Source organism: Phocoena phocoena, chromosome 3 (genome assembly GCF_963924675.1).
Source record: "Phocoena phocoena chromosome 3, mPhoPho1.1, whole genome shotgun sequence".
Taxonomy (NCBI): domain Eukaryota; kingdom Metazoa; phylum Chordata; class Mammalia; order Artiodactyla; family Phocoenidae; genus Phocoena; species Phocoena phocoena.
The window spans coordinates 171,127,334-171,259,778 of record NC_089221.1 but is presented as its reverse complement, the minus strand read 5'-3'; the positions used below and the strand labels follow the sequence as shown (position 1 = coordinate 171,259,778).

At 56.6% G+C, this 132,445-nt stretch overlaps 4 protein-coding genes across 9 annotated transcripts; 3 read left to right on the top strand and 1 right to left on the bottom strand.

The window, feature by feature from the left end:
* The first annotated feature begins 23,284 nt into the window (after window positions 1-23,284).
* Window positions 23,285-27,499, top strand: DOHH (deoxyhypusine hydroxylase). Its single transcript, XM_065874857.1, has 4 exons — window positions 23,285-23,558; window positions 25,157-25,233; window positions 25,719-25,959; window positions 27,180-27,499. The coding sequence occupies exons 1-4, from the start codon at window positions 23,285-23,287 to the stop codon at window positions 27,497-27,499; spliced, it is 912 nt and encodes a 303-aa protein (XP_065730929.1).
* A 3,220-nt stretch (window positions 27,500-30,719) lies between these two features.
* On the top strand, window positions 30,720-31,239 carry SMIM44 (small integral membrane protein 44). Its single transcript, XM_065875615.1, has 2 exons — window positions 30,720-30,921; window positions 31,064-31,239. The coding sequence occupies exons 1-2, from the start codon at window positions 30,720-30,722 to the stop codon at window positions 31,237-31,239; spliced, it is 378 nt and encodes a 125-aa protein (XP_065731687.1).
* Window positions 31,240-33,317: 2,078 nt separating this feature from the next.
* On the top strand, window positions 33,318-35,737 carry SMIM24 (small integral membrane protein 24). The gene is made up of 4 exons (XM_065875522.1): window positions 33,318-33,381; window positions 34,045-34,150; window positions 34,405-34,470; window positions 35,605-35,737. The coding sequence occupies exons 1-4, from the start codon at window positions 33,318-33,320 to the stop codon at window positions 35,735-35,737; spliced, it is 369 nt and encodes a 122-aa protein (XP_065731594.1).
* A 12,600-nt stretch (window positions 35,738-48,337) lies between these two features.
* Window positions 48,338-113,778, bottom strand: NFIC (nuclear factor I C). Of its 6 annotated transcripts, XM_065873464.1 has the most exons (11): window positions 107,301-107,330; window positions 97,416-97,947; window positions 71,079-71,150; window positions 67,293-67,367; window positions 66,369-66,492; window positions 65,606-65,730; window positions 57,937-58,062; window positions 55,566-55,750; window positions 54,835-54,982; window positions 52,758-52,843; window positions 48,353-48,541 (listed from the first exon to the last, which is right to left on the bottom strand). In XM_065873464.1, exons 1-11 carry the CDS (start codon window positions 107,328-107,330, stop codon window positions 48,524-48,526), a joined length of 1,521 nt encoding a protein of 506 aa, XP_065729536.1. In that variant the 3' UTR covers window positions 48,353-48,523. The 6 variants fall into 6 exon arrangements, with proteins under 6 accessions (XP_065729537.1, XP_065729540.1, XP_065729542.1 ...); XM_065873465.1 differs by lacking the exon at window positions 54,835-54,982 and having other exon boundaries at window positions 48,338-48,541; window positions 107,301-107,412; XM_065873467.1 differs by lacking the exons at window positions 54,835-54,982; window positions 107,301-107,330 and adding an exon at window positions 113,702-113,749.
* Window positions 113,779-132,445: the final 18,667 nt, after the last annotated feature.

Sequence of the window (132,445 nt, the reverse complement as noted above, 5' to 3'; positions counted from 1 at the left end):
CATCACGGCCACCGGCCTGCCCCAGCAGGAGCCATCCAATTAGGGATCATGGTGACAAACGGCTGGGGCTCCCTGAGAACCGTCATCTCGGGGCATAGACTTTCAACGGGCCCAACACCTCGGGGAAGCGCCCTCCTTTCCGGAAGCATGCAGGCGGAAGAACCTGGAGACCGGGGCTGGCTCTGGTGCCCATCCCCGTCTTCCTGACTACCAGCCCCCGAGAAAGGCGGGGGGCTGGTCGTCGTCTTCCAGCCGGTCTCTGAGGGGTTGGGGGAAAAGTCCCACATGAGAGACCCAACCAGGAAATGTGGGTTGTCCACTCTTCCGCTACAGTCAGAGTCTGGCTCTGCCTCTTCCTCCTGGGCCCAGGCAGGCCGGCCCGGCGGCCCCCTCCCAGCACAATCGTCAACCAGTCCCAGCAGGGTGGACAAGAAAGGGCGGGCTGCAGACAGGGACAGACCTGCTCTGAGTCCTGGCTTCAACCCTTACTGGCTGCATGGCTTTGGGTGAGCAACTTCTCCTCTCTGAACCTCAGTCTCTTCATCTCGAAGTTGGGGATAATGGGATAACACCGCACGTGTTGCGGTGACCTGGGTGCAGCTTCTGTGAAGCAGCAGGTAGAGGGCCTGACCCAAAGGAGACGCTAGGAAATGGGGGCTGGTCTCACGGGCTCAGTGACAGGCGCACAACAGGTCCCAGACGCCCCTGCTTCCCGCTCCACCGCGCGGTGATGTGGGCTGTGCGGCACGGGAGGTACCCTGGTGGCCACAGGCCACCAGGCAGGGCCCCATCTTCTCCCATGCTGCCCCCGAAGGTGAAAAGGACTGGTCTCCCCTTGGACGAGGGAGGACCGTCCTGAGGATGTGGGAGGAGCAGGGTTGTGGGCTGGAGGGCTGGCTGTGGTTGTACAAGGCTAGGACCTGGGCTCCTGTGAAGGGAGTGGCCTCCCCCCACAGAGGAAACACAACGATCTAGCGGCCCCTTATGTCTAAGGACAGCAAAGGACAAGGCTGGGAACGGCCAGAGTCAGAAAGGACTGTGCCCGGCACTGGACGGGGGACAGCGCGTCTTCCCGAGTGGCCAAAGGGAATCAGTAGGAGAGGGGGTCCTGGTGGCGGGGCCCTGAGGAGCATCTTCCTTTCATTCGTTTGCTCATTCATTCGTTCACCTGAGGCTACTGCCCTTCTGTGTGCAGGCAGGTGCAGGAGCTGCAAAGCAGGGAGCCAGAGTTATGGCCCACCCCCGGGCTCACAGCCTCAAGGAGAGGAGAATCCCGTCAACACCTCTTTTCTCCGTGACAACACCCCCAAGAGCACAAGGCTGGCAGCAGGGCACCTCCACCCCATGTGAGATTGCTGCTCGAAACCTCAGAAATGACGCCTGAAGCGCAGTTTCTCATCCCCCCACCTCTCAGCACACAAAGCACCCACTCCCGTCTGATTTGGTGAAACATTCAGACCGTAAAGGCGTCTGGGTCTGCAGCAACCCAGATGATGCAAACCCCACACAAAGGAAGAACAACTTGGGGGCCACAAAACTGTGATTTATGTCGGAGGCCTGACTCTTGGGACTCCATCCAAGGCTGGATGTCCCATCAGGACCCCAGAGCCCTTACACATCTCTGCATCCGCTTGCACACCTGCAGGGACAGGGATCTCACCCCCTCACAGGCAGTCTTGAGCAACAGAAAGTGCTTCCTCAATCTGTCTCACCGTGGTTCCTCGCCATGGGTCCCAGGGGGCGGTGGCAGAAGGAAATGCCTAGTGTGTTTAGGGCAGCCCTGGCACTGCTGACACTCAGGTGGGTCCTCCTCTGCCGGGGGGCCGTCCTGGGCACTGTGGGGGGTTAAGCAGCTTCCCTGGCCCCGCCCACTGGATGTTCCACCCCCAGGTTTGATAACCGCCTAAACCAGTGGAGACCCTCTGGTTTAGGGAACTCCTTAGGGAGAATAGTTGCTTCCCCCCTCTCCCCCGGCTTGAAAGACTAGCACTGACCTCTCAGCTGCTCAGCCCTTCTGTAAGTGCAGAGAGACAGACAGACAGACAGACATGCCCCAACCCTCATCTTTCCCTCCCCCTGCCCCCACCATCATTCCACCCCTCCGCCCAGCAGCCCCTCCTCACTGTGGGACCCAGTGCAAATACAGCCTGACCCCCTTCCTGCGGTGGCTGTCATGCCTGGTAGGGATGAGACCCACCCTGATGGTCAATGGTTCCTGGGCCCATTCTGATCTGGGGAAGGGCATGGGGGGGTCTGGAAAGAATGGTTTGGGGAGGCTGGGGTGTAAGGAGCATACTGGGGGCAGGAAGAGGAAAAGGTGACAAGGCCAGAATGGCAGGCTCCTGGGCTGTGCCCTGGGCGCTGGTGGCAGGGAGGTGGGGAAGGGACGGGCAGAGGGGCTTGATGAGATGTGTGTCTGCAGGCTGGCGGTGGCGCACTGGGCAGAGCGGGGTGGGGTGGGGGGGAGCAGGGAGACGGGGCCTGCTTGCCCAGGTGAGAATGCAGATGGTCCTGGAAAGATGGGGGGGACGGAAAGGAGGGACCCAGGTGAGGCTGGGGGAAGTAAGGGAGGGGGGAAGGGCAGGTCTGTGGAAAGAGCAACCTTTTCTGGACGCACCGCAGGACACCCAGGAGAGGATCTACTGGCTGCTGGCCGCGTGGGCCTGCAGTCAGGAGCCAGCCTTGGGCATCAGCAGCAAATGAGGACAGGAAGCTAAGGGTGAGGAGCAGGCCACCAAGGAGCGCGTGCGGAGGCATCTGAGTCCCGATTAAACAGCAGGGCCGCCCCACAAGAAACTGTGCCCGGCTGTTTCTAGCAGCTCCATTCGCAATATGCAGAAGGTGCCAACGGCCCAAGGGCCCCCCAACTGGTGGACAAACAATATGGCTCATCCATACGACGGAATACTATCCAGCCACAAAAAAGGGAGGACATGCTGCAACGTGAACGAACCTTAAAGATGCGATGCTCAGTGAGAAAAGCCAAACATGAAAGGCCACATACTGTATGATTCCATTTATATGAAATGCCCAGAACAGGCAAAGCCAGAGAAACAACAGAGTGGTTAGTGGTTGCCAGGGGCCGAGGAGGGGATGGGGAGTGACTGCAGATGGAGATGCTCTAAACTAGATGGTGGTGATGGATGCACAACCTTGTAAATACACTGAAAACCACCCAACTGTACAACTTAAATGAGTGAATTGTGGAATACAATAATTATATCTGAGGAAAGCTGTTACCAACAAAAATAAATAAGATGACAAAAGGAGGGCGAGTGAAGGACGAAGGGGGAAGCACAGGAAGTCAGGCGAGTGGGTTCCACGTTCTACTTTTTTTTTTTTTTTACGACTCGCAGTAGTCAGATGACTAAAGGAAACAAGGCCGGGAGGGTGCACAGCACGTTCTCTCCTTCCATTCACACCTGAGGACACTGAGGCAGGAGACAGTAGTCACTTGCCAAGAACACAGGACACGCCAGTCAGGGGACCACCGTCCCATCGAGACTGTCAGTGCCACATTCGGTGGGCTCCGGTTGCGCGCCTGTCCCCTGACTTAAACACTCCCTGCCTGCACCAGGCAGGCTCCGAAGCGGCCAAAGCCTGGGGTAGGCCAGTGGGGGGTGGGCAGGGCCGTGATCAGTGGAGTCGACGAGCAAGAAGCCACTGGGGCCTGTGAGGGAGCAGAAGTCAGACCACAGGGAGCTCTTGGGGCAGAAGAGGGGGAGCCAAATACTCCCTTCCCAGCTCTGCCAACCCCCAGGACCGGCCAGGACCCCCGCACCCACTCAAGCCAGCATTCTACGGCCCCAGCCTCGCCGGGCCCTGTGCAGCATCTGGGGATGGAGTCCCTGTACTCACAGGCCTCCCGGTCAGGGCTCTAGTCCAAGATCTCTCCCCCTTGGCACTGTGGACATTCAGGGCCAGATCATCCTATGTGGGGGACCGTCCTGGGCGCTGCGGCGTGTGGAGCAGCACCCCTGGCCCCCACCCCCTCGATGTCAGGAGCGGCCCAGTCATGACAACCACAGATGTCCCCAGACATCACCAGTATCCCCAGTTGAGAACCTCTGCTCTAGAAGAGAAGGATTACAAGGGTGCTGCAAGTTGGCTGCTTTCTTAAAGACCAAGCTCCTTGATGCCAGCCGAAGTCCCCAGGATTGACCCTCCAGACTGAATGACTTTGGATCCTCATCTGTCTCAGTAACACTGAGCGAAAGGACCCCACTCGGGGCCTCCCCAAACCCAGAAGTCCTGGATATACAAAACCTGCCCCAGTCAGAGGCCCCAAAATCTACGAATGGCAGGAGACAGAGGACCTGGTGTGAAAATCGATGCAGACCCGCTTCTGAAGACTCATCAGGCTCCGAGGTCCTCCTTGCCCAGCCCCAGGCAGATAGCACCACCCAGGGCACAGATTCTGAGATAGTCCTGGGAAATGGCCACGGTGGCACGCTGGCCAGCACAGTCACGTGAGACGCAGCCCCCGGCCACAGCAAAGCAACTGTCCTTTGAACCAAGAGCTGTCCAAGGACCAGAGCCCCGGCGTTTGGAGGGGGAGGAGCCTGCATCCTTAACACAACCCTCTTGGAGCAATCCAACCTCATTCACTATGCAAAGCACAGCTGGGCGGCCACCACACCTGCTTCCACTCTCAGGTTCAGAAGAAAAGCCGGCTCAGCGTGGCCGAAACAGAAGGGGCCCTCGACATCAACAGTCACGACGGCCCACGAGACATTCTGCCCATAAATGGGCCAGGGGGACAACATGTACCCGCCGGCTGCATGAGGTCCGCGTGGACGGTTTTTCTTTAGGTAAACTGTCCTTGTTCCAAGTATGCTAAGAAGCGGCGGGGACCAGGGTGAGGGGGGTCGAGGAGAGTGGGGTGCAGCCTCACCAGCTAAAGGCATGAAATCATCGCTTAGTGGACTGGGGGTGGGGGGATCTAGTTCTCAGTTTGAGAGGCACCTTGAACCAAGGGATGACTTGAAGGGAAAGAGAACAGGGAAAAACCAAACGGGTTTAGGCTGGACGGCTGCACAACAGTGGGACTCGGGCTTTGAATTGGGGGCAGGTCTGGACAGTGCAGGACCAATGGGAGGTGAGGGTCAGTTTTTAGCAGGGGAAAACGGCTGTGATGGCGTGACTGTGCCACACTTGCGGGATCCGGGGTGGCCGGGCTGGTGCTTGTTGGAAGACCCAGAATGGTCCCGGATTGGAGGGCAGTTGGGCACCACCAGGCGGTGTCACATTTTGGGGAGGTCAGTGGTGAGATGGGAGCGCTGGATTCTGGGTGGGTCATGGCCAGAATGGGTCAAGCCGTAAGGGTGCGGGGAGCAGAAACCAGACGGGCTGGGAGCCAGTGGGGCACTTATGTATTCAAAACTCGTTGCCTAACTGCTTCCGTGTGCCAGGAGCAGAGAGGGGCGCGGTGAGCACAATGGGGCGCCCATACGGGCAGGGCCTCCGCACCTCAGCCTAGCTGTTCCAGGGTCCACGAACCTCAGATTGTATTTTATCCGGGCGGGGGGCGGGGGCTGGTCCGAGACGGAGAGAGTTGTGACAGCTGGGGCGGGGAGTTTCAATTTGGGCAGGCCCCAGCTGTAATGGTGTGAACTTGGGAGACCCGGGGTTGACAGGCCAATGATGAAGAGCACAGATTAGGGCGTGGGCCTGCCGTTCTGGGGGACGGAGCGGGGAGTCCCCCGGTTTGGGGAGGGGAGCGGTCAGAGCTCAACCTGCTAATTACAAAAGGATAGGGACGCTGACCGCGCGGGGAGGTGACGGCCTGCAGGTGGCTCGGCTTGCGGAGGTCACGCAGGGCCTGCTCTAGGGGGAGGCTCGGACGTGGGGGTTAGGACGGGAGATGGGATGCTGAGGTCACCCGGGCCTAGCTCGGCTTGCGGGGCGGCGCGCCGGCGTCCGGCCGGCTCCCGAGGGGTGGGGGGAGCCTGAGCTCGGGGGTGGCGGGCCGGGCCGCCGGCTCGGTTTCGGGGGCCGGGCAGGCCCGCGCCGCTGCCAGGCCCGCCCGACTCGGGGGTCGCGCTCGGGTCCAGGGGGCGGGTCCCCAGACCTCGGCCGCCTCACCTGGCTCGCTCCCGTCGCCCGTCGCCCGCTGCTTCCGCCGGCCCCGCCTCTCCCGGCGCCGCGCCGCACCCGCCTCCGCTGAGCGCAGCTACGCCGCGTCCGGCCGCGGCCGCCGCTGACGGGATCCCGGGCTCCCCGCTCCTTAATATGGCGTCGGTCGCGGCTCCGCGCCCTCCGGCACCCTCCTCCGGGCGCGCTCCCGCGGCCGGCCCCGCCCCCGCGCTGCGTGCCGCCGTCCCGCCCCCGCGCGCCGGGGCCTCGTGTCCGCGTCCCGCCCCGCCCACCCCGCGCAGCTGTGCCTGCTCGCCGCGGGCATCTCGGGACGACGTGACGTAGCCCGCGATTCGAATCAATACAGTAAGCGTGGCGCCACGGGTTGCCCAGGGCAACCGCGCGGGAACAGGATCCGCGGCCCGCGAAGGCGACTACGTGGAAATCCGGAGGAGTGGCTCCTCTCAGTTTAGAGCGTTGTTCTTAGCAGGGGACGGTCGCAGAAAACAGGTACCCCTGGGCGGACCCACACCGCAGTGACGGTGTCACACCGCGTGATAAGCGCAGGTGAGACCCACAACAGGTGCATGTGAGGGTCGTGCAAACCCCACTGCCTACTGAAACACATTCACTCATTCAACGGATTGGAAAAGAATTTCCAGACACAAGGTAGAATGTAAAAAAGACAATTTATTAAAGGGAAGGGTCGCTGCCAGAACAGCGGGCTGACTTTCTGATAGGGAGAGCTGACCCCTACCACGGGTTACTTGTTTTTTTTGCGGCATGCTGGCCTCTCACTGTTGTGGCCTCTCCCGTTGCGGAGCACAGGCTCCGGACGCGCAGGCTCAGCGGCCATGGCTCACGGGCCCAGCGGTTCCGCGGCATGTCGGATCTTCCCGGACCGGGGCACGAACCCGTGTCCCCTAGCATCGGCAGGCGGACTCTCAACCACTGCGCCACCAGGGAAGCCCACTTGTCTGTTTTTATAGCCAGGGAACAAAGGAACTTGCGAGTCGTCTGATTGGGTAGGGTATGCATACTTCCAGTGTACAGAGTCGGGGAAGAACAGGACAAATACCCTTCCTTATATGGGACGGGAAAGGAGCAGGGCAGAATGCCTGGGAGGGCTAAAAGATGTAATGGTTGCTACGTGACAGAGTGATGAGTCCCGTAACTCTCTCTGTTCCGGCGATGTTGGCTCTCTGAGTTTATCTTGTTCTTTGTCCTTGGAGGACCACATTTCTCCCTCTCTTTAAATAAGCAAATAAAACAGCAATCCTCCTTTAACATTGCACCGGTCCCACCTCGGTTAGCTGTAAGTCTAAAACTATTCTGTACAACCACTCCTGCTGGAGTATTTATTTGTTCTTGTAGAGTGTTAATTTGAGCTGCTAGGTTGACAATCTGTTGTGTGAGTTCGAGAGAGCTGTCGGGCAGTGAAAATAGAATTTAAAAGTCCATTTGAGCCCGTTCCTATCCCAATGATAATCCCTAAGGGCTGGTATTACAGTGAGGGTTGCCTGCTTTTGTTTATGTGATTGAGAGTATAACGGAAGCAGGTTACGGTCACCGATAAGGGTAAGGTTAGGAATAATGTATGCAAGGGTACAGGTCCCCATTCAGTTGGCTGGAAGGCATAAATAAGCATTGGATCAGCAAAGGAAAAGGTGATGATTTGTAGGGTCTAAGCAGATGTCTAAAGTGATGTTGAAGTAGGGTTTTCCTAAATGAGTACGGGAATGTTCTATGCCCCCATAGGTGGTAGCTAAAGTCATTCCAGCTAAAGGGGAGAGGCAAACAATCTTTGAGGAACGGGAAAAAAGTTATAAGCCCAGTTAAAAGAAGGAATAGTAGGGTTCCACCCTATGTCATAGTACTCGGGTGTCTTGAGTTTTCTGTAGTCTTCTTGTTTAATATTAGAGGGTTGGAACCAAAAATTGTGGTTCTGATACGGGCAACTTGGGGATGGGGTGGGGTAGATGGAGGTCCCAAAATAGCTAGGCTGTGTCCAATCGGTGGTAACATTGGGAGGTTTTGGGAAGTAAAAGGGGAATCAAAATTGTTAAGTATGGGGATAGTTTGTTTTGTCGTCAGTTATGAGGGAAACCCATGTTTGGGTAGGGGAAAGGGTGAACGTATGATTACAGGCCTGGGAAATATTGAGGAATTTACCTACAGGGGGCCGTCCAGAGAGAGAGAGAGAGAGAGAGAGAGAGAGAGAGAGAGAGAGAGAGAGAGAGATAATACACATAGAGGAGCCGGTTGTGCCATAGAGACTGAGAATATGGGCCTTTGAAGGTCTCTGATGTACGTGGTTGAGAAGTATATGGTCCACTGTAGGTTTTCTAGAATTGACGGCCCATCCTGGTCTATCGAAATATGAGAGGGCTAAATAGGCTTCAAGTTGGTTCCATTCATCTGGTGGAATGGGAATTGCCTTTAGGCCATACTGACGGGAGACAGTGGTACACATCCAACAATTTCTGTATGAACCTGGTGAAGACTGGTTGAGGAGTCTGAGGGCTTCCTGAACTGGCAGTAAGTATGGGTGACGACTGTATGTATGCACAGGAAGGGAAAAAGGGAGAAGAATCAGAACGGTTTTTAGGAGACTATGTTTAAGTATTGATAAAGTTGGTCCAGGGTATAATCTTGAAAGTCTCCTTGGAGGGTTTTGTCCCATGCTAACTGATATATGTATTGTCGTTGTTGGGTTGGGCTTAGATTCAACAGATGGAGGAGCAATCAAATCAGAGTGCTGAGGCAGAAATCCAAGGCCAATCGGAGGGAGACGAGGGCAAGGTTACACTGAGGAGTTGACCCATAGTGCACATTTAGATTAGGAGCGGATGGTGTGGGTAGAATTAGTTATACCACCTTGGGGATATTTGAGTTAAGACAAAATACCAAGAGGCGGTTCCACAGGAGTAGAACAGAATAACCCATGGGAGGGGAAAATCCTAGAAAAAAAAAAGGAGGGTGACAAGATTAAAAAATCAGGCTATCGAGGCTTGAGGGTTCAGGGGGCATCACCTGTCTTTTGAAGAGAAAGTGGAGGCTGTCCAAAAGCTCACGACTATAGGAGGCATCTGGTGAATCACTGGTGGATTGAGGATTCTTGTCCTCTGGAGGAGGGGCTGCCTTTAGTCATGACATATGGATCCAAGGAGTAAAGCCTTGTATTTTGGCAGCTGTTGGGGTGGCCAGCAGGGCTTGGTATGGTCCTGTCCACACTGCTTCGAGTGGTCTCCGTTCCTGTGAAAGGGTCTTAACATATGCCCAGTGGCCTGCATATAAGTGGGGAGTGGTTTCTGAGAAATTGGGATCTGGCTTAGGACTATTTTGGTCCTGGTATTCCCAGATATTCTTGAGAGTCAATCCTAACGTTGGGAGATACTGTACTAAATAGTGGGTCTCTGGATCGCCCAGCAGCGATCTTCCACAGATTTCCTAAGGACTTATATGAGGCCTGGCCTTTGGAGTGATCTGGACTCTTAAGAGAGCAACAGCAAGAAGGGTGACCCATGTCTGGTGTGTCTCTATTGCTAACTTAGATATTTCTTGAGGGCTTGATTGGCTCTTTCTACCTAGCCTGATGCCTGAGGGCGCCAAATGAAGATAACAACTGATTTGGAGGGCTTCACTGATGCCTTGGGTCAGACCTGAAATAAATGCAGGGCCATTATCCGATTGTAATGAGCGTGGCATTCCAAACCGAGGTACAATACGTTCCATGAGAGTAGTGGTAACCTCGGATACTCTGTCTTAGTAGGGAAGGCCTCTATCTACCATGACAAGGAGATACCTGAAGCCTTTACAAGGGGGCATGTGGGTGAAATACATCTGCCAATCTTCTCCTGGTTGGTTCCCCTGCCTTTGAATTGGATGGAACAGTGGCGGGGGGTGTTTATAGCCCCTCCTTGGTTGGCCCGGTGACAGACCGGACAGGCCCGGGATATAGATTGGAGGGTTGAGAGGATTCCTTTTCCTGTGAATATTGTCCCCACCAGTCTGAAGAGGGATTTGGCTCATAAATGGGTAGCCTGCTAAAGGTGGTTTAGAGTCTTCCATTGAGAGGCTTCTAGTAAAAGAAGTTTGGTGTCTGGGCTCTGTAGCCACCCTTCAGGGGTTAGAGTGAACCCACGGTTTTGTCCCTCTTTAAGTTCTGAGGGTGAGTACTGTGGTGGTGAAGGGTCTAAACTTTGTATCAGGGGAGCCTGTAGGACATGTTGGGGGGCCCTTTGGCTTCCCTATCTGCTATATTATTTCCTTTGGTTATGTCCAACAGGTCCTTCTGGTGTGCCCTGCAGTGGATGATAGCTAATTCCTTAGGGGATTTTATGGCCTCTAACAGGTCCAGGATTTCTGGTCCATGTTTGATTGGGGCGTTATGTATGGTCAGTAGGCCCTTTCCTTCCAAATGGTCACATGAGTATGGACTACATGGAAGGCATATGCTGAGTCTGTGTAAATGTTAATTTGTAGTCCTTTTCCCAGTTGGAGAGCTCTAGTTAGTGCTATAAGCTCTGCTTTCCGGGCAGAGGTAGTTGCCCCATGGAGTGGGCCCGACTCTATCACCTCTGTTAAACTGACTATTGCATATCCCAAAACCTTTCGACCTTCTCAAATGAAACTACTGCTGTCTGTAAACCGTTCTGCATCTGGGTTGGGTAAAGGGGTGTCCTGTAGATCTGGCCTGGCACTGTAGGCATGATCAACAACTTCTAAACAGGAATGTAGTAGAGGGGTGTTGGGATTTGGGCTGGGCAAGAGAGTGGCATGGTTTAGAGTGGTACAAGGCTTGACTGATATTTCTGACCCCTCTAAGAATAAAGCTTGATTTTTTCTTTTTTTTTTTTTAATTTTTGGCTGTGTTGGGTCTTCGTTGCTGCACGCGGGCTTTCTCTAGTTGTGGTGAGCAGGGGCTACTCTTCGTTGTGGTGCGCGGGCTTCTCATTGAGGTGGCTTCTCTTGTTGCGGAGCATGGGCATGCAGGCTTCAGTAACTGTGGCGTGCGGTCTACACAGTTGTGGCTCGTGGGCTCTACAGTGCAGGCTCAGTAGTTGTGGCGCACAGGCTTAGTTGCCCCATGGCATGTGGGATCTTCCCGGACCAGGGCTCGAACCCGTGTCCCCTGCAATGGCAGGCGGATTCTTAACTACTGCGCCACCAGGGAAGCCCCAGCTTGACATTTTTGGATTCTACTATCTGAAATTCAACGGAATGCCTTGGAATTAAGGACATCCATGACCTGGTGCGGAGTGTCAACAGTAAGCGGTTGTTCTGTTGTCAGTTTGGAGGCTTCTTCTGTTAGTAGTACCGCAGCAGCTAATGCCCTTAGACAGGGAGACGATCCCTGAAATGTCAAGTCTAGGGTTTTAGATGGGTAGGCCACTGGGCACTAAGATGGTCCCAAGGATTGTGTCAACACTCCCAGAGCTACCCCCATTTTCTCATGAACAAAGAGAGAGAAGAGTTTTGTTAAGTCTGGTAAGCCTAGGGCCGGGGCGTGACTAGGGCATTCTTTATTTGTTTAAAGGCTGCCTCCATTTCAGGAATCCATTTAAGAGTGAGATCTTCTGGTCCTCTAAGAGCCTCATAAAGAGGCTTAACTAACAGGCCGTAAGTAGGGATACAAATTCGGCAGAAGCCTGCCAACCTAAAAAGGTTCTAAGCTGTTCTTTAGTAGCTGCCATAGCCAATTAGGGCGTGGGCCTGCCGTTCTGGGGGGACGGAGCGGGGAGTCCCCCGGTTTGGGGAGGGGAGCGGTCAGAGCTTAACCTGCTAATTACAAAAGGATAGGGACGCTGACCGCGCGGGGAGGTGACGGCCTGCAGGTGGTTCGGCTTGCGGAGGTCACGCAGGGCCTGCTCTAGGGGGAGGCTCGGACGTGGGGGTTAGGACGGGAGATGGGATGCTGAGGTCACCCGGGCCTAGCTCGGCTTGCGGGGCGGCGCGCCGGCGTCCGGCCGGCTCCCGAGGGGTCGGGGTGGCCTGAGCTTGGGGGCGGCGGGCCGGGCCGCCGGCTCGGTTTCGGGGGCCGGGCAGGCCCGCCCGGCTCGGGGATCGCGCTTGGGTCCAAGGGGCGGGTCCCCAGACCTCGGCCGCCTCACCTGGCTCGCTCCCGTCGCCCGCTGGATCCGCCGGCCCCGCCTCTCCTGGCGCCCCGCCGCGCCGCGCCCGCCTCTGGTAAGAGCAGCTACACCGCGTTCGGCCGCGCTCGCGGCTGACCGTAACCCGGGGTCCGCGCTCCTTAACATGGCGTCGGTCGCGACTCCGCGCCGTCCGGCGCCCTCCGGCGGGCGCGCTCCCGCAGCCGGCCGCGCCCCCGCGCCGGCGCGCTGCGTGCCCCGGCCCAGTCCCCGCTCCGTGCGGCTGCGCCTGCGCGCCTCAGGCGTCGCTGGAGGACGTGACGTAGCCCGAGATTCGAATCAATACAGGAAGCGTGGCGCCATGGGTTGCCCAGGGTAACCGCGCGGGAACAGGATCCGCGGCCCGCAGAGGCGGCTACGTCGGAATCTGGGGGGAGTGGCTCTTCTCAGTTTAGGGTGTCGTTCTTAGTAGGGGACGGTAGCAGAAACAGGTACCCCTGGGCAGACCCACACTGCAAGGATGTAGTCACACCGCGTGATAAGCGCAGGTGAGACCCACAACAGGTGCAGGTGAAGGTCGTGCAAACCCCACTGCCTACTGAAACACATTCACTCATTCATTCAACAAACACTTATTGCGTTCCTATGAGTGCCCCTCCAGGCCGTCCAAGCAGGGAACAAAACAGATAAAAATCTCTGCTCAGGGCCTTCCCTGGTGGCGCAGTGGTTGACAGTCCGCCTGCCGATGCAGGGGACGCGGGTTCGTACACCGGTCTGGGGAGATCCCACATGCCGCGGAGCGGCTGGGCCCGTGAGCCATGGCCGCTGAGCCTGCGCGTCCGGAGCCTGTGCTCCGCAACGGGAGAGGCCACAACAGTGAGAGGCCCGCGTACCGCAAAAAAAAAAAAAAAATCTCTGCTCACAATATGGGCAAAGGATCCAAACGGACATTTCTCCAAAGAAAATAATGGCCAATTCATGAGAAAATGGTCACCACCTGTAGTCCATGGAGAAATGCAAATCAAAACCACAGAGCTACCACTTCAGCCTACTGGATGGCTGTGATTTAAAAAATAATAATAAAAATAAACACCCCATCACCCCAACCCAGGAAAATAAGTGTTGACAAAGACGTGGAACCCTCATACATTGCTGTGGGATTGTAAAATAGGGAAGCGACTATGGGAACACTGGCTGTTACCCATAAAGTTATATGTAGAATTACCAGATGGCCCAGCTATTCCACTCCTACAATTGGAGATATGTGTGAAAATTAGTAAACAGAAACCTCAGTTAAAATGGAGTAGGGAGTTCCCTGGAGGTCCAGTAGTTAGGACTCGGAGCTTTCACTGCTGTGGCCTAGGTTTGATCCTTGGTCGGGGGACTAAGATCCTGCAAGATACACCTCACAGCCAAAAAAAAAAAAAAAAAAGTGGAGTCAGGAAGCCAGAATGGAACATTCTTAATTCCTACTGTAACTGAGCAGGACGCTATGGAGCCTTCCTGGAACAGACACACACCCCCCCCACCTCCATGTCCTCCGCCTGCCTCCTTTTTTGTTGTTGTTTTAAAATATTTATTTATTTGGCTGCGTCGGATCTTAGTTGCGGCATGCAGTGCGCGGGCTTCTCCAGTTGCAGTGTGCAGGCTTCTCTCTAGTTGTGGTGCGTGGGCTCTCTAGTTGTGGCATGCAGGCTTAGTTGCCCCGTGGCATAGTGGGATCTTAGTTCCCCGACCAGGGATCGAACCCACGTCCCCTGCATTGGAAGGCAGATTCTTAACCACTGGACCACCAAGGAAGTCTCTGCCTGCCTCTTGTCTGTAGAAGAACTTTAGCCTTCTAGGCCTTCCCCAAGTTCAAAAGAGTAAATTTTATCAGAAGTGAGAAAATGCAGAAAGGAAGGAAAACAGTCAAACAAGACAAAATAATAATATTTTAGCCATTAAACAAAGTCAAGGACTTTTAGTTCCTCCTCAAGCGCTATAGATGATATTCTGAGCCATGTCCTTTGAGCTGTTTTGCGGATACTGAAACCCCCACCAGGTGGAAGAAGTTAACTGCATGATGCCCACAAGCACGTAGACCTCACACCAGTTGGAATCAGAAGGCTGATGATGTTGACTCCCAGTTACCTCACCATCAACCAATCAGAAGAATGTCCATGAGCTGATCACACACCCCACAAACCCTCTCCCTTACCCTGTCTTTAAAAACCTTTCCCTCCTACATAGTTGGTGGGAATGTAAGTTGTTGGTACAGCTCCTATGGAAAACAGTATGGAGGTTCCTCAGAAAACTAAAAATAGAATTACCATGTGACCCAGCAATCCCACTGCTGGGAATATACCTGGACAAAACTATAATTCAAAAAGATACATGCACTCCTATGTTCATAGCAACACTGTTCACGATAGCCAAAACGTGGAAATAACTTAAACTACAGTCTGAACCCCCAGTTTTCTCCAATGGACTTTTGTTTATAACAACCCATCAACAGCTGAATGGATAAAGATGTGGTACAGACATACAATGGAATACTACTCAGCCGTAAAAAAAAGAATGAATGAAATAATGCCATTTGCAGCAACATGGTTGCAACTAGAGATTCTCATACCAAGTGAAGTAAGTCAGAAAGAGAAAGACAAATACCATATCATATCACTTATATGTGGAATCTAAAATATGGCACAAATGAACCTATAAATAAAATAGATAAAAAACAAGGACCTACTGTATAGCACAGGGAACTATATTCACTATCTTGTAATAACCTATAATGGAAAAGAATCTGAAAAAGAATATATATGCATAACTGAAAAAAATAATATAGATACATACACATAGATGTATATGTATAACCAAATCACTTTGCTGTTCACCTGAAACTAACACAACATTATAAATCAGGTATACTTGAATTAAAAAAAAAAAAAAAAAGCAGCAGAGCCTCAGAACCGAAGGTGGGTGGTTTTGGGTTCGACACAGCCTGCTCTCTTGCTATCAGTTCCCCGCAAGCCTGAAGGTTCAAGATTCCAAGTTCTCGGACATACACAGGCCCGGCTTTTGGGTGTGGCTTCCCATATCTGCTTCCTGCACCCCTGCGTCTATCTCCACTCACTCCCAGAGCATCCTTGGGCCCGATCACACCTGGCACGCTGCCCTGAAGCCTTCCAGAGTCAACACAGCGCCCAGGGTAGTCCTGTGTGGACATTAGTCTGAGCCACCAAACGTGGTCCAGATGGCGGCCCTGCGAGCCAGGCAGGTCCACTGTAAAGCCAGTTCTCTGGCGTCAGCTTTCCAACACACAGGAAGACAATAGAAAAGTAACACACTACTATGTATAAGATAGATAACCATAAAGGACCTACTGTAGAGCACAGGGAACTCTACTCAATATACTTCAAAAAAATATTTATTTATTTTATTATTTATTTATTTAGGCTGTTCCGGGTCTTAGTTACGACCCGTGGGATCTTTAGTTGCAGCATGTGGGATCTATTCCCCGACCAGGTGTCGAACCCGGGCCCCCTGCCTCGGGAGCGTGGAGTCTTAACCACTGGACCACCAGGGAAGTCCCTCTACTCAATATTCTGTGATAACCTATATGAGAAAAGAACCTAAAAAAGAATGGAAATAGGTGTATGTATAACTAAACCTCTATGCCGAACACCTGAAACTGACATTGTAAACCAACTATACCCCAATAAAATTTAACAAAAGAAAAGAAAAGTAACAATAATCGGGATGTCGGCTCCATGAGGCCAGAGACGGTCTGTTGGTTTTCTGCCCTCTGTCCCAGGACAGCGCCTGCCACACAGCAGATAATAGATATTTGCAAGATGAATGACTGAATGTTTAAACCAGCGGTTGGCCTATCCAAGTGACGTCTTTGCTGTGCGCGGCATGCTGATGTTTTGCATTACTCGCCCTCCTGCTTTAAAGGGGAGATTGCATGTAAAATCAACTGCTGCCTGGCTTCCCTTAAAAATAGAACATCTAGGGAACTTCCCTGGTGGTCCAGTGGTTGGGACTCCATGCTCCCACTGCAGGGAGCTCGGGTTCAATCCCTGGTCAGGTAACTAGGATCCCACATGCCACGTAGTGTGACCAAAACATAAATAATTTAAAAAAAAAAAAAAAGGAACATCTGGCCACAAAGGGGTGGCAGCCAACCATAGAAGGAGCCTGGGTGCCCCAGGCCCCCATTATGTTTGATTCACCCCCTTATGCTTCTTGCCTGACCCAGAAAGCAGGAGATGGCTGAGAACAGGACCCTGAGTAGTCAGGCGAATTCTGTCTCCTGATCAAAGTGACCACCTTGTGAAGGCTGCCAGCTCACCCTGAAGGGGCTGCTGTCACATCCCTAACAAATGTCAAAATAAAATAGTACAGTAAAAAGAATTCAAGCAGCACAGGGAGGTATAAGATTTAAAGTAAGTACTCTGGGTAAATTGTTGGCCATTTTTCAAAAATTTTACCCATATGTAATTTACATATCTAAATCCATTTATGTAAATGAGATCACATTATTGATGCTGTGCCTTGCTCTCTTCACTTTTTGGAAGTACATCTTGGACCACTTTTCATACAACGTGCGTAGATCTTCCCATCCTTTTGTAGGTCTCAAACCCATGTCCCCTGCATTGGCAGGCAGGTTCTTAACCACTGCGCCACCAGGGAAGCCCTTTTTTGCCATTTTAAATAATGTTGCAATGAATACTTCTTTTTTCACTTTTCTTTACACTAGTGTCAGCGAAATTCCTCAAAATGGATTTGCAGACTCAAAGGTTCCGCATTTTAAAAAGTTAAGACACTTTTCAAATGTTTAACTTTGAAATGTTTAAACACTGAGAATAGAAGTAGCCCTCCTTTTCCCTGCCACCTATTTTCCAACAGTTTATTGAGGAAACTTTCAGATGTACAGAAAAGTTGAAAGAATTTTACAGTAGACTGTCATATGCCCACCGTCCACCTTCTCCAATGAACATTTTACTATATTTGCCTTATTATGTATTTATCCATCCATCAATATACCTCACTTTTTATGCATCTCCAAATAAGTCACACACTTCACATCCATTAGGATGGCTACTATCAAAACAGAAAATAACAAGTGCTGGTGAGAATGTGGAGGAATTGGAATCCTTGAATGTTGCTGCTGGAAATGTAAAATGGTGCAGCTGCTGTGGACAAAGTTCAGCAGTTCCTCAAAAAGTTAAACATAGAACTACCATATGATCCGGAAATTCCACTCCTGGGTATATGCCCAAAATATTTGAAAATAGGGAATCAAAGAGGTACTTGTACACCAATGTTCAGAGCAGCATTATTTACGATAGCCATAAGGTGGAGACAATCCAAATGTCCATTGAGGGATGAACAGATAAACAAAACGTGGTCCATTCATGCAATAGGAAGGAAATTAAAAAGGAAGGAAATTGTGATTCACACTACAACATGGATGAACCCTGAGGATAACCTCAGGGTTAAGCCAGACACAAAAGGACAAATATTGTTTGATCCCACTTTCTAAGCTTCCTAGAGTAGTCAAAATCAGAGACAGAAAATATAATAGAGGTTACCAGGGGCTGAGGCCACTGTGAATAATGCTTTGATGAACATGGATGTACAATTATCTGAGTCCCTGCTTTCATTTCTCTTGGGTGTAACTAGGAGTGGAATTGCTGGATCATATGGTTGTTCTATGTTTAACTTTTTGAGGAACCGCTATATTCTTTTTTTTTTTTTTTCCTCTCCCGCTGCGGAGCACAGGCTCCGGACGCTCAGGCCCAGCGGCCATGGCTCACGTGCCCAGCCGCTCCGCGGCATGTGGGATCTTCCCGGACCGGGGCACGAACCCGTGTCCCCTGCACCGGCAGGCAGACTCTCAACCACTGCGCCACCAGGGAAGCCCCTGCTATATTCTTTTGACACAATCACTTACAAGCTCTCTTTTCTCTGGCTGGTGGCAGCCAGTGGTGGCTTGGACCTTCATGGGGGCGGTAGATGAGCAAAGTACCTGAATTCCTACTCTATTTCAGAGGCAGAGTTAACAGGACCCTGGATGTCTAGGATGGGGAGGCTAATGGTTCATGGTTGCTCCATCCTTCCTACGTGTCAAAAACCTTGTACTTAGCCTTAACATAACTCTTTCTTCCAAATGCCATGTCCAATCCAGCCACAAATCCTGTTTGCTCCACCTTCAGAATTAATCCAGAATGTGAATACTTCTCTCTCCCTTCACCGTCCCTCCTGTCTGTTTTCTACTCACCAGCCTGAATGATCCTGTTAACAGAGTATGCCATTTCCCTGATTACGACACTCCAGTGGTTTCTCATTTTGTCAGAGTAAAGCCAAGTCCTTCCTAAAACTGCCCACCCCATACACGCACCAACGTGATTATTGTTTCCTCCTTAGCCTGTCACCACCTAATATGTATTTTTACTTATCCTATTACTGTTTGTCTCCTTCAGACAACCAGACTGTGAGGTTGATAAGGGTAAGGGCTGCGGGCCGTCTTGTCCTCAGCGCCCATAAACTATGTGTTAAATGAATGAATAAATGAACGACTGGATCAAGTCCTTGTTTTCATCCCTCCCAATCTCGCGTCTAGCCACGCGAGTCCATTGGCCGCGCCCCTGAAACTTACCGCGCCCCAGAGACACTACGCATGCTGTATCGCTAGGCAGCCCCACCTCCGGGCTGAATCGGCACAAACCATTTCCACTCGTCGTAGCGGCTGGGGAGGCCGGAGAAAATCTCTTACAGGGAAAGGATGGAAGTTGCCCTTCCCTTTCCCTGAGAAATGCCATAGACTCCGCCTGGTGTGTGATTGTGAGCTATGGCACCGATGCTAACTCGCGCTTCCGGGCCTCCTCAAGCTGCGGAGCCTTTGACTACATTTCCCCCTCGGTGCTGCGTTGGTACCGTCCGGCTCTGTCACGTGGGCGGCAAGATGGCGGCCCCCAGAGCGCTTTAGGAGCGTCGCGGGTGGTGGCAGCGGCGGGAGCAGGCCGGTCCGGTAGGTCCTCTGATCCGGGAGCTCGCTGGGGCGTTCCGGCGGCGGGGGAAACGTGGAGGACGCCTCGTTGGGGGTCCCGGCTCTGGGATTCTCTGGCTGGGGGGATCGAAGGGCTTCCTTCTGACAGGTCCCGGCAGCTCTTCCCCATAAATTCTGGACACTCTGCCTCCGGGGATCTCTTCACTAAAGAGTCAGCACGTGGGGCGTGGGTCCCATGTTGGGCAACCCCTTTCTTGGGGTTCTGGGAGAACCAACCTGTGAGGGATCCAGTACTGGGGGATCCACATAAACAGAGCTAGAGACACCCAGTTCCTGGGAGTCTCTTCCAAGGAGCGTTGGGGAGCTGGTCGTCGCTGGGGGATCCTGCCGGCAGCCCCGAGGTATGCCGTGTCGGGGCGACCCCTCTCTGAGGGGCGCGTCTAGTTATCGGAGATCTTTTTTTTTTTTTTTTTTTGCGGTACGCGAGCCTCTCACTGTTGTGGCCTCTCCCGTGGCGGAGCACAGGCTCCGGACGCGCAGGCTCAGCGGCCACGGCTCACGGGCCCAGCCGCTCCGCGGCATGTGGGATCTTCCCGGACCGGGGCACGAACCCGTGTCCCCTGCATCGGCAGGCGGACTCTCAACCACTGCGCCACCAGGGAAGCCCTATCGGGGATCCTTTTCTTGGGAATTCTTGGTTTAGAAAATTCTCAAGGGGGCGGATTCCCAGATTCTGCCTTGGTTGGGGGCTGCACCTCCACCCCATGTCCATACCCCTGTTCCCCTTCCCACTGAAAAATGGGCCTAATATATGGGTAGCGGGCTTCCAGATGTACCCCCTTACTTGTCCTCCTGCGTATAGAGGTGGGTGTTGGGCTCCCTGTGGAGATTTTTTAAAAAATAAATTTATTTATTTATTTATTTTTGGCTGCGTTGGGTCTTCGTTGCTGCGCGCAGGCTTCCTTTAGTTGCGGCGAGCGGGGGCTGCTCTTCGTCGCGGTGTGCAGGCTTCTCACTGCGGTGGCTTCTCTTGTTGAGGAGAACAGGTTCTAGGCGCGTGGGCTTCAGTAGTTGTGGCACGCGGGCTCAGTAGTTGTGTTCCGCGAGCTCTAGAGAGCAGGCTCAGTAGTTATGGCGCACGGACTTAGTTGCTCTGCGTCATGTGGGATCTTCCCAGACCAGGGATCGAACCCGTGCCCCCTGCATTGGCAGGTGAATTCTTCTTAACCACTGCGCCACCAGGGAAGGCCCTCTCTGTAGAAATATTTAATACCAGCTCTGGCTTATCAAGTGCTTACTAAGTACCAGCAGTGGGTACTAAGTGCTCTGTGAACATCATTCCATTCACAGCAACTCTGTGATGTCCATGTGCCCTTTACGCCTATTTTACAGATGATACAGATTTATACTGTGTATAAACCACTCAGTACCATGCCTGGCAGGCAGTGGGTGCCCAATTCATTCAACAATACTTATTGAGTGCCTGCTGCCATAGCGACAGGCACTGTGCTGGGCCTTGGGGATACAACCACGAACAAAATAGTGCGTGTCTCTCCTTTGTGTCTTGAGGGAGGCGCTGCACAGACCGGGATTCGTGAGTCCTGGGCGCTGTCAGCACTTGACTTGCTGTGTGACCCCAGACAGGTCACAGCTCATCTGTGTAGAAGAAAGAGTTGGGTCTCGATGGCCCATAATGCCTTGCCAGCTTGCTCACCCCTGGCTTCTGTGGTTTGTGATGATCAGTGTTTTGCATGTCACCTCCTTTGATGGTCACCTGTGCACAGGCAGCTGCACTTCCCCCATTATACCTGCTCAACCCTACTTACGCCTCTGGGAGCTACAGCCTGCTGTCAGGTTCACGAAGCATGTCACTGGTCTGGAGGATGGAGCCCAGCCTCAGCTGCGTCCTTTAATCTTAATCCATCTATTCAACATGGCGTTTGTGGTTTAGAGCTTGACTCGGGAGCCCGGCTGCCTGGATTTATAACTCTTCAGCGGTTCCTAAGCAAGTGATTCACCTCTTTGTGCTTGTGTTGTGTCCTCTCCAGTGAAATGGTGACAGTCATGGTGCTTGTCTCAAAGAGTTATGGCGAGGATGGAATGCGTTCAGGAATGTGGCACATAGCACATCCTATGTAAATGTCAGATGCTGTTATTATTATGGTCATTGTTCTTACTGAGGCGTTGTGGGCTGGGAGTACAGCCGTGACTAAGAGAGGCTCAGTCCCTGCCTTCAGAGTTCTCATACGAGGGTTAAGACCAACCATAAGCAGCTAAACCAAAATATCAAATGTGATATCTCGTGGTGGCAGCTGCTTCAACGAAAGATAAAGCAGAACAAGACCGGGATCAGGGAAGGCTTCCCCGAGGAGGTGGCATTTGCGACCCAAGGAAGTGAGAGAGTGAGCATGGCGGCATTTGGTGAAAAGTGTTCCTGAGGGCGAGAATAGCCTGTGCAGAGACCCTGGGGCAGGACTGTGCCTGGTGTGTTGGAGGAACAGTGGGGAAGCCTGGTTGGTGGAGCAGAGTGAGTGAGGGGGAGAGAGGGAGGAGGGGATGGTGGGGAGGTGATGGGGGCAGGTCGTGCAGGGCCATTGGGACAGTTAAGGAGTTTGGAGTCTTGAGGCCCATAGGAGGATTTTGTGAGGGAGTCACAGGGTCCAGTTTATATACTGAAAGGATTCTTTTATCAGTTATCTGTGCTTTGTAACAAATTACCCCATACTTAGTAGCTTTAAAGAATAGTAAACACTACTTCCCACCGTTTCTGGGAAATCTGGGCCTGGTTTAGCCAGGTGGTTTTGGCTCTCATCTCTTGTGATGTTGCAGTGCAGACACTGGCTGGGGCTGCGTCATCTGAAGGCTGGAGAAGCTGCTCTCACCTGGCTGTTGGTGGGAGGCCTCGTTCCCCACCGCGTGGGCCCCTACCTACGGCTGGTTGAACCTCCTCACAGTATGGCTGCTGGCTTCCGCTAGAGCCAGCAAGGAGGAAGCCACAGTGTCCCTTATGACCCTCAGAAGTCACACTGCCATTTCTCCCATATCCTGTTATTCACCGAGGTCAGCCCTATTTGGTGTGGGAGGGGGCCACACAGGGCACGGATACCAGGAGGTGGGGGTCATTGAGGGTCATCTTGGGGACCAGCTACCACATTCCCTCTGGCTGCTGTGTAGAGAGCAGACCAGCAGAGGTCATTGCCAGTGGACAGTAAGTCCTCTACATACAAACCTTCAAGTTGCGAACTTTCAAAGATGTGGACGTGTGTTCACATGTCCAGTAAGTTAGTTCATGTGTCTGGCGTACCTTGTCACGTGCGTGCATCCTCTACAAGTGGTTGTGCTTTTGTGGACTTTACAGTACTGTATAGGGTACAGTAGTACAGTATCTTTATTTCAAGCCCAGGATGTCCGGAAGCGAGCATAAAAGCAGCGGTGATGTAGCTGGTACTGCTAAGAACCGCCAACCAGTAACGATGGAAACAAAAGTGACAATAATTGAGAGACTGGGGCCAGGCGAAAAGATGGTAGACGTCACTCGTTCTTGTAACATGAATCGTTCAGCCATCAGAACAATTCTAAAGAAGGACAAGATCATGGAACATGTGAAATCTGCGATAATACCAAAGAAGTGTGGAAAAATGATGGAGGAGATAGGGAAACTTCTCAACGTCCTTTATTTTTTTGTTTTTTTGTGTGTGTGTGTATTATCTGTGTGGAAAGTATTATAAACCTATTACAGTACTCTATAGCCGATTATGTTTGTTGGGTACCTAGGCTAACTTTGTTGGACTTATGAACAAATTGGACTTACAGAAACGCTCTCAGAACGGGAACTCGTTTGTATGTAGGGGACTTCTTGTATAGGCCAGAGGCTCAGAGAGGGAAAGTACCTTAGGGAAGGCCACACAGCAAGTAGGCAGGGTCGGAGCCAGGCTTTGAACCCAGATGGCCAGGCTGGTCAGCAGTTAGGAAACCACCCCCACCCCCGAGGTCCTAACACTGAAACGCACAAGTCAGCGAGCGGTGAAGGGTGCCTCTCACCTGGCCTCTTGTTTTTCTGCTGCAGGTTCTCGAGCCCACGAGTCCCCTTGTTTAGCCCAAGCCCAGCGGCAGCACCATGGTAACGGAGCAGGAGGTGGAGGGGTTGGGGCAGATGCTGCTGGACCCCCAGAAGCCCCTGCAGGCCCGCTTCCGGGCGTTGTTCACACTGCGCGGGCTCGGGGGTCCAGCAGCCATCTCCTGGATCAGCCGGGCCTTCAGCGACGACTCGGCCCTGCTCAAGCACGAGCTGGCCTACTGCCTGGGTCAGATGCAGGACTCACGGGCCATCCCTGTGCTGGTGGACGTGCTTCGTGACACCCGCCAGGAGCCCATGGTGCGCCACGAGGCAGGTGAGCGGCGGTGAGGGTGCGGGCTCTACCAGGCTGGCTCTGGAAGGGGTGGGCGATAAGCATCTTCCCACGATCTCTGTCCCGGGTCTCAACTCTGCCACTGCAGCATAAGAGCCACCCTGAACCCCAGGCAACAGATGGGCGTGTGGCCGCCAGCCAGTCCAACTTTATGGGCCCTGAGATTTGAATCTCACATCACCTTTACGCGTCATAAAATGTGATCCTTTTGAATTTTTTCTTTCTTTTTTTTTTTTTTTTTTAAACGGCTCACGGGCTTAGTTGCTCTGTGGCATGTGGGATCTTCCCAGACCAGGGATCGAACCCGTGTCCCCTGCATTGGTAGGCAGATTCTTAACCACTGCACCACCAGGGAAGTCCCCTTTTGATTTTTCAAAAACCATTTAAAAATGGAAAAACCATTCTTCGTTCATACAAAGACATATGGTGTCTTTGGATGCTGACCATGGATGGTCAACCCCTGAGGTCACTCATTCAGTTCGTCCACCGGACGTGTTTATGGACTGCTTGCTGTGGGCCAGGCCCTGTTCTCACAAGGGACTCCGACGGCAAACAAGATGGAATAGAAACATCCTTGGCGGGTCTATGCAGCCGAGGCTGTGTTTGTATTGATGTATCCAGTGAGCTCATAGCCAGCAGGGGGAATTGTTTCCATTTGATTGTTTTGGGGCCTTTTTAATATTCTCCATGATGATCTCCAGCTATGCCAGGCTGCCCTGGGGACCTCTCAAGATCCCAATCACTGATGCTATTGGAGCTCTCCTTACAAAGAATGTTCGACCCCAAACCTCTCTTGTCCCATAAGCGCTGTTAGTTTGAGTGTGTGATTTTGTAGAACACCCAATCATGTTATGGTGGAAACACCTATGTAAGTGCTAAGGAGGAAAATAAAGCCATGGGCGGGATGGGGGTGCTGGAGGTGTTGCCTTTTTTTTTTTTGGCCTCGCCACGGGGCATGTGGGATCCCAGTTCCCCGACCATTTGACGCACAGAGTCTTAACCACTGGACCACAAGGGAAGTCCGGTGTTGCCATTTTTAATTGGTGGTTACCAATTAAAAGACCTAAGTGGAGTAAGGGAGTTATCTAGGTAGATGTCTGGGGAAAGGTGCTCCAGGTAGCGGGCACAGCCTTTGCAAAGGCCCTGAGGCAGGATGGTGCTGGTCTGCTGACCCTCCTTGCCCACAGTACAACTTAAAAACCTCCACCAGGTTTTCAGGGCTCCCCTTGATGGGCTCGACTCAGCCAACTGTTCTTGGCTCCTTGCCACCCGTGTCCCCAAGTTGTAATGACACGCTTGTCTGTGTCTCTCCTCTAGGCCGTGAGCTCTGGGGGTGCGGGCCGGGGCGGGGTCTGAGTCTGGTTCCAGCAAAGCCTGATTTCTGGGGGAGGGACTCTAACTGGCACAGCTTCAGGACTGGACCGGCTCCAGCTCCAAACCTCAGTGGCTGGAGCAGCCCTCAGGATACAGGCAGAGCAATGGGGAGGGGCATCACGGAGGGGGCGTTGGTGCTGGTTAGCGCGCGAGGCATTCGGGGCGTTTCCCAGCCAATCAACATGAGCCCTCTGCCCCATTCTCAGGGGAGGCCCTGGGAGCCATTGGGGACCCAGAGGTGCTGGAGATCCTGAAGCAGTACTCCACCGACCCTGTCATCGAGGTAACGCAGCCCCTCCCCCACCCCCTCCGTGCTTCGCGCCCAGGAACCGGCCTCAGACCCTGTGCCTGGTTGCCAGGGTAACCACCCGGCCCAGGGATGCCGAGAGAGGACCACTGCCCCACTCACGGTTTGTCATCACCTTTAGGACAAAATCCCAAGCCCACAGGCCCCAAGTAGTCTGGCCCAGCCACCTCAGGTCATCTCTGTTGTTGGCTCTTCCCTGATGGGTCTGGCACGTCCTGCCTTGGGGCCTTTGCACTGGCTGATTCCACCTGACGCCTCTCTCACTGGTTCTGATGTCACCTTCAAGCTAGCCCCTCCTGGCCCTCTGCCCCTGGTCACTCTCTAGTCACAGCAGCCCCTGCTGGTTTGTCTCCAGTCTGGAAAGATCAGTTGGTCCTGTGTCTGTTGGCTCCACCCCTGCTAAACCGGGAGCCCTGGGGGCTGGGGGAGGGCCCGGCACATCCACCCCCCTGTCCCCGCAGGTGGCAGAGACGTGCCAGCTGGCCGTCCGGCGGCTGGAGTGGCTGCAGCAGCACAGCGGGGAGCCGGTGGCTCAGGGGCCCTACCTCTCTGTGGATCCGGCCCCATCCGCCGAGGAGCGCGATGTGGGGCGGCTGCGGGTGGCGCTGCTGGATGAGGCCCGGCCGCTCTTCGACCGATACCGAGCCATGTTCGCCCTGCGTGATGCTGGCGGGGAGGAGGCTGCCCTGGCGCTGGCCGAGGGTGAGGAGGGGCCCCAGGGGGCAGGGTCGGGGCCCCTTGGGGAGGCCCAGTGGCCACATCTGTCATACGGGGCAGCCCAGCGTCTCAGGGCACTTGCATCCCGGGGCAGGTACTCCTCTTATTACCCCCTCTTCTCTGTGGAGGAAGCCTAGGCCCAGAGAGGCACAGATACTTGCCCAAGATCACACAGTGGTCCGAGCAGCAGTTGGGATTTGATCACCAGAGGCCCTGGTTTTTTTTGTTTTTGTTTTTTAAATTTTTTTGGCCACGCGAGGCATGCAGGATCTTAGTTCCCCAACTAGGGATCGGACCTGCGCCCCCTGCATTGGAAGCGCAGAGTCTTAACCGCTGGCCCACCAGGGAATTCCCCAGAGGCCCTGTCATCATTTACTTGTGCCATTTTCATCCCAGCTCTGCAGGGAGCCCCGTGCAAGCCTGCGGGGCTGTGGTTCCCCCACCTGAAAAGGAGGGGGGGGACTTGGGGAATCCTGGGGTCCCTTGGCACCCCCCACCCATTGCCTGAGGTGGTCTGCCTCTGCCCTCCTGGAGCTTCCTGTCTGGCAGAGGAGGTGTCCGGCCATCACCATGACCCAGGACCCAGGGGATGCCGGGTGGGAGCCCAGAGTGGGTGGGTGGTGGGTTTGTCCTGGATAATGCTTGGAGCAGGGGCCGCACAGTCTGGCGGGCCTGCTTCAAACCAGCTCTGCCTGAAAAGTGGCATCTGATCGCAGGCAGGTCGCTCCCAGTTCCGGCCGCGGGTCCCCATCAGGAGAAACGTGGCCTGTCTGGCTGTGGTGGGGTGAAAGGCCCGGGACTCCCAGTGTCACTGATAAGACTCTATCGTGTGTGGAGTCGTGTGGGAAGCAACCCAGAAGCACAAATGCACAACATGCCTGCAAATAGCACTGGCTGGTGTGAGGACAACTCAGAGTACAGAAGTCCAGGGAGAGGCGGAGAGGGACGCTGGGCCTGGGAAGGAGGAGGCCACGCCCGGTCCGGCCAGAGGGAGGGCGGAGTTCCCAGTGCCTGGCTGGCCCCTCGTTGCTTCTCCTGCCCCGTGTCTCCTGGCCCTCCCTCTGGGCAGCGCCGAGCACCAGGGCGGGGTGTCCTCGACGGGAACCCTTTCCACCCCTCTTGGACACTTCTGCCCCCAGGCTGCCCCGCCCCAGGTCCCTTCCTGTCCCGATGGCTCCCCCAGCCCGCAACTCTCTCTCCCGCAGGCCTGCACTGCGGCAGTGCCCTCTTCCGCCACGAGATCGGCTACGTCCTGGGCCAGCTGCAGCACGAGGCGGCTGTGCCCCAGCTGGCGGCGGCCCTGGCGCGACCCGCCGAGAACCCCATGGTGCGGCACGAGTGCGCGGAGGCCCTAGGGGCCATCGCCCGGCCCGCCTGCCTGGCCGCCCTGCGGGCCCACGCGGCAGACCCCGAGCGCGTGGTGCGGGAGAGCTGCGAGGTGGCCCTGGACATGTATGAGTATGAGACGGGGTCGGCCTTCCAGTACGCAGACGGGCTGGAGCGCCTGCGCCCACCCCCCTCGTAGGGCCGCGCCCAGCTGTCTCCCTCGAGAACTCTGCCCATAAACCATGTCGGAATGAGTTGCATCTCGCTTCCCTGCCTCCCAGCCGCTTTCGCATCTTGAACCCCTGGGTGGACTGCAGGCTCCTCGGGGCCAGGCTGAAGTCTCTTCTCTGCCACTCTGAGTGCAGGGCTGCAGTGTTGGCGTGGGAGGGGTATCTAGGGGGTCCGGGGACAGGGCTGTGCTCTGGGGGGTTGGGGTGCTGTGACCCAGCTTCTCTAGGAATGAGGGGGTGCAGGGAAAGGTGCTGTGGGCGAACCCGTCCCCGTCGGGCCTGGGCAGGGTCTGGGGGCGTCAGAGAGCTGTCCTTGGGGTGGGCAGGTGGTCCCTGGGTGGGGTGGCCTGGGCTGGAGCTCAGGGAGGGACAAGCAGGTCCCGGGACATTCCCCAAATGGACTATTAAATTATTTTTGCCAAGTGATGACTGTCAGAGTGTGTTGGGGGGCCTCTGGGGTGAGGGTTGGCTGCTCTAAAGGAACATATCCTAAGTGTGGGGGGCCAGGATGTTTGGAGAGCTCAGCTCTGGGATCTGCCCTGCCCCAGACACTGTGACCGACACAAGCCTGTGGCCCTGTTTCACATCAGTTCCCAGGGGTAAAATCTGCCCAGCCAGACCCCCCAAAGGGGTTGAGGGGGAACAGCCCTGCATCCTGGCCCTCTCCAAACCTCATCCTCACCTACTCCTGTTGGGGGCATAGGGGAAGGGGTTTAGTGGTATGACAAAGAGTCTGGGCCCATCCTACCTACCTCCCTTACTGCCTCCTCATGCGGTCTCAAGCAGCCCATTTACCGCTCTATAAAATGGGTGTTAACAAGAGAACCTAATTTTACATGTGACGCATTTTCCACACCAAGCAATTCTCTGTTTCTGCATGGATGTCAGCTGGGCGTCCCACAGTTCAATTCAGTTCTCTGACACTATCTACCCTGAATCAGTGCAGACCCTCCAGGTTCAGGGTTCAGTCCTGCAGGACTGCCCCCACTTCAGATGCAGGTCCCAAGTCCGGACCTCCCATACTTCTGACAGACTGGTTATGAATTGGGGTTCCCACCACCCCCTCTTCACATTTGATGATTTGCAAGAATGGCTCACAGAATCAGGAAAGCACTTTACTTAACCTGTTTATCATAAACGAGGCAAATGAACGGCCAGATGAAGAGGCACAAGGTCTGAAGGGTCGGAAACACAGGAGCTTCCGTCCCCGTGGAGTTTGGGGTGGATGCTTTTAACCTGCTCGGAAGCTCTCCAAGCCCCTTCCTGTAGGGTTTTTATGGAGGTTCCATCACGTGGGCCTGATTTAGCAAATCACTGGCCATTGGCAATAAACTCAGTCCCCAGCCCCTCTCCTCTCCCTGAGGGGTGGGGCTGAAAATTCCATCCCTCTAATCCCAGGGTCAGTTCCCCTGGCCGCCAGCCCCAATCCCGAAGCTGCCACGCCCCTTCCCTCATTAGCATACACGCAGGCGTGGTGGAAAGGGGCTGATTATGAACCACGAAGGAGGCTCCCCTCTCCCCCATCACTCAGGAAATTACACGGTCCTGGGAGCTCCAAGCCAGGAACCAGGACGAAGACCAAACAGATCTCTGTTATCTCACAGCGTCACCCTCGGGCGCTAGCTGCGGGCCCCCTCCCCCATTTATCCCCTGGCCCCCAGCCCCTCTCGCCAACTCGGCCATCACTTCAGCATTTCTCCCTTCTCCAGTTTTCCCTCTTTGCCCGTCAGCATAGACAGGCTGTAATTTCTTTTCTTTTTTGAATTTTATTTATTTTTTATACAACAGGTTCTTATTAGTTATCTATTTTATACATATTAGTGTATATATGTCAATCCCAATCTCCCAATGCATCCCACCACCACCCCCTCCGCCATTTTCCCCCCTTCAAGCTGTAATTTCTTAAAAACATGAACCACCACCACCCACAGCCCTTCCTGACTCCATGACTTGCAGCTCTCTCAAACCTGCACCAACTAGGACCGCCCCTCCTGTCCCCAGAACCGTCCTTGACCACAGGTGACCTCCCAGTGTCCAAATACGGTGGTCACATCTCAGTCTGCGCCCTCCCCCTCTCAGCAACCTCTGACCCGGCCAGCCACCTTGCTCCTGGGAAATTCTCAGGGACTCCGCCTCTGGGCCCAGGGCTGAGTCCTCCGGCCCCACCCACACCGCCGCCCGGGCGGTCTCATCCACTCTTGGGGCTCGAACCCCATCTATGTCCCAATGACGCCCACTGTCCTGACTCCAGCCCGGGGCCTCCTCTGAGCTCTTGGCTCGGGGTCCAGTTTGGACATCTCCACTTAGATATCGCCGAGGCATCCCAAACTTAGCCTGTCCTGAGAATTCCTCTTGTTACCTCCCAAAGTGGCTCCTCCCACAGGAAACGGAAACGCCATCATTTCAGATGCTCAGCCTGCAAACATTGGGGTTTGATTAGTTTAAGATCTACCCCAGCTCTGCCCATTGACACCCCGCCCCCCGCCCCGCCAAGCCTCTGCTTCCACCTGGTCCAGCATCATTATTGCCCACCTGGAGCAGCTCAATCCCTCCTCCCCATCCCTGGCTCCCATCCTCAGCCCAGTCTGTCTTCCCCAGAAAAGCCACCGGAGGGCGCCCGTGAGCACCTGAGTCAGGTCCGTCCAACAAGCCCAGCAAGGTCCTGCCCCAGGGCCTTTGCGCCGAATGTTTCCCCTGCCTGGAAAGCTCTTGCCTTTGGTACTCCCATGGCCGGTTCCCTTCCTCCTCTGGGTCTCTGCTGAAATGTCATCTGAACATGGCCTTGGCTGCTCTATTGTGAGAGGCTGCTCTACTAGACCATGGTCTTCCCCCACAGTACCCTCAAACCACTCTTTGCTTTTTAACACGATATATCATTTACTCTGAGGTTATGCATTTCTCAGAATCTATCTCTCCATCTTGAACGTCAGCTCCACGAGAGCAGGGGATTTTCCCAGAGGGGACATCCTGTGCAAAGGCCCTGAGGTGGGGATGGACGTGCAGGGTAGCACCTGGCGTGGTTGGAGCTGAGCGAGGGAGGGGGGGGCCAGTGGGCGGAAGTGATTTGCAACGTGATCCATGCAGGCAGATGGAGGCCGTGGGGGAGCCCCAAATCCTCTTACCCAAAAGCTCCTTAATACTTCCGCCTGGCGGGTCACCACCGGGCTGCCCCTGCTCCAGGTGGCTGCCATGCCAGCGCTGGCACTCGAGGAGGGGATGGAGGGCTGGAGCCCGGCCTCGCCACTCTACGAGGAGTACCGCCCACCGCCACTGGACACCATCCGCCTCCCCAGGTACGCGCTGTACCTGCTTCTGGCTGCGTTCGTGGTGGTGGCCGTAGCCTACGCCATTGTCGGGCATCTCATCAAGGACCTCGCCCACGACCTGGCCGGTGAGCCACTACCCGCTACGAGCCTGGCTTGGGCTAGTGCTGGGCCACTTGGTGGGGGTGGTGTCCGAGGGCCTCTCCTTGCCAGGGAGGGGGCAGAGGGTGGCCGGGCCTGGGGATGCTACTCACCAGCCTCCTGCCTCAGACTGGGCGTTCGGCCCGAAGCCGGACCAGGAGGATGGCCCCCGGGAGCTGCCCGAGAGCCCCGAGGTCGAAAGTCTGGAGGAGCTGGACCTGCAGCTGGCGCTGGCCTGGCGGGTTGACGAGGACACCGCTCAGGGTGGCGAGGGGGCCCCCGCAGAAGCCCCAGCCCGGCCCTGACGCCGCCCCTCCATCGCCTTCAAAGACCCACCAGCCCCGAAGCTCCTTCTGGAAGCTGGGCTGAGCCGGGCCCTGCCCTCTAGCCCAGGAGCCGGTTCCAGCCCCTTTGGCGGTTGTATAAACCAGACTTGTGCCCATCAGAGCCCTTTCACCTTTGATCTGTGCTGTCTTGACAGAGAACGTTCTCTTTCTTGGCTGGTGGACTCCAGTGGCTGGACACTGATCTTTTTTAAATTAATTAATTTTATTTTTAATTTATTTTTGGCTGTGTTGGGTCTTCATTGCTGTGCGCAGGCTTTCTCTAGTTGCGGAGAGCGGGGGCTACTCTTCGTTGCGGTGCGCGGGCTTCTTCTCATTGCGGTGGCTTCTCCTGTTGTGGTGCACGGGCTCTAGGCATGTGGGCTCAGTAGTTGTGGCTCGCGGGCTCTAGAGTGCAGGCTCAGTAGTTGTGGTGCATGGGCTCAGTTGCTCCGTGGCATGTGGGATCTTCCCGGACCAGGGCTCGAACCCATGTCCTCTGCATGGGCAGGCGGATTCTTGACCACTGTGCCACCGGGGAAGCCCTGGACACTGATTTATTTCCGCACTCTGGTTTCCCCCATAGTCCCAGAGCCTAACTCCACCTGGCCTCCACCAAGCCCTTGGCAACCTGTAAACCAAAAAACACTAAGAAGATTAAAGATAATAATAACAATAATAGTGGCCAACCCTTAGCTAGAGCTTCGAATGTGCCTGCTATTGTATGCTAAGCAACCCCTTTCCTTGTATTAACATTATCTCGTTAAATCCTCCGAGCTACGATTTATTGCAGCCATTTATCAGATGGGAAAACAGAGGCGCACAGCCCAGAAATGACTCGGTCAGAGTAGAGAGAACGTTTTGCGGAAAGAGGCTGGCCCAGCGACCTGCCTCGGAAAGCAGAAGCCTGCTCCTCTGGGTTCCTCCACCTCTGAATCTCCTCAGCTCCTGCCTCTCACCTCATTCCTGGTTCGGCAGCTGGATGGGTCCGTCTCTGGGGGTCCTGACTTCCTAACTAGCCTGAGGGCTTCCTTCACTCCTGAGTTTTGCACGGGCTGGGGCACACAGTAGGAGCTTCACCTGTGCCTGCCTGGCTGGTCGAACTGGGCTTGTCCTGGGCTCCACTGAGTGGCCCTCCTGCACAGTGACCGTGGTCAGACCTCAGGAAGGGAGGGGGCTCCAGGAATTCACAGGCACTCCGTACGTGCCTGGGCAATAATGCTGGTGTTCCCCCAGCCCCCAGGCGTCCGACGGAGGTCTCAGGCCTGGAGAAGGACCAGGCCTCCCCATCCCAGCCTTCCTGCCATGTGCTTGGGCTGTGGCTGTCCCGTGGCAGCTGGGGTGGGGTCCCCATTCACCCAGGCAGGGCCCTTTATCTAATCAACCTGGGGACCAAGGTTGACACGCAGAAGAGCCAGGAATCTGAGTCATCAGCTATCCCAGGGGCCCCGTTCTCTGGCCACACGGCAGCAACTGGCTTTGGAGGTAGATGGTGGCCCATCCCTTCTTGCCCCGTTTGCTCCCCCTGGAGCTGGCTGTGGGTCCCCAGGGGTCGGGGACCCAAGAGGAGCCAGTATAAGCTGGTGGTGGGAGAGACCCGCGTTTACATCTAGTTCTGGCTGCTTCTGCCCGGCCTGACGCTCCTGGGCCCCCTGGCTTCTCTGTAAAACGCAGGTGGCAAAATTTCATGGTGCATGCAGAGAAATAATCGTAATGATGTGTAAAAGCACTGAGCCGGGAAGGAAGCTCAGGGCCAGTTCAGCTTGGCGCCTGTGGCGGGGAGCCTGGGGGACCCTGAGGCTGACGGTCCTGGGTGGGGTGCAGGGCTGAGGGGCCGGACTCCCGTGTTAATCGTTACACCAGGTCCAGAGTCTGCCCTCCTGGAAGGCGGGGGAGAGGGGGTGGATGCCAACCAGGTGGGGCAAAGGGAGGGGCCCTCTGGTCTGGGCCTGCCCCGCCCCCAGACCTGCCTGCCCCCTTATCAGGGGCTGGGCAGGGTCTCCCCTGACTCTGACCGGACTGTGCACTCCCGTGCCTGGACTGGCTGGATCCTCCGTGCCATGGGGACCCTGGAGACCCTTCTGCTCAGCGCCCTGCTCCTGTCGCCAGCCGACGCCCAGCAGGGTAGGGCTCCGAACCTCTGGGGCAGGGGCGGGAGGATGGGTCGTGGGGATGGGCTTGGACACAGGCTCGCCATCTCCCCCTTTGATGAGAAACCGAAGCCTCCGAGAGGAGTGGGCAGGCAGAAGAGGAATGGGGTCAGGCCCCTCTTTGAGGCAGCCTCCCTAACTCCCCCACTTCCTCTGGGCCTCCCACCTCATCCCTGAGCGCCCCCTCCTCTCAGAGCCCCATCCCCTTCTCTAAAACCCACCTCTGAGGGAACTCCCTGGCGGTCCAGTGGTTAGGACTTGGTGCTTTCACTGCCTGGGACGCGGGTTCAATCCCTGGTCAGGGAACTAAGATCCCAAAGGCTGCAGCGCAGCCGAAAAAAAAAAAAAGAAGAAAGAAAAATTTAAAAGGACTTCCCCGGCGGTCCAGTGGTTAAGACTCAGTGCCTCCACTGCAGGGGGCACGGGGCACGGGTTCGATCCCTGGTCGGGGAACTAAGATCCCGCATGCTGCCGGGCACAGTCAAAAAACAAAAACAAAACCACCTGTGAAACCCAGCCCCTTTCCAAGACCCCTCTGTCTGAGCATCCCCTTCACCCTTAGCCCCCTGTCCTTTCGGGGGCCCCCCACCTTTCCCATTTCTGAGTCTTCTCTGCCCCCACCTCCTAACAGCCTCAGAGCGTCATCTGAAGCCATGGCTGGTGGGCCTGGCTGCTGTCGTGGGGTTCCTGTTCATCGTCTTCATCCTCATGCTGGCCAACCGTATCTGGTGCTCCAAAGAGAGGTGGGAGCCCCTTTCCCCACCCTCCATCTCCTCCCCAAAGCGCTGGGCACCCCCTCCTACCTCATGACCCTCTCTGGTCCCTTTCTTGTCTCCCCATTTCCCTGCTCCCCCTGCTCCCACAGCTCAGGACAGCCATGCAGCCCCCCTCTCTTGCTTCCTGGAGTCTCCCCAGCCTGGGGGAGACTGAGGCTGAGGCTGCCCCCGCTTCCCACCCTTCACCTGCCCTCATCCCTCCATCTCCATCTCTTCTGCAGAGCTGAGGATGAAGAGGGGTCTGCATTCAGAAGGGATTCCCACTCGAACGAGGAAGTGGACCTGAGGTACTGCCGTGTGAGCATGTGTAGATGTGTGTGGGTGTCAGGGGGTCTGCATGAGGCCCCTCCTCGAGGAGGGGAGGGGTGGGTGTGCGCGGATGACCTCTTTCTTTCCTTGAACACCTCAAGCACGTTCCTGCCCCAGGGCCTTTACACTTACTGTTGGTTCTACTTTGTACACCTTTCGTCATATCTTCTGGCTGGCTCCGTCTCTCCTTCAGTCCCTGCTCAGACGTTTCTTCCTCACAGAAGCCAACCTTGACCACCAGCCTTCCTGACACTCTCTCCGCCACAACCCTGCATCTGTCTTTGCATGTGTCATCAGCTGAAATTATCTTAGTCATTTACCGGTTTCTCGACACTAGATAGTGGCTTCCAGTAAGTGAACAGAACTTAGCTTTGGTCCTGGCTCTGGCCCCAGGGCCCGGCACAGGGCCTGGCACACAGTACGCCCTTAATAAATACCTGTCGAACAAGACCGTGGTGTGGGATTGTGTAGGGACTGTGCAGAAGTGTGTGATTTGGTGTGGGTAACTCTCCTGGGCTCAGCGTCTCCCATGATCCTGGCTCAGGGATGTGGGCAGGACTGGGGGCTCTTTCAGGGCAAGATCCCAATTTGGGCAAAGGCTTGGGGACAGAAGTAGGAGCTCAGGAGCTGGGAGGACACTATCCTGGCTGGGAGATTCTCAGCTGAGCCCAAGATGCCTGAGGGACAGGCGTGGGCCAGACTGTGCTTTGTCTACGACCCAGCTCAGGCCCAGTAAGATGTGATTCCTACTCCCAGGATGTGCTGGAGGTTCCAGATCCCACAGGTGCTCCTAATTTGTAGTTTCCTCCCTGCCTTATTCATTCCTCCTCCACCCATCCATCCATGCATCCACCCATCCATCCATCCTCCCATCCATCCATCCTTCCTTTCTTCCTTCCTCCCATCCACCCATCCTTCCATGGGACAATTGACCCTTAGTTTCTGCCTTTGTGAAATGGAAATAACAAGGCTGCCTTGTTAGGGCTGTTCTGAAGATTCAGCAAAGATTCTTTCTGTAAAGCGCTCATCATAAGGCCTGGCACAGGTAAGTGTTCGTTAAATGGGAGTGACTCTGTTTCTTATTGTGGTCTGGGGTCTTTGTGTCCCTACAGTAAAGAAGACAAGAAGGGGAAGAAAGAGAAGGAGAAAAAGGCCAAGAAGGAAGGAGAGAGCAACTTGGGGCTGGAGCTGGAGGAGAAAGAGGAGCGCAGAGACCAGGAGCAAGTCAAGAACATGGCCATGTGAAGACTCCTCAGCCGCTGCCTCCAGGCAGCCCCCCAGAGATGCCCCTTCCACACCCTAGAAGCAATGACCTGAAGATGAAGCCACTGCAGTGACTCCATCTGGGGTTGAGAGTACAGCGTCCTGAATGAAGAGGCTTGGGACCACCCCTCCCCCCTCAAGGAGGGATCTTTGTGCGTAATGTGGTCTATATGTGTTATGATTTGTACCACCTGGTGATTCTCCTTGCATTTAGAGAGCACTCCTGGTTACTGAGAAAACCCCAACCCCTGCAATTTCATGGCCTCACCTGCTTCTACCCATTGCCTGATTTCTTGGCCCTCTGCCTGATATCTATCTGCCAGAGCCCTCCTCCCTCCCACTCACCTTCAGGACCGGTATCAGCCAGGGACTGCCTCTTGGGGAAGAGCCCTTCAGAAGGGCTACTGTCATCCCGTGGGACTTAGTTTCCCCTTGAGGAGACGGCTTTTGGGGTTGGGGGTAACGCCCAGGCAAGGGTGGGAAACCAAACTCCACGGTGCCCAGATACCCTGGGCAGATTAAGCGCTCCCCCTGCAATCTCGATTCTGCTGTCCTGAGCCCCGAGGGCCGTCTCCTAGGAAAGCCTTGCTCCCCCGCACCAACCCAGGGTTTTGGGTCACGTGACTCCATTTCTGGGAACTGGGTCTTGGAGGGTGCGGTGCCCCCCGCGTGTGAGATCTTGGAAAGGGATCCTCCCTGTTTCCAACCTCCCCACTCTCCTCACTTTCTCCGGGCCCTGGACCTTGCCCTGGATGTTAACCATTTCCTAATGAGAACTTTGATAAAGGCTGGCATTTAGGGCTCCCTTGTGGAGCAGGTAGCTGCGGTTGGTAGGATCCAGTCCAGAAGGCGGGGAGCTTCTGTCTGAGAACATCCCAGGATCGTCCACCAGGGGGCAGAAAAACCATAAATAAAAAAGTGTAATAATCTCCCTAATAGGTGCTCCCACTGAATGCCCAGCATCCTTATGGTCTCCGTCTCGGTCAGTTTGCAATTAGTCTCATTTTCCGGCTGAAAATACTGAGACTTAGAAAGAAGGAAGCCACTGGCCCAGCTCTCCCTGGCTGTTGCTGGCAGAGCTGGGATGGAAGCCCAGGCTGCCCAAAGGATGGGGCATGTGCAGGCTCTGGCTAAGGTCAAATTTGGAGATTCATGTCCCAGGATGGGAGAGGGTTGGGGTAGGAGGTGTTCCTAGCTGGGAGAACTATGTTCTTTTGGGATGCTGTGTGGCCAATGGGAAGTGGCCTGACCTCTCTGAGCCTCGACTTGGCTCCTCTTCTGCAACGTGAGGACAAGAGTTCTGACCGCCAGAGTATGAGGCTTGAAGGAGGTGCCGGAGCTCAAGAGTCATTGCAAGACCTGGCACATAGCAGGCACTCAGGAAATGAGTTCCCCATCTTTCCTGAGCCTCCCCTCCCATGTCCCTGGCCGTGGGGAGTGACAGGGTCAGGATGGGCCTCAGGGAGACGGGGGCTGGGACGCTTGGGACCCTGAGCCCCTCCCCATGGTGCCCGGAACCCAGTGAGGGGGCCCCACCTCCGACTTCCTGCGGCACCGGCCACATCCTGCCCTGGGGTGCCCTGAGCAGGCCAGTTCCCCCTCTGGCTGGGGCGGCAACCCCAGAACCTGCTGGACAGGGGAGAGGACAGACGGAGAAGGATGGATAGATTCTGGACGACCCCCGGCCAATTCTCCCTTCTCGCAGCTCTGGTCCCGCGGCTGGTTCAGGCCCAACCCTGTAAGGCCTTGGAAGGGAGTGGGAGTGCGGTGGGGAAAAGAGTCCCAAGCTGGCGGCCAGGCTGCTGACCCCGCCTTGCTCCCGCCCGCAGTGGCCCAGCGGAAGCCGTGGCTGGTGGGGCTGGGGGCTGCGCTGGCCTCCCTCTTCCTCATCTTTGTCCTCACCTTGGTCTACGCCATCTGGTGCAGCGAGCCCTGGGACAGGTAGGTCCTCATCTTTCTGAGCCCCTCCTTCCCGAAATCTCTAAATCTCTCCTCTCTAAGCCCCTCCCCTCTCTGAGTCCCGCCCCCTAAGCCCCTCCCCGTGTCGGGCCCCCTCTTAGCCCCTCCCCTCTCCGAACATCCTCCAAGGAGGCCGGGCAGGACCAGGGGGTAATTCTTTTTTTTTTTTTACGTAAGTTTATTTATTGATTTTTGGCTGTGTTGGCTCTTCGTTTCTGTGCGAGGGCTTTCTCTAGTTGCGGCGAGCGGGGGCCACTCTTCATCGCGGTGCGCGGGCCTCTCACTGTCGCGGCCTCTCTTGTTGCGGAGCACAGGCTCCGGACGCGCAGGCTCAGTAGCTGTAGCGCAGGGGCTTAGTTGCTCCGCGGCATGTGGGATCTTCCCTGACCAGGGCTCGAACCCGTGTCCACTGCATTGGCTGGCAGATTCTCAACCACTGCGCCACCAGGGAAGCCCCAGGGGGTAATTCTTTGATTCAGAATCCATGGGGGCCTCACATAACCTCACTCTCTTCTCTCCTGACTACCGACCTGCAAAATGAGGGTGGCTTCCTCGCAGAGAAGCCCATGCCTAATATGTGTTTCAATTGGGGTCTGTAAAGTCTTTTTTGGGGGGAGGGGGTCTGTAAAGTCTTTTGGGGAGGGGGTCTGTAAAGCCTTTACCACCCCCACGCGAACCCCATCTATTTATCTATCCACCTATCCTTCCCTTCCTCCCTCCAGCCGTCCATCATCCATCAGCCCTTCCTCCCTGTCTCCCTCCGTTTCTCTCTCCTTCCCTCCCTCCAGCATCCAATCCTCCGTCTGTCCATCCATCCAACCACCCACCTTCCCACCACCCATCCACACATCTGTCGGTCCATCCCAGCCACTCATTAAGCCATCCACCCATCCGTCGGTCCATCCCCCACCTCTCTGCCTGTCCACTCACCCTCGGTTTTGAAACCCCTTATCGGTTTTGGCTCACGCAGCTCAACTATGGGCTCAAGCACTTCCTTCGTGTTCAAACGGGGCGGGTGTCCTAAGCTGCCTGAGCCCCGTCGTCCCCTTCCGTACCATGGGAACAACAAGGGTGCCTGCAGGACTCAGAGGTTCTGTGAACATTGTAAGAAGCCCGGAACCCAAGTCCTTATTAACTTGGGTTACCTGGGCCCTTCTTTTCTCCACAGCAATAAAGAGAAGGAAGAGGAGACTGTGAGAAATGAGGAGAAGGAGGGAGAGGGCGACTGGGGGTTGGAACTGGAGGAGAGAGGGGCCTCCGAACCATGAAGCAATGGCAAGCTTCTCCTCGTGAAGGTTTCCCGCTCATCTCCTCCAGGCGGCCATCCAAAGATGCCCCAGTGCCTTCTCCATGCCGTATCAGCAAGGACCCGGCCCTGGGGCAGTGAGATGACTCCACCTGGGATTCAGGGTAAAGTGGCCCTCGAGTGCAGAGGACTCAGGACCCGCCCCAAGTCCCTCGTGGAGGGCTCTCTGCGTGTTACCTGGTCGCCCTGTACCCCTTCCCAAGCTTGGTCTCCACTTGGTGATTCTTGAGCTTGGAGGACACCCCTGGCACAAGGAGCAACCACCTCCCCGAGACCCCCTGCTATCTCATATCTCTACCCAGTCTGCATCGCTGGCAACTTTTGGCCCTTTTGATTTCTTCTCCCACCTCCGATTTCTATTGCCCTTTGGATTTCATCGGAGAAGCCAGGTCCTCCTCTTGCCCACGTGCAAGCTCTTCCAAGAGTTTTCCAGGCCTGCTTCGAGGAATCCATAGGAGTCACTTGTCTCCCAGCCCCCCTCCTGGCCTCGGCTTGCTACTCCTGAACGTGAACTTTGAGCTGGCTCAGAGCAAGGCCGTTTCCTGGGAGATGGCTTCTCCTACCTTGTGCTCATTTCGGGGCACTGTCCTGGAGGCAGGGACTCCCAGGCCCTGGGGTGAGGGTGCAGGAGTGCGAGTGGGGAGGAACCCCTTCTTCCTGTCCTGCACTCCTTGTGGGGAGGCGCCATGCAGAAGAAGGAGTTGGAGTCCCCACTTCTTTGCTGTGTAGCCCCGAGGCAAGTAACTTAACCTCTCTGTGCCTAAGTGTCCTGTCCTGTACAAGGGGAGGATAATAGATTCTTCACAAGTCGTCATGAGGTTTGAATGAAATACGGTCTACAGAGATCCTGAGCGCAGAATCCAGCACCCCAAAAGCGTCTTAATAAATGTCGGCTTTTTGTTATGCTGAAATGGTGAAGATTGGGCGGGCCAAATGGGCCTCCCACCACAGACTCGGGGGATCCTGAAGGTCAGAGGGTGTTTTCCAACGGCAGCTCTGGGAGGGCAGGAGTTTTCTGCCGTCCAGTCTCCTCTTTGCGAGGTCTGGGGCTTCCGGGTGGGTGGCTGTGTTGAGGGGGTCGGGAAGGGAGAAGGGAGGGGCTATCGGGGCTCCTCCCCTTCCGCAGGGGGCGGGACTTCCCCACTAGGGGGCGACGGGGGCGTTTGGGGGTGCGTTCTTTAGGTCGTCGCACACCTGGCCCTTTTACGGCGTTTAGTGGGGAGCCAGGGCTGGGACAGCCCCTCAAAGCCAAAAACTGCTTCACCCCAGGGGCCAATGGATGAAAAACACTGAGGCTTTCCTTGAGATAAAAGGACAGGTTGAGCCCCCAGCCCGGCAGAGACGCGGCCCCAGGATGAATCTCCAGCCCCGGCTGAACCCTCCATCCCAGCTGAACGCCCACCCCCGGACTGAGCCCCTCACCCAAGATGAGATCCCCACCCCGCAAAAGAAGCTCCTGCTAGAGCTCCCCTCCGCCCCTCCGCCAGGAGAGCCGGACTGTGGGGATGCGGGTCAGCTGACCCCTCCATCCGGGACCCGCTTTCTGGGTCCACGTCCTAGGTCCTCCCACAGGGGGGCGCCAGAACCTCGCCGCTGAGCGCAGAAGAGCCCACCCCGGTTGGGGGTAGGGCATGGGAAGGGTACGTGTCCGTCTTGGAGGGGGTCTCGGACTCCACCCCTGCCCCCCAACGATTGTGTCTTCTGTGCCTGTTACTGGGCAGCAGCGTGGGGCTGCGCACCTGCGCGTCAGCGTCGGCGCACCGCACCTGGGTCCCTCTCCGTGCGTCTTGCCTTCGCTTCGTGCCTCAGTTTCCCCGCCAGTGAAAGGGGATATAAACGTCCTTCCCGGGGAGGCTTGTGGGTAGGATGCAAGGAGCCTGTGAAGCGGAGAGCTTTGACTGCACGTCTTGGGGGTCCCTGGGGGACTTGGAATGGGGGCCAGGATGGGGGACAAGGTTTCAGACCCCAGCCTCCAAGGAGGAGAAGTGACTGCCCCTCACATCCATGATGCTTCCCTGACCCCAGCCTTTGAGGAGCCCCTGTGGCTTCGGGGTAGGAGCTGGACATGGATACTGCCAGCTCTGAGTGGTCGGGGTGGTGTGGAAGAGACTGGGGTGCTGGGGTGCTAGGAGGGATAGCAGGGGCTCTGCCCAGGCAAGTAGAGAGGGCTTTCTGGAGGAGAGGGTATTGGCACCAAGTTGTCCTGTCCTACCTCTGCTCACTGCCCTCGGGGGCTCCCACATCCCTCCTGGGGTAAAAGCCCACAAGGCCCTGGATGACCTGCCCCGTCCCCTCCCTGCCCTGCCCTCCTCCCTCTCTCCCCCTCGCTCACTCTGCTCCAGACACACGGGCCTCCTCGCTGTTCCTCCAGCACACCAGGCATGGTGCTGCCCCAGGGCCTTTGCATGGGCTGTGCCCTCTGCCTGGAAAACTCTTCTGCCAGATTTTCAGGGGGCTGTTTCTCCCTCTCTATTCAAATCTCTGTTTAAACGTTACTTCCTCGTGTGAGGCCGACTCTCCTATCCCTTATTCTGCTTCATTTGTCTCCTTGGCACTTACGTCCTCCGACATTTACTTATTTTTATTGTTTACTGTCCATTTTCCCAACTTGGAACTGTAAGTGCCATGAAGGCAGAACATCTGGGGTGTTTTTTTTGTTCTCCACTGTGTCCCCAGTACTTGGTACCCAGCAGGTACTCAGGAAATCTTTGCTGAATGAATGGGAGTTTGCTAGGTGGAAAAGAAAAAAAAAAAAAAGAGGGAAGGCATTCTGTGCATTTTTGGAGCACCAACTGTGTGCCAGGCTGTGTCCTTGGAGCCACGTAGGAGGTGGAGTTCCCTGTGCCTAGCACAGAGCAGGTGCTCCATAGATGCCCATGGAATTTGTTGATCAAAGACTCCGGGAGAATCCCGGAACTGGTTTCCTGAGGCCGCCTGCCCTCCAGCCTCTTCCCTTCACTTTGGTACAGAACGCAAAACAGCCCGAATGGAACACAGAAAGGAGGACCCAAGACAGCTAGAAAGAGTCGAAGCATAGCTTGTTTAATTTTTATACATTTTTTCTTTTTTTTGCCTTTTATTGAATCTTTTATGGAACCCCCCTTTTTCATTTTTTCTTTTCTTTTCTTTTCTTTTTTTTTTTTGCATAGGGAAACAAACAAAATAATAACAGCCAGAGTCACTTTCTGTAACTGGTACTTAGGTAGGCGCGTCGGCGGAAACCAAAATGACTGCGTAATATACAAGGTTATGATCGGAGTATGATGTGAGGGTGCAGGGCAGGGGAGCCGGGCGAGGAGAAGGCCGGGCCTGGGTCTGCTCAGATGTCCCCTTGTCCCCTGTCCTGTCCCCACCTTGGGGAGGAAGAGGAGGAGGGGAGTGAGCCCGGCCCGAACCTTCTCCCAACATGGGTTCATGAGCATGGGGTGTGTGCGTGTGTGTGTGCATGCGTGCGCGCGTGTGTTGTATCCGGTGTGCGCGGCAGCAAGCGAGAAGCAGAGTAAACTATCCTGGTAATATCGGTAAAATACAAAATGGGGGGAAAAAACCCTCAAAAAACATCTCAGAGGGAAAAGGAAATTAACAGCAACACCACCAAAAATTTTAGAAAGAAAAAAAAAAAAGAAAGAAGGAAAGAAAATTCAGAGAGGAAAATGGGTCCCTCTCCCCTCTCTCTGTCGTCCCTCCCCCCACGACACATGTTCTGCCCGTCAGACACGGCTTGTCCCGCCCCCATGTGCAGCCCTGGGGGGTGGGAGGGTGACAAGTTGGGGGTAGGGGCCAGGACCCCTGGATGTGAAGGGGCTTTGGTTTCAGGGGGCCTGGCTGGGGCCCAAGATTGGGAGGATGGGATGTCGATGCATTTTTGGGAATGGGCTTTGGGGTCTCACCACTAGAGGGGGGGCTGAGGTAGCTCCTGTCCCTTTTCCAGTGGGTCCCCTTCTAGCCAGGTGGCGTGAAGGCAGGGCTGTAGGGAGGGTGGGAGCTTGGGGGGTGTGGGACTTCCCTCCTCTTCTGGAGCCCTGTTGGATCCCACCTCCTCTTTTCTGAGGCCTAGGGGACCCCCAGGGACTGGGGGAGGAGAACCCCAAAGCCACACCAGCAGACATGTGAGGCACTGCTTGGGAAAAGTCTGTTTTGGTATCGCTGGCAACAAGTCCTGCTGGGATCGCTCTGGGTCTGTCTCCCTGCCTTGCCCGGGGAAGGGGCCGGGGTGGGGGGGGGGGGAGTGTGGGCCTCTGGGGCCAGCTCGGACCCCACGCACTCTGAAACGCTTAGGGATACATGGATGGCGGAGAGGTGGTGTCAGTGTGGAGATGAGACCCTCAGGAAGTGTCCAAAGCGGCAGAAACGGGGAAAGATGGGAGGATGTGGGGGATGCTGGATTTGAGGATGGGTCTCCGGAACCTCTCGCCCATCACCCTCCCTCCCCCCCGCCCCACAAAAAAGTAAAAATCAGGGTCTCAGAGAGAGAATCCAGGCCAAAATAAAAAGTAGCCACTGTATAATCTGTATTATGAGAAAAAAATTCCAAAATACACACACACACACACACACACACATATATATATATGTATAATGTATAGTATAGCCCTACGCTGGAGGTCAAAGTACCGTCAGAGAAGCCAGAGGAGGGGTGTGTGTGTGGGTGTGTGTGTGGGTGTCCTGTGTGCTGTCTCTTCCAGGGGGCTGGATGGTTGCTCCGGGCCCCGGGGATCCTGCCTCACTGGCCGCTGTCCAGCCAAATCTGCTTGCTCTTGAACACTGCTGTCTCTGGGGACAGAGAGAAAGTTCCGGAGCAGGGAGGGGGATGCTGAGGCTGAAACTGCTGCCTAGGGAGCTAGAGCAGCCCCCCACCCCGCCCCATGTCTCCTCTGAGGTTCCTTTCCGGTCTGATTGTCTAGCTCAGGGTGGGAATCTGGGCTCAGAACTCGGCCAGAACCGGGGTTCCAGACCTGGGCACGGGGCACCCCGGACCCCCGCCCCAGTCAAATAGGGCCAGGTCAGCTTGACCTCTCCACACCACCCTCTCCACCCAGATTGGGGTCCGGTGCCCTCCCTCATCCAAAGAGAGGGATGGGGGCAATTTGCATATATTGGGGAGGTCTCCTTAGTCTTTTCCACAGCAAGGGCTGAACCCCAAGGTCAGGCTGGGGGACTCTGTATGGGATGGACAATGGGCCAGTGGGCCGCAGGTTTGAGATGTCAGTTTCACCTATGTTCAAAAACACCACCACCACCCAACCCCCTGCCCGCCGCCCTCCCAGGGCATCGACCCAAACTGCAAAGGCAGGTGAGCCAGCCGGTTCCTAGTGTTTCTGCCTTATCCTGACGCACAGCTGGGGGCGAGGAAGGGTGGAGCTCTGGGGCCCGGGGTGCTGTGGAGTGCGGGCCGTGAGGGACAAGGTGGTCCCGGTGAAGCCCTTGGGGGAGGGGTCCTGCAGGGATGGGCCACCCACTCCCCGCGCCACTGGCTGCTCCCACTTCCCTGGGGCGGGCAGGGAATGAAAACCAGAAATCAGTCCTCATGGAAACTGACAAGCATGGCCTTGGGCTCTCAGGCCAAAGGGCAGTTCTCAAGGGCAATGTCAAGGCCCAGCTGAGGCCGTGGTCTGGGCTCTCGCTCTGGCCCCTGGGGCTTGCTGAGGTGACTTTTCGAAAGAAAACATGACATGAGCGTATGGTGGTGGATGAAAGCCCGGGCCTGTCTGCAAGGCCCCAACCGGCTCTGGAGACAATTCTAAAGTCTGAGGTGGTGGCCAGGGAACGAATGGGGACCGTCTGCCTGGTGGATCCCCAGAGGAGATGTCTGAGGGGCGCAGGGATGGCCAGTCAGAGGTGGCAAGGTTGGAGGACCCGGCCCTTTGGTCCTCCTGCCTGGACACCCCACTAACTGCTACTGTCTCAGCTTTGGTTGAGTGAAAGGCAAAGGAAATTGGGGGAAAAAAAGAGAGAAAGAGAGAGAGAGAAAGGAAGGAAGGAAAATACAAGAAAAAAACCGAGAAGACAACAGCACGGCCAGCCCCCTGCCCACCCCTGCCAGGGCCTGGGACGCTGTGCCCCTGGCTGCCCCTGCCCCCTGGCCCCCCGGCCGGGCCTCCGATGGCTGAACTAGACCTACAAGTACAGACAGACAAGTATTGCATATATTGGGTTCGGGTTTTGTCTTTTTGTTTCACACCAGACCCCCCTCCACAGTTACAGCTGGAAGACATAGTAGAACTGGGTGGGAGAGCAGGCGGGTCCTTCCTGCCACCCAAGGCCAGTCTCCAGGGGTGGGGTGAGGTGGGTCCTTTGGCAAGAAGGCGGGGGGCTGCACAGGGGGAGAAGGGGCTGGGGGCGGAACAGCGATTTGACCCTGAGCCAGGGGGACGCCAGCCTGCGGGAGAGGTGGGACGGGGGCAGTCTGGCTGTCGGCAGGGCGGCCGCCCCACGGGCGGACCGCATGGGTCACGCGGGTGCATGCGTGGCGTCTGGGGGGCTGGCCTGTGGCCCAGTGAGGGGAGAAGCCCTTGCCCGGTGTCAGGGGACACCCCTGAGGTCTGTCCGCCAGCCTCTGTGGGCAGGGGATTCGGAAACAACCCCTCTGGAGACCAAGGGTGGGGCTGGGGGGCGTGCAGAGCACCAGGGGGTACCGCCAATGCAGCAGGAGACATGGAGACGCGGCCAAGGGTGGGCTGGGGGGAGGGCAAACCGTGGGGCGATTGTTCCGTGGATTGCTGATTTTAAAGCACGTGATTTTTTTTTTTTAGCAATGTGATTTTTTTTTTAATTCTTAATTTTTTTTTTTTACAAATAGAAATACATCCCTTTTCAATTTTTACTTTTTATTTCATGTCATTGCTTTGTCTTTTTTTTTTTTTTTTTAACTACACGAGCAGTGCATGCAGCTATCTGTGTGCGCTGATATTGTTTAAAGGTAATACTTATTTTTGGAAGGCAAGGCACATCATGTGGTAGAAAATTTCGTGCAAATTAGGAAACATGGAATTTTTTTTAAGGTTTTTTTTTTTTTGTATCTTTTTTTTTTTTTTCTTTTAAAGAGGAGGAGGTTGGGGGGGGAGGGCTGGGGGAGGGCTGGGGGAGGGAGATAGAGCCAGTATCATTCGCCATGCAGTTTCAGCCGCCGCGAGCTGACGTCAGGAGCCAGGTCACAGGAATCCTCGACTAAGCACCATGCAAAGTTAGGTAGCTGGGGGCTGCCAGGTGCCCCCTCCCCTCCCCCACCTACCCGCACCCTAAGGTTCCCGGCTGAGAAGCTTCCGGATACCCCAACTATACAACCCCCTGCTCTCCTGGAGAGCGGCCCACGCTTTGGTCCCCAACAGCCACCCGGTGGAGGGGCCCTGGGGACAGAGGGACGGACCAAGGGTTCTTGAACCCCTCCGGACAGCGGGAGTGGGGCTGGTGGGGAAGGGTCTGCGGGGGAGGGGTCGTTTCTCTTTATGATCGAGTGGGTTCGCCAAGCCCCTTGGGCTGGTTTGGGAGGAGGAAAGTCTGGTGTCTGGGGAGGTGGGGGGAGGCTGGCCGGGCCGGGGCACCGGGGTTTCACCGAGAGAGGGAGGGGAGGGCCAGGCTGGGAGCAGGTGAAGCGGAGGCCTGCCCAGGGCCACGGCTTAGGCCTGGGCCCGGGGATGGAGGTCAGGATTCCCCAGCGCCAGGCATGGAGGAGGCCAGTTGGGGCTCAGACGGATGGGCCGGGAGGGGTCCTTGTGTTTGGGCCTGGTGACCCTAGAACACCTAACACCCCCTCCCAGGCTCCCCACCCAAGATGGCCATCCCGGGGTGGAGGCATGGATGGGGCCGGGCAGCTGGGGTGAGGGGACACCCGGTGGCCCCAGATTTAGTGTTTTTGGAGCGGCTCAACGGAAAATGTTTAGCAGATGGGAGGCCCCCTACAAGGCTGCAGGAAGCCCCGAGGCGCTGACCCTCCCTGCCCCCAGCCAGAGCCCCCTGCCCTGTCCAGGCACATGTGGACTGCACCCAGCCTGGCCTTCTCTCCTTCTGGCGGCCCAGCTGCGATGCACCTCCCAGCTGTGCCCCACTTCGGCGGGGGGTGGGGGGATGAAAGTGCAAACCGTGGTCCCCCTTTGGGCCGGGAGGCACCAGGGAGGGGGTGTCGCTCCAGGATGTAAGGCACTGGCAGAGGAGGCGTTGGCGGGGGGCACACCGCCTTCCGCAGATCCCACCCCCGTGCCCCAGCACGGCAGGACGCTGGGGGGATGCCCAGCTCTGCCCCTTGGGCCCACTGGGCGGGTTCCCATCGCTCTAGCTCTGAGGGGGGCATAGCAATGAGGGGTCAGCAACTGGAGGGGCCGGGTTACGGGGGAGGAGGCTGGAGGATGCCCACGGCCACTCGCTTCCCAGCTGGACAAAGGGGGGGGGGCGGGCGGTGGGAATCAGGCACTTAAACCACTCGCTCTCACCTCCCACACCTCCAATGGGCTAAGCGGGGTGGTGGGGTCCTCCCCATTCAGGGCTTGGGTGGATGGAGAGTCCAGAGCAGCCCCGGGCCCCTCCGCTCCACCGCCCCCAGCCCCCTCCTCGGAAAGTGCATTTCTTACAGTGTGTGCAACGCGGGGCCCTCCCCCGGGGACTGGGGTGCGCTAGGGTGGCCTCCTATGCCTGGGGGGGGGGGGCGGGCTGGGGGTCATTTGCATAGAGATGTCTCCCAAACCGGGCCGGCGCACACAGGGCTTCACTAAAGATCGAGTCCCCGGCGCGCTCTGTGGGGGGGGCGGGGGGGGGGCGGAGACGTCCACAACCGCGGGGCACTCCTGAGAGAGTATTGGCCATGCGTCCTTGTCCCCCGGCGATGCCCGGGGTCTCCCCGCAACCCTCTTCTGCCCCTGTCGCACCCCTGCCCACCCCAGCCTCCGCGGTGGCCTCTGCTGCCTGCCGCCGGGGTCCTCGCCGGCCCCCCGGGGGCTGCCTCCCCACTTGGCAAACACTGTCCTGGTGGCAGTGGCGATGGGGGCGCGCGGGAGAGGCGGCCTCACTGGGTGTCCTGCCCCGTCGGCTGGGCACAGGCACCAGGCTGCGCTCACCTGGTCCAGGGCGGAAGTGGGGGCAGCCGGCCCTCCCAGAGCAGCAGCGAGAGGAGATGAATAACTTAGGACGCCCCGAGCGCCCGCTCCCAGGGGCAGTGGGGCCTGGCCCTCCAGTCCGGTCCGTCCGGCCGCGGCATCCCGAGAGTCCGAAGTGTTGCCATCTTTACCTTTTATCTTCTTGGTTGGGTGGGTTTATTTTTATGTGTGGTTTTCTTTTGTTTTTGTTTTTTTTCCCGTTTGTCTTTTTTTTTTTTTCTCCTTTTTTTTTTTTTTTCTTTTTTCTTTTCCTCCTGTGTGTTATGTGTCTGTGTGTTTTGTCTTTCGGCCGGGCTGGGAGTCAGCGGGGTGTTCTTGCTTGCTCTAGCTTGCCACCGAAAACGTGGGCTGGGGGCCGGCTGTGTGGCTCCCCGCGATTCCCGGGACGAAGGAGCAGGGCGTGGGAAGAAATCTTTCTTATCCCAGATACCAGGACTGGGTGGCCCAAGGGGGACACAGAGAAAGAGAAAGAGAGAGGAGAGAGAAGGGGGGTCAGGCTCCGCCAGCCACTGCCCATACCCACTGAGGCCCCCCTACCCCCTGGGACCTGGGACCTCTGTCTCCCCTATCCCAGACCTGGCATAACCGGCTGGGTGACCCTGGGCAAGTGACTTTGCCCCTAAGCAGAGCTGCTAGATAAACCTCAGGATATACAGTGACATCTGGATTCTAGATAAACTACGGATAAACCTGTTAATATAAGTCCATCTCATGCAACTTTTGGGATATACTTAGGCTAAAAAACATTTATTATTTCTTTTCAATCCTTTATCTGGAATTGAAATCTACCCGAGCATTCTGTGGTTTTGTTTGCTAAATCCGGCAACCTCACCCCCGTACCTCATTGCCCCGAGTATAAAATAGGGGAGGGGATCTGCCCACCTTGTCCGCGGAGGGTGACATTTTCCCATTTAACGGTTCCCCCAGAGCCCCCATGAAAGAGGGACTACTGCCCCCCGACCCAGTTTTGCAGTGAAGAAAACGGGCTCAGAGGGGTAAGGTAACTTGCCCAAGCCCACCAGCGTGGGAGGGGAGAAGCCAGAATTCGAACTCAGGCCTGAGAGGCCTCAGTCCTCACCTGTCCCCCTGCCTGGGGTTGACCCCTTAGCCTGGCCTTTGAGGGGGTCATGACTCCTACTTTCCAGAGGGGGAGACTGAGGCTCTGGGTCAGGTGGCCGGGTCTGCATGGACAGTTCTGGCCTGGGTCTCCACAGGGAAGCCGCTGTACAGACCCTTCCCCTGGAAATACATCCTTATTCGCCTGTGTGGGGCGGGCCTGGGGGTAGGTAACCCCCATCCCCACCCCGCTGGGGTCACAGGAGCGCTGCTCCTCCACCCCCTGCTGTAAATCAATCGCACCCCCTCCAACCAGGCCACCCTGCAGCCGCTGGGCCATCCCATCGAACTGGCGCCATGCATGGCTCCCAGCCCCCCACCTCCAGCCAAGTTCAAGTTCATCTTGGCCATTACCTCATGTCTGGTTTCCGTTGGCAACCAGACAGATTCTGGGCGTGACCCTCCCTGGTGGTGGCTGGCCTCCCCTAGGCCCTTCCTCTCTGCCTCCTCCCCTCCTAGGCTCTCTGCCCATAGCAGTGGGGGGTGGGGGGGCACCCTCAACTCAACATCGTCCCCCATCAGCTGAGGGGGAGACAGAGGCCACGCGGTGTCAGTAGTGAGTTCTGGGCTCTTCTGGCATCCCCCTGGCCTGGCTGGAGCCACCAGTGTGGCTTTGGGCATGCGGCTTAAATTCCTCTGGCCCTCGGTTTGCTCATCTGCTGAAGGGGCGTGATGGGCAAAGAGCTTCTGGTGTAACATGCTCGGCCGGGTGGACCCCTTCACACAGCGGAGGGGGCGGGGGTGTCAGAGTCCACAAGAGCCCCACTCTGGGGGCCAAAGTGATGGATGGCTCAGGACTGGGGGGACTGATGGTGAGAGACGGGGGTGGAGGGGATGAAGAAGGTGGGCAATCGATCAGGGAGGGATCAACCGACATCGATTGGGAGAGGGGCGCTGACTGAGGGGAGAGGCTATTGATCAGGAGGCAAGGCACTGACTGTGGGGAGGGCAGGAGATGGAAGGGAAGGTGGTGCGGGGAGAGAAGCCGCTGCAGGCTGGGGGGCAGGGGCCGGGGGTGGGGGCAGAGGAAAGCCAACCTGCCAGGAATAACGAAGGCGGAGGAAGTGCTGACTGGGCCAGAAAGGAGAGGCCTCTGGGCTCTGAGCCCTTTGCAAAGGGGCTCCAAGAGCGGGGAGCGGGTCTCATGGCCCCTTCCTCCCACCCTTCCCTCCTTCCAGGGTCTGCCAGGGGTGGGGGGCTGAACCCACCGGGGGACTTGGGTGCCCTTAGTCCAGGGACCCGTGGTCCTGCCTGCGTGGTGCTGGCGGGGTCCTCCACCAGACCCAGATGGGGGGCCTCGCCTTTTCCATAAGCCTTGGGGTCTCTCATCCGTCTGTCACCTTCCGTGCCACCCTCCCCCACCAGCCCCACGAAGTTCTTTCCAACTCCCAGCCCTGGCTGTGCTCCTGCCTCCCTCTCCATCCCTTCAGTGGTTCCCTTCGGCCCCCAGGCTAAAGCCCACATTTGAGGTCTTCCACATTCAGGCTCTTTCCTCATCATTTCCAGCCCTTGGCAGTGCTGATGCCCCTGCCTGGACACCCTACTCTACCTGACACCAGGCTCTCACCCCTCCCCACCCAAGCAGGGCCCTGGATGCGCCCCCCCCCCATCCCCAGGTTCCTCCACAGCCCCAGACCCACTCTCTCTGGGTCCCCAGCGGGGCCTGCTGGCCAAGGGGGGTGGTGACCAAAGGTGCCCCCCTCCCCGGCACCTTGGTTTCCCTCCCCTTGCAGGCCATTGGCTCCGGGTGGTCCCCCGTCCCCCCATGCAGGGGTTGACAATGGGGTGGGGGGGAAGCTGGGGAAGGGTTAAGGGGGCAGGGCCCCCTCCCTGTCACTTTTATTAGCTTTGCTTTCTGCAGCAATTAGGACATTCCCAGCCTCCAGCCGGGAGGGCTGTCAGGTGGGGGTGGGAGAGGAAACGCCTGGCTCCCTGAGCACCGGGGGGCAGGGGTGTCTAGGCCAGGACAGAACCCAAAACTCAAGGCGGGGAATCCTGGGGCCACCCCAGCTCGGTGGGTAACCCTGACCAAGTGACCCCCTCTGTCGGATCCTGGCTGGGGCTCTGTAAAGCAGGACACTTACAGTTTGGGTGTGCGAGGGTGTGTGGGGTGGTCTTGGCCTTTCAGTGCCCTTTCTGGGTAAAACTGGTCCCCTAATGCTCCAGACCCTTCAAAGACTCCCAGGAGGTGCCCAAGGCCAGAAGAAGAGACTGAAGTTCAGAGCTCCGCGCAGTTAGCCCTGGTACCCTGACCCCAGCACCCCCAGCTAAAGTCTGGGCAGGGAGGGAGGGGGATAGCCAGGTCCTGCCCACCCACTCTGTCCCCCTGAGCTGCCAGCAGCAACCTGGCCAGCCTCAGATGGTCGCCAGGGGTCCAGGCTGTGGTGGATGGTCAGCGTGGCCGATTCTGGTCTCATCCTCGTCTCCGGGGATGTGGCTACCACTCCACCGCCTCCCCACGCCTCCCCACGAACTCCACTGCGGGGGACCCTCCCAAAGTGGCTTGAGGATCCGAACCTGACCCCTGGGGACCCCACAAATCCCCATACTCTATGGCTCTGGGGATTTGGAGATGCTGGGCAGCCCTGAAGAGGTTTCTCTGTGTGTCTGGGCCTCACTGGGCCTGGAGCAGCTGGTGGCTGTTTCACATCCCATGACCCCCTCCCCAACACGCACCAGGGAGCACGGCTCTGGGGTCCAGCCGCCACCCTTGAACACCCCCTGCCGACACATTCGCAGCTTGCACGCAACACAGATGTGGACCCTGGCCCAAAGGCGGGTGTCGGGGACACGTGGGCAGGGGCTGAGGCCACCCCCCACCCCGAGAGAAGCTGGGAGCCATGAGTCTCAGTTCCAGACCCATCAAGGCTCTGCCCTGCACTGCTGTGCAGCCTCAGGCAACTCACTCCTCCTCTCTGAGCCTCCTCGTCTCGTCCTCAGCCAGCCTCACGCCCCCGCCCTGGTGCGCGCTCAGCCGCAGTGATGCTCACCCCGACTCTGCCGCCCCACTCCCACTTCGCAGGCTGGAGCCAGGGCTGGGGGCTTGCAGGTCCTACCAGGAGGCCCCGCCCCCCTGCCATGGGCTGCCTCAGCCCCCCGCCTGCCCCTGGTGTCCTGGGGTCCTCTGGCACCCCCTACCCTCCCTCTCCTGTGGTCCCTCCCTCCGGCCGGCGTGGGAGGGGATGAAGGCTGGGGGGTTGAAAGCCTGGGCTGACGCGCTGTGTGATCCTGGGCAAATCCCCTTGCCTCTGCGAGCCTCAGTCTTCCCATAGGTACAAATGGGGCCAGGGCGGTGAAAATCCCAGCCCCACAGCAGCTCTGCCAGGAGTGTCCCCTGGCAGGATTTGGGGCCATACCACGTCCCCGGGCGTGGGCTCGAGGCCCTGGAAGGGGCTGGGAGGCTGGCCACCGTGCCAGGGGTGCGGCTGGCGGGAGCGGCACGGGACCCAGCAGGCCGGCCTCTCTCTGCGCGCCCAGGCCGGCCCCTCTGCCCTGCCCCTCCCACCCCCCCACCAGCCGGCCTCTTGGCCCCTACCTGTGCCTGATAAATGCCCGTTGGATCCCTTGGTCCTAATCCCACAAAGGAACGGTTTGCAGGGGACGTGCCGGGCGTAGAGTAGGCTGCGGGGAGGAGAGAGACCGAAAGCCCATTAGCGCGGGGGCGACGCGGGAGCACCAGAGAGGGTGGCCGCTGCCCAGGGTCACACAGCCGGGCCTTCATACCCAGCAGCCGGTGCCTCCGAGCTTGCCGCCCTCCCCCGATGGTCCAGGCACCCCGAAAAGCCCACGGTCTTGGGCCCCCGGGGTCACGCGGGCAGGTGTCTGCTGAGAGGGTAGGCGCAGGACGAAAGTTTCATAATCCAGAAACCGCCTGTGAATTATTCAGTGTTCCACTGCCTGGTCCATCCTGCTCCTGCAGCCTGCATCCCGCCGCGTGGGGGGCCGTGAATTATTGAGGGCGTTTTATTTATTAATTTCCCTCCTGGAGAGGGCATGGGGAAGGCTGCGTGTGTGCACATATATATATATGATTATATTTTAATCGCACTATGTTTTGCCGGCGAGTGAATGATTCGCAGCCCAGGCTGGGGAGGGGACAGGGGTGGCGGGAGGGTCCCCATGTGGTCTCCACCAGGGTGCAGATAAGTGGGAGGTGGTGAGGCTTGGGGGATTTGGGGGTGGGGGCTGGGAAGCAGGCTGCACCTGCAGTTCAGAAGCCGGAGCAGAGGAAGGAGAAGAAATCCGTGTTTCTCCCTCGCCCATTAAGCGTCACTGTAAGCCAGGCACTGGGCACTATCCCATTCTAACCCTCGGCAGCCTCAACGCGGCAGACGTGAACATTATGCCCATTTCACATATGAGAAAGCAGGGAGAGTAGGTGAAGACCAGCGCCGCATGCCGACTCTGTCCTCTGCACCCGGCCTCCCGCTGAATGTTCTCCCTGATCTATTGCACTGACTCACTCGCCACCACCCTCTGGTGACTCTCCCATTTTGCGGCTGAGAAAACTGAGGCTCAGAGAGGGGAGGATGTTTGCCTAAGGTTACACAGGGAGCGAGATGCAGGGGCAGGATTGCAACCCAGTGCCCTATGCTCCATCATGGTGTTTGGAGAAAGCCCGTCTGCACGTGAGGCTGCCCCGGGTCTCGGCAGGCAGTGGATGCTGGGGAAGAAATACTGGGGTGCTGAATGCGGGGAGGGGGGCCGATGGGGCCCAGATGGGAGGGCTGGCCCCTCCTGCTTGGGTGGGGTGAGGAATCTCATCTGGGGAGCGAGGGAGAGACACCCAAAGAGGAAGGGGATTTAGGAAGAGGCTGGGGGCAGAGCCACCACTGATGGGGTAGATAGACCCCAGGATGGGAATTCTAGGAACCTCTTCCCAGCCTGGAGCAGCCCTGGACTGGGGTTGGGGGTGGCGGGGGAGGGGGAGGTGCCCTGGGGGCTGGTGAGCCATAATCTGGAGCCACATCCAAAGGGTGGAAAGTTCTAGAAGGTTAGGAGACCAAGCCAGGGTCTCCCACCAGGCTACCACCTGGACCCACATCCAGAGAGCAGAAAGTTACACAAGGCGAGGCAGCCAACCCAGGGCCTCCTGGGGTCAGGTGGGCAGGCAGGGTGTGTCCTGTCTAAGGATGTGGCCCAGCCCAGGTTACCAGCAGGAACAGGGCCCACTGGGGCCACTTTCCCCGGAGAATCCGGAACTCTGGAATTTCTATGTGAGATGTCCTGATTTTAAAGCCACCATCACCACAACAGATTCTCATTTTCCTCAGACAAAAGGCTTCTGGGGGCCGGGTCGGGCCCTCCCACCTCCAGTTTGAGATCTTCACCTACTGCCAGCTGCTTGTTGCACGGAAGAGGGTTTAGAGGCCCAGAGGGGGGACACGGGGGCCCCAGGCCACTCGGCCAATGGGGGCGGACCCCAGACTTGCCCCTGGCCATCCCCTCAGGCTGCCTTGGCCCTGTGTGGACCTGACCACGTGGGCCCCAGGCCTCCATCTGGGGACCCACCAAACTCGCCGGTACCCACCGGGCTGGGCCTGAGACCCCGACCCCAGAGGCAGGGCCGGGGAGGGGAGGGGCCCCTCGGGGACGCCTTCCCGGGTGCTTACAGGGCGAGGTCGGCGACGAGCTTCCTCCCTCGGAGGTGGGTTTGGTGGCGGGGGGGAGCGCCAGCCGCGGCAGCCCGGGGGGCGGGGGTGCCAGCATCTGAGCAGAAATGCAGTGACTGGACATTTTGAGCTGGCCACTTCCATTTAACTGGGGGGAACAGAGAGACAGGTGGTTAAGGCGGCGGGCGCCCCCTCCGCCTCGGGCTGCCGTCCACCCCGGGGCTGTGGACCGGCCTGGTGGGCACGGCCGGGACGAGTTTGGTGGGTGCCCGGTGCTCGCCTGACCCCGCAGGCCTCCAGCATCCTGGGATCGCCATGCCTTCCCTGCCTCCTCAGGCTACTGTGTACCCACTGGCTTTCCTTCCACGCCTCCTAAACAGCATCGCTGGACCTCATGGGTGGCCTAGACGCATCTCCCCGCATTTGCCGCGAGTACGCATTCATTCATCCACCACCTCGCCCACAGTTCCCAGATCTGAAAGGCTCCGGACACCAAAAGCTTTGGTGGAAGTCTGGCCAAAGGCGGCCTGAGCTCAGCCGTAACCGTGTTCGATTTGGGGGCTTCCTAGAGTACCGTCCGCTCAGACATCTGAAAAAGCCTGAATTCCCGCCCGGTCTGGCTCCAGGGGCTGTGGACCCCGCCGTTTGTAAAACAGAAGCTGCCCTGGCGGAGGAAGGGCTGCCTGACACTCGCGCCAGGGCCCCAGGGAGGTCGTGCCCCCCAAACTCACCGGTCCAGGCTGCTGACTGGCCGGATCGCAGGCCAGCGACACGAGATCTTTGAGCGGGTCCTGGGGGTTGAGGTGAGGTGGGTAGCGGATGGCCGTGTGCGGGAAGTAGGTGGAGGCCGTCTGGGGCAGGATGGACGTGGTGGGGAAGTGCAGGGCCGAGGACGGGTGAGGGCTCCGGGCGATCCCTGTGGAGAGGAGGGGGGCAGTGGTCACCAGGGGCTCCCGCCAGGCCGCCCTGTCTCCGAGTGACTGTTTGTGGGTGTGCGTCACGCCCACGCTGCGGCACCTTTAATAATACGAATATGTGGAGACCCAGTGGCATCTGCCATGACCAGGCCCTGCTGTCATTTACACGCCCAGATTCGATGAATCTACTGTGACTCCCCCAGAGTTCTGGCATCACCCCTTGGAGCACTTTTATTTATTTTTATTTTTTTTAATTTATTTATTTTTATTTTTAAAAATTTATTTATTTTTGGCTTGCAGGATCTTAGTCCCCCAACCAGGGACCTGGGCCGTCGGCAGTGAAACCGCTGAGTCCTAACCACTGGACCGCCAGGGAATTCCCATCACATCTTTTTTTAAGACAGAGGATGGGGGCTTCCCTGGTGGCACAGTGGTTGAGAATCTGCCTGCTAATGCAGGGGACACGGGTTCGAACCCTGGTCTGGGAGGATCCCACATGCCGTGGAGCAACTAAGCCTGTGAGCCACAACTACTGAGCCTGCGCGTCTGGAGCCTGTGCTCCACAACAAGAGAGGCCGCGATAGCGAGAGGCCCGCGCGCTGCGATGAAGAGCGGCCCCCACTTGCCACAACTAGAGAAAGCCCTCGCACAGAAATGAAGACCCAACACAGCCCAAAATAAATAAGTAAATTAATTAATTAATTTAAAAAAAATCAGAGAGAACAGTTCCCGGCTGTGGTCAGAGGAAGTCCTGACTACTGAATAAAAAAAAAAAAAAAAAAAAAAAGACAGAGGATGACCGTGGCTCTCAGAGGGAACGTCCTCTGCCCCAGCCACAGAGCAAGCAGCCTGACTGGCCACACCCTGACCTGGGGCTCGGCTAGCTCTTTCCATAAATGGCTGGTGGGTCAATATTTTTTTTTAATTGAGATATTATTTGCACACTATAAAATCCATGCTTCTAAAGCGTACAATTCACTGTGTTTTTTTAGCACATTCACAGAGTTGTATGACCATCACTACAATCTCTTTTAGAACATTCTCATCCCCCTGAAAGGAAACCCCATCCCAATTAGCACCACCCCCATCCCCTCCCCAGCCCCTGACAACCAGGAAGCCACTCTCTGTCTGTAGATTTCCCATCAATGGAATCACCCACTGTGTGTCCTTCTGTGTCTGGCTTCTCTCACTGAGTATCGTGTTCTCAGGGTCCATCACGTGGTAGTGAGTGTCAGGGCTTCACCCCTTTTCATGGCTGAGTAATATTCCAGTGTGGTATTTGCTATTTTTTTTCTTTTTCTAAACAAGTCAGTGACTTTTAGTATATTCACTTCGTAATTCCAGAACCAGTTCACTGCCCCCAAAAGAAGCCCTGTGTCCACTAGTGGTCACTCCCCCTTCCTCTCTCTCTAGCCCCTGGCCAGACAGTAAATACTTTTGGCTTTCCAGGCCATAGGGTCTCTGATGCAGCTACTCAACGCTGCTCTTGTTGCCTGAAAGCCACCACAGATGACATGTAAACAGATGGGTGTGGCCCTCCGCCAATAAAACTTTATTTACAAGAACGGTGGCAGTTGGGGGGCCTGCTTGGCCGGCTCCTAGTCTAAACTGTTGTGCTATTTTGATGTTTGCCTCTGCCCTGTATGTGCATTTGCCCTTGTATGGAACTAAATCATCATTATCACAACCAAGGGGCAACAGGTGACATTCAAGCTCTTATCTAACTCATTGTGATTTAATTCATTCGGTCCTATGGACAGCCCTGGGAGGGGGACGTTTATGAGCCCAGTGGACGGGTGACGGGCTCAGCTCACACCCCACGCTGTCTGTGTGGCTGAGAGCTCCCGTACCCCTGTATGGCCTGTGTGTGTCCTTCTGCGTGTCTGCCTCCTATTGCGGCCATTCCGCCCCGGGGTCCGTCGGTGGGCCGCTTGAGTATGACACATGGGGAGCAGGTTGAGGGATGAGTCCCGGGCTGCACCTCCATGTACAGAAGGGGAAACTGAGGCCCCCAAAGAGTCAGGCCCAGGTGCTCTCTACCATGGCAGCTGCAGGCTTTCCTGCCCGGGTGGGAGGCTACAGAAATAGGACTTGTGGTCAGACAGCCGGTGGGACTTCCCCGGCCATAAGTGGCCTGGTTAGAGGGCTCAGCCGCCCCTCCCCGCCCGGGGCCCGCGGTGCTCACCACTGTGCACGGCGATGACGGGCCGGTGGTGCTGGGTGAAGCTGGAGAGGCGGGGCGAGTCCTGGGGAGACGGACTGTTGAAAGGGGACTTGTCCATCTCTGTTTTCTTCACCGGGGATGAGATGCCTGCGGGGAGGGCCAGAGGGTCAAGGGCCGGCAGGCAGGGTTATTCCACTCCCAGGACCCCTGCACCTCCCCACAGAGCCCCTGCCCCCACTTCTCCCAGCAACCCATGGACGAGGGGCTGGGAGCCCATTGTAAGGAGGGGCAAAGCAAGGCTGAGAGCTGGGAAGGGGGCCGCCCAGGGTCACACGGCCCACGGGAGGAGGAGTCTGACGCCACACGGGCCCCTGGACGACAGAGTCCGGCCCCCACCTTCTCTCCTTCCAGACGTAAGTCGGCTCAGGGCTGCCCCCTGCCCCCCAGGGACACCAGAGCCCTAGAGAAGGCCGCAGGGTGGGCAGAGGATTGGTCCAAAGCCCCAAAGCCCAAGTGGCTCTGTGCTTGTGCCCCCCCCCACCGATCCTTACCCAGGGGACAGAACCTTCCCTGTAGGGCCATCGTGAGTATTAAATGCAATACAACATGTAAAGCCGTTAGATCAGGGCCTGGCACACACCCACGCACTGGAATTACTTGCTGCCATTCCTCTGCAGACGGGGGTCTCACTATCTACCCCGGTGGCCCTGGGGAACCCAGAAGGTCTCCAGCTCGGCCTCAATGAATAAAAGGTGTAAAACGGGCGCATACAGCCTCCGTGGAGGCCGTGGCACAGAATGGACGCTGGCTCGGGAGAAGCCTTGTCATGACATGGAAGACGGACCCCAGAGATGCGGGGCACACGTCCGCCCTGAAGAACCATGAATGCCCCCCGCCTGCCTCCCTGCATCCCACCCCCCACTCCCACCCCGCTCTGCAGAGGCTTTTTCTAGTGACAGCAAAGGATGATGACGTGTCTGAAAACAGGCAGAGTCCTTGGCCTGGCCCCTTCTCTGGAATTGGGCTCTGGGGGAAGTGGGGATCTGGAGATAGACATGTTTAGGAATTGTTTTAAAATCCATTTTACAGTGAAACACACCCACTGAGGCCCACAGTGGATCCACACATGGTGGGGGTTGTGTTTTTTTTTTTAATAGTTTTTATCGGAGTCTAGTTGATTTACAATGCTGCGTTAGCTTCAGGGGCACAGCGAAGTGAGTCAGTTATACACATACATGTATCCCCTCTGTTTTAGATTCCTTTCCCACATAGGTCACCACAGAGTACTAAGTGGAGTTCCCTGTGCTACATGGCAGGTCCCTATTAGCCAGGTTTTTTTTTTTTTGCGGTACGTGGGCCTCTCACTGCCGCGGCCTCTCCCGTTGCGGAGCACAGGCTCCGGACGCGCAGGCTCAGCGGCCATGGCTCACGGGCCCAGCCGCTCCACGGCACGTGGGATCTTCCCGGACCGGGGCACGAACTCTCAAAGAGTCGGCAGGCGGACTCTCAACCACTGTGCCACCAGGGAAGCCCTTAGCCAAGTATTTTATACAGAGTGGTGTGTATATGTCAATCCCAATCTCCCAATTTATCCCTCCCTCTCCCTTGCCCCCTGGCAACCATAAGATTCTTTCCTACATCTGTGACTCTACTTCTGTTTTGTAAATAAGTTCGTTTGTACCTTTTTTTTTTTTTTAGATGCCACACATAAGCGGTGTCATGTGATACTTGCCTTTCTCTGACTTACTTCACCCAGTATGACAGTCTCTAGGGACACACTGCCTGCCACCCCGCAAAAGGTGGCCTCTCAGGCTGCACACATCAGGGCCGGGGTCATTCTCTGTGGATCGTCCTCGGCGCCGTGGGGTGTGGTGCAGCCTCCCTGGCTCCACCCACTCGAGCACCCCCAGTCATGACAACCATAGATGTCCCCAGACATGGCTCAGTGTCCCCTGGGGCAGAGCTGCCCCAGTTAGGACCCCCGCCCTCCTCCGAGGCCCGCCGCCGTTTCTGGGGTCTCGGGTTGATGGTTCTGCGAGTGGGCATCTGCGTGGGTCCCCAGGGCTGTCCCACCTGAGATGCTGCTGCATTCCCCCCACCCCTACTGTGGCATTTCCACGTGGGGTGCTTTCATTCTCTGCGATGGCACGGCCAGGGGTGAGCCAGATCTAGGAACCAGCCCCCTGATGGGCACTCAGGCCACCATCCGCTTTTGCTGCTACAGACGCTGCTGCCCTGGTCGGCTCTGGGTGCGCATCAGTGTGTGAGCGGGGGAGCGTGTCCTGGGATGCGGTTGGCGGCCCAGAGGGACCTGGCAGCCAAGTGGGGCCTTGGGTGCAGGCCCGGGCTTTCCCAGGGACAGGAGGAGCTGGTGGCATCCAGGGCGGCCGGCAGGGAGGAGGCTGGCCCTGCTGTGCGTGCGTGCGTGCGTGCGTGCGTGTGTGTGTTTGTGTTGGGCTCCCGGCTGGCTCAGGGCTGCAGGGGGAATGAGGTTACGGCTGTCAGATGCTCACTTAGGATTTCCTAGAACAGCCTGTCCTGGATGGAAATAGCCTGGCGTGGACCCTGCCCCCAGCTGCACCTCCGTAGGCCCTTCTAGAGCTTCCTGAGATGGGGCCTTGGGGAGCCAGGGTCCAGGAGGGGGGCGGGGGGCGCTCGGCACTGCAAGAAAGAGTCACTCTCTTGCCTGCGTTTCTGCATCTGAACAAACATGCTGGGAAAGGCCCCACGTGAGCAACCGATGTTGGTTAACACAGTGCCCGTACATGCCCCATCAAAGCACGCGTCTCTCCATTTAACAGGCGTGCCCTTGACCTCCCCGATCCGAGTGGCCATCTTTCTGATTAACATACATATCTCCACGTAAGCGTCAAGCACCCCTACGTCCCCCGTCGAAGACACAAACCTTAACGGACGCACGTGCCTGTAGGTGCCCACCCCCAAGTATCTTTCCACTTGCCTGTCACACGTGCCTGTCTGTCCCCCGTTTAAGCACATACGCTTCATCTAACAGGTGGGCCTGTACATCCCCCATCTGAGCACCCACCCGTCTGCTTAACAAACTAGCCTGTCCCCCTGCAGTGCCAGCTCCCCTGGGGGGCCCACTGCAGGCAACCACTGGGTCTCCAGGGCCCGGAACACAGGGTGGGCAGAGAGTGTGTGGAGTGTACAGGTGGGTGGACGGAGCGCAGTTCTGCTGGGATCAGCCACCACTCACTGGGCACTTAACACGTGGGATGGCCTCCCCCACTACCCCCAGCACTGCTGACACCGGTCATCCTCAGCGGGCCCATCCTGGGCGCTGTGGGGTGTGGAGCAGCGTCCCTGGTCCCACCCACTGGATGCCAGGAGCCCCCCAGTCATGATGGCTGGAGACGTCCCGGACACCGCCCAGTGTCCTCTGGGGGCAGAACTGACCCTCTGAGAGGTCCTGGGGAGCCAAGAAGTGGTGGAGCTGGGATTCAAAGGCAACTGTAACTCCTCAGGCCACGTTCTGCCACCCCCTCCTGCCCTCCAAGTTCAGAAAGAGATGGGGGGAGAGGAGAGAGATTGGAGTTCCATGCTTCACTCCATATAATAACTGCCTGTGAGAGGCCCATGTTCCCTGGGGGAGGGTCACAGAAGCAGCAAGAGCAAAGCACTCTGGGACCCCCTTTCTGCCCCGCTTGGCTGGGTAATCAGGGAAGGCCTTGGGAGGATGTGGCCAGGAGGAGAAAGGGCACTCCTGGTGCTCCTGGCCCGGGCACGGAAGGGGCAAAGGGCTGGAAGCTGGTGTATGGGGTCTGAGAGATGTGGCTGCAGGGGTCTTGCCTGGGCGGGGCTGGCAAGATTTCCCCCAGGCCTCTGCCCCTCCAGGGCACCGGAGTGAGGAGGCTGGGGCTGGGAGGTTAGCTGGGCGCTGCCCATGGTGGCCACAGCGGAGGAAGGGAGAGAGTACTCTAATCAGCTTAACCCCCTTAATGAACAGCTAATTGGGGACTGTCTAGACAGGAAGCCAGAGGAAGCCAGGAAGAGGAGAAAAAGGAGGAGAAGGATGGGCAGGAAGGGGAAGAAGAGGGAGGGAGAAGAGAGGGAGGAAAAGATAGAATTCATGTCTCCCTACGAGCCTGTGAGCACCCGGGAGGCAGGGGCAGGCACACACTAGGGGTTTGTACTGAGACTCCCACAGGAGGGAGTGAGTCTGCCATCACCTGAGGCAACCAATGGGAGCTATAGGAGGACTGACCCCCTCTGGCATTCCCTTCCAGCTCTGTGATTTCCCCATCGCACACCAGAAGCTGGTACAGGCTTCCCCTTTGTCCTCCCGCATCATGGCCACTTTATTCTCAGTGTAGGAAGGTTGGATCAAGCCCCAGTGACTCTCTCTAGCATTTCCTTCCTTTTAAAATTTTGTTTTTCTTTTTTGAGCATCCTGAATTGAATGCTGGGTTCTTTATTTCCAGCCTTTCTCTTTTTCCAATTAAAGCTACAATTTTTCCTCTCAGGGCTGCTATGGCTACATCAGCACAGGCTGTCTTTCAGCTCCAAATAGTATTCACTTTATATGTAGACAACCTCTTCAATCACAGTGTTAGTGAGAGGTGCTTTTGAGTTCCCAATCAGTAAATGATAGGGCAGAAGTTAACTGTCTCCCAATATCTGCTTTACCCTTCTTCCTTAGTAACAGAACGCTTGATGTGAGATGGGCACATAATTGACCCAAATAAAATTACATTTCCCAGCATCCTTTGCAGCAGAGTATGGCCTTAGGACTAACTCAGGGGCCCAGAGATAAGCAGAAGGGGTAAGTGCACCTTCTGAAAATTATTCTTAAAGGGAGAGGACACACCCAGACTTGACCCTTCTTTTCTGCTGGCTGGAAAGCAGACATGATGGCTGGAGCTCCAGCAGTTATCTTGGACCATGAGGTAGGAATGAAAACCACATTCAGTGGCGCATAAGGCAGGAGACTGAGTCCCTCACATCACACTTGCCCAGGGCGGCTGATGGCTGGACATTTATTTGTGAGAGAAATGCACTTCCTTTTGTATTTTCTGTTATCTACAATCAGACTTAAAGCTTACTGAAGGGCTTCCCTGGTGGCGCAGTGGTTGAGAATCTGCCTGCTAATGCAGGGGACACGGGTTCGAGCCCTGGTCTGGGAGGATCCCACATGCCGCGGAGCAACTAGGCCCGTGAGCCACAATTACTAAGCCTGTGCGTCTGGAGCCTGTGCTCCGCAACAAGAGAGGCCGCGATAGTGAGAGGCCCGCGCACCGCGATGAAGAGTGGCCCCCGCTTGCCACAACTAGAGAAAGCCCTCGCACAGAAACGAAGACCCAACACAGAAAAAATAAATAAATAAACTAAAAAAATAAAAATTAAAAAAAGTATAATTAAAAAAAAAAAAGCTTACTGAATACAGGTCTTTATAGAGACAAACTTTAGAAAGATAGGGAACCCACAGAGACAGAAACGTAGAGACACTCTGACCCATAAATTAAAGCCTAGGGCTTCCCTGGTGGCGCAGTGGTTGGGAGTCCGCCTGCCGATGCAGGGGACATGGGTTCGTGTCCCGGTTCAGGAAGATCCCACATGCCACGGAGCGGCTGGGCCCGTGAGCCATGGCCGCTGAGCCTGCGCGTCCAGAGCCTGTGCTCCGCAACGGGAGAGGCCACAACAGTGAGAGGCCCGCGTACCGCAAAAAAAAAAAAAAAAAGTTAAAGCCTAATAAATAGAGAGGTCCTCCCAGCATTAGATACCTGGGAGCCCACAATGAGGAAGAGGGAGGAGGCTTGGGACCTCAAATGTCACAACCAGCTGTGTTAGAGACTGATTCCAAGAGATGGGAATTTTATAAAGACATGAACACCAAAGAAACTCTCCTGTTTCCTGGTCACTTATGTGCCAGGTGGTTGCTTAAGTCACATTCTATCGTGTCCTCCTTCCAACTCTCCAAAAGAATGATGGTTTTCATCACTCCCACTTTGAAGATGAGGCAACCGAGGCTCAGAGATGTTAAGTCACCTGCCCAAGGTTACACAGCCCACACACCACACAGTGAGCCAAAGACAGAGCCGGGACTTGAACCCTGGTCTCTCTGATGCCTGAAACTGCCCTCTTTCTCTCTCTCTCTCTCTTTCTTTCTTTTATTGAAGAAGAGTTGATTTACAATAATTCAGGTATACAGCAAAATGTTTCAGTTCCATATATATAAGTATATATATGTGTGTGTATACATATATATATATATATATATCAGATTCTTTTCTGTTATAATGAAACTGCCCTCTTAATTGTAATGTTATGTTGCTTTTCAAGAATCCTATAGTTATGGCACTTTGTATAGACAGATCTTTATAAGAAATCAGACTCTACAGGGAAGAGGGAAAGGGGAAGAGGGAAAGAGGAGGAGGGAGAGAGAAGAAAACAAATCCTAAAGTATACTGGGTACCTATTATGTGCCAGGACTGTTTTAGGGACATCAAATGCATTAATTCACTTAATCCCCACAATAAACCTATGGGGTGGGTACTGCAGGTATTAACACCCCCACTTTACAGATGAAGAAGCCGAGGCGCAGAGAGGTGGGGTCACCAGGAAGCTGCAAGGGCTGGGGGACTCGAGTGTCCACGTTCATAACCACTAGGCTATACAGTGCGGTGAACCCTTGTTAAGGGATAAGGGACCGGGTAGAGACATGCTTCTAAAGCTGGAGGGCACAGACCCCGCTGAGAATCTGAGGAATGCCAGGGGCATCCTCCCCACAGGCTCCTCTGCAAACCATTTCCTTTAAGTGCAACGCTGGCCCACTGAAGAGCAGAATCTTAAGGTGAAAGGGATTTTTTTTTTTTTGGCCGCGCGGCACGTCTTGCATGATCTTAGTTCCCCTACCAGGGATTGAATCCGGGCCACAGCAGTGGTGAAAGCACCGAGTCCTAACCACTGGACCACCAGGGACTTCCCAGAAAGGGATTCTTTAGATGAGAACCTGTGATGGAGATGGAAACTCCAAAGAAGGGAAATCTTTGGAGAATGCCCTTAGGGAGACGGTAAGTAAACAAAGAATCAGGAGGAGCCAGCACTCAGCAGAAAAAAGCTTCTACGGAACTGCTGACCCTACAGAACAGGAGCCCCATGAAACAGACACTCTGGAGAGGACCATATGAAGACAGAAGAGCAACAAGAAAATCTACCAGGAAAAGGATGCTATAAGAAAAGAGGCGGGGCTCCTATGGAACTGGACTCACAGAGAGCAAGATCCCATGGAGATGGGAATCTTGCAAAAAAAAAAAAAAGGACTCCAGGGAGGACCCCAGTGGAAAGGTAACCCACATATCAGGACGCTGTAGTTGAGGGTCTACGGCAGACCCGAGGATGAAGCACCCTGTTGATCAGAATCGCTACTGAGTCAATTCTGTATAGCAGGAACCCCACAGAGATGGGCCGTTAACAGGCAGAGGGCAGGAAAGTCGGGCAAGGGATAATCTCCACCCTCCCCGGCCAGAGCGGAACCAAAGAGCTCCGGGAACGCGAACCCGGACTTTACTTCCAACCGCGCGCAGCCTGCGAGACTACAATTCCCAGGAGGCCCCGCGGCTCCAGGCCGACTCTCTGCCCCGGGGTGCCCGCGCAGTGCCTGCCGGAACACGTAGTCACTGTCGCGGTAATCTAGACCGGAAGGTCGGTCAGGCCCCGCCGCCAGCCCCACCTCCTTCCATGTCCTCCGTCCAGTTGCGGCTGCTACTCGTGGGAGAGCTGGGCGAGGTGTAGTAATCGCCGCCGGGGCTCGTGTCCACGTCTTCCTCCATCGAGCCCGATTTGTGCCGCTTGCTCCTAAGGGGCGAGGAAGGAAGCCAGCAGACCGGTTACCACGGAGACGGGCCCGGCTTGCTTTGCTACTTCCGGCTCTTAGGGGGCAGGGCGAGGAGGGTGCTATCGCGAGACGTCACGCGAGCCGCGGACTTTCGGCTGCTTCTCAGATGACATCCGCTTTAACCTGCCCATCACTTGGGTGGGACACCTGGGGCCAGGGGCAGGGAGGGACTCAGCAGAGGGCCAGGTTAGCAAGCTAGCAGAGTGGAGACTAAAGCCCTGAAAGCCTGGCTGTTCGCTTGACCTACTGTAATCCTCAGAACAACCTGGTAGGATTATGATCCCACTTAGCAGGTGAGGAAACCGAGGCAAACAGAATGTGACCGGCTCACGATCACACAGCATATCTCAGCAAGAACCGATGTCTGTGTTCTCATGGAGTCGCAGGGGCTAGGCCTGTAGGACTCGAGGCTGTGGGAGCCCAGCGTGGGATGTCAGGGCTGGGGAAAGAGTCACTTGGGGGCTGGGTTTTGAAAGATGAATAAGAGTTTCCCAGGTAGAACGTGAAAACAGGGAGAGGAATGAACCAGCTGGGGCCAGATGGAAGTGGGGGGGGGGGGGCGCGTGAGGTGCCCAGAGGTGGGGCCCCGGGGACATACCCGCTGGAGGATGTGCTGGGTAGCGTTCTTCTCATGCCGGTGCTGGCTGGATTTAGGTCATATGCCAGGTGTCCCTGCAGCTCCCCCAGGGAGAAGTTCGGTCCTGTTCCAGTCACCACAGGTGCTGCGGAGGGCGACAGAGAGGAGGATGAGGGAGGAACAAGGTCCAGGGCTGCACTTTGCCCTGGAGGGGTGGGGAGAGCCATCTGGGGGCTGGCAGAACGAAAAGGAACCGCTTCCCAGATTGGCCTGATTCCTAATTTGGCTGAAACTGGCCTTATACGGTGGGTCAGAAGAACAAGGCCATTGAGAGAGGCCAAGGTCACACTGTGAGGCAGAAGCATAGACAAAGCTGGAGGCCAAGCTTCCCAGAACTCTCAGAGGCCAGGCTCTGTGGATCTGGATGGGGAGGGCAAGGGTTAGGGTTAAGGCAGGATAGTGCCCAGAGGTCCCTGGGGTAGGATTCAAATGGGGGTGTCTGGGGATGGGGGTAGGTCCCCAGCAGGTCCATAGGTAAGGCAAGAGGACAAGAGGTGAAATAGGTTGTGGGGGGGGGCCTCTGGGGTCTCCTGGGGGGGGGGTGAGGGAGGTCCCAGGAATGGGGGATACTGGGGCAGAAGGTTCTTTAGCCCTTCCACCCAGCATCTGGAGTCTTTTCTGGGGAAGAGCATGTCACCCTGACCTTAGACTCTGGGAAAGGCCTGGATACCGCCCTTCCTAGAGACTTAGGCTTGGTGACAACGGTGGCTGGAGAGGATGTGGGGGAGGGGGGCAGGGTGATGGGCTCCTTCCTCCTCCTTCCCCGAGTCCCTTTCCCTCTTAGAGCCCCCATCCCGAAGCCACTTCTCCTTTCCAACAGTCCTCCCCTGTGTGAGCCCACCCCCCCACCTCGGGTCCCAGCACAGGGTGGGCGGGGACACTTACTCCGGGACACTTGGATGAGCTCAGTGACGCTGAACACACCGGAGGTGACGAAGCTCTCCTGGAAGTCGGTGGTGTCTGGAAAAGAGAGGAAGGATGGGGGTCAGCAGGTGGCCAGCTGAGCTGCGTCTGTTCCCCCCCTTGACACCTCCAGGCTGCCCAGACTCCGGGGGCTGGACACAGCCTGGCCAGTCACCCTGTCTACCCCCCTCCCCAACCACCACAGCCCTGCAGCAGGAGGATGGCCAGCTCAGCCCCTCCAAGCCGACGGGGACTCCTCTGCCCTAACACAGCTGGAGTGGATCTCCTTTCCTGAGTCTCTGCTCAGTCCTTCTCACAGCAGCCTCAGCCAGCCTCCCCTCCTCCAGCCTGGGCCTTCACACCACCTCCCAGCCCTCCTCGGGAGCCCCCGTGCTATGGCAGGCTGCGCACACAAGTGGAGGCCAGACCTGGGTTCACATCTCAGCTCAGCTGCCCACTCGGCGTGTGATCTTGGATAAGTCACTTCACCTCCCTGAGCTTTGATGCTCCCTGATCTCAAAAGTAGGGACCACACACCCTGTCATCTCAGGTGGTTGTGAGCTATGAATGCTACTACTAAGGAGGGACCAGGTTGCTTCCTTTGCCTCACTCATCACCCCGTGCAATGCTGCAGTCTCTTAGCCTTCTGCCTCCAGGTTGTGAGCTCTGTGGTGTCCCCAGTGCCCGGACCAGAGCCTGGCAAACGGCAGGGACTCAGAACCATGGGGTGAATGGAGGGTCCACAGGCAGCAGTTAAAATCCCCAGTGTGCCCAGACCCATTCCCGCCTAATGTCAAAGGAAGAGGGACCCCCCTCTCTGGGCTGGGGTGGTTTAGACCCATTTCATGGATTTGGAAACTGAGGCTGGCCTCGAGAAGGCGGGAGCACTGGCCCACCCAAGACAGCTGGGAGCAGGCCTGTCACACCCAGAGACCCTCACAGGCAGGACCCATTACCAGGCACTTCCAGTGTCCGCCCCGAGCTGGGCACTGGGGACACAGTGGGGAACAAGACGTACAGGAGCAGCTGCCCTCTTGGACTCACAGCCCAGGGTGGGTGAAGGACGCCACATAAAAGCAGGAAGTCAAAAACACTTGTACATGAATGTTGACAGCAGCATGATTTACAGTGGCTGAAATTGGAGACAACCCAAATGTCCATCAACCATGATGGATACACAAAATGTGGTCCCTCCACACACAGGAACGTCACTCAGCCATGAAAAGAGGTGAAGCCCTGAAACTCGCTACAACGTGGATGGACCCTGAGAACACGAGAGAAGTGAGAGAAGCCAGACACAGAAGGATACACTGTGTGATTCCATTGATGGGAAACGTCCAGAACAGGCAAATCCACTGAGACAGAGAGTGGGTTCCTGGTCAGTCGGGGAGGGGGAGTGACTAATGGAGATGGGGTTGCTTTGTGGGTTGATGAGAATGTTCTGGAACCAGACAGAGGTGATGGGCGCACAGCTCTGTGAATGTACTTAATGTCACTGAACGGTACATTTTAATAGGGTTAAAATTCTACATTTTATGTGTGTTGTACCACAATTTAAAAAGAAAGTTATTAAAGATGATTCAGTTAAATGTGAGATGTGTCAGGCAGTGGTGAGGCAGTCAAGGGAGAGGCAGTCAAGGGAGAGCCTGCTGGGGAGGGGACCTATTTTACACGAAGGGCTCAGAGAAGGCTTCCCTGGGAGGGTGACATTCAACCAAGATCTCAAGGTAGGGGTGGATAAGGCGAACACGTGAGTGAAAATTTGGGTAGTGCCCAGATAGCACCTGGCACAGGGAAACTGCCTTGTGAGAACTGGCTGCCCCGATGAGGAGGATATTAAACTTGACGTTTTGCCACCTCCCTGTGGGTTACGATGTTCCTGGCAGCGGGAATGGCTTGTGCAAAGGGCCTGGGGTGGAGATGCACTTGGCAAATCGGAGGCCAACAGGGCTGGAGCTGAAGGAGCCAGAGAGAGTGGTCAGAGTGGAGGTGGGACCCACAGAATGGCAGCTCTCGGCTTTGGGGGAGGGGGGCGGGAGCAGTTCTTGTCCAGGCCCCCAGGGGGCAGCAGTGGCCGCAGGGAGCTCACAGCAGTGCCCAGCTCCTCAGCTGTCTGCCACCCAAGCCCCCTGCTTATGAACTTTGTGTCCACCATTCATTGAGCAATTACTACCTGCCCAGGCCCATGATGGGAGGCTCAGGACCACAACATCCCGAGGAGGACAGGGCGGTGGCTCTCAGTGTCCAGGGGGAAGTGGCTGTGGCCACTTCCTGCTGACCCAGCTGGCCGACTGCTGTCAGCACGCCCCTCCGCCCCACCCCCACCGGGGTTTCCTGTTTGTGCAGTGCTCGCCCAGCTCCATCTCCAGGGGACTCCCTGGCGGGCGGGGAGGAAGTGATTTCCTCTACCAGACGCTGGAGCTCCCCACGGGACCAGGCCAAGCGCCATGGCCCCCGCCGCCTGCCTTGAACATCTGGCTTGGAGGGAGGCGCCTGGGGATCACAGGAGGTCAAGGAGGACTCGGGTCACAGATGGCCAGTGAGGTGTGGCCTGGGGGCCTGTGAACCTCCTGGAACCATCCAGCCTCCCTGTACATGCCTGTGACGGACCTTCCAACGGGGATGCCCTCACCCACTGGCTGTTTCTTCCTTTCTCCCTTTTCATCTCTCCTCCTTCCTTGCCCCTAATATACTATCCCTCTAGTTTCTCTTTTTCCCTCTGCTTCATCCTTCCTTCTCTCCTTTTTTGCTTTCTAGAAATGGTTTTTGAGCACCTACTGTGTACCAGGTCCTGTTCTAGGTACTGAGGACACAGCAGTGATCAAAACAAACACCTCTGCCCTCGAGGAGGTGATGTTCCACTAGGTGAGAAGCAAACACATTTGCAACACTAAGCAACTAAGCAAATACACACGCAATCACTAACTTCCTCGAAAGGAAATAAAACAGAGGGCTGAGATGGAGAGTGGCTGAGGCTGCTTGAGCTGAGGGGCTCAGGGAAGATCTTTCTGAGAGGGAGGCATTTGAGCTGAGACCTGGGTGATCTGGAGCAAGAGAAAGCAGTTAGCTGTCCAGATAGCAGGAACAGCACGTGCAGAGGCTCTGGGACAGGTGGTGCCTGGTGTGCTGGAGGAACAGCGAGGAGGCTTGTGTGTCTGGAACAGAGTGAGCGAGGGGGGGAGAGGGAGGAGGGGAGGAGGGGAGGGCAGGAGGACTTGGGCTTTTACCCCCCGGGAGGTGGGACCCTGGAGGGCTGTGGGCAGAGGATGGGCAGGGCCTGACTCAGGTGCTCACGGGTACCCTCTGACCACTTCAGGAGGACAGACTGTGGGAGGGAGTAGTCAGGGAGCCAGAGTAGAAGCAGGGACTCTGAAGCTTCCAAATCCTCTCTGGCTCTGCTCCCACACCCGCAACATAGAACTGAGTTGTCCTACTCATCCACTCAATGTCCCATGAGACTGCAGGGCCCACCAGGGCCTCTCCCAATGCGGGGAGCACCTCAGAGCCCAGACGCTGGAGCTCAGGGTCGGGGGTTCCAACCCCAGCTCCATGGATGCCCCTGGGAAGGCCCATATTCGTCTCCAGACCTCAGTCCCTGCCTCTGCAAAATGGAACAACTGCAGCACCTCCTCCATAGCATGGCTGGGAGGAGTGACTCAGGTGCTCACGCAGGACCACACAGAACCCACAGGGGGCGCTCCGGAAACGATTCCTAAATAAAAGATGGGGATGGGCCCGTGCCCTCCACCCCGCCACCTTCAGACTCACCCAGTGTGATGGGCTTGCTGTCCTCCTGGTCGGAGCCCATCCCCGCCCGGGGACTGCCACTTTGCTCTGCATCTGCAAAGACAGGGAGGGGGAGTTGTGACATCGCAGGGACCCCCACTCAGGAGGGGAGGAGACATCAGCCCAGTGCTAGGCTGGGCCAGCGCCGTGGTCTGGAGCATGGCATGGCCCCCTCCCTGGCTGCTGCCCCAGGGGGTCATGGACGTCTGAGGTCACTAAGCGCCAGCCTGCCTGTGTCCTGAACCATGGCGAGAACCCGAGTGGAGGGGCGGGCTCAGTCGTGGGGAAGTGCTCTCTGAGCCTCAGTTTCCTCATCTGTCAAGTGAGGATAACTCATTTAATCCTGCCTCTGCCATATGAGGTGGGAACTCTCATGCCCATTTCACAGACGGGAAAACAGAGGGCCAGAGAGGTGAGTCCCCGGCCCCTCGGGCCCCCTCCCCACCGCCTCTGCCTTCCGAGTCCTGGGGGCCCAGCCTGTGGTCTTGGGTTGCCACTCAGGATCCCCGGAGAGGGGGCCGAGGGGCATATTTCTGCAGCTGTGACATTTCCGGCCCCACCCGCTGGGCTTGGGGGCTCCCTCCCACCCCGGCGCCCGCCCCTCCATCTTATCTAAAAATAATCGGGCTCCTTGGCAGCCGGGTGAAGCAGACAGACGCTGAGCTCAGCGTTATTGGCTCCGGAGGCCTAGATGGAGGGCGAGTAGAGCCAGGCCCCTCTGCAGCCCTCACACCCTCCACCCCAGACTGCGGGGGAGAGGAAATGGACAAGCCCAGCCAGACAGGACCCTTAGCCCCCCCTCCCCCATTTGTCTCTCAGGTCAAGGACAAAGGTGGTGAGAATCACCATCAAATACCAGAGAAAGAGAATCAGGCCCCTCCCACCTGCCACACTCCAAGGCCCAGAGCTAATTGCTGTGTGACCTTAGGCGAACCGCTTAACCTCCCTGAGCCTCAGAGTTTTCTCTTTCAAATGTGCGAAAGCATCTCACAGGCCTGGCTGGGTTGCCAGGAAGTGGCAAGGAGCCGATACATATGAAGCGCTTAGGGCATACTGAACTCTAGATCCGTGGTGACATCCACCCCGTTATTATTATTACTGTTATTTTTAAGTCCCTAACATGACCACAGATGTTTTTTCTTGTTCTCATTTCATACTTTCCCTTAAATCATGAAGAGAGGGCTTCCCTGGTGGCGCAGTGGTTGAGAGTCCGCCTGCCAATGCAGGGGACACGGGTTCGTGCCCCGGTCCAGGAGGATCCCACGTGCCGCGGAGTGGCTGGGCCCGTGAGCCGTGGTTGCTGAGCCTGCACATCCGGAGCCTGTGCTCCACAATGGGAGAAGCCGCAACAGTGAGAGGCCCGCGTACCGCAAAAATAAAAAAAAAAAAAAATCATGAAGAGAGCCACAAATCTGGCATTGTTAGTGTACCCATTTTGTACACAAGGAAAAGGGAGGGTTAGAATGACGAAAAAGTGCCCCGCCCCACACCCCTTGCTGTTGTTTTTTTACACAGTAGTGTATCATTTTATTTTATTTTTTGTCCGCACCGCTTGCGGGATCTTAGTTCCCTGACCAGGGATCGAACCCGTGTCCGCTGCGGTGGAAGGGCAGAGTCTTAACGCCTGGACCGCCAGGGAATTCCCCTGCCCCTTGTTGTTTTAATTTGGTAGCTAGTGCTTACATCCCGACATCCAGCAGGCGCTTGCGTGAGCTGCCTGGATTCTGCGATGAGACGCGCGCGTTCCCATCCCAGCTCTGGGAACCTCCAAGGACACGTGGTCCCGGGGCGGGGGGCCACTTCCCCTGCTGGGGCCTCAGTGCACCCAGGGTTGCTTTGGGGATAATAATAATGATGACACTTCGCACAACAGTCACTGGGCCCTCACCGTCTGCCTGGCATCGCGCTTTTGCCTTTGCACACGCCGTGCACTGAGCACCTACTTGCGGGCAAGACCCAGAGATGCTGTAAACAGCACAGGAGCGGCCCCACCTGCCTCAGTTTCCCCATCCACGATAGGAGCGGATGCAGGCAGCCCTCCTTGGCTGGGCTGAGCAGCCCCTGCGTGGCCGACTAGGCTGGGCAGGCTGGGCAGTGGTGAGAGGGCTGTGCCCGGCTCGGCCCCGCGCCCTGTGGCCACTCCCGGGCTCGGGCAGCCAGTGGCCCCTTGGAGCCAGCCCGTCCGGCTTGGATGGCTGCATGGCTGGGCACGGGTGGCCACTGGGTTGGGAAGGGCCCAGCCCGGGCAGCCAGCTGTCGGGCTCCAGGCCTTGGGCACAGACCCTCTTCCGGAACCAGCACCCACACGCACTCAGCGGGCAACAGTGCCCGGCTGGCACTCAGGGGCCTACCCGAGAAGGGGGACGTTTCTTGAGCGCCGCCTGTGTGCTTATGCTTTGGAACCAGGCAGCCCAGGCTGTGGGCCTCAGACGCCACCCCTCATCTCTCTGTGCCTCACTCCCTGCTCTGTGAAATGGGCACAATTACAGAATCTCCCTCAGAGGCTGTTCGGGAGGGAAAAGGTGATAATGAATGCAATCAAGGGCCCCAAACAGTGGCTGACATGTAGTAAGCACTTCACCAACTGGAAGGAGGGTTTTATTACTATTATTGCTATCTCCTTGCTGTTTCTGTCTTGGGTGCTATTACTTTGTACCTTGAAAGCCATGGCCCTAGGCTATGGCTGGCTCTAGTCTGGAGCCCTTATTCACTGCTCTTGACCTCAGCCCAGCCATGTCACCTGTTTGAGACTCAGTTTCCTCATCTGTAAAATGGGACTATAATAAAACTCACTTCCCAGGGTTTGTTGGGTCTCCAAGTCAGTAAATAACAAGTGTAAAAGGGTTGGTGCCAAGCTGACATTCAATACATGGTAGGTTTGGGCAGCAATCGTAAATGAGAGTGTGTTTTTAATTTTGGTTTCTAATTGATCACTGCTAGCATTTACAAATGCGATTGGTTTGGGGGTGTTAATCTTGTATTCTGCAACCTTGCTGAACTCACATATTAGTTCTAAGAGTCTTTTTCTTTCTCTGGTAGATTCTTTGGGATTTTCTATGAAAACCATCATGTCGCTTGCAAATAGGGCAAGTTGTATTTCTTTCTTCCTCATCTGTATGCCTCTGATTTCTGTTTCTTGGTTTATCACACTGACTAGGACTTCCAGAACCCTGTTGACTGGAAGCGGTGAGAGCAGGTGTCCTCATCTTGCTTCTGATCTTAGGGGGAACCCATTCGGTCTCTCACCACTAAGAATAATGTTAGCTGTGGTTTCTGCAGATCCCTTTATTGGGCTGAAGAAGCTCTCTCTCTTTTTTCTCCTATACTCCTGGTAGTTCTTTTTAAATTTAAATAAGTGTAGTTTCTAAATAACATGATGCTGTAATTATAGGCCATCTCATGAAAACTTGTTTTAATTTGATTTTTAGATTGTGTTGAAATATACACAACATAAACTTTATACCATTTAACCATTTCTAAGTGTACAGTTTAGTGGCGTTGAGTACATTCATAGTATCTTGTGACCAGCCCCACCATCATCTCCAGAACTTTCTCATCTTCCCAAATTGAAACTCTGTCCCCATGAAACGCTGACTCCCCACCTCTCCCCCAGCCCTTGGCCCCCATCATCTACTTCCTGTCTCTGTGGATGTGACTCCTCTGGGGACCCCCTGTGAGTGGAATCACACACAGTGTGTCCTTCTGTGTCTGGCTTCTCTCACTGAGCATCGTGTCCTCAAGGTTCATCCATGTTGTAGCAGGTGTCAGAATCTCCTTCCTTTTTATTGTGCCATCCTACTGGCCATGCCGCAGGCCATGTGGGATCTTAGTTCCCCGACCAGGGACTGAACCCCACCCCCTGCAGTGGGAGCACAGAGTCTTAATGCTGGACTGCCAGGGAAGTCCCTGCCATCTTATCTTTAATCACCTCTAAAACCGTGAACTATTTCTCACCCACCTGCTGACCACCTGCCTGTCATTTGGCTCCTGGAAACCCTGTCTTCTGGAGCTGTCCAGTACGGGAGCCCCGAGTCACACGCAACTTGAAATTTAAACTGGCTAAATTGAAATTGAAGTTTCAGGACTTCAGCCGCACCAGTCACCTTTCAATACTCGACAGGCACACGTGGCTGATGGCGACCGAACTGGACGGCACCGAATATGCCCACCATCACCACACAAAGTTCTATCGGGCTGAGCTTCTCTGGATGTTTCCATGAAAAATCAAGGAAAAAAAAACAAAGAGGACACCAATAATTCTTCCTCTCCTATCTAGAGGCCCGGTCCTAAAATGGACCTTCCTTCGGTCTGAACAGACGGACCCAGAGTGTATAATGCTAAAGGCCAGCTAATGTCCAATGCCCCAAGATGCCCCAGGCCCCAAATGGGCAGCTTTCATTTGCTGAGTTTTTACTGTGTTAGGAGCTCCATAGTGCCATCTGATTAAATTTACCCAACTGATGAGGTTGGTAAACTGAGGACCGGCTCAGGGAGTCTATATCCCAAAGCTGATGTCAATTCAAAGAAATTGTCTGCCTAGCGCAGAGGTTCCTAACTGGGGTGATCCTGCACCCCAAGGCGATGTCTGGGGATATCTGTGTTTGTCACGACTGGGGGGCTCCTGGCCTCGAGGGGGCGGGGACAGGGAGGCTGGTCTGGGATAGCCCCACAGAGTCATCCGGCCCCCAGCGTCAGCAGTGCCAAGGCGGAGGGACTCTGTTCCAGATCCATCCGTTCTCAGTAGGGACAAAAATTGGTTCTTGGGGCGATGGAGGGGGCTAAAAATTTTTGCTCTTTTTATTTATAAAACATAGATAAATAGATATAGATACAGTATATAAACAGATATATAATATACCTGTGCTATTAAAATTTCATGAGGTGCAGTGATTAGGGAAAAAAACTGTCTAAAAGGGCTCTTTAGGGGGAGGCAATAATGAAAGAAAAGGGTCTTGTACAATTTTAAAGGGCTGTCAAAAGAGAAAGAAGAGTATACAACAGAAACTGCAGGTGACCTACCAGGTCTAAGGCATTCACTTCACTGAAAGTCTGCCAACCTCTGCTGTGTGTCCTTGTGCAAGTACTTTTGACATCTCTGAGCCTCCATTTCCTCACCCATAAATTAGAGCCGAACTGCACTACCGTTTACTTCTCTCCTTTGATCACTTGGCAAACTGATTGCCGAGCACCTCCAGGGTGCCATGTGTCTAACACACAGCAGCAACCACGATGGACACAACTCCCTGCCTTCGCGGCACTGACATCCTAATGGTGGAGTGACAGGCAATGAAGAAGTAAGCAAATAAATAAACCAGGAGTACAATTCCAGGCTGCGCCAGGTGCGAGGGAGGCCATCCAACCCAGAGATGTGAGTGGCAGCCCCTGGTGAGTGAGCGGCTGTGACTGGAGCTCCTGGGAGGGTCGTCAAGGTCACACCGTGTGAACTGGTACATTCCAATAGTTAATACGTGGTGAGTCACTCCTTTGACTATGTTGAGCTACAAGTTTCCCCTCCACTGACTCATCTGATCTTCGAAACTCCCCCAAGAGGGATATGCGATTATCATCCCCATTTTCCAGATGGGGAAACTGAGGCACAGAGAGAGGCAGGCGACATATTCAAACTCAGGCAGCCCCAGGTGGCACCGATGGGCCTGGGATCAACCCCCAGACACCCCAAGGCCTCACAGTCGGGTCCTGTGCTTTTGACTAGGAGGTGTCCAGTGGGCCCTTGGAGGGGGTTCAGTTGGTCCTGCCCCGACTCCAGGACTCCTTTCTTATCAGTGGTTTGGAGTGACCCGCTGTGTTTGGACGCTGTTGTCTGACCAGTCAGATAAAGGCCCCGGCTGGGGGTCCCCTACTGCTCTGCTTTTGCCAAAGGTCCCTTCTGTCACTAATTGTGGTGCTGGGGACAGCTGGGGGCAGATAAATTGTTTGCATATCTCTGTTCCACTTAGGCTGAAAAGCACCCCATGGAAGCAGAGCCCCCAGACCCTACTGTCCACGGGAGCAGAGGCCCCAGACCCTGACGCACAGGCCAGGGAAATTTCAGAGCACCTCGACCTCACTGAGGTGGGAGCTGAGGTGTAGAGTGAGAAGATATGGGATGATGATGATGATGATAAAACAATAAGAACAATAATAATGGTAACTGCTAAGCACAGACAGCTTACAGAACACCAGATGTCAGGCTACGTATTTAACAGTTTTGTCTAACACCCTCCAGCAATCCTGGGTCGAGGCTGACAACCATGGGTTACCCAGAGAGGGTAAGTAAGTTACCCAAGGCCATACAGCAAGGAAAGCCGATGGGCCGACCAGGTTTCATCTGCTCTTCTCAAAAGTATATCCAAGAAAACCGTAATTCGAAAAGATACATGCACCCCAGTATTCACTGCAGCACTATTCACAGTAGCCAGGACATGGAAGCAACCTAAATGCCCATCAATGGAGGGATGGATAAAGAAGATGTGGTACCTATATACAATGGAATATCACTCAGCCATGAAAAAAGAATGAAATATTGCCATTTGTAGCAACATGGATGTATTTACAAAACAGAAACAGACTCAAAGATCTCAAGAACGAACTTACGGCTACCAAAGACGAAATGTGGCGGGGAGGGATAAATTAGGAGGTTGGGATTAACATACACATACTACTATGTATAAAATGGATAACCAACAAGGACCTACTGTATAGCACAGGAAACTGTACTCAGTATTCTGTAATAACCTATATATGGGTAAAGAAAAAGAATGAATATATGTATGTGTATAACTGAATCACTTTGCTGTACACCTGAAACTAATGCAACACTGTAGATCAGCTGTACTCCAATAAGATTTACTTTTAAAAAGGGGGGGAATATTCTTGAATGTCTTATTGAATTTTATGTCATGTCGATCACGGGCTTTAAAACGTTTGCCTGTTAACGAGTTCTTTCCTGACCTGGTCGCTGTCCCCCAGATCCCCCACTGCCCATCCCTGAATACGTGGCTTTCTGCAGCCCTGCTTAGATCAGGCGTTCGACTTGGTGCTTTGTGCTGCCCAGAATACATTCCCGACCGCACGAGGAAAACATGAACAGGCCAGAGCAGGACCGCGGAGCCAAAATGCACGCTCTCAGCTGCCGAGTAGGGGGATTTTCTATGGGTGTGCCTTGGGGGTGTCTGCAGACTCCACCCGAGCATGGGGTTCACGGTCAGAAAGCATGAGCATCGCTGCGGGTTTCTCAGGGCAGCTGTTGGACTCTTCAAAGTCTTTCAAATGCATTGGGGTCATGAAGAAGAGGCTCCAGGTTCCAAACTCATATGACCTTGGGGCATCTTTTAGAAGCCGGAGTCACACCCTGAAACCTGGGCTGAAGCCCCAGCCCTGGCACAACCCGGGGTGTGACCTGGGACTAGTCAGGCCTCTCTCCCCTCTGAGCCTTTTATACATAGTAGTATGTGTATTGTTAATCCCAACCTCCTAATTTATCCCTCCCCACCACATTTCGCCTTTGGTAGCCTAAGTCCGTTCTTGAGATCTTTGAGTCTGTTTCTGTTTTGTAAATAAGTTCATTTATATCAGTTTTAAAATTAGATTCCACATGTGAGGGATAGCGTATGAGGCTCACTTCACTTCGTATGATAATCTCCATCCATGTTGCTACAAATGGCATTATTTCATTCTTCTTTTACGGCTGAGTGATATTCCATTGTATATATGTACCACATCTTCTTTATCCATCTCTCCATTGATGGGCATTTAGGTTGCTTCCATGTCTGTAAAGTGGGCTTTCTCCATTGTTGCCTTACTTTATACGAGTGTGAGGTTGAAATCAGAGGAGCCCCGGGAGGGGAGGGGCCAATCACAAAGGGATAAATACTGTTTGGGTGACAGCATTTTTCCAAACTCAGAAGTTAAACGACCTTTGTCCCCCCTCTGCCCACAGCCCTCCAGGGCTCCCACTTCCCTGGGGGTAAAAGCCCAAGTCCTCCCCGTGGCCCACAGGGACCTGCACAGCCTGCCCCGTCCCCTCCCTGCCCTCCCCTCCTCCCTCTCTCCCCCTCGCTCACTCTGCTCCAGCCACATGGGCGTCCTCACTGTTCCTCCAAAACACCATGCCTGGTCCTGCCCCAGGACCTTTGCACATGTGGTTTCCTCTGCCCACAACACGGTTCCTTCTGTATCTATGTGGCTCACAGTCTCCCCTCACGCCAGGACCTTCCTGAAAGGTCTTTTTTTCCAATACACACACAAGGCTCTCCAGCACGATGCATGAAGCACAGCTAACCACACTCATGCTAGTATAAGTGAGACTGGCCCCGGACAGCGGCCGTATTTCAAGTGACACCCTGGTTTGGCCTGGGACCAGTTTTCTCGACTTCCCAGGTCCTCCGGGTGTTCACAGGCAGCCTGAACGTCACCACCGCCTGTGGCCTTTCCCTCAAACAAACACATGACCATACCGACAATAGAAATGTAAACTGGATCCCATTGACGGAGTGTACAAACTGTTCTTTCCTGTCCGTGGCCACGAGCCCAAATTTGGTCTGTCCCAGCCCATGACAAAGGCGCCGCCGTGGCCTCCGGTCCAGCCCTTCCCGGCCCAGAGCACCCGCCCCCTTTGCACCAGACAACTCCCTCCATCCTGGTTGCTGAGGCTCCCGCAGTTCCTAACTGGGAGATCCAGGCACCGCCCCGGCATTCATGTCCCAGATGTTTACCGACCACCTACCACTTGCCAGGCACTGGGGAAATGGCAGGGAGCCAAGGCGGGGGAGACAGACAGGAAACGAGCCGACAGAAGGAGCCCGAGATAATTCCGGTGGTTCTAAGTTCCACCGAGGCAATGAAACTGGGTGAGAGGACAGACAGTGGCTGGGGGTGGGGGAGGTGACTTTTGACGGAAAAGTCAGGATAAACCTCTCTAAGGGCCTAGGGATGGGACGGAGCCAGCCATGGGGAGAGCTGAGGGCAGATGGCACAGCAAGTGCAAAGGCCCCGGGGCAGGAACAAACATGGGATGTTTGGGGAACAGAGAGAGCACATGGCCCCAGCACGTACACAGAGCGGGGAGACATGAGACCACTCAGGGCCCCGTGGGCCGCGTGGGAAGCTTGGGTTTTAGTCTCAAGGGCGATGATCTATGTTACATTTTAAAACGTCTCTGGTGATGAGGGTGTGGAGAAATTGGAACCTTCGTGCACGGCTGACGGGAATGTAAAATGGTGCAGCCATAGCGGAAAATGGCTTGGCGGTCCCTCCAAAGTTAAACATAGAATCAACGTGACCCACGCCTACGTATACGCCCAAAAGAATTGAAAACAGATACTTGCCCACCCATGTTCACAGCGGCATGATTCATAGTAGCCATAAGGCGGAAACACCCCAAATATCCAACAACAGGTGACGGATACACAAAATGTGGTCCATCCCCTATAGTGGAATATTACTCAGCCTTAAAAAGGAAGGAGATTCTGACACTCGTTACAGCATGGATGGACCTTGAGGACATGATGCTCAGTGAGATAAACCAGACACAGAAGGACAAATACTGACTGATTCCACTCACAGGAGGCCCCTAGAGGACTCAAATCCATAGAGACAGGAAGTAGATGGTGGGGGCCAGGGCCTGGGGGAGGGGCTGGGGAGTGTTTAATGGGGACAGAGTTTCAGTTTGGGAAGATGAGAAAGTTCTAGGGACGGATGGTGGGGATGGTCGCATGACAGTGTGAAGGTACTTAATGCCACCGAGCTGTGCGCTTAAAAATGGTTAAGACGGTGAATTTTATATTATATATATTTTACCATAATAAGGTGCACGCACGCACACACACACACACACACACATACACACACACATTAAAAAAGTCTGGCTGCTGAGTGAATTCTGGACTCTCAGAGGCTGGAAGTCCACGGGGAGGGGTGGGCAAACATCCCGGTGGGCATAACAGCCTGGCCCAGGGTGATGGCCTGGGGTGTACAGAGGGGTCATATTTAATTTATCTTTGGGATTTACAAAGGACAGGACTTGCTGATACCATAATCGCACTTGTTTAAACCTGGCGGGATACGGGAGAGCCTAGGGTTCCCACTGGGGCCCAGCGGTGCGTCCGCTGGGCCCGCCTCGGCTGCCACGGTGAGCTCGCCCGCAGGATTTCTCTTCCAACCTCAGCGGGCTTCCAAATGTAGCTGGCTCTGCCTTGCTGCCACGTCCGCCTCCCAACGCCAGCCAGCTAGAGAGAGACCCAAAGCCAGGCCCTGGAATTCCCAGCTCCCCAGTGTCACCGGCCATTTTTAAACATCGCCGGCTGAGGTTCAACTTTCTCTGTCCTGGAAGGCCATACCGTACACGCGACCCTGGCCTTCATCCTTCTCGCTCTTGCCATGAACCTTCCCTGCCCCTCTCGCTCTCAAGCAAACTCCAACCATCTCTCCAAGCCCGGTTCTAACGTCTCCTTCTCTGGAACACCCTCCCCTGGCCCCTTGTGCAAACGTTGTCCTAGCTCTCATCACACTGGACTGAGTCTGGGTCTTTAAACGTATGAAAGTCACAAGTCCTCCCCAAGGCCCTGCACGACCTGCCCCGTCCCCTCCCTGCCCTCCCCTCCTCCCTCTCTCCCACTGACTCACTCTGTTCCAGCCACACGGGCCTCCTCACTGTTCCTCCAACATGCCAGGCAGAGTCCTGCCCCAGGGCCTTTGCACATGCTGTTCCCTGCCTGGAATGCCTTTCCTGCAAATGCCTGCCTGGTCTAGCTCCCTCTCTTGCCCAAGAGACCAAGGGTGGGGGGGATTATGTGTCCACAGGACCTGGGCTTGACGCTCTGGAAATCTGGGTTTCAGGTCCTCGTATCCCTTCTAAGAAGTGTGACAAGGGATTCCCGCGTATGTCCAGCTATGTTACAACCTGTTTTGTGTCCTGAGTCTCTACCCCCATCCCATATGACTGTCTGTGCAAACCCAAGCATAAGGAGAAACGATGATTCTTTCACTCAACACATGTATTGAGCACGAACTGTGTACCAGGCCCTGTCCTAGGATCCAGGGACACAGCAACGAACAAAACAGACACAAAGTTCTGCCACATGAGGTTCATCGTCAAGGCTTCCTCCTGGTCATCTTGAGGAGGGCCTGGAGTTGAGTCACAGCACGAAGGCTTTGGGCTAGACTGAACTTGGACTCCCCTGGTAGTGTAGCAGGAGGACCAGGACGGAAATTGCCCTGGGCTTCAAGCAATTCCAGTACAAACCCTGACTCTCCCTGGAGACGCCCCATCCTGCCCCTGCAGGTTCAAGACCGCAGGCCCCCAAGGCCAGCAATCATGAGAACTGGATGTCAGTCTCACCAATGCTGTGTGACCTCTGCAAAAGTACGTTCCTTCTCTGAGCCTCCACATCCTGGTACACATGATCTAAAACCCCCAGGCGACACTCTTCCAGGGGCTGTTTGGACAAATCCAAGGGAAAAAAGCAAGATGCTAGACGTTCACGACCTTCATCCGCCCCCGGGGGAAATCTGGATAAGGCGTCAGGGCCGAGAGGCAGAAGGCCACGGCCGGGGTGACCTCCCGGACGCCAGCCCCCGCCCGGGCCTCCCCCGCCTTGTCCTTCCTGACCCGCCGCGTTCCTCGAGTCTGGACCACACTTTCCATCTCCCTCTGCCCTGCCGCCGGCCGCCTGGGCCCCAGCCAACCTGCTTCGGAATCACTTTCAAAGAAAAGTTTCTTTTTTCTTCCCACCCGGCCTGGCTCTCGCCCCCGCCTGCTCCGCGGCCTGGCTGCGGGCCCTGCCGGGCACTGGTGGACACCTCGGGCCAGCGGGTCAGGGCAGCGGCCGTCCACCGCCCCCCGCCGGCCCCAGCGCAGGCCCGGGCAGTGAGCGCGCGGCCTTGGGCTGAACTCAGGGCGTCCGCAGGCTCCAGGGGGGCTTTGGCACAGGTGGTTTGGGGGCGTCCGGGCCGAAAAGCCGGCGGGGAGGCCCCCATAGGCCGCGGGGCCCACTCTGAGGCCTGCAGGCCGGGACTCGTCCCACCCCGGCCGCTGTTGGCGGCCACACCACCGATGACATCAGCGCTCTGGCGGCCATTTTCTCAACGCTCCCTCCCGGCTTCCAGATGCTTCTCTGGCCTTGGCGGCCATTTTGTAGGCGCGGGAGGAGCGGGCTGGCGGGGCCTGGAGCCCAGGCTCCCCTCCCGGGGTGGGGTGGGGGGGGCGGCCATGGTTGAGGGGGGTAGGGGTGGGCTGGGGCGGCCTGCGCGGGTTAAAGGCACTTGTGCCAGGAGGGCGGCTGCCGTGCCAGGCGGGGGGAGGCGCCCGCCCGCTGCCACCCGAGCCCCGTGCTCCCCACCACCGCCGCCGCTCGGCACAAACCAGACTCCGGGTGGCACCAAGGATGTGAAAAACAAGGTTAAAAATACCCACACGCGCAACCTCGGCCCCCCCTCCCCCCTCCCGGTCCCCTCCAATGTCAAATGTGTCAGCGCCACCCGGGGAGGGGGGCAGACTTAAAATAACTCGCTGTTTACATTTGGAGCAAATTCTTGGCTTTGCCAGCAGCCAAGCCAAGGCCTCGGCCTGCCTCCCTGGCAGCCCGGCCGGGGTGGGGGGGGGGGCGTGGGTTGGGGGCTGGGAGCCGGGGAGCCACATGTGCCCACGGGCTGAGCGCTCACGTGTGGCCACAAGAGGGGACGCGGCCCCGGAAGCCGTCTGCGGCCACGCGGTGGATGGAGGCGGCGGAAGCCCGCAGCATTCCCCCCTGCCAGGGACGGGGTGGGGGCACCCGGCCGGCCAGCCAGGGTCTGCCGAGGAGCCCGGCCCCTCCCAGCTTCCCTTCCTTCTGAAGTTTCTCGGGCTGCGTCACCAACGCGGCAGCCCCGCGGGAGTCGGGGGTGGGGTGGGGGGAAGGCCAGAGGCTGGCAGCCAGGCCAGGGAGGCGGGCACCAAGGGGAGGGCTCCAGAGCAGGGCAGGGGTCCCAACCGGAGCTATGTGCCCTTGAGCCAGCCCTGACCCTCTCTGGGCTAAGATGGGTTCCCTCTCAGTGTTGCCAGGAGGGGTTTCTGGGGAGCCCGCCTGTTTAGTACCTCAGTTTCCTTCTCTGCAGAAAGTAGGTTTTGAACTGCAAGCAGATTGCTGGGCGCTCCGTTTTACAGAGGGGGTCAGAGATGGGAAGGGGCTCGCCCCAGGTCTCCCGCCAGTGAGTGGACAAGCGGATGGGGACTCGGTTACTCTGGTTCCAGCGCCCACATTTTTAACCCGATGCCTGGAATGCGGGACGAGGGTGGAGACTCGAGGGCCCAAGCCTGGAGGGAGGGTTAGTGGGAGACTTTTCTTCTCCCTTGGGCTTCCTCTCTTCCCAGAGCCTGGCATGCAGTCGGTGCTCAAGCAATGCTTACACATAGCTGGCAGTCGACAGATGTTTGCAGACAAGTGAGTGCCATTATTCCAGCAGAGCCTGGCACACAGCACCCGATACATGCCTGTTGCATGAATAACTGGGATGATCCTGATAGGGCCTGGCATACAACAGGTGCAAAATAAATGCTTGTCAGACAAAGGGATCTGAGGAATGTTGGGAAAACTGGGGGATATTCAGAGGAAAAGACTAGGTTTAAGGGCGTGGACTCCAACCAGTGGTGATACAAGGGATTTCTACAACAGCAGAGGGCGGGGTATAGAATATCACCTAAGCATTGCCTATCTCAGGCCCCCTTCATTCTTTGAGGATCAGCAGAAATCCTCTTTTGGGAAGCCCACCCAACTGCTCCAGGTCCTGGATATCAGAGGGCAGGACCTCTGGGCAGGAGAAACCCAAGAAAATAACAGAAACCTGGCCTGGGGGCCCAGGAGGACTTCCTGGAGGAGGGGACATTGGAGCTGGGGCCTTGATGTCTGAGTAGGAGTTTGCCAGGCACAGAAGGGGCTTGTAGGGAGAGAGAACAGTGTATGAAAATTATAATAATAATCATAACTTCCATTTATTGAGTGCTTATACTGCCAGGAGCTACATATAATCCTAGGAGCTACATACAGATTTACAGAGGGGCAGAGGAGGCCTCAGGGAGGTTAGGCATTTGGGCCAAGTGCACGAAGCTGGGACTCGACCAGAGAGACTTGGCCGCACCACCTGCTGCCTCACTGAACGTGTCTGGGTCTGGCAGAGGCTAGGCAGGCACATGGTAGGTATGCAGAAAAGACAGACAGCCCTGTCTGTCTGGGGTGGGCCAGACTGTCCAGCTCCAGCCCTTCTACAGGGCAGAGGAGGACAGGCCTGCTCCAACCAGACAGGGCTGCAGTTTCCAGGCAGAGGGGCCTTGGCTCCTACTGCCCCCTCCTTGGCCAGAAGGGCCCCAGCTAACCCAGGAGCCTCCAGGAATCTCCTCCTCAGCCAGCACCTAAGGGGAACTGGGTTAGGGGGATGGGGGGAGACCAAAGACCCCCCCACCACAGGTCATGCCAGTACCCCAGGAAGAAGGTGTCTAGACTAGCCAGATAAATCCTTGCAGCCTCTTCCTGGGTGTCCAGTAATTCCTACTGACCCCCGCAGTGTGCCTATTTCACGGCTTTGGAAACTGAGGCCCTCCGAATGGCTTGAAGCCTGCCATCTGTTCCAGGGGCATCTCCTGGCCCGACTGGCTGTGTGACTGTAGGCTAAGCACCCCTATTCTCTCTGGATCTCAGTTTCCCCAGGTGTCACACGGGGCTGGGACAGTGTGATAGCAGCCTACATGCCTTTCTGTGCTGGCCTTTGACCAGGTGTCACAGGGGTTCTGTGACGGTGGTCCCATTTTGCAGGGACAAAACAGGGGCTCAGTCACGGGGACTCAGTTGCCCAGTGGCCCACCTCGGTGAGTATCGTGGGTCTCCACATGCCTGCCTCCCATGCCGGGGGGCTCCCTCACTCCCAAGCCGCCTGCACTATTGCTGCTGATCACTGAATGGGCACCTACTGTGTACCAGTGCTCCTGGAACCCACCGAGCAGTTACAGATGATCATTCCCATTTCACAGATGAGGAAACTGAGATGCAGGGCGGGGCAGATGCCAGCCCAAGCTCACCTGGCGAGATGGGGAATAAAAACGGGAACAATGCAGCCATGCAGGTAGAACACCCAGCTTGGGGCTGGGCACCTGGCAGTTGCCCGCGCAGCCCGCCCAGAGCCCCGCGGGCCACCCAGGCACCAGAGCCCTACCCCAGCTTGCCCGCAAACGACGTCCTGACTCCAGGAGGGGCCCTGGGTGTGACCGATGGCCCCTGCGCTTGCCCGCCCCTCCTTTCCCTGCCTAAGTCCAAGCAGGAGGCAAGGGGGCCGGCGCCAGCCTCCGAAGGGACCCCGTAATCCAGGTGACCAACGTGCACTGTCCTGCTCCACCCAGGCTGACCACTGCCACTGAAGCCTCACGCTTCTGGAATCAGCCTCTGCCTGGCTGGCCCCCACTGTCGCCCGCCTAAGCCTGAACCAGTGCGGTGGCCTCAGCCCTGGTCTCTCAACTCCCACCCTCGCCCCCCCAACAGTCTGTCCTCCCCACAGTGGCCAGAGGGCGCCTGTGAGCACCTGAGTCAGGCCCCGCCCCTCCTCTGCCCACAGCCCTCCAGGGCTCCCACCTCCCTAGGTGTAAAAGCCCAAGTCCCCTCCCTGCCCTCCCTCGTCCCTCTATCCCCCTCCCTCACTCTGCTCCAGCCGCTAGGGCCACCTGGCTGTTCCTCCAACACACCAGGTCCTGCCCAAGGGCCTTTGCATAGGCTGTGCCCTCTGCCTAAGGTGCCCTTCCCCACTTCTTCACACAACTGCTTCCTCTTCACCCTCAGGCCTCAGCTCAAATGTCAAGTCCTCAGACAGTCCCTCCCCAAATAGCCCACCACTCTCTATTCCTTGCCTTTCTTTCTTTTTCTCAGTAGCCCTTATCACGAACTTGTTTTTTGTCCATCTCCCCCACCAGACTGTGAGCCCCGCAAGGCCTGGATTTTTGTCTGTCTTGTTCGCAGTACAGGGCTTGGCACACAGTAAGCGCTTAATAAATATTTATTGACTACCAAGAAGTTGTACTGGCTGAGTGTGTGCTCGATGCCATCTTAACCCTTCGCATGTCTGAATTCATTTCCCCCTCAGTAACCTAGAGAGGCAAGCATAGTTTACAGACGGGGAAACCGAGGCCCAGAGAGGATCGCCATTTGCCTGAGGTCACACAGCGAGCAGGTAGTAGGGCCAGCACCCCCGTTACGCCCCACTGCCTTCCTTCACTGACACCACCCACCTGGCCCAGATGGGGAAACTAAGGCTCAGGGAGAGAAGGGACTAGCCAAGGGTCAGAAGCAGAGTGTGGGCTTTGTGCCTCCTGGGAAAGAACAGAGTGACGATAAACAACATCAACAGCAATAATAATAATGTTGGCGCTGATGAGTACAGAATCGGCCAGAGTTTATAAGGCTCCCCTCCGGGGGTTGGCACAGGGCCCTGGAGGGGAGACTCGGGAGACACCAGCCCCTTTAAGAGCTTCCCCCTCCCCAGCTGGGGCTGGCCCGGCCTCCCCTTATGTAAGCAGGCCAGCTGCCCTTGCATAACCTGGTTACATAAGGAAGCAGGGAACAGGCTTGTCCATCCGGCAGCAACCTGTCCCGGGCTGTCTGTGGGGCCGGCCTGGGGCACAGGAATGCCGAGGCCTCCCAGAGTGGCTACCGGGTGCAGCCCCGTTCAAGGCCCTCTGGGTTGGCTCCTATCTGGGGGATGCCCGGAACTCCCAGCCACAGCATCCTCAGGGCGGGAGAAGTGAAAGGCTTCTAGCCTGAAAGTGGGCAGGGGCGGTTCCCATTGCTCTGAAGGGGAAACTGAGGCCCAGAGACGGAAAGCGAGCAACGTGAAGCTTCACAGCCCCGAGCGGAGGGTGGAGGTGGCAGAGTTGGGTGAAATCTGGGCTGCGTAGCCTCAGCCAGAGCCTTAGCGCTCAGCTCCTCCATAAAATGGGGCTACATAATTGCACAATGGGCACAGAAGAGCGCCGACTGTGTACCAAACCTGGCCCAGATACTATTCTATCTGCCCAACGACCCGCCTCCCCCCCCCGGGTGGGTACAAGGAGCTGCAGATACAGATGGGGAAACAACGGCGGCCAAGACAGGAGAAGGAATTTGTCCCAGATGAAACCCAAGCCCCACCATGCACACACAGCCCCAGGGCCACCGTCTGATCACAGGGGGCTGGGATGTCCAGGTGCGGTGCTCCCCCCGCATGTATGCACTTCAGTTCCTCCATCCTTGGGAGGCTGGGGGGTGGAGCTTGGGAGTGAAGCAGCCCCCTCTTTTCCCCTCTCTCTGGGCGCTGGCTCTTTAAGACAGCAGGCTGCCGGAGCTCGTCCCGGGGTGACCCTAAGGGGAGGGTGTGGTCAGGAACAAGGGGCCCATTCAGCTGCTGTTGCCACCTCCGGGCAGCCCACAGGCTGCCCGGAGGCGGTGAGGGGAGGAGACCGGCCTAGACCAGGAGAGACTGGGGCTGGGCAGAGACAGGGGCTGAGAGAGACAAAGAGATGGAAAAAGAGATCCAGAGACAGAGACTGAAAGGGAACATGTGACCTTGGCTGCATCTCTCGCCTTCCTGGTTTCCCCATGTCGAGGGTTTGAGACTAGCCACCCCCCTCACCGGGTCCCGGCCAGGCTGCAGCCCCCAAAGGTGCTCCTTGATCCAGCTGAACCTGGCATCCACTCACCAGCACCAAAATCCTCTAGGCCCAAAGGAGGGATCCTGGGACATTCTGGGGGAGGTCCCTGACACACCCCAGACAGCCCCTTCCCAGGGGACCGTTGTAGGCCCTCAGATCTGGGTTTGAATCCAGATGCTACCTTTTAGCTGTGTGACCTCAGGTTGGTGTGTTAACCTCTCTGGGTCTCAATTTTCCCATGTGATAAATACGGTTCATGATAATCTCTACCTTTGTGGAATTAAGGTGAAACGAAATGGTACTAACAATTCCTGACATTTACTGAGAATTTAATTTAGTAAGCCCTCAATATGCCTGCAGTTCCCCCATAAACGCACCCCAACGCCCCAAACACAGACAGACAACCCCTGCCTCCTGCCAGATGTCACAATCCCCAACTATAGCCACTGCCTTCCAGCGAGGACCTACTAAGCGCCCTTTCCCAAAACAGCCCCACAAGAGCCTCTGGAAACACACGTGGGGTTCCATGTCCAAACATCTAATAAATAACAGACATTTACTGGGGATTAAACAAAGTCCCGATTCTTATTCCTGGGCCCCCCTAGTCCCAGGTTCTCATAGTCATGTATCCTCACGAACTGCTCCCAAACCTTTTCCCACAACAGGGCCCCCATCCACCTTGCTGCCCGCAAGCACGCAGCCCCTGACTCAGCCAGTCTGGAAAAAGCCTCGAAAAAATGAAAATCGACCTCCATCTCCCTCTGTAGGCATCTTTTGTGTAATGTTCTGCTCAGTCACCCGGGGTCTGAGGACAGGCTTACTCAACTCTGACCCGAACTTTCTGGATCCCTGCCTCAGAGAATTCTAGAACCTGCCCTGGATGTTCTAGAACCCAGCTCGAGAACATTCTAGAGAGCTTGTCCTTGGCCATGGTGAAAACCCAACGAGTGGAATTCTGGAAACCGTCGTCCATGGTCACGAATACACTTAAGGGCTTCTTGGATACTGAAGAAACCAATACTTGATTGGATAATTGATTGGGAGTTTTAGAATCTGTCCTCACATTCTCAAGAACCCAACTTGGGAGATTTGAGATCTGCCTCGGAATTCTCTGGAACGCAGATGCTCTAGCACTGACACGGCATCCACTGGCCACGTGTGGCGTTGAGCGCCTGAAATGTGGCCGGTCCGAAACACACAGTGAATCTCAACGACTCAGGACAAAAAAGAAGGTGAAACATCTCAATAATTTTTTCATATTGATTATGTGTCGAAATGACAATATTTTGGATGTCCTGGGTTAAACAGAATAGGCTGTTAAAATTAATTTCCCCTGTAGGTTTATACTTTTAAGTGTGGATACCAGAAAAATTATCTGTATGGCTCGAGTTGTATTTCTACTGAATTGTGCTGCTCTAAACCCAGAGGGAGAATTCTAGAATTGTCAGATGGTAAAGATCCCAGCTCTGCAGCGTCTAGAACTCAGGCCTTGGAAATTCCAGAACTTGTCCCTTGGAGGATCTAGAGCAGACCTCAGCTCTGGCAATCTAGAGCACCACCACCCCACCCAGCCCACCGCCGCCCCAGGCGTTGAAACCCCTTCCCCATTTGCAAGCCATTTACCCTGAAATACCCGGGTCCCCCATCCTGGCACCCATCCAAGTCAGCCTGGGACAGAAGATGGGGCAGAATGGACCAGAGGAAGGGCCCTTACTGGGCCGCCCTGGGCAATGCCCCACCCCTCTCTGGGCCTCAGTTTCCTGATCTGGACAAGACATCCAGTGTTCCCACGTGCCCCCTCCCTTGTCCCTCACGGACTCTGACCATCTGTGACTTCCTGCCCACACCCAGCTGGAGGGAGAGGGGCCGGCCTGGCAGCTGTCTGCGGAAGGTGGGGGGGGCCGGAGATGTCCCTAGCTGCCCTCAGCCTCCCCTTGGCTCGCTGGGCACAGGGCCAGGGTGGCAACTGCAGCCCCGCCACGCCGGGGTGGCCACCACAGGTGCACCGAGATGCCTCCCGTTTTCTGAGGGCTCCGCACCTCTCGGGTCCTCAGAAGCCTCTGAAGCCCTGCCTTGGCAGGTGCAGGCGTGCAAGCTGGGCGCCCGTGCAGGGGTGTCCATGGGGGAGGGAGGACCTACTCCGGCTACCCAGGAAAGAACTCCAAATATTTCTGAGCACTCATCGTGCTAAGAGGTTCCTTTCTCACAGATACGACCTTAACTCCAATCGCTGGACACTCCCTATGCTCAATTTGCAGATGAAGAAACAGAAGCACAGAGATGGGCACTAACTTGCCTAAGGTTGCCCAGCTGGCCAGAGGGCAGAGCTGGGGCTAGAAACAAAGGAACGATCATGATAATAAAGGCGTTGATAATAATACCTAAGAGTATATTACCATCGCTGATTTTATTTTTATTACTTATCATTGCAATATAATAAACGATGTACTATTATTCATTATTCTTAGCGTGTTTTTGAATTTTTAAATTGAAGTCTAGTTGATTTGCAAATTATTATTATCAACAACAAATAATTTTTTAAATATCAGTAGCATAAACTTTACCATTTTAACCATTTTTAAGTGTGGACTTCAGTGGCATTAAGTACATTCACACTGTCCAGCGACCATCCCCACCATCCATCTCCAGGACTTTCTCATCTTCCCAAACTGAAACTCTGTCTCCATGAAACGTGGACTCCCCAGCCCCTCCCCCAGCCCCTGGCCCCCACCATCGACTTCCTGTCTCTGTGGTTGTGACTCTCTAGGGACCTCCTGTGAGTGGAATTAAACAGTATGTGTCCTTCTGTGTCTGGCTTCTCTCACTGAGCATCGTGTTCTCCGGGTCCATCCACGGTGTAGCAGGTGTCAGAATCGCCCTCCTTTTTAAGGCACCAAATCATGTTGGAGCACTTTACTGTGTGCCAGGCCCTGTCCTAGCACTCTTCACGCATTAACTCATCTAACCCTACCCAGCCAGGTGAAGCAGGCACCATCTGTATCATGCCCATTTCAGAGGGAAGGAAACTGAGGCCCAGAGCAGTGACGTCACCTGCCCAAGGTCACACAGCTCACGAGTGGCGGGATTTGAACCTGGGCCATCTGGCTACAGATCGTGCCCCTACCTCTTCCGGACACTGGGCTCCCACCTGCTGGGTTAGCGCCTCCCTCAGCACCACTAACCAGGAGCCCAGAGGCCTCCTGCTGCCGCTATAAATACATTGTCAGCTGGTGTCTGGACCTCAACCCGGGCAGCCACCTCCTCTGCACAGACAGACGGCTGGTCCACCTGGCTGCTCAGCCCCGGGGGAGTCCAGGCTGCCAAGAGCCCCTCACCCCTCCGCCATCCAGACACCTGGAGAGGTGGCTTCCAGTGGGGGGGAGCCCATCCTGGGTCACAGGTGCCCCTGCTGGTTCACTAGATACACTGAGGTTCTTCCCCTTTGCCACCTGGGGCTGGGAAGAGGATCCGGGAAGGGACTGAGCGTTTATCCAGGGCCTCCTGTATGCTGTCCAGGGATCACTCCAATCATCAATGCAGTGGACATAGTTCTTATTTTCTCCACTTTCCAGATGGAAAAACTAAGGCACAGAGAGGGAAATGCACCTCACACAGCCTGGAGCACGTGTGGACACAAACTGTATCCATTACACAAGCCAACGGGTGCCCTTACACGCCCTCCTGTCCACATCCGCCCTCTGTCTCCCCAGCACACGGCCAGTGTTGGGATGAAGATTAACAGGGGCTGAAGGAGACGGCAGGACCCTCAGTCAGGGTCTGGCTTGTTTCTCTCCGTGGCCCCACAAGGCCTTACCTTCCTGCCCTCAGCTCTCCTCCAACCCCAGACCAGAGAGGGCAGAGCTCTGCCCTAAGTCACACAGCAAGCCAGGAGCAGAGCTGAGACTGATCCAGGCCCCCTTGCTCCAGGCCCTTTCTCCTGCCATCCGAGCCCAGGGTGTGCTTTATGGAGACCCCAGCCCCCAGCCTTGGGCACGGTAGGCACTTCGGGAACGTTCACTGATATTCATTAATTTGTTCACTGTGTATTCCAGGCCAGCTCTTTTCATGATCTGTGCAACTAGGAAGGTGTGGGTTCCATCTGATAACCTCAAAAGCGGTTTTTAGGTTTTTTCCTTTAATGGTTTCAAGGAGTCAGGATCTGTGGGTTCTAATTTCGCCCTACCTCTTAGGAGCTGTGTGACCTTGGGCAAGTCGCTGACCATCTCTGGGACTGTTTCCTTATCTGAAACAGGGGAGAAGGTAATACTCCCTCCTTCCCAGAGTGGTGGAGAGAATGAAACCAGATGTAGGATGGGCTCAGCACCGGGCACACGATGTTCTTGCTGTTACTATTATCTCTGTTGCTATTATTGTTTCCCAGGTCCATCCAGGAGGCGACGGGGACCCCTGCCCTCAGTTCCTCCTGACCCCTCCCTGGGCACCCTGGGCAGCTCCTCTAGCAGCTGCAAGCTTCCCAAGCCAGCCCCTGCCCACAGCGCCCTTCCGGGAGGTTGGCACCGAACAAGGCGGGAACAGGAGGCGGGAACGGGAGGCCAGCCCACGGCAGCGTCAGCAGATGGGCACCATCTGGGCTGGCGGGGCTCGGGGCGGGCTGGCAGCTGCCGGAGCGGGCGGGCCTGGCAGCCCCTCCCCCTCCCGCCCTGGCACGGTGCCCGCCCGCGCCTCAGGTTTCTCAGGCCGCCAGAGGGGGCGGGGAGGCCTGGCTGGGCTTCGGGGCTGGGCAGGCGGCTTCCCTCTCTGGGCCCTGCTTTCTCCAGACTCCTTCTCAAATGGGAGGCAGGAGAGAGGACAGCCGGCTCACCCGCTCCCGGCCTCCCCGACACCAGGCACAGGGCCTCACCTCCCCAACTAGCACCTGCGCTCTGGGCCATTCCAGCCCCAGGGCCTTTGCACTGACTGTGCCGCCCCCACCTCCGCCACTGCCCCGCACACTCTCACTCACATCCCTCTGCAGCTCCCTCACTTCTTTCAGGCCCTCCCTGGCCAGAGTGCCTGCCCCACCCTCCCTCTCCACACCCCTCCCTGTCATTAGGTTTGTATTAATGTAACTGAGAATTGTCAGGTTGCCCATGCCCTGCTTAACTACACACATCCCTCCCCGTAAAGTGCACGCATTGAGTGGGCAGCCCCAATGTCCCAAGTTGGAGCTCACGTCTCCCCCTCATCATGGCCCCCCAGCTGTCCCCTAGCCCACCCCCAGGGCACACACGGAGTCCACCCCTGGAATCAGGCCCCTGTGTCCACAACGGTGCCAGATGGATGCCTGAAGCTGCCAAGTTCGGCCCCAGGCGGTGCCCTGGGCTCTGATCAGCCTGGCAGCCCCAGCGCTAAAGGGACCTCCTCACGGCTCGTCCCCACCCTTCTCTCCTCCAAAATAAACCCAAGGATGGAGGCCTGGGATTCCCCTTTGGGGTGCGGCTCCAGCAGTCTGCCTGACACCCCCTGGGAGAGATAAGGACGGAGGCCGTGGGGGGAGCTGGACTTTGTCCCCTTGTCTTGGGACAGGAAAGGGCCGAGTGTGTGATGCGTCTGTGGGTCTCTCTGTGTCTCCCCACGTCTCTGGGTCTCTCTGTCTCTCCCTCTCACTGTCACTCTCTCAGCTCCAAGGCCCCGCTTCTGACGCTAGAGGTGGTACCTCCTTTTCAGCCGAATGGCGGGTGCCTGTCCCACCATCCACCCTGTGACACCCGCCCCCAGAAGCCAACTGAGGCCCATTTCCCCCACTCCCCATCAATCCCATGGCCTCCTGGCAGGGCTGATTTGAGTGGACACCGCACTCTGGCCTTGGCCTGGACCCCCTGCAGCCCTGGGACCCACCAGGTGAGAGGAGGGAGGTGACCAATTGTCTCTGACGTCAGATGACTACCTGGCTGAGAAGACAGACATAACTCTGGCCCAGATGAAGACAGGGGTCCTGCGGTGGAAGCTGGGGAGCTGAAGCTCAACAGGGGGTTCTGGGGGCCAGCCTCGGCCTGGGAACCCCGGAGGAGGCCCTAGCTGGTAGGAGCCTAGAACACAGACCCAGCCCGGAGGTGGTCCAGCCACGATGACTGGATACCCACATCCTACACTGTGATTTACTTCCATCCCCTTCTGCCACCGAGCGTAGAAGGCTAGCAGGGGTGTCAGCAACAGAACCCGCCCATGTCCAAACCCTAACTCTGCCCTTTCCTAGCTGTGTGACCTTGCGCCGGGCAGTTATCTTCTTTGGGTTTTGGTTTCCTCATCTGTAAAATGGGTACAATGATCCCTGCCTTGCAAGGTTGCCATGAGAATGGAAAAGAATTGCTAAATCCTCAGAAAAAAATGCCTGATGGAGAGAAAGTGGAGCTGGGAGTTGGGGTTTTGAAGCATAAGTAGGAGTCTTCCAGACGGGAAAGGCATTCCAAACAGAGGGAACAGCATGGGCAAAGGCATGGAGGTGGGAAATCATAATCCTAATGAGGATGATAACGTTGATAACAACGGTCCACAAAGCCCTAGCCCTGTGCCTGGTACCTGCGTTCAGGACAGCATGGGGGTTGTTTGTTGAACACTTACCACGAGAACACAACATTCCTACCGGCCAGCTATTTTTGAGCATCCCATTTTAAAATCAAAGAAAGCAGGCACAGAGAGATTAAGTGACTTGGTTTAGGATCACCCGGCCCTTAGGCAGGCAGCTGAGCTGGGAGTGGGTTCCTGGCCCGGCCCTCACGCCCGACCCTCACTCCCAGCCAGCTGAAGCTGGGTCAGCTGGGACCTGTCTGAGCAGCAGTGGTCCCCTGGGATGATGGAGCCTGCACGGGAAGGCACAGCAGCCTTGACCTTCCCCGGCCCTCACGTGAGGATGCTGACCAGACTGGCCAGCAAAGGCATGGCAGTCGGACGCGAAGGTGTCTGGGGAGGCCCGGAGGCCTGGTCTGCCTGCTGAGCTGAGGGGGGGAGGGGGCCGATGGGGGAGGGGAGGCGCCCGGAGATTGTGCTGACGCTGGCAGAAAACTCGCTTCAAAATTTTATCAGCTCAGCGTGGAGGAGGAGGATGGATGTGGTGAGAGAGACCAGGACCTGCATGGTAATGGGCACTGCAGCCCCCAAGGCTGCCCCTGCCCACACCCCCAATCCGGCCCGCAGCAAACAGTCACCTAGTCTATCCCTCTGCCTCTGGCCCCCTGTGTTTAGTGCTAATTGGTGGGGGCGGGGGAGGGGCAGACGGGGTCAAGGTCAAGACTGGGAAAATCTGCCCCAGCTCTCCCTCCCACACACAGTGGAGACCAGGAGACCTCATGGAATCCTCACAGCATCGCTAAGAGTTGGCATGGTTGTTACCCCCACTGTACAGAGGAGGAAACTGAGGCAGAGGACAGGGCCCGAGGCAAAGTCACACAGCCAGCACACCACATGGCAGGGCTGCGTTCGGAATCTGGGCAGTCCAGCCCCGGAGTTCGCTCTCTTCTCACCACCCCTCCCCCAGCCTTCCGCCATCATTTCTGGTTGTGATCACACGGGCTCCCGTGGGGTCTACGGGGGCTTAGGGCTGGGTTTGCAACCCGAGTGCACCACCTGACACGTTCAGGCAGCTCCGGGTGTGTGCGGGCTCGCACCCACGTGTGTACCAGCCTGGGTGGGCACGGTGGGGCATGGGACATGTGCCTGTTAGGGTCTCCGGGCACACCTGATTCCATCCGCATGAAGACAGTCACGGCTGCCACCCGCCACGTGGCAGGCCAGAGTCCAACGCGCTACACACACACACACACACACACACACACACACACACGCACACACACGATCTCGGCGAGTCTCCCCAGGCCCAATCCAGGTAAGGATGCTGATACCCTCCATTTGACGGCTCCACTGGCCACACCACCAGGAACAGCGGGGCAACAGACCCCACTGCCCTCCCAGCCAGGGCCTGCCCTTGACCGCCACATCTCTGTTTAGGCGGCTGACCTCCTGGGATATCCCCACTCTCATCACTGCCCAGTCGTTCTACAGAGCTCAGCTCAGTGGAGCCCCCTCCTCTGGGAAGCTGCCGTGGATTTCCCCATCCTCGCAAACCCTGCTAGTCTCCACGTGGGCCATCTGACCACAGAGCCAGCAAACACCCAGCTCGAAGGGCCAGAGTGGGGGCCGCTGGAGACCAGAGAGACTGGTGACCTAGCCAAAGTCACACAGCGCCCCAGCTTCCCACTCGGCCGAAATATGGGACCTGTCAGGTCTCTGGGGGAAGTCCAAGAGTCGATCAACCATCAGTCACAAAGTGCAACCCCAGCTCTCCTCCAGCTTTCCCAGGAGGGATAAGATTGTCCCCCGCGCGTCCGTCACTGGCCTATCCTCACCCCTGTTGCCAACAGACCTCCTGGGACAGGGTCTCACCTCCTGACACGTGCCACCCCCCTTGGACCCCTGACCCCCCCCAAGGTCAGGGTCTGCCTCTACCTTCACAGCCCCAGGACGCACCTGCCCCTGACCCCAGACTCTCCCTGAACCATACCTCTTCCCCTTGGCCCTTCACAGGGCTCAGATCCTCCCACTGCAACTGTCCCCGCCCTCGGACTTTAAGGCCCGCCTCCTGGCTCCTACCTTTGCGTGCGCCCACCTCCCCCCCTCGACGACCTTCCAACGCACCCCCTTTCGGCCTCCAGATCTGCGTGCACGCGCAAGCCCCGCCTCACCTCGCTCGCGCACGAAGTAGGCCAGGTAGAGGTCGAGCTCCTTGACTGCCACGCCGATGTGGTGCGGCTGCACGCAGAGCACCGGGTGGCCGCACTGCGCCGCCTTGACCAGGCGCTCGCCGTCGGTGCTCTCCAGCGGGATGCCCTTGAAGAGGATGACCATGACCAGGTCCAGCCGCCACACCTTGTCGGCCTGGCGCAGGCAGTCGATGCGACGCATCTTGCCCTTCTGGTCGGGGTTGGAGAGCACGCAGCCCGGCGCCTTCTTGCCGGTGATGGCCAGCACGAAGTCCTCGCGGCACTCGGGCCGGATGTCCTTGCGCAGCTTGGCCAGCAGCCGCGACGCCCATTTCTGCTTGACCTCGGCCTTCTCGCCCAGCAGCTCGTCCTTCACCGCGCGCTCCTCGTCCTTCGACATCCGCTTCTCGTGCTTCTTGAAGTACTTGCGCTTCCGCGCCTGCAGGTTGAACCAGGTGTAGGCGAAGGCGCGCACGTGAGGCAACAGCGCCTCGATGAACGGGTGGAACTCATCCTGCGGGGCGGTAAAGACCAGAGGTCAGGAGGTGCTGGGGGCCGTGGACCCACTGCCCCGCCCGTAAGAATGAGGCCGCAGGGGCCCCAGGCAGACCCGCTAGAAGGAGGGCCAGGCAGAGGTGTGCAGGGGGCTGCTGCAGATCCCTCCACGTCCTGGGGAAAAAAGTGGAGGCCAGAGGAGGGGACCCAGCAGAGGTTCACTGGATCGTTTGAGAACCCATTGCCCAGATGGGGAAACTGAGGCTTGGACCACGTGGGAGGCACAGATGAAGGCAGCCGTTCATGGAGGACTGTCTTGAACCCCAATGTACAGACAGGACAAGCTGGGGGTCCCAGGTGGAGGCTGATGGGGACCCTTTGTACAGATGGGGAAAACTGAGGATGGTGGAATGCTGGTGGCACAGATCCATTCTCTGCCTTCTAGAACTGTGGTCAGCAAACTTTAAAAGTACCATAAAGAACCGGATAGTATTTTCGTGTCTGTTTCAACTGCTCCACTCTGCACTGTAGTGCAAGACTGGCCACAGAGGAGATGTAAGGGATGGGCATGGCGGTGTTCCAATAAAACTTTATTTATAAAGACAGACGGTGGGCACTGGGCCCTGTGACTATAGTTTGCAAACCACTGAACTAGAGTGTGAGCTCAAATGTCCAGAGCGGGGCTGAGCACACACTGGATGCTCACGATTCCAGGAGCAACCAGGCTCAGAGGGTCATTTGGGGCTTGTCTGTCAGACCTACTGCTCAGCGGAGGAAGCTGACACCAGACAGGGGTCCAAGGGCTGCCTCAACCGGCTCTTGGCAGTGATGAAAAAAATGAGGACAAGACATCATTCCTACAGCCCAGATGTACAGGCAGGACTGGCTGAGGTCCACAGGCCAAGATGGGCCACCTGGATGTCAGGGGCTGATGGAAGGGGCGGGGGGCGCGGTTCCTGCATAGAGGGGGTGGTTCCTGCATAGATCCATTATAGGGGTGGGGAAAGCTGAGGCCCAAGGAGGCAAGAGAGCAGAATGCACCAGAGAAAGGGGAGCTCAGCCTGGAGAGAGAGGCCCCTGGGGGCCAGTTCACCCTACCCTGTCCCCCATAGACCTATTCCACAGATGGAAAAACCGAGGCCCGGGAGGCTCAGCGACCTGGCCAGAGCTGTGACTTCAACATCCCCCTCCCTCTGCCCGAATGGTGCTGCTGGGTGGCCACAACACCCATTTTATGGATGAAGAAACAGACCCCAAGAGGGGACCCAATCACGAGGGGCAGAGCTGAGACAGGAACCCACATCCATCTGACTTCCCCACGGAAACAACGGCAGCCGCCATCTGGCCCCTCAGAGAATAACGTGGGGCCATGGGAGGCCCCCATCCCCTTCTACAGGGGTGGGAGGGGGCTGTCTCATTCTCGCCATTTTTCAGCAAGGGAAACAGTCTGCATAACATCCAGGACCTGGTTTCTCAGTCTCAAGGGATGAGAAATTCAAGGAGAAAAGAAGACAGAGAAGAGAAACTTCGGTTCCCCCTCCCCGCTCTTGCCTGGGGGCTGTGCTGGGCTTCTTGAATGGGAGTGATGTCTTTTCCTAGCATGTGAATCTCATTATCCGCCCAGCTCTCAAAAGCCTGTAATGCTATTATTATTATTATTATTGACATTGTTGTTGCTGTAAAGATTATTTCCGTTGCTTACAATCTCCCTGGGGCAGGAAAAGGCCCGAGGCTCCACTACGCTTTGTGTGATGGCAAAGCTAAGCTCAGAGAGGGGCAGAGACCTGGCCAAGGTCCTGGAGGGTCTCAGAGTCAGCATAAGGACAAGAACCCAGGACCCCATCGGCCCCTTTCTCAGAGCAGCTTGCTCTCCGTGAGGCCGGGGTCTCTCGGGGAGACAGGGAAACCGCTGCTCTGGGCCACGAATTGGTTTTTCTAAATGGATGGGACAGGCTTGCTCCCACCTCCAGGCCTGGATGCACACGGTACCGCCCACCCAGCGCCCCTCCCTGCCCTGAGCTCCATTTCCCCTGGGCCACCTCTGGCCATGGGGTGCTAGGGCTGGGGGATGACCTCAGATCTCCTCTATTACTGAGGCTCTGAAAATAGCCTCCTGCCCTCGCGGGGTGGGGCAGAACGGGGCTCCGTTTGTGCCAGCCCAGCTCCCCCATGCCACCGGCCCCCAACGTGTAAGTCACAGTAACAGCTGTGGTGGGGACCAGACCACGGGGCCCTTTTCCGCCACTCCCCCATCCCGTCCCCACCCCAGCTGACCTGCTGAGGCAGAGGGAGGATAGAGGGGGCCAGTCCCCTGTCAGGTCCTATCCAACCTCAGAGGTGCTTTTTCTGTGTCACCATGTCACTTGACATGCCAGCCCCAGGGGTGGGGAGCGATTCGCCCAGGGTCACACAGCCGGTCAGCAGAGCCGGGACCAGAGCCCAGGTCGTCTGGCCAGAGAAGCTGGAGGCACAGGACACTGTCCCTTGTGGAGGGGACGCCAGGGTGGCAGGAGGCCTGGGCAATGGCTGTGGATGCCACCCGAGGCCTGGAGCTTATTGGGGCGGTAATAAGAGGTAGCTAGGAAGGGGCAGCTGGAGTGTCAGCCAGCAGGCCTTCTTGAACGGGTTGCCACCTCTTCCTAGCAGATGAACCCCATTACCTGCCCGGCTCTCAAAAGCCTGCATTACGCCATTATCATTATTGATGTTGTTGTTACGATTGTTTTGGGCCCAGACTCTTCATCCCCTTGAACCCCTTTGTCTCTGAGCCCCCTCCCCCTTTTCTGAGCTCCTCTCCTCTTCTGGCTCCTCCCCTCTCCAAGCCCCTGTGCCCCTGCCTTATCCCTACCCCCTCCTCCCCGGGCCCTCTCTGGGGAAAGATGCCAGGGAGGCGGGCAGGGGCGGGAGCCCACGTCACTGGTGACCCCAGCTGGTCCTGGAGGAAGACAAACAGCCTGTAACTGGGTCATGGACCTGCTGCCCTAGCCTCCCACATCCTCTTGGGGAGGTCAACCCAGGTGAGAGGCAGGCCTGTCACTCTCTTTGTCCCATAAGACCTGTGACAACCAATGCCTCTTCCCCAAGCACTTCCCAATATGCCCTCACTGGCTGACAGGGCAAGGGAGACAGCCAAGGCAAGCTAGATGCCAAGAATCCTCCCGAACTCCTAGACATCCCTCAAGGCCCTCTCTCCAGTGTTCCTTCCTTCAGGCAGCCTTTCCTGCTCTCCTCAGGGTTCTCCCAGACCCAGCCTGGACCACACAACTTGGGGTCTCTGAGTCCAGCTCAGTTGCGCTCCCCCAACCCTGAGGCCCAGGGCTGAGGCACTCACTGCCAGGCAGACTTGTTGAGGGAATGAGCTTGGGTAACAACAGCCTCCATTTTCACCTTCTGTATGATCCAGGAACAAATCACTGTTCCACCTTGGGCCTGTTTCTCATTCTGTACAAAGGGCAGAAAAGGACACTGCACCCTTTTGGGGGTTGGTGGGGGGGCTTATCCATTGCCCTGGTAATCAGAGCTGCAAGGGGAGGGGAGGCAGCAAGACCAGGCCTTTCCCAGAAACCCCACTTGGCCAAGGCAAGTTAGATGCCAAGAATCCTCCTGAACTCCTACACATCCCTCAAAACCCTGTCTTCACTGTTCTTTCCTTCAGGCAGCCTTTCCTGCTCTCTCTGCTGGGACTTCCTGGCAAAAGAGGACAGCAGCAGCTGGGAGGTCCAAGCCCCTGCTGGGCACTATGGACTGGTCAACTGTGCACTGGATTGTGCCCCACTCTGGGCCTCCCTGTAGCCCTCCCATCCTGAGAGTCCAGGGCAGCAAACCAGGACGTGAAACTCCAATTCCCAAACCAAAAGTTTTCCACGAAGGATTCTCTCTCCTTCATTCACTCAGTGATTCAACAAACATTACTGAGAATCTTTTATCCATCCCTAAGCTTTTATCTCAAACCCCTATGCACCCTTCAAAGCCCTGGTTCCAATGTCCCCTCCTCCAGGTTAAATGTCAAACAGCAGAGCTCATATTCGAACGCAGGCCCATCTGGTGCCAGAGTAAGTGTTCCTAACCTAAAGTGGTTCCTCCCCTCAAGCTCAGAACATCATAGCTTATGAACAGCTCTTATCCAATGAAGGAGAGATTCATTTGGTTGTTCAACAAACATTTACTGAGTATGTATTTTGTGTCAGCTCCATGCATGATGCTGGGGACCCAGCAGTGTCCTCCGCTCAGCCCTCACCCAGATCCTGACGTGGGCAGGGATGGACATTAAACAAGCTAATAAACATGGAATAAAATGCCAGGTTGAACAAAATGCTCTGGAGAAATTTAAAGGAGTTTGAGGAGGGGGCAGGGGGTTGTTTTTTTTCAGCTGGGGGGGGTGGTCAGCGAGGGTCTCTCATAGGAGAGGACACTTGAACAAAGACCTAAAAGATGACACTCCACGGTAGGAGCTTTGCAGGTGGAGAACACAGTACATGCAAAGGTCCTGAGGCAGGACCATGCCTGATGTTTGGGGAGAACAGCGAGGAGGCCGGTGAGGCTGGGGCAGAGTGAACAATAGGGAAAGTGGAGGTGGTGAGGCCAGGAAGGTAAGGACCCCTGGGAAGACTTCGGGTAAACTAAGTCCAGGGAGTAGAAAGTCCCCACCAAAGTGACGAGCGAGTCTGAGCCCTGGGTCTCCTGACTTCCCTCTCCGTGCCGTGGTGTCCTGGGTGGATGCTGGGGGCTGAGCCAGAAGGCCACGGTGTGGGGGAGACAGACAGGGAGCGAGGCGGAGCGTGTACTGAACTGTCAACTCTACGAAATGGGAACAACTGTTGTGCCCACTGCCCAGAGGGAGAGACTGAGGCACTGAGCACTGAAGCCACCGGCCCAAAGTCACGCAGACAAGGAAGGAGCTGCGCTGGGATTTGGACCTGGGTGCCTCCTGACTCCCTGGCCCCACTTGCCAGCTCCCTGAGTACAGGGTCTGGCCCCATCCTCGGGACTTCCCAGCAACGCCCGTTCTGCACCCCACCTGCTCTCTCTGAATCCCGTGTGGCCCGCTTCCCAGCTCAGCCCTGGGTCACGTGCCAAAGCGGCAGCACGGTCCTGACAGCCCCTCACCTACACTGTAGCCCCTCGAGGGCACGGCTTTGATCTGTTTCATCCACTGCTGCGTCCTCAGCATGAAGATCAGCGATGGAGCAATCTCACCCTTTGCCTGTTCCCTATGCACACACCCCGACGGACAAAGGATGCTGGTACCCACGTGGGTCTGGCCAAACTCAGGGAGACCCTTGACAGGGCTGGGCGGGCGGCGAGGAAAGACCAAGAGAGAAACCCTGGCTGGGGGGGTCAGGGCTCAAGGTTTGGGGGAGTCACCACTGTCCCTGTCACCCGGCCCAAGCTGAGCAGATAGCGACAGAAGGAAAGGAGGGCAAGTTGCAAAATGTCTATGGGATGTTTAATACAATTATTACTTTAGAGGAAACCACAATCACGGCCAAGCTTATTTGGCACCTACTGTATACCAGGCCCTGTGCTAAGGGTGAAACATCTGAAGAAGGGCTAGATCACCTGCCCAGAGACACACAGCCACCTGGGCGAGATCTGCACGCAGATGCAAGGCCGCCCTGGGTCTCTGCCCGGTGACCCATCAGGGCACGTACGTGTGCACATCTGCACGCTCACGCGTGTGGGAGCGTGGCCTGCAGGCACTACGTGCCGAGGGTCTACACACACCCAGGTGAGGGGGCAGTGTACGCGCGCGGGTCGCTGTGAACACGTGCTTTCGTGGGGCAGGAGGTCCCAGGACATTCGGCGTGTCCCATCCATTTGGTGTGAGGAAGGTAGGAGGTTCAGGCAAAGAAAGAGACATTGGAGAGAGAGAGAGAAAGAAGAGAGATATTGGAGGGAGGGAGGGAGGGAGGGAGGGAGGGAGAGGGAGAGAGAGAGAGAGAGAGATGGAGAGAGGGAGAGAGAGAGATATGGAGAGAGGGAGAGAGAGAGAGGGAGAGGGAGAGGGGGAGAGGGGGAGAGAGAGAGAGAGAGAGAGAGAGAGAGAGAGAGAGAGAGAGAGAGAGAGAACGCTGACTCGGCCAGAATCCCAGTGTCGTGATTTACAAGGCGCCGACCCTGACGCGCAGAGGCACCTCCACCGCAGAGAAAAGATGGGGGAGAGACACAGACACGGAGAGAGACAGAAAGAGGGAGAGAGATGTGGGGCGAGCTTGTGAGTACAGGAGCCAATCAGAGGCCATCAGACCACGGGTGCACCAGCCAGGTGGGCAGTGGCCCCGAATCCCCAGCCCCACCAGCCATGCTGTGCCACCCCGGGCAGGCCCTAGCCCTCTCTGGTCTTGGCCCCTGTCCCAGCCCTGAGGTGCTGGGGGACCCTCAATCACAGCAGAGCCTCCCAGAACCCACACCAGGCTGGCCCCTCGTGCCTTCCCCCCCAAACCCGCAACAGACACCTGGCCCATAGGAGATGCTTAATGAAGATCTATGATATTCAATCAAGACAAAGTCGGGGACCCTCTTGCGGCCTCAGTCTCCCCACTGGAGAAATGGGGTAAAAAGAGTGCTGCCCAGCAAGGCAATGCTGTGAAGGAATGAAGGAAAGAATGAATGAATGAGGAAGGGGGCCCTGGCAGCCGCACCGCCGTGGCTGCAGCCCAGGCCCAGCCTGCGGCCCCGGGGAATCCTGGGCACTGCAGCCAAGAGGGATTTGGCCCCAAACCCGGAATAACTAACGTGGCGGTGGAGGCGGGCGGGAGGGAGGCCCAGAGCGGGGCAAGCGCGGGGAGGCCGGCCTTCCCGGCGGCAGGATTTATGGAAGTAACGGCTGCCCCACACAGTTCCTCTTCAGAGTAAAAGTGAAAAGCACTTGAGTCACCACTGAAACAGGGACGGGGCTCCCAGAATCCTCCAGGGCCACCCGGGCCGCAGCTGCCACCCCCTCAGTGGGCAGGACCCCGGGGGCACAGGGCGGGCTGGCACGGGAGCAGCCCACCTGCCCCCCCCCCCCCTTCACACGCCCCGAGCCGGTCTCGGCTCAGGGTCCGGGTCGGATCGGCTAAAAGGGAGCTATTTTAGGATGGGCTCAGGTTGTAAAATTAGTCAAGGGGGGAGATGGAGGCCCAGAGATGGAGAGACAGGGAGAGCCAGAGATGGAGAGGGAGCGAGACAAGGAGAGGGAGAGACGCAGACAGAGAGGAATGGGTAGGGCGCGATGAGATAGCCAGGAGTGGGGGTCCTGCATGGGTAGTCTGGGTCCTTCCGGGTTCCCCAGCTGGAGACCACAGACCAGGCTGGGCCTGCAAACAGCTGCGAGGATTACACTGAAGGAGTCCTGGGAGGGGAACCTGGGTTCCCCTCCAGGGTGGGGGCACCCATGGGAGAAAAAGCAGAGGAGGAGGAGCCCCCTGCGCTTGGGCCACCCCATCCCCATCCTAGCCTGGGAGCTCCCTGGTCCTCTCTCTGCCTGTCTCTGTCTCCCGGTCGCCCTGTCCCTTGCACACAGCAACCTCAGGTATTTTTTATTGTCATGTTTCCACCAAGAGCCCGCCTGGCTGACCCTTGCCCTGCGCCCCAGGGAAAGCCAGGCCCGGGGAGCGCAACACCAGCTCTGGTTCTCACTGCCACCCACTCTGGGCAACGTGGACGGAGCCCGAGGAGTCCTGATGGGGGAATTCCAGGGCCCAGTGACAATAGGCTGCCGTCCAACCTCCTCGCCTGGAATAGCCTCCCTGGGCTCAGCCCCCTTGGGCGGCTCCAGGAGCGAGCACGAGGAAAGGGTGGAGGAGGCGGGGGCACCCCGGGGCCACCCAGGCCACCCCCTAAGCCCAGAGACTGGGAGGCCCAAGGTCACCGGGCAACCCTGACTAGGACCCTCGTGGCCCTTGGGGAGCTTCGGGCGACAAGAGGCAGAGGGGGGCCAGTGATGACTGCGTCGGGGGACCCCCAAAGTTGCTCTGGAGGGGAAGGAAGGTCTGGAGAGGGGCAGGGACGTGCCCAAGGTCACCCCGGGGTTGATGGGTAGGACAGGCCCTGAGACCCCCTAAGCACCAACCCTTACATTCCCCCATGGGGAGCCAGAAACTGGAGGAGCTGGAGGGGGCGGGTGAGAGGGAACCTGCCATGAGTGAGGGGCACCCTCGGATCATGAATGGGGGACCCCCATTGGAGACTGGCATCCACGTGTTCTCTGTACCGTGGTCCTCAGGACACTCAGCCACCGGCTTGACTCCCACCTCCCTATGCCCCACACTTCACAGCTTGGAGGCCACACTGCCCCTCTCCGAAACCTGCCTTAGCTCCGAGTCACTTCAGGGGAAACTGAAGCCGGGACCCCAATGGCCTAAGGACACACAAAGACCCGGGGTGGGGGCAGAGCTGGAGGGTGGAACCAGTAGACCTGGGAGGGTGCCCCCCCCTCCCTGCCATGGAGCTGGGGGAGGGAAGGGGTCCCCCAGGGGCGACCCGGGACAGGGGCAGTCGCCCCCTTCCCGCACATCCCCTGGGTCATTGCACAAGGGCCGAGCCCCGGGCAGTCTGGGAGCTCGGCCAGGGGTGAGAGGCAGCGGGCGGGGGCAGGGGCAGGTGCCGGGCTGGCGAGGGCGTCCGCAGCGCCGCAGTGCCCGGACCAGACCCCGGAACGCCAGGCCTCCCGGCTCTTCCCGGCGGCGGCGGCTCAATAACTCACAATCGATGCGGCGAAAATATGGGGATGGGGTTGAGGGACGGGGGGAGGGGGTGAGAGGGAGACCGAGCCGGGACGTCGGGGCCCCCCTCCCCCCACTGCTGGCGCCTCCAACTTTGCGGGCCCCCTCCCCCTCCGCGCACACGTGGGCCAATAATGGGGGGAAAGGCTGTCCAGGGCCTGGGTGGCGGCGCACAAGCGTCGGGGGGGGGGGTGGTCCGGGGAACGCATCAGAGGGGTCCTCGTGTCAAGAGTCCCCGGGCATCCAGGGTCCAACCAGGACTCCCTCGATTCCTCCTAGGGGCAGGCCTGGGTCGAGGCCTGGGGCTCGCGCAGAGCCCCACCTTTGGCCTTCTCCCGGGCGCCCCCCGACCTTCCTGGCTGGGGTGGGGGAGCGCGTCCTGCGTCCGGGGAGGGCGAGGCTGTAGGGCGAGCCAGGGGGAGAGGTCGCGGGGGGCGGGGCGGGAGTCCCCGGTGAGGGTCCCGGGTGGGGGGGAGGTGTCCCCGGCCCAGCCCAACCCCCCACCGGACCCCGGCCGGCGGCGGGGGCATCCCGGCCGCGGCGGCGGGAGGGACGCGCGCCTTTTTCGTCCCGCCTCCTCGGGCTTCCAAACTCCGGGGCCGGGCTGCGGGGGACGCGGGGCCGGGGCACAGTGGGGCGCGGGCCGGGGGCCGGGCGGGGGGCGTACCTGGGTCAGGCAGAGCGGGGACGAATACATCCCGGGCGCGGCGGGAGGCGCAGGGCCGGCCGGAGCGGGCGCGCTGAACTTACTGAGTCATTTTTCCAAACCCCCCCCCCCCCCCCCCCGCGGCCGCGGCCGGCGCGCTCCTCGCCGCCTCCTCCCTCGGTCTCCCTCCCTCCTCCCTCCCGCGCTCTCCCTCCCTCCTGCGCCCGACTCCCTCTCTCTCTCTCCCTCTCTCTGTCTCTCTCTCCTTTCCTGTCCCCCCCACCTCCTCCTCTGTCTCTGTCTCTCTCTGCGTCTCTGTCTCTCCTCCCTCTAGCAACCTCCTATCTCCCTCCCCCAATTTCTCTCCCCTCCCACCCCGAACCTCCCACTTCTCAACATCCAACTTTCAAAGAAACGAGGGAAAAAAGAGCGCGAGCGAGGAACGAAAGCCGCTCCCCCTCTCCATGCCTCCTGAACCCCCATCGTTGCTTATTATTACGAATTTCCAGCCGCCCTGGGCCGGGCCACCGGACGGGGACCCACGGGCCCACGCACACCCCGACCACAGCGGGTCCCCCTGGACCGCCAGCCCGAGTCGAGTGGGCAGGGGGTGGGTTGCTGCAGGACATTTGGGGTCCATAGGTGGACTCTGAAGACACCCCCCCCCCCAACCCGCCCCGAGCGAGCCGGGAAGTTGGAGAAAGGAGCGGGGTGGGGGTGGGGGGGTTGGGAAAGAACGAAGAAGTGACGTGTGCAGAGGCCCGCGCGAGCGCGCCTCTTTCCCCTTAAAGATGTACAACCCGGGGTGCTTGGCGGGAGAAGGGGTCCCACGGCATCCTCTCCCCCTGCTCCTCCCGAGAGCCAGACAGGGGCTGCAGTTCCCAAGCAGAGGAGCTTGGCTACAACTGCCCTTCCGTGGCCAGAAGGGCCTCAACCAACAGGGGAGCCTCCAGAAATCTGCTGTCTCCTCCTCAGCCAGCATCAAAGGGGAACTGGGAGTTGGGGGGGAGGCTTCGGCCTCCCCCATATGTCGCCCCCGTACCCCAGGAGTAAGGTATCCAGGCAGTACCTCAGGCTGGCCAGATAAAACCTCGCAGCCTCTTCCCGAGTGTCTGGTAATTCCTACTTCCCACCCCCGCAGTGTGCCCATTTCATGGATCCAGAAACTGAGGCATGCGGAGTGGCTTGGAGCCCGGCTACCTGGCCCCAGGGCCCACACTCTGCGAGCTTGGTTGTTCTCCCTCTGGAATAGATGGGCACAGACCTGCCGCTGACAACTAGCCTCACCCCTCCCCCAGTTCACTCCAAGAATCCTCCCAGGCTCGCTCAGAGGCCTCGGGCCACCTAGCAGACCAGCATGCTCCCCCATTGGTGTCCTCCCCTGTGAAGTGGACGAACAGTGCCCACCCCATGCGGTTGATCAGCATAAGAATACTGGCACTTAGCAGCGCCTTGACCTTCCGTCAAATATGCACAGAGACATTCTTAGAAAGCTTGGCCATTTTGCCCCGTGTGTCCCGAGTACAAATGATAACCTCTCGCCAACTTCGGGCAGCTGCCCCATGCCCAGGGGCATGGAAGACGCCAGCAACTCTGTTATTCTCCCCGTGTTACAGGGGAGGAAACCGACGCCCCAGGAACGGATGCTACTGACCTGGGGCCCTGGAGCTGGACCAGAAGTGAGCAGGATTCATACAGGACACATATGCCCTCCGTCCCGCCGGCTCCCCCCTGCACATGGGTGACGGTCATTCAAATAGCACTTCACAAATGGTTTTTTAAAAAAACCCACTGTGCAGCCATGGGGGGGCATTTAAACCCCAGAAAGAAAGGGAGAGGCAGGTGTCTGGGAATCCAAATGCCGACGTAACATAAAGCAATATTTTATTATTTAAAAAGACGCCATGAACACCTGGAGGGCAGAATCCCCAATTCACAGACATTTCCAAGTACACGTTGGCTTCGGAGCATTCTCCCAGGTGGCAGTGACCCCCAGACTGCCCCCACGCCTGCCCGACGGGCAGCCTTCCCAAGGCAGTTTAGGTTACTCTGGAAGGCACAGTTTGGAGACCACAGACTCTCTCGCTCTTTCTCTCTCTCTCTCTCTCTGAACCTCAGTTTCCACATCTGTAAAATGGCAACAATAGACGCATCTCGCATTTTGGAAGTCTGGGCAGATGGGAATCCTTAAGATAACGTGTGGGAAGACTGAGTTACTATATTAGTGGTGGCAGGTGCCAGTTCACAAACATCAGTGAAGCGTTACATATATATATATATATATATATCATCCAGTTTAGCAGGAGTGGTCCCTACAGTGTACACAGTAGGTCCGAAGCAGGCCAGTTGCAGTGCAGGGTTGCAGCCTGGGTCTATGTCTTCTCCCTCCAGTAGCTAAAACTCCCTGTGCCTCAGCTTCCCGCTCTGTGAAATGGGACGGTAATCGTTTCTACCCCTCTGGGCTGTTGTGGGTAAACCAGCCAGTGTTTGGACCGCACCTAGTGTTTTCTAAACAAAGCAATTGCTGGATTGGACCTGTGTGTATAACATCCCAGAAAGGGGCCGCATGATTTAGCTCCCGGCACTTTGGCTCACAGTTTAGCTCATTTTAGTTTAAAAAGGTACTCTCCCCATCACTCACTCTTAGGCTCAGATACGGACTGTATCTGGGATTGTCCCACATACGGACGCATGAGGGTGTTGACTGTCACCCTGTAACACTAATGCCAACAATTTGGAGCCAGCCACCGTGTCCATCTGTGGGGACCAGTTCAGCAGTGCCACCCGGGGGCACAGGCTGGAATACTATGGAGCTCCACAAAAGAACAAGGGACCCCCACATGGAGACGCCTCCAAGAAACGCACAGGGGAAAGCATGCTGCAGTGCAGGACTCCTCCCCCCTCAGCATTATGGACCATCCCTGGTGGGGCCGTCTTGGGCACTGTGGGGTGGAGCAGCATCCCTGGCCCCCACCCCCTGGATGCCAGGAGCCCCCCAGTGTGACAATCACAGGTGTCCCCGGACATTACTCAGTATCCCCTGGGACAGAACCACCCCAGTTAAGAACCATTGCTGTAGACTCAGCAAGTAGACTCAAGATCTCATTTGGGATTTTTTAAAAAAGAATATACATATATCCTTTATAAGAATATATGTGTATCCTTTATAAGAATGTGTATCTGTTACATGTGGAGTTGCTCAGACAAAGCTGGATGAAATAGGGCTTTTCTGGAGTAGGGGGTCCCAGCGGGGTGGGGGTGATGAGGAAGGTTTGATTTTTACTCTGGGTACTTTTGCATCCTCTTTAGATGTTCATGAGTCGCTCATGTTATTAAAAAGCAAACTTAAAACATGTGAGTGGAATTCACAGCAGCACTTTCAAAAGTGAGAGCAGCTCAGGGAGGGATGATCAAAGCCTGAGACCACCAGGGAACTCCACAGCGGCCGTACCCAGCGAATAGAGGACACAGCCAGGGGGCCAGGACCTGTGAAAGCACGGCTGACATTGCCACCCCTCCCGCAACCTTGTGGGGCATCCTGTGTGTTCCCATTTTACAGATGAGAAATTGAGCCTCCAAAAGGGGATGTTAAGGTCCTCTGCCTTGAGAAGTAACGGGGTATGACGTATGGGCTGGTACAGGCACAACACAGAGACACACACACACAACATGCCACGAAGAGACACAAAGACACGCAGAAACACACCACACGGAGACACACAGATTCTCACACGTCACACAGACTCCAGCAGATACAGACACCCAGACCCGAGGGGACACACACAGACTCATGCAGACTCACACAGAGACACACAGACCCACACGAGGTCATGGACAGCCCAAACACAACACATGTGCAACCAGCCACAATAACACACACACGCCAGAACACAAGTATACACTTACGAGCACATGAACCCATGGACAGAACCCCTCCCACTATTTATACACTGGCGCACACACACACACACACACACACACACCCGGTGACACACAGCACCCGCATTCCTGCTCCCCCCTCATGGTTGTCCTCCCCCCAAATGCGCCCACAGCTGGGGTCTTTGCTCTCCAGATCCTGCAGGGACCTGGCTCGGACGTGGAGGTGGGGGGAGGGCGCGATGGGCTTGGCTCCTCCCCCTCCCACAAACGCAGGTGCCTGTTTACGAGTGTCTGCGTGCCTCTGTGTGTGGCTGTGTGTGCACCTGTGTGGGGGCAGAATTCCGTACACGTGTGGCTGTGAACAGATCGCTGTAAGAGCGTGTCAGGAGCGTGTGCTGCTGACTGTGCACCAGGTGACAGGTGGGGATGGAGGCCAGTGTGGTGGAGGGCAGTGCCCGGGCGTGGGGTGGGGGAGCGCTGCGTCTGAGCACTGGCAGTGGGTGTAGGGCAGGGTGAGCACGGGGAACGACGGGGCGTGAGGATGGGTGATCTTACCTGAGCTTGGATCCCTGAGTGTTGCGTATGGATGCATCCCTGTGTCAACGTGGGACCCCTTTTCTCCTCTTCCCAAACAGCCCCCCAAAAGGGAATGCAGGTTGAAAGTTGAAAGCAGAGACTCCCACCTGGCCTTGGGGCTTTTATATTTAGAAAATTATATAAAGCGCCCTGGGGTGGGGATGGGGGCGCGACGGGGATTCCCCTGGAGGGGAGAAAACAACCCTGTATGCCCGCCAGGGGTCTGGCCCGGTCCCCGGCAAGCGCTGGGAGGTAGGGCTGGGGACGCGTCTCCCTGCCCATCCGGGCGAGGGGGTCTCCTTGGCCACCCCCCTGGTCCAGACTTAACCCACGCGCTTCGGTAACCATCCATCCCTCGAGACCTCCTCTGGCGGGGAGGGGGGACCCCCCGCCGCCCCGCCCCCCTCTGGGCCACGCGCACGCGCAGCCCCTGGCGGGAGACATCGGCGCCGAGTGATCGCGTCCCGGCGCCACCTCGCGCCCGAACCTCAAGCTGGGACCACCTGGGGCCGTGCAGATAGGGGACCCCGAGGCAGGGGTAATTGGAGCGGACGGGGTAGGGAGTGAAAGGAGAGGACAGAGCTTTGGCTAGGTGGAGGAAGCACCCGTTCCCCATCCGGCAGCCCGGGTTACAGGAGAAAAGGAAATGGGCGAGGTGGGGGGAGAGTGTAGACCCATCCCCAGGAATAGTCACTCAGCGCGTCAAACGCACACAGCGACACCCAAGTGTCCCCTGAGACGCAGCCACGCGACACAGTTCCCCACTCACTGGCAATCCCCTAACCTCCACACACTCATACGTGGACACCCCCATGGTCATCCAGGGACATCACGTCCCCCGGGACATCCAACTCAGCCACACGGCTTCACAACACCGCCCCACGGGGACCCGTGGCACAGTCGCCCAGTTACCCTAACACACACACACACACACACACACACACACACACACACACTGTCCCATAGCCGCACAATGCTCTAACAACACGCAACACAACACACACACACAGCCACGTGGATGTGCAGACACACACATACATAAAGGAGAGGACCCCACGCCCGGGGACCCACGGACCCGCAGACAGGCGTGGGACCACCTAGCTGCACAGACCCGCGAATGCACCCCCGGATTCCCGTGCTGACTCGTTTGAGAGCACAGGGGCCTCCAAACGCACCCCTCGAGTGAAGATGCCACTGACACCGGCGGACCGGACACCGGAACCCTCAAGTGCAGCTACCGGCGCTCGCGGGCCTGGGGCGCGCCCGGCGTAGACCCGGTGACCCCTCCCGGCTGGGACCGCGGCGGGGCTGGGGTCGGCCGAGGGGCGGGGCTCAGGCGGCGCTAGGGCCGGCCGGGTGGCTGCCCCTGCGCGGCGCCGAGAGCGGCCGCCCTCCCGGCTCCAAGTTCAAGGCGCCCGGCGGCGGCCGCTGCGCGCTCTCCGCCCCTCTCCGCAGCGGCCATTTTCCGCTAGCTGGCGCGCCGCGCTCGCCCGGGCCGGGGCAGCCCGCGGGGGCCGCCGCGACCCCCGCCCCGCACGGCCCCGTCGGGCGCCCCCTCCCTGGGCCCGGCTTCCCAGCCGGCTGCGCGCTTGGGGGTCTTGCGCCCGGAGCCGCGCCCTCCCGCCTACCTTCTCCCGCCGGGCCAGGGAGGGGGCGGAGGCCTGGCCTGTGGGGGACCCTCTCCCGGGAGCCCCGCCCTCCCCTCCAACTCCTTGGTGCCCGAGAGGGGCCCCCCACTTGGGGTCCCCCGCTGCGCCCCGCGCGCCAGCTCCGCCCCCAGCCGCGGGGGTGTTGGGTTGGCGGGCGGGGGTCCCGGGGCGGCGGGTGTGTGGGGGGTCCCCGCATCGAGCCCCTCCCCCGGGCGGCCCCCGCCCCCTGCCCCCCCAGACCTCTCAACTTTCGCCCGGAGCCCACGCACCACCCCAAAAACTCCCCGGGCGAAAACGAAAGTGGGGGCGGCGACGTACCATGGCGCTGCTGCGAGGAGGCGAGGCCGGCGCCGGAGCGAGCGCGCTCGGTCCCCGGCGAGGGGGGGCCGGAGGCGGCGGGAGGAGGCGGCGAGGGAGGGCGCGCGGGGGAGGGAGCGAGCGCGCGAGGGAGGGGGCGCGCCGTGCCCGCCCCCCCGGCCCAGGACCCTCCCCTCGGCCCGCCCTCCCCCCGGTCCCGCGCGCCGCCCGCGCCTCAGGCCGCTCCGCGACCCGGCCCCGGCTCTGGCGGCTCTGGCTGCGGCTCCATCCCCGGCCGGGCCCGCGCGAGGGGAGGCCAGGCGAACGGCCGCGGGGGCGGGTCGTGGGGCCCGGGTCGGGCTCGCTGCGGAGGGAGCGGATCCACCTTCACGGCGTGCGCGCGCTCACACACACACACACACACACACACACACGCAGACAGCTGGGGACACTCGCGGCCCGGGCCTCCTCGACTCCGACACCGACACAGAACACACACCGACGCGCCTGCGGCGTGTTACAGGCACACACAGTCTGCGGGTGTCACCTAGATACACCGGGGCCCACGCTCACAGCCGATGCAGTTCTTGGACGCACACCTCCTGCAGGATGCCACGAACAGACTCACACTCACAACCTGCGGTGTCACCCAGACAGACACACGGGGACCCACATGCTCACAGCCTTTGGGGTGTCACCCAGACACCCACAGCCTCCACGCTGTCACATACACAGACTCACAGCCAGCAGGGTGTCACTCAGACAAGCACACAGATTGACAATCGTAGAAAGACATTTCAGACCGCGGACTGAGCCACACGCCGACCCCCCCCCAAGGACCCCTCCCCCAGGCCATTGCAGCAGCCACCCTTGCCCCTGAGTGCAGGTGTCCCGGATACACAGACACAAACACGCACAGCGGGGAGACGGGACAGATGGGGACACAGACAGAGACTAGGACACTGAGGGTGACAGACCTTGGGGGCAGGGGTTCCCTGGGGTCCCGCAGGGGCTCCAGGCGGGGCGGGGGGCGGGGAGCGCGCGCGGCGGCTCGGTAGGTGTGGGGGGAGGCGGGCGCCCCCTCCCCGGGTCGAGATTAAGGGAGAAGCCTCCGCAGCGGGGGGAGGGGCCGGGCCGTGGAGGGTCAGCGCCCCCGCCCCTGCTGCGCTGGCTGCTGCGGGCTGGGAAGCAGTGCCGCAGCGCCCCCGCCCCCCACCACGCGCTCTCCCGCAGTCCCCCCTCCCCCGGCAGCCGCAGAGTAGGCACCGCCCCCTTCTCCCCGCCCCCTCTCAGGCTCTGCGTCTGGCGCAACTGGGGGACGACGGGAGGGGGGCTTGCCGCGACCTGGTGGGGTGGAGGAGGTTCTGCTGCCGTCCTTCTGTCTGGGTTTCCCCCTGCCTGCGACCTCACTTACCCCCAACTGGGGCTCCAGTATTCAGGGACCCCTTTGGGGAGGTGGTTCTCAGCTTCCCCAGGGAGGACGCCAGGGTTTCGGGCGGGGGCAGGCAGCACCCCGGGAACAGAATCAGGCCCTGGCCCGCCCTTCTGGAGCCATGGCTGACTCTGGGGTCTTCTGGAAGTTAATTCTGTGCGTTGGTGGGCACCCCGGGGGCCGGAAAAGCTCAGGCAAACGGTGGTTAACAGCAGCTCTGCCTACATAGTAGGTGTTCAGTATGTAGCCAATATCTCAGGCGTCCGGGGAGCGTTTTCCGGCTTCATCTGCACATTCCTTTCCCCATTTTTAAGAAGAGAAAAGTGAGGCCCAGAGAGGGGGAGCTCCTCAACCAGCACGTCAGAAGCCCAAGGGTCCCAATCCTAACGGCTCTTCCAGGGTGCTTTGCAGGTGAGGGGGTGAGGTTCTGGAGGTGGCCTCCCCTCTCACAAACCTGAAGCCAAAAGGAGCCAGGGTGGATACACCGGCTCTGGCTCCGGAGAAGAAAGGGTCAAGAGGATAGAGACCCCCTGCTCTCAGCTCGACTCTAATCTGCCTCTGTTAATCCCCAGCTTGAACCCTCAGCTCCTCCCCTACCTCAGGGAATTAGGTACCTGGGAGAAGAGGCGAGGAGCGGGGGTGGACTGATGTCAGCCAGGCAGGGATTCGGGTCCAGATGGCAGTAGTAGGGGCACAGAAGCCGTCCCCCACCCATCATTTTCCCCACAAGGCCACCCCTGGGCCTGCAGGCATAGAGTTAAATGCTTTACACGAGGCTATGCATTTACCCTCATAGCAGCCCCATGAGGTGGGTGGTGCTATTACCTTTTTTTTTTTTTTAATTTTTATTGGCACGTAGTTGATTGCTATTACCTTTGTATCCCCATTTCACAGATGAGGAAACTGAGGCTCAGATTGGTTTAGACTCTTGCCCAATTTTACCCAGTCGGTAAGTGATGACTGATGGTCCGGAGGACACTTTCCTGACAGTGCATCTCCTGATTTTGGCTTCTTTTGCGAGAATCTCCCAAATTACCAAGTCCTGGTTCCTTTTTGCTTAACAGTTCTTCCCTCTATCTATCTATCTCTTTCCTCTCACATTTTGCTATAAGCAGCGAGAAGAAACGGGGCTGCACCTTCGACACTTGACTTGGAAAGTCCCCTCTGCTAAATATCCAAGTTCATCACTTACAAGTTCTGCTTTCTGTATAACTATAGGACACAACTCTGCTAAGTTACTGCCACTGTATATAAAAGATCCCCTTTCTTCCAGATGTGTTGGCTTACATTTCTTCCACCCTAGAACATTCCCCAAAGACAGACTGATTAGTAAGCACATAAAAAATGTCCAGGCTTACATAGACCAAAGAAAGGATAATGAACAATGAGAACCTACCATGCTTTGGCACCCATCAAAATCAGTAAAGATTTCTAAGTTGATAAAACCCAGTGCTGGTGAGGATGTGGTAAGACAGGCATTTTCCTAAATTGCCTGGAGGTAAATGTGCATATGAACTGGGAAGGCAGTTTGGCAGGCATGGCAGAGGCCTAAGCCAAGTTCAAACCTTATGGTCCAATTTCCAGGAGTCTATCCTGAACTTGGGAAAAGGTATGTATGCCCCTCGTCGCCATAGACTTGTGACAATTGCTATAAATCAGTGTTTCTCAGCCTTTTTTTCATTATCCCCCCGACTTGTTTTAGACATTGCTTTCCTAATCACCCCTTATGAAATGTTAATACCCAGATATACTGAATATTTGTTTATATACTGAATGTATATCTGCGTTTTGTACATTAAAAGAGTAAGGTTTTTTTCCACCCCCCCCCCCAGGACTTATTTTTGTCCCTGCTGAGAATGCATGCTATAAATAATGGTATAGCCTTCTGATGGGATGATACAATCCTTTAAAAAGAAGTTTCAGGGCTTCCCTTGGTGGCGCAGTGGTTGGGAATCTGCCTGCCAATGCAGGGGACACAGGTTCGAGCCCTGGTCCGGGAAGATCCCACATGCTGCAGAGCAACTGGGCCCGTGAGCCACAAGTGCTGAGCCTGCGCGTCTGGAGCTTGTGCTCCGCAACAAGAGAGGCCGTGACAGTGAGAGGCCCGCACACCGCGATGAAGAATGGCCCCCGCTCGCCGCAACTAGAGAAAGCCCTCGCACAGAAACGAAGACCCAACACAGCCATAAATAAATAAATAAAAATAAATTTAAAAAAAAGAAGTTTCAGTATGAAAAAGGCAGCTACCCCAAGAGAAAGTGTGCAAAAAGCACGCAAACAATGAAACATGGGTGACCAAGAAGTGCATGAAGAGATGTCCAACCTCTTTAAGGATCAAGGAAATGCATGACAAAGCCACATCAAGGCCCTGTTATCATTGCCCCAAATTGAAAACGTCCAACAATACCAAATGATGGAGAGGCTGTGGGTACACAGGGCTCTTCCACACTGCAACCACTTTGGAAAACAGACTGATATTAATGACAGCACTGAACATTCGTGTGCCACATAACATAGCCTTTCCTCGCCCAGATACATATCCACAAGAAACCCTGGCTTTTTGCCCCAGGAAACATGCCACAAAATCATCATTACTGCACCGTGAAGAAGGCGGGCACCCAGAAACAACCCAATTGTGCTCATTGCTGAGAGAATGGAGAAGTGCATTGTGGGAAATTCATCCAGTGGCATGTTAATCAGCAGCCACAGTGGTGTTCTCAGCCACAGGCGAACAGTAAGGACAGACTTAGCAACGCTACCTGGAGTGGAACAAAAAATTCCCAAATAGTAGAGGTGGCACGAGTCCCTCTTTATGAATTCAGAGTAACTAAAATGAGACGACATTTTGGGGAAATGTATATTCGAGATACAATTATTTTCAAGAAAAGAGAGGATTCAGGAGTATGGTTAACTTTGGGGAGAGGAGCCCAGAAAGTAGGATGGGGAAGAAGCACTTTGAGGTGTGAGTTATTGTGAAAGTTCTGTTTACCCGGTTGGTATTTATTTTGAGGATTTGGGTATTTATTCTATTAGCAAACATTTAAATTTACTAATAAATGGAACAATGAGAAGTGCAAGTCGTGAGTCAGACTGGGATTAAACTCATGCCAGCATCTAAATCCCAAATAAACAGCTAAATCACGAACTCAAAATTAGGCTGTTCTGGGAACACTGTCAGCTCCGTGTCAGGGGAGGGGAGGCTGTCTGTATGGTTCACAGCTGTGTCCCTGGCACTGAGAACAGTGCCTGGTACATAGTAGATGCTCAATACATATTTGTTGAATAAGTGAAAGTCTCAGAGGGACAACGCCTGTTTAAAATCCCATTTTTAAAAAGAATCGTATGTGTGTGTATCTTCAGTCTTTATATACGTATAAAAATGAATCACAAAATTTATGTGTACTCAACATGTATTATGTAGTATATATTATGAACACATGTATAATTATTAAATATCATATAATTTATATTTGTACATTATATAATATGTGTATACGTTAGATGTATATTTAAAAGAATCACACACACGCACCAGCGTTCTTCAGCCACAGCACTGATATGAGCTAATCTCCAAGATCCGTTATTATGCAGAGGAAAAAACAAGAAAACCCAAATCGCTGAATGATAAAGACACGCGTCCAACATTTACATAAGAACATGAAGAAAGCCACACAGATACCCACACCTGTGCGTAGGTGATATGCTTAGCCCCGTTTTTACAGATGTGGGAACTGAGGCCCAGAGACTGACTTACTGACTACCCAAAGTCACTGACTACTCAGCTCCGTCTCTAGCACAAAAGCAGACAGACAGTATGTAAACCAATGGGCGTGGTCAAGTGTCAATAACATTCTTTTGTGTCTGGCTTCTTTCACTCAGCATAATTATTTTGCAGCTCATCCACATTGTTCCATGTACCGATAGCTTATGACTTTTTGTCACTGGCTAGTATTCCCTTGTCTGGATGTGTCAACTTTGTATCCGTTCACCTGCTGAGGGACATCTGAGTTGTTTTCAGTTCCGGACTATTACAAATAAAGCTGCTATGAACCTCCGTGCACAAGCCTTCCTATGAACATTTGCTTTTGTTCCTCGTGGTGGTAAATGTCTGGCAGTGGAATGAGTCGTATGCTAAGTGCATTTATGTCAAACTCTTTCATGGCCATAGGCTTTCATTTCTCTTAGACAAAAGACTTAGGAGTAGAAGCTGGATCCCACGGTGGTAGGTGTGTGTTTAACTTTTTAAGAACCTGCCAAACTATTTTCCAAAGTGGTTGCACCATCTGACACGCCCTCCAAAGGGATGGGGAATTTCAGTTGCCCCACATCCGGTGGCCAAGACTGAACAAACACAGGAGCAGATGCATCATTGCAGACCTGGTGAGTGATGGGGAGCGTGCCAATCAGATGGCAGCAGGGGTGGGGGAGCGGGGAAGATGAGGGATAAACCCAAAGCTTGCTGGATTCTGCAGAGCCCTGCTGGCCCTGCCCCCCTTCTCAGGCCCAAGGGAAAAGCAGCTACTGGTTTGGGGCGGGACCCCCAAATCCACACCTGGATTCTACCCAAGGCTTGTCACTTCCCTGTCCTGGAAGAAATGGCCAGTTCTCCTGGCTAATCTCAGAGTCCAGGGCCTGCCTTCGGGAGGCCTTAGGTGGGGCTCAAGCATCAAACGCCACGTTGGCCCTAAGTGATCTTCAAATATATCCAGTGAGGACAGTTTGCCAGTGAACCAATGGAGTCTTTGAATCCTTGTCTCCCTCTGCTACAAGGACTGGGCTTCTGGGTCTCTACCTCAAGGAACGAGGAGAGCGGCCCAAGGCACAGACAGGAGTCACCCAGCCTGGGTTCAAATCCCAGCAGTGTGACCCTGGGCAAGTCACCTCAATTTGCTGAGCCTCAGTTTGCCCATCTGTAAAATGGGGGAGGGGAACACAGTAGTCATACCAAGGATGAAATAAGTCGATATTTGCCAAGTGCCTAGAACAGGACCTAGCACCCAGTGTATGATGGAGGGCGTTTGTTGCATAAAAGCAAACTAGCTTGAGACACGAGGCTGTCCACTGCAGCTCTGCCTCAGCAAATAGGAACAACCTAAGTGCCCAGCCGCAGGGGATTGTGGAGGAGATGGCACAGGATGGGGGAGTAAGGCAGACTTTCAAGAATCCTCAGTGGTGTGGGGAAAAAGCTGGAGATTAGACATCGACAGGGGAAAAATAGCCCAGATTTAATAACAGTAGTGGACACACCTGGACCAAGCTCATTTTGTGCCCACTGAAGTTCAAAGGAAGCCAGGGCTTGCAAACTTTTTCAGCAGAGAGCCAGAGAATGACTCTTTTCAGCCTTGCGGGCCAGAGGGTCTCTGTTGCACCCACTCAGTTCGGCCCTTGTAGCTCAAAAGCTGCGTTGGACAACGTGTCAACGGATGGGCATAGCTGGGTGCCAATAAAACTTTATTGACAAACACCAAAATGAGAATTTCACATAATTGTCACAAAATATTATTCTTTATGATTTCTTTCAACCATTTAAACATTCTTAGCTAGATGGCTGAACAGAAAAATCTAGGCCCTGGGATGTGGTTTGCTGATCTCTGCATTAACTCATTGTTACAGCTCCGAGTGGAAGGTACTGTCATCATTCCCATGGTATAGATGAGGATGCTGAGGCCCAGAGAGGTTGAGGGAGTTGCCCAAGGTCACACAGCCAGTACGCCTTTTCAGTGTTTCTGCAGGAGGTGTTATTCTAATGGAGGGGCGAGGGGTCCAGACTTCCCAACAGAAGCGATTGTCCCCACTTTCTCAGCCTTCACAAGGTCCCTCTGCAAAGCATCATTATTCACCTTTGAATCCTCCAGGGCCCTGGGAGGTTAGCCATAGCAGGTAACATTATGCCCATTTTATAGATGAGGAAACTGAGGCCCAAGGGTGGCCCTGAAGCCCTAATAACAGCTTACATTGTGTAGGCAGCCATCTCCGGCTATTATGCCATTTCATGCACAAACAGCCCTCGGGGTCGGCAGGAAAACCCTTATTAGATTGTGTGATAGAAGAGGCCTCATTCAGGCCCAGGGAAGGAAATGACTTACCCACGGTCACACGGCGGGTAAACTGAGTGACCAGTGGGCCTCTCAGTGCTGGCGCTTTTCCGTTATCGCTAGCTCTCTCAGTGTGTGTCTCCAGTGATGGGGGCCAGACGCCTGACCTTTGTATTCTTTGCCTTGTCTCCATCCCCAGGCCTTGGTTTCAGCCTGGCACAAACTAGATCCCCAGGGCTGAAACGTGGGTGAGACCAGTAGAGGCACTTATAGAGGGGTGCAATATTTAAGGGGGCACCAAAAGCTCAGTCATCAAGACAACTAATCTGTTAAAGCATCTGCTGAAAATCTGTGACAAACAAAATGTCACGTGTAAATAAAGTCAGGATTGGTATTACTGATTTAAAAAATTTTTTTTTTGGCCTCAGGCTCCAACCTCAGGCCTCTAGGCCCAGGGGGATGGAAGACCAGATCCGAGGTGGCCTGGGGAGACCCTGAGATGGATGGGAAGGGCAACCAGGCAGAAGGAACGGCCTAAGTAAAGGTGTGGAAGCAGCAAAGCCCGTTGAGCAGTTAGTGGGAGATGGGAGAGCAGCCGGGGTTGGGGGTTGGTTGAAGGAAGGCCAGGTCTGCTGTCCTTCGAGGAGGCCACCCCTTTTTCTGAGAAGGTGGTGCAGGCAGAGGATAAGTGCCATTGTCCCTTCCCGCCAGCCCCCTCCAGCTGCCGAGCGCAAGGCCAGGAGCGTGATTCAGAGTGAGCCGGGCCCAGGCTTAGCTCCAATGCCTTCCTCCTGCCAAAAGCTCTCTCTCCTCCTTTGGATTCTGTTGGAAAAAAAACAAAAAACAAAAAAACCTCTCCCTCCCCCCACCCCCCAACGGCTGCCCGGAGGAATTTGACATGGCAGTGGGCCCAGGCCTCCGCCCTCCCCACAAGGCTGTCTTCTGCCAACCATGACGTGGCCAAACCGGGGGACCCTCCGAGGATGGCACCCCCCAAACCCCGGACGCAGAGGCACTCCCTGCACCGCTGATGCCTCCAGGGGGGCTGCGGTGCCCCTCCAAGGCTCAGCCCAGCACCCCACTCCCCGCCAGTCCTGAGACCATCTGTTCATCATCGAAAACCTCAGCACCAGGGTTTGGCTGGCAGAGATTCTGGAGCTGTGGGGCAGGGACCCTGGGCCCAAATACAGGAGCGGAGGGCTTGCCCAGGCCTCGGCGCCCCCCAAGATGAGCCAAGCTGGGCTTCTGGGCCGGATGGGGGGTCGAGACCCCTACACACGTCTGCACACACCCACATGGACCCGTTTCCTCGGTTCCCTCCCGGGAATCGGGCCAGAACTGAGTCCCAGCCAGCCGCCTAGCAAGGCCGCGCCAGGCCGCCAGGCCACGAAGCCTTCCCACAAACACAAACACGGTCCGCCCCGATTACTCCCCCTCCTCTAATTCAAAAAGCAAATCCTGCGGACAGCGGAAGTGGCTGACGGCCATTGGAGGGGGCTGCCCTGCTGCCAGCGCATGGGGGGCCCTGTCCAGACTCTGGAGCGCTGGGGGGCCCCTGCCTGGTACTTCTCACCACACCTGCTGTTCCCTCTCTCGGCCCAGCGAACCCCGGGGGCGCCCCCAGGGCTGGGGGTGGTGGGGAAGAGGTGGGCTGGAGGGGATGGACAGGGGCTGAGCTTGGAACAGTTCAGGGAGGGGCGGGTAAAGATAATTAAAGTCTTCTTTCATTAATTCATCCGTTAACATTTATAGAGCACCTTCTTGTGCCAGGCACTGTTCTGGGCACTGAGGTTGCCATAGGGAACAAAAAAGGCAAAATTCCTGCCCTCGTGGAGCTGATGGTGCAGTGGGGGAGACAGATAGGGAGCCAGATGTGGAGGGAGACGTCAGGTGGTGATGAGCAACACGGAGAAAAATAAAGAAAGGGAGAGAGAGGGAGGGGAAGTGGGGGGTCAAGCTTGGGGGTACAATATAATAAGCTGGGACCTAAAGGAGGTGGAGGGGGAGCCATGTAGGTGTCTGGGGGGAGAGCGTTCCAAAGGGCACAGCACGTGCAAAGGCCCTGGGCAGGGCCATGCCTTGTGCAGTGGAGGAACAGCGGGGGGGCCCGTGTGTCTGGAACAGAGTGAGCGAGGGGGGGGAGAGGGAGGAGGGGAGAGCCGGGAGGGGATAGGGCAGGTCGTGCAGGGCCTTGTGTGTCCCAGGAGGACTTGGATCTTTACTGGGAGGGAGGTGGGAGCCCTGGAGGGCTGTGGGCAGAGGAGGGGCAGGGCCTGACTCAGGTGCTCACAGGGGCCCCCTGGCTACTGCCCGGAGGACAGACTGAGGGCACGGGTGGGAGCTGGAAACCGGGATGAGGGGATGTGCTGGTTCAGGTGGGTGGTAATGGGGGCTGGGCTGGATCAGGTGAAGGCTGTGTACCCACCATGTACCAGCTACCTTGCTGGGACCTTCCTTTACCGTCACATCAGCTCCCTCGGTAGGTATTATCACTCCCCAATTTGATGAATGAGGAGATTATGGCCCAGAGAAAGGAAGGACCGTACCCCAAATCCCAGTCCTTCGGTGGCCCAACACATTATCCCACTGTCTAAAGACCTCCAGGGCTCCGTTGCCCTCAGGATGACTAAAGTCCTCCCCGCGGTCCACAAGGCCCTGCACGACCTGCTCCGACCCCTCCCTGCCCTGCCCTCCCCTCCTCCCTCTCTCCCCCTCGCTCACTCTGCTCCAGACACATGGACCTCCCGGCTGTTCCTCCAATATGCCAGGCCCGGTCCTGCCCCAGGGCCTTTGCACGGGCTGTTCCTCTTCCCAGACTCCTCTCCTTCAGTCTGGCTTTTCCTCCGCATCTGCCTTACTCATCTTCACCTGCTCACTGCCCAGCACGTGGCAATTGATCAATAAGTGTTTAGTGAATGACTTACTGAACTTTTAGGTATAATTCTAGCTTTGATAAGGTGATAACAGCCCTGGGGCACATATCTGAGCAAGGAGCTCCCTCAAACCAACCCTGAGGTCCCCAAATTAAGAAGCACCAGCAAAAGGATGTCTGTAAGGGACCCAGAGTGCTAGATTTGGGGGACCAAATGGACCCACCCCACACCCCTTCATTGGGCCAATGGGCTTCGCTTGGAGATGGGGCCTGACTCTTTGTGGCATTCTCATTGGTCAGCACGTACCCAGCTGTGTCCTGATAGACCACACAGCAAGGCCCAGTCTCTGATTGGGTCCTTCTTCTCCCCGCCCCTCCCCCACCGCCGCATCCCAATGCCTCGGTTTCCACCGTTTGTGCTGGTGCCCAGTTCTGAGTTGCTTTTTCTTTCCTGGCGGTACCCACGGGGCCGAGGCAGTGGCACTGCCCAGGCATGCCGGCATGCCGCCCTTAGATTTTGCAACTGTGGCATGTCTTGGGCTCCTTCTGCCAGTTCCTGGAACCCTGGCATGGCCGGCGGCGTTGACTGCCCACCTCTCCCCAGGTGGGACCAGAGTCCTGCGCAGCGCGGGCGCCTGGGGCAGCAGCAGGGGCTGGCTCCACCCTGACGTGCTGTGCGCCCTCTCTGAGCCTGAATTCTCTCTTCTGCTAAAGGAGACCTCTGAACGTGAGGGCGCTAATGAAGCCATGGAGGTTCTCAAGGGGGCGGTTCTGCCCCCCAGGGGATACTGGACCATGTCTGAAGACATCTGTGGTTGTCATGACGGGTCGGGGGAGAGGGAGGCTGCCCATCGCCCACAGTGCCAAGGACAGCCCCACAGAGAATGATGTGACCCTAAATACCCACAGGGTCCGCGGGGGTAGAATCTCTGCAGGAGAGGTCTAGGCGTTTTGGAAACTGAAAAACATTGTGTGCGAGAAAGAGGCTGCCTGAACGTCACGATTTACCCAACAAGCATGTATTTGCCTGCGGCCGCAGCCCAGGCCCTTACAGGGTGGACTTCACTGATCCTTCTGACAGCTACGGGAGGCATGGACAACAAAAGCACGACAGGTTTATCGAGCACCTACCCTGTGCCAGGTACCTCCCATGCCTCTTCTACATGTGACTCCATCTGGTACACACATCCCCCATCGATGGGCCCATTTCTCCTCAACCCATTTCACAGGAGTGCAAACCGAGGCACCTACCCACAATCACACACTGAGCCCGAGACCAGCTCAGGCTCCCTCCGCCTCCTCACTGCCCTGGTCCTGTCCTGGGCTCTCTGTCCTCTGCCCTGTGACCACTGTGCCTGCTTCCCCAGGCTGTCCTGGGCTCCACAAGAACGCACAATTTGCGGGCCTGTGGTCCAGCTCACCCCCCGCCCCCCACCATGGTCGCTTCCCTGGGACAAAGAGCCTTCTCTTCACCTATCCAGAGGTCGGTTCCCAGCGTCCATAGCTGAAATCTATTCTTATTAGTCAGCCTGGGCTCTGCTACTCGTTAAATGCTTTGGGTAGCACCGCTGCCTGCAGTGTAGACAGACTCGCTCACTGGTATCAATAGCCGATATCAACCAGTGCCTGCTGGGGGCCCGACCCTGTGCTAAATCTTTTACACACTCAATGCAGGGATTCTCAAATCCGCCCTATGAGGGGGTGTAGTACTATTGCCCCCACTTTACAGATGGGGAAATTGAGGCCCAGAGAAGAGCAGGTCCGTTTCAGGACTCTGTGGCCCCATACAAGTTCCCATACAAGTTCAGGACTCTGTGACATACAAGTTCCCAGGTCACCTCAGACTTGCACCCCTGTTTCTGCCGACCTGGGCCCGCCCTAGCCCTTCACCCCAACCCTCCCAGAACGTGGGAGGTGCTGCTGTCGACCTGCTCAGGTGCTGCTGTCGACCACACACACCCCCGCCGCCCCCGGCTTCTCTGGGCTCATCTCTGCAGCCCTCCAAACAGCAGGGAAGGGAAGCAAAGCAGCAAGAGAGACTGGGGCTAGACACCTGGTAGCACTTCCTGGGTTTGGAGACCCGGGGAACAGGAAATTTACCCTGAATTTCTCCCCCTCTGGACACATTTCACGCCCTTGAAAGTGGAGCAGAGCAAAGAGCAGGTGAATGATGACCCTTCCGGACGAGACGGGGAAAATGTGGCTCCGGAAGATGTGAGCCCTTGCCTGTGGGCAGGGGGACTCCTGGCTGGCCGGCAAGCTGAATCCCTGAACGCTTTGAAATTCTCCAGACGCCTTGGCTCTGGAGTTGGGCTGAGCTGGGTTGGAATCCTGCTTTTGCCACATGCTTGCCCGGTGACTTGGAGGGGCAGCTTGCCATGTTTGGGGACAGCGAGAAGACCATGGAATGTGGCGGCCGGAGTCAAGCCCAGCCCTCCACGGAGGCGATCGGAAGGCCTCCACCCAGAGCCTTTGCCGGAGGGCCTGGCGCGGGCACCTGGGTGTAGGCTCAGGCACCGCCTGGAACTCCGAAACCTGCCCACACACGCCGGCCCCGGGCCCAGCCTCCGAGGTCCTGCTGGTGTCCCTCTGGCATCTCTCCTTCAGTTGGAGAAACTGAGGCCGGATCTCACGGGGTGGGAGTTGCTGAGCCATCCAGGGCAGGCGTGGGGACACTGCCCACCTGGCCCCCAGTACTGCCCAGCTTAGGCATCTCCCACTGTCGCGTGGGAACTCAGGACAAGTTGCTTCCAGTTTCTGGGCCTCATTTACCCCATCTGTCCCAGAGGGACTCACTGATGTGCCTGGCAGGGGCCACTGCAGGGAAGAGACCATCCAGTTCCGTGCAACAATGGGAGCGGGAGTGGCACTGCGATTTCCAGCCCCAGAGAGCCCAGGAGACCTCCTCCCCTCACCCCCACCCGGCAGGCCCCAGCAGTCAGGCCTTTGGAGGCTCAGACCCTAGCATTGCTGTTCACAGATGGCGTGGCCTCAGGCAGGAGGCATCTTTGCCTCAGTTTGCCCATCTGTAAAATGGGCACAGTCATATGATGGCCGTGGTTGCCATTATTTGCAGGCTGCCCTGCTGGCTGTAGGAGTGTCCCCACAGATGCCCCCTCATGTCCCTTGAGCAGGGCTGGGGTCTCCTCTTCCCACCATGGGGGCTCCCTCCCTCATCCTGCCAGCACCTCAGAAAAGTCCTGCCAAATGGGAGGTTTCTTTCCCTTCCAGAAATCAGGAGGCAACTCCTGCTCCTCTAGATCTGAAAAGGGAGCTCCTTGGCCTTTGCCCTTTGCCCTCTGACCTCCAGCTGTGGGTTAGGAGGCAGCCAGTAAACAATTTCCCAGGCGAGCAGCAGAAGGAGCCTGGTGATGGCCCCTGGCAGCCACGGTCACCCAGGTAGACATACCACTTGAGGGGGTTGGCTTCCTGGGAGTGGGAGCCTCGGATAAGGACTGGACTCCCTGGCTCTGCGGCCCGGGGTGGGGGCGCGGTGGGGAGAGGGCGGCTGGCATCCAAGGTGGGCCATAACCACAGGAAGTCGGTTACAGAGGGAGAGAGTCGTTGGCACTGTGATTTCCGGCTGTGCTGCTGGGTTACGTAAAGGGGCAGAGTGGCAGGGTGGGGAGGGCGGGCACCCTGACATCGCCACCGACCAGGCCCATCTGTTGGAGGAGGGAAACAGAGGTTCCGAGCAGGGGTGGCCATGACTTGGAATCGGGCCATGGGGACTGATGCCCTCAGCTCAGTTCTTCATCTTAGCCTCCCCTCCACTGAGCGCCAACTCCCAGCCCTGTCCCGGACGCACAGGGGAACCCAGCCTCAGTTTGCCATCTGTGCAATGGGCCTGGCTTATGTATTTATTTATTTATTTATTTTTAGGTTCTAACTTTCTTTTTTCTCAAGGATAAGAGGCTTTTTAATTATTTTAATTTTTCAGATGACCACCATACATTTATCCATCATTCCATGTAGATACAAAATTAAAGAAATAGAAAAAACAATTTTCCTTATGATGAGAACTCTCAGGATTTACTCTCTTGACAGGCTTAGCTAAGGGGAGGTGGCCTGCCCACTTCACAGAGGGACGCACCGAGTCTTGGCGAGGGTCACCAGGGTCATGGGGATGGGGTCCCAGGGCCAGTCCCGGGCTGTCCTGTACCCACTGCCCCATGGTGGGGTTGGGCATCCCACCTCTTGGTTCATCAGAATGGTGACCGGCCCGCGTTAACTGACCACCTACTATGTGCTCGCTCCTTTCGTGGCCTTCTCCGCAACCTGGAGATCGGGCCCCCTACTTTCTGGAGGAGGAAACTGAGAGTGGGGTCAGAGCCTGACTTGGGTGCCCTTCTGGGCCCTATGCTCCCGTCTCTCAGACACGCTGCATCCGCTATGCCCACCCCTCCTCCCGGCACCCCTTCCACCACCTCGACCTGGCCTTGGGGGGTGGCAGAGGCCCCCACTTGGATCTTCACAGAGAGAGACGGGAGTGGCTGGGGTTCGGGCTGCAGAGAGAGGCCTGACCGGGAGCTCCGTTAACAGGGCGATTAAAGAATGACAGATGAGGGGAAAAGCCTGAAAGAATTAAGCCAATGAATGGAGAGGTTGGTTTATATAATCTCTAGTACAACGTGTCCTCTGGAGCCAGGATTAGGCGTTGGCGTTTCCCAGGCAGCCCTGGGGGTCAGTGGCAGCACCCTGCCCCCTCTTTGCCCTGCCCCAGTGTCTGCCCTGGCCACACCCCTCCCCAGTCCAGCCCTCCTGGACCCCTGCTGGGGGAAGCTCAGGGCTGGTGGGGCCGGTGCAGTTGGGAGGATGCCAACTCTGCCCAAGGAGGGGAGGCAGGTCCAGGAAGTGTGCCGCCCAGCAGGTCTGCTCCCAGGCCCTGCCTGCACAACTGGCTCGTGACCTTGGACAAACCCGAGACCTCACACTCTCTTCTGGGAAATGGATTTTGCAGGGTTAAGCCGCGATTGGAGCATGGTACACAGTTGGCACTAAATAATCCCAGGCCTTGGGAGGCCTTGTGTGGAACATGGGCTATCCACGCCATCCATTGGCTATCAACAATGCCAGTTGAAACAATAGTAAAGTCTAACGATCATTCTGTTTCCTTATGGCACTCAGTGTCCCTCAACGCTGTTCTTCTTCCTTTGTGGTCTGTCTCTCTCCCTGGAATTCCAGCTCCACAGGGACCCGGCACCCGGGAAGCACCCTGCATACATTTGGGGAGCTCTTCGTGTGTACTGTATAGCCGCTCAGGACCATGCTCTGTCTGGGATGTTCACATGGGCATCCCTCGGGAGCCTCACAAAACCAGGAAGGGCTGTTTTATTGTTCCCATTTCCCGGAGGTGGAAACTGAGGCTCAGAAAGGGAGGGTCAACTGCTCAAGCTCACCCGCTCAAGGTCACCCTGCAAAGAAATGACAGAGCTGGAGTTCAAATCCAGCTCCCTTTGATGTCCAAGACTCCCAGCCAAGTTGCTGCCCTGCTCCTCCTGGATCCAGGTGTCTGCGGGACCAAGGTTCGAGAATGCTTGGGGCAGCCAGGGATGCCTGGGCCTTTTTCTGCACCCACTTGTCAGACCTTGCAGGGAGCTGTGAGAGGGGTGGGCAGTGTCACTTCGGGGCGGTGGGGAACATGTGTTGGGGGCAGTGTGGGCACAGTAGGGGGTAGAGAGTGCAGGGGGAGGGGAGGAGGAACCTTGACCCGGTACACATCATGGCCATGGTACCCTGGTCTCCAGCAACCAGACTGGGGACCCAGAGTGACCCCAACCCCAGGAGGATGCGCTGCAGCCACTCGGCTGCCTGACTTATTTTTCCGGTAACGATTACTCAGCTCCGGGATCTGGGAGAAAGGTCAGGGCCTCGGCTGGCAGCAGTAACTGGACTGGATGAGGGACAGGCTGGAATTCCCACTCCTCCCAACTCCCGGGCTGGCTGCCCGCTGCCCCTTGCAGGTGTCTGATGTCCCCGGAGGCAGGGAGGGGGCAGTAGAGGCTCCTTATATGGCCCAGGCCGTCCCACAGGGTGGTCCCCGTGCTGGCTTACCCCATGATCCACTCCCTCCCATCCCTACCACCAGTCCCCAGCCTTTTCAGGAACCACACCCATCATAGTAACTGAATCTACTAGGAAGTTCTGGGGAACCCCCCACCCCGTGACTGGCACAGACCCAGGGAGAGTGAAATGGGAGAGGACAGGAGGGGTTCTACCCCCGAGGACTTGCCAAGCAGGGCACGGCTTCAACCCTTCTCCCTCTGCTCTGCACCCCCATTCCGCGCCTCTATCTTCCTGAAATTGGGCATTTACCCAGTTTCCTCCACGGCTCACACCCTGTAGCATCCCTGCGGGCCTACTGTGTGGGGGGCACTGACCAGGCCTAGGTGGTTTCTAGCAGCTCAAGTTAGACCTCGGATCTTCATCCAACTCCAAGACCTGCGCATGTGAACATACTGTGGGCTCTGGCTTTGCTGTGCAGTAAGTGGGTTTCATGGGTGCCATTTTACAGATGGGGAAACTGAGAATCTGGAAGGTGAAGCCATTTGCCCAACGGGGGCTGCTGCAACTCCTTTCTGGTTTCCTGGATTTCACTCCTGCCCCTACCCTATCCCATCTGTAAAAAGGCCCTCGATTTCTCCATGGTTCCCATCACCCTAAGAATAAAATCCTACTGTCCTCCCCACAGCCCACAAGGCCCTGCACAACCTGCCCCGTCCCCTCCCTGCTCTCCCCTCCTCCCCTCCTCCCCATCGCTCACTCTGTTCCAGCCACACGGGCCTCCTCGCTGTTCCTCCAACACTCCAGGCCCAGTCCTGCCCCAGGACCTTTGCATGGGTTGTGCTCTTGGCCAGGGACATCTTTCCCCAATTTCTTCAAGGCTGGCTTCTCATCTTTCAGGACACTTTCTTTATGAGGCCTTCCCTCCCTTCTCCCCTCCCACTTGCCACCCACCTGTCATCCTGCTTTTTGTTTCATAGCCTCCTCATTGTTAGAAGTTATTCATTTCTGTGCTTGTGCATATCTGTCTTGGTCACTGTTGTATCTCCAGTGCCCAGAACAGAGCTGGACACCCAGCAGGGCTTGCTAAACATTTAGGCCAGTGGTCAGCAGACTACAGCCCAGGGGCCAAGTCCGGCCCACCACTTGTTTTTAGAAATAAAGTTTTATTGGCACACAGCCATCCCATTTAGTTACATGTCATCTATGGCTGCTTTTATGCTGGAACTGCAGTGTTGAATAGTCATGACAGAGGCTGACTGGCCCACAAAACTAAAAATATTGATTATCTACCCCTTTATAGAAAAAACTTGCGACCCCCTGCTTTACACTAACGGATATAAACAGAACCAATGAAAACACTCAACCTGCCCCAGCTTCCGGTCCTGACTCTACCCTCATCCTCCCACAGTATGACTTTGGGAGTTCTCTTCCCTTCCCCGAGCCTCAGTTTCCCCAACTGTCAAACAGAGTAAGTGTCCACACCTCACCAACGGCATCCAATGGGGCAAGATGTTTAAGATAATCAAATGAGCCCATCAGAGAGATATGAGAGCCCATCAGAGAGATATGAGAGCCCATCAGAGAGATATGAGAGCCCATCAGAGAGATACGAGAGCCCAGAGGTGCATCCTCGGATATCTGCAGAGGTGATGCCTCAAGCCAACGACGAAAAGACTGGGGTGGCTGGACCAACAGCACTGAGGAAAACTGGCTTGCTCCATGAGAAAACTCAAACTGGTTCCCTGGTTGATGTCACCTGCAGATGGATGCCCCCCAGATTAAAGACCTAAATGTGAAAGAAAAAACAGGAACATTGATAGAAGAACATGTAGGAAAAGAACTTTAGGACCTGGGGGTGAGAAAGAACTTCTTAAACAAAGCCTCAGAAACACAAGCCAGAAGGCAAAGGATGTATGAATTCCATGACATTAAAATTAAAGATTTCTGTCCAGTCAAGGACACTAGGAACAGAGTGAATAGAGAGATGATGGGACAGGAGGAGAAATGGCAGGGCCAATAGCTGGAGTATACAAGGAACTCCTACCCAGGGCTGCTGTATTGCATATTGCAGGGGAAGTCATTCTCACTCTAGTCTAATTGAGTTCTAAGACAACCCAGTGGGAATGTTTGCCCTGGAGGTGTGCAATACAGTGGCCCTGCTCCTCAAAACCATTACAAAAAGATGACACCCCTAGAGCAAAGTGGACAACGTGTGTGAACAGGCGACTTTCAGAGGGAAGCAGAAGTGGTCAACCCAGGAGCAATGCAGAGTAGCACAGCTGTATCACTTTACACCTGTCTGAGGGACAAAATGAGAAAGACGGATGATGCTGAGGGTTGCTGGGAACCCACCTGTGTGTGTGTGTGTGTGTGTGTGTGTGTGTGTGTGTGTGTGGACTGCGGCAGCCCCCTGGGAAGCA

Coding starts and splice junctions, on each gene's coding strand:
- DOHH (XM_065874857.1), top strand. CDS start 23,285: ATGGTAACGGAGCAGGAGGTGGAGGGGTTGGGGCAGATGCTGCTGGAC. Junction 23,559..25,156: donor CATGGTGCGCCACGAGGCAG/GTGAGCGGCGGT, acceptor CCCCATTCTCAG/GGGAGGCCCTGGGAGCCATT. Junction 25,960..27,179: donor TGCCCTGGCGCTGGCCGAGG/GTGAGGAGGGGC, acceptor TCTCTCCCGCAG/GCCTGCACTGCGGCAGTGCC.
- SMIM44 (XM_065875615.1), top strand. CDS start 30,720: ATGCCAGCGCTGGCACTCGAGGAGGGGATGGAGGGCTGGAGCCCGGCC. Junction 30,922..31,063: donor CCTCGCCCACGACCTGGCCG/GTGAGCCACTAC, acceptor CTCCTGCCTCAG/ACTGGGCGTTCGGCCCGAAG.
- SMIM24 (XM_065875522.1), top strand. CDS start 33,318: ATGGGGACCCTGGAGACCCTTCTGCTCAGCGCCCTGCTCCTGTCGCCA. Junction 33,382..34,044: donor GCCAGCCGACGCCCAGCAGG/GTAGGGCTCCGA, acceptor TAACAGCCTCAG/AGCGTCATCTGAAGCCATGG. Junction 34,151..34,404: donor ATCTGGTGCTCCAAAGAGAG/GTGGGAGCCCCT, acceptor TCTCTTCTGCAG/AGCTGAGGATGAAGAGGGGT.
- NFIC (XM_065873464.1), bottom strand. CDS start 107,330: ATGTATTCGTCCCCGCTCTGCCTGACCCAG. Junction 97,948..107,300: donor CCCCGCTCTGCCTGACCCAG/GTACGCCCCCCG, acceptor ACCGCCCCGCAG/GATGAGTTCCACCCGTTCAT. Junction 55,751..57,936: donor CGTCATCGCCGTGCACAGTG/GTGAGCACCGCG, acceptor TCCTCTCCACAG/GGATCGCCCGGAGCCCTCAC.